The sequence below is a fragment of the Enhydra lutris genome, unplaced genomic scaffold (genome assembly GCF_002288905.1).
Source record: "Enhydra lutris kenyoni isolate GAN:26980312 unplaced genomic scaffold, ASM228890v2 scaffoldscaffold40, whole genome shotgun sequence".
Classification (NCBI taxonomy): domain Eukaryota; kingdom Metazoa; phylum Chordata; class Mammalia; order Carnivora; family Mustelidae; genus Enhydra; species Enhydra lutris.
The window spans coordinates 1,498,260-1,642,438 of record NW_019154124.1 but is presented as its reverse complement, the minus strand read 5'-3'; the positions used below and the strand labels follow the sequence as shown (position 1 = coordinate 1,642,438).

Here is a 144,179-nt window from a genome sequence, read left to right as displayed (position 1 = left end):
TAGTAATTTATTTCTTTGAGTAGACTCCACCCAGCCTGGGGCTCAGACTCATGACCCTGAGATCAAGAGTCATGCACTCCACCGACTGAGCCAGCCAGGTGCCCCTCACTTTCCATCTTTGAGATTGGTGAAAAACAAAACAAGTTTACCAACTGCTGGTGGGGTCGGAAAGGAAGGTGCTTTGGTAACCAGGTGGTAGGAAAATAAACTAGCACCATCTGTCCAGAGAATAATCTGGAAACCTCTATAAAAATCAAAAGTGTGCATGTATTTTGACTCAGCGGTTCCATCCTGGGAGCCTCATCTACACGAAAAATAGGAAATAAATTGTGGCACTTCCACACGATGGGATATCAAAAAAAAAGAGAGAGAGAGAGAGAGGTCGACGAACACATGCTATTAAAAAGAAAGGGGCCTGTGAATACACGTTGACATGAAAAACGATCCCCGGCTAAAAAAGCAAGCCGCAGAATAGTGCGCATATGGGGAGCACTTTGTGTTTCCAAAATTGCCAGTAAAGTCAAGTGGGAAATCATGGGCTTTTTTGTGTTTGTACTTGTCTGTTTTTTTTTTTTTTTTTTAACCTTATTTGTTATTTAAAAAGAAGGGGAAAGGAATTATAATTTTCAATAGGTATTTTGAGAGCTATTATTAATTTCTAGAACTTGAGAAGCTGCTAACGGTGGCACTTGTAGCTGTGGATCCTGGGGGGGAGAAAGGGCAAGCTACCTGTCTTACCCATTGGGATTTTTAAAAAAAATATTTATTTATTTGACAGAGAGAGAGAGAGAGAGAGAGAGAGAGCGAGAGCGCACACGAGCAGGGGGAAGGGGACAGAGGGAGAAGCAGACTCCCCACTGAGCAGGGAGCCTGTTGCAGGACTCCATCCCAGGACCCTGGGATCATGACCTCAGCCCAAAGCTGATGCTTTGCCATCTGAGCTAGTCAGACACTCAGGTTGGTTTTTTTTTAAGATTTTTTTTTTTTTTTAATTTGACAGAGATCACAAGTAGGCAGAGAGGCAGGCAGAGAGAGAGGGAAGCAGGCTCCCTGCTGAGCAGAGAGCCCGATGTGGTACTCGATCCCAGGACCCTGAGATCATGACCTGAGCCGAAGGCATGGCTTAACCCACTGAGCCACCCAGGTGCCCCAGGATTTTTTTTTTTTAATGGGCATACGTTGTTTCCATAATTTAAAAAATACCATAAAGTCCAACACTATTAAAAACCAAGAAATAGAAACATACTTTGAGTCTTCAAAGCAAACTCTTAGAATGACTAAATCTTTGAAAACATTAAGACCCCAGGTAAACTAAAGATGCCTATACTTTGCACCTCTTCTGCAGAGTATGTCATACTATTGTCATACTGTCATACTAGTCCCAGAGATGGGGACAGCTCTCTGAGGGGACTGAGCGCAAATAAGAGTGTACATGTGGCTTCACTCACCTATTGTTTAAGGCCCCTCCAAGGTCACAGTCGCAAGGTCGACATCCATCCAAGTCGTTGCTTAAGCCCCAGTGCTCTGGCTGCACAAGAGAAGATTTAACGTCTGAAGGTCGGTTCCTGTCATTACACAACAGACTCAACAAGAAACAAGTTATGGCGTGTCTTGCTCGTTCCACCAAATGCTCTTTCGTGCCATGCAAACGGAAAGCCTTCAAGAGGAATGAGCATGAGCGTTCTGAGCTAAAACTCAGGCTGCCGGTCACTGGGGTCGTAAACACCCAACTCCAGATCAGAGCAGTTTCTGCCCCGAGCAAATAGCCGTCCTCCGAGAGGAAACAGGAGCAAATAGCTAAGAAGCCAATTTTCCTCCTTAAAAGTACTATGGGGTTAGAGAGTTTTGGCAAATATCTGGCCAGCCTTTACATTTTCCCTGGGTTCAGCCCGTCAGATACTCCGTGAGCCAAGCTCTTGAAAGGACTATCTACATCCAAACAGCATAAAGCAAGTATTTTCACCAGTGAAAGGTGAGGAGATCACCGAATCCTGAGTCCAGTGCAGATGGAAAGAAAAAGAAAAAGGACAGAATCTACACAAGGGAGAGGAAATCGACAAATACAATTTCCTAAAGAGCAGATAAAGGCCAGGCTTCCAGAAACTGATGTTATACATGCAAATACGCATATATACAGCTCATAAACATAATTTGAGGTCAGTGGACCCCCCCCTCACAAATTATAAAGGAAATCACAAGAATGTTATAAAAGACACGGGGTGACTTCAAAATTATTCTTGTAATCACTCTACCCGGAATCACTACAGTGAACTTTGTGGAGTATTTCCTTCCAGATTTTGTTTTTCTTGATGCCATTTTTTCCTGCACAATCAAGATACTACTCACATCCTGTGGGGTTTTTTTTTTTTTTAACACCAGCATAAGCATTTCCTCATGCTATTGTCATTTACAAAGGCAACAAAATATCACACTGTACAGAAGCCCCCCAGTTTACTTCACTATTTTCCCCACTGTTGCTTCTAAGTTTTTTGGCTATGATTAGTATGAGATGCAATGAGTCTTTTGGTGATTACATCTCTGTCCAATTTTCTGCTTATTTCATTAGGAAAGATTCCCAGAAGTGGGATTACTGGGTCAAAGGGTATGCACATTTCTACAGGCTACTGATAACATACTTCCAAAATGCTTTTCTTGCCAAGTACGAACCAACATGCATTTCCATCAGCAACTCGGAGGACCAGCCCCACATTATGTCCTTACAGTTCGCAATCCCATTTTTAAAAACTTGTTAATTTCGACTATGAAAGTGGTATTTCACTGTGGTTTTATTTTTCAATTCGATGGTGAGCATCTTGCCAAAATCATGGGTAATTTTTTTGTGCACTGTTTGCATCTTCTAATATTTACATAGAAGAGGGACGGCAGACTCTAAAACAGCGAACCAGGTCCCATGCACAAACCACCCACCCCACGTACTTAGGATTCACCTACCAGACACTGGTCACAATGCTGTCCTGTCACAAGACGCTTACAGTAGCAGTAACCTGTCTCAGAATCACAAGGATTCCCGCCAGGAATCGTTCCCAGAGGATTGCAAGCACAAGCTTTCGTAGAGATAAAATGAAGTAAAGAAACACAAACTGAGTGAGTGCCAAGGGGTAGTATGGATTTAGAACTGTGCAGTAAAATGGGCATTATGTCCACCAGAACTCCCAGACTTTTTCACAAACGTACTTACATGTACAACCGAATGGGTCTTCAGCACTTAAGCCGTAGAAGCCTTCTTTGCAAATTTCACAGTGTTCTCCCTCCACATGTAATTTACACCGGCACTGACCAGCAATGAGTCCAGTGGAAAAATCCGTGTGACTGTCACAGATTCCCCCATTCTGAGATCCAGCTGGGTCACAGCTGCATCCTGAGAACAAAGGGCACCAGGTAACAATGCATGCGTTGGTACCAACACGTATGTTCCCGTTGACCCTCTACATGTCACAGAAATAGACTAAAGAAGGCAAGACTGCTTCAGCAGGCTACCCCACAATTAAAATAAAGCGGAGTCTGACGCTCACACCAAGAGTCCCAGGAGAAGGATGGTGACCGCCCCCACCCCAGCTCTCCAAACTGAGAAGTCCTATGTCACGCCCTTCCCCACGTACGTTCACAGAGGTTGGGGTCTCGGACATCTCTCTCTGGGTGCTGGAAGTAAAATGGCTTGCACTGCTCACAGTTGCGTCCCATCGTGTTGTGCTGGCAGTCGTCACACACCCCTCCGGTGACGTTTCCAGTGGCCAAGTACACCGCCATGTCAAAGTGGCATGAGCCCGAATGCTCGTTGCAGTTACACTCTGCGCGACAAGACCCACGTCAAGAAAAGCCTTGAAGTTGACTTACCGATGGAGGATGGGCTTGCTGGGAAGAAGATCATTCTGGAAACTAGGGGTGAATTCAGGCAAAATGACAATGGACAATCAGGCGCCCGTGGGGAAGGGCATGTCCACCTGGTGTGCTGGAAACCGTCCGAGCGTGAGCTTTCTGAAACATGAATCTGCCCTCTTTGGAAGAGAATGGGCTAAAAAGTAAAAACCTTTGGGGAGAGTCCCCTTGGTGGCTTTTCAACAGAAGACTGCGACCAGGCAGAGGATGCCTGTGGGTCACTCTCAGGGGTAGAACTGGAACGCATCACCCCAGAGGATCTCCGAGGCACTGCTTCTTGGGAAAGCCTGTTTGGGCTGCCAGCTTTAAGGAACGGGGTGTGAAGGCCTGCTTCCCTTCTCCCCATTCCCACCAGCACCAACCAGGCTCTTCAGTGAGAATAAAGGCCAGCCGAGTGCACGCTGACCCTCTGCCAGCCCCGTGGGCAGTCCCCTTGGTCCAACCCCGCTTTAATATCATGTCACTCTCTGCTCAGCAACCCGCATGGGCGCTGGTCTTCCCAAAATGAAGCTTAACTCAACTTGGCCCTCCTGGGACTCTACACCCTGGCCTCCTCTGCCTCCCCATGCAACATGACCTCCCATAGGGAGGGGGCCGTTTCGCATCAGTGACCCATCCTCAGTGCCTAGCAGAGAAGTGCCCGCCACACGCCGGCTGAATTAAACCTTGGAATCATTTCCCCAGTGTAGACTCTGTGTTGGTCGCAAGAACATCCTTGGGGCCTTGTGCTCTGTGCTGTTCTTATCTGAACTCCGTCCCCCTTCCCCACCCCCTTCCCTCCTTCCTGCCCCCCAACCCCTCTTTCTTCTTCTTACCTAAACCATCTCAGCTATCACCAAAGGCTGCTGGGTTGTACTTACTAGCAGGGGTCTGAGTGGATGCAAACCGCCCTCTGATGGAGACTTACTTTTGCAGGCATTGCTGTTTCGACCTTCAGCGGGTCTCCAGGGTAAGTCATGGTAGAAATCCATGCACTGTTCACAGTTCAAGCCCTTGGTGTTATGCCTGCACATGCAGTGCCCATGAACCTTGGAAGTCAGAAAAATGGGAAAGGGCAAAGTAAGAGACAGACCGGGGGCCAGATTTTCTCCACAACTGATGGGAGACAGAAACCCCTTTTCCCACTAATGGTCATCTCCAGCTCACCACAGTGAAGATTTGTTTTTATTTTATCCCTTTCCAGTGGGTTCTGTCTTTCTGATGGCTCCAACTCCATCTCTAGGAACACAGTAATGTTCCTATTATACAACAGACACTCAAGAAATAGTTTATCAAAGTATTGATGAAATGAACCCAGGTGAACAACATCAGTCACTTAAGAATTAAAAAGTAAATAAAATCTAGTTACTTTTTTTTTTAAATCTATGCCCAAAAGAAACCTATTTTAAGAGAAATCAACAGAAGTTACACTGCAGAACTAAATGTACAAACGCTGTCTGGAAAACGACTCACATTACTGCAAGGTTTATGGCTATGCCACATAGAAGAATGGCTTTTTGCTTCTTTTGTTTTGATTTTGACTCCCAGCACCGCACTTCATTGTTTTTCCAAATCAAAACGAGATTCAGAATATTAATCACTTACTACGTTCACACTTAACTTTTTGTCTTTAAGAAAGGAAACATAAAATCTCAGGGAAAAAAAAAACAAATTATTTTGCGGGATGGAGGGCCCAGGATGTGCTCATTGGCATTGTGTCTCCGGCAAGCTCTGCCTAAGCCCGAGGCACATAAAAGATAAATGCTTTCAATCTATCAAATAGGCGTGTGCACGGGCACCTCACCTAAACACTAGTTTCTATAGAATGGAATTCAGGAACAGGACAGACAGGTCTGCCCTGGACTCACCTTGACAGGAGCGCCAGTGAGCAAGAGTAAAATCATCTCCTGACAAGCTGGTTTTACACAGAACCCAAAAAAACAAAAACAAAAACAAAAAACCAAAAAAAAACCACCAGTCCCAAAGCACGTACCACAGCACTCTACAGTGTCCGAATCAACAGCACACAGTGCTGAGACCCCTGAGAGTAACAAGACTACGGGACAGGAACAATGCGCCAGATTTGTTATGCTGAACACTAAACACTGCGTACCTAGCATTCTCTGAAAGATGTAGCAACGAGATTACAAGGCTGTGTCCACCCTTTAGGCTCTGCTAAAAATGCAACTTAATCTACAGGGCAAGTACTCTAAGTGGAGCATATAGGGAGCAGAAGTTTCAGCCGGTTGAATACACGAATCCTGGACCATCCCAGATGAGGACTAACAATCTTGGGAAAGCAAACAGCAAGTAAGGCAGGCACAATCTTCATCAAGGGAGGCCCAGAGTCTAATAACAGAAGGAACCCTGGGGCAGAGTCAGGAGAGCTAGACATGAAATTTCCATCTGCTGCTGACTTAGGGCCCTCTGGTGAGCTGTTTAATCCCTGTTCCATTCTAATAAGGATAGTTGGTGGAGTAAATCCATTTAGCTCCGAAATCCTATGGGTCTGTAAGAATTACCAGTTCACTTCGAAATGGGTAAAATACCCTAACTTTATCCATTTGGCAAATCACCCAAATCCCCAATTTTTAGAAGTACATGAATTGACAACACAGCGTAAAAGTGGGAAAAGAATGAAACGAGTAGAAGCATATAAAGAAACAAAGCCCACTGGGTTCTTAAGTCATGTTCTGCGGTTCTGGGTTCAAATGTCCTGGTTCTCTGGGCTGAGGTCACTTTATGCTTGTGGTGCCTGATCTTCCCTAAAGGAAAGGAAGATGTGATGGCTATTGAGAAAACCTCTTAATCTTTATTGGATTGGCTGGAAAAAAAAGATCTACTATAGCAGTAGCTTGTTGCAACAATTTCCAAAATTCAATTCTTTGTCTCTGACATGAAGAGTCCCAGAAAGTTAGCAAAGAGAAAACCATCCGTCAACCACCAGTAATGTGGAAAGAGCTAAAAGTCAGTCTGGAAAAATAAAACCCCAAGAAACTGTGAAAGGTTTAAGGTAAAACTAGCTTCAAATTGCTTTTTGGGATCATCTGTCCAAAGGAGAAAGCCTGGGGTGCCTGGGTGGCTCAGTCGGTGAGGTGTCTGCCTTCGGCTCAGGGTCCTGGGATCCTGGGGTCCTGGGGTCCTGGGATGGAGTCCCACGCCGGGCTCCCTGCTGAGCAGGGAGTCTGCTTCTCCCTTTCTCTCTATGATCTCCACCTCTCTTTCTCAAATAAATAAATGAAATCTTAAAAAAATAAAATAAAATAAAGGAGAAAGCCCCCCAGAGTGCTTGCTTACCATTCCCTCTACTTCCTCATTCACTCCATCCACAGGTGCACATTCGCTGGCATGGCCATAGCAGAAGCAATTTCCTCGAACCACCATATCATACACTGCATAGTAATACTTCTCTCTGATTTCCATTCTGGAATCCAAAAGGTTATCGCCCAAAGTGTGCAGCTTCACAAACTTGATTCTCAAGTTGGTGATTTTTAAGAGATCTACGAAGGTCACCAAGAAGAGGGAAAGTCTGATCAAATAAGCAAGACATCTTTTGCAATGATACAACATCTCTTTATAGACAGGCACGACAAATAAAAATCACCCCCTTGTACGGTCTCGAGGGCCGTGCTAGTAAAGCTTGACATCATGGGACAGTCTCTGGAAGAAGGAAGGGCTGTTCCCTCTTCACCAGTTTAGAAAGAACATCAGACCATTTCAGGAAAAAGCACGAAGGCAGAGAAATTTAAGAACACGGTGGCACGGCAGCCAGAAACCTCTAGCACACAGTAACCTGAACGATTGCGATGCCATTCGGTGTCACGGCAACGAGCGTCAGCTCAAACCCAGAGGAGTCCATGCAGGTGGGAAAGGGTTTATCAACACACTCCAATTCTCTTATTACAAGATAGCTAGGATGGAATATTCTTGTGTTCATTTTGGGAGGAAATAAAGTATATCTGAAATTTCCCACCACATAGATGAAATGCAAGTTGCTAAAATAGATTTAACACTGCAGAAGAACCATGTTCCAGGGACAGAAGATCTCCACCACATTCTGACCCAACATCACAGTCTCCCACTTTTTTGTCCCATTTGTCATCCATAGCGCGACATAAGGATAAAGGATCTCAGTATCAGGAGGTTGGGGCAAGTTGTTTTATCCAAAGTAATAAGTTACTTGCGGATCAATTTCTCTTATCTTTTCTTCTCGCTCCTGGGCCTACAGATCTATGCTTATTACAGATGTGGGGCTACCAATTATATCGTAGAGTAACTTGATAAACCAAAAGCCATTCATTCTTCTCCAGCAGTGTTTCCATCAATGGCTAAGCTGCTCTTGCTGAAGTGGATCTGGAAAGATTCATCAGTCCAACAGTCCTCCCCTGTATAGCCTGAAATTGTCCCTAAGCTTTACTCTCACTGGTGCTGATGCATTCTCATCTGCCCCACAGGACAAGGGGCTGGCACAGGGCATCAGAGACTCACGAAGCCCGAATACAATTTTAACGACTTATAATACATATGCAGCCTACAATGAAGACTATAGAAACAGCTGTGGGTTGAAAGGGACAGTCCATGAGTCCCTGCATTGAACTTAGGCTCTTTGTAAAATCAAAAACGGAACAGAGAAAGCGTGGTACAACTTAGCTGGCTGGAATGTGTGAATGCCAACATTTCCTCCCACACACAGAATGAAGACAAGTATCTACTGACAAGAGGCCCGACAACCAAGCTGCAGAACGGCCGGAGTGTTTAGGAGCCCCTGAACCGAACTTTGTGGGAGCCCACGGAAGAGCAAATATGTCCCTTCTCCATTGTCCCAGCACAGTTACTGACAGCCAAGCATTGTACATGGACCTCCTGGCGTGCGCAAGACTCGCTTTTGAAGTGAGGCCCCAGGTCTCAACAACAGGGCCAACCAAAGAGACTTTCCTTGTTCCATAGAGTATAAAGGCGATGGAGAGCATCAGCAGTTAAAACAGGTGCCTCTCGACCACAGGCAAGATTTTCTGAGGCCATTCAACAACAAAAGACCAGAGAATTATGATGGTGACACGTTCCCCAAGTTCTGCAAATGTCGTCCAAGAAGGAGTGGACCGTGAGTTCTTGCAGGACGCCCCAGGGTGTGTGTCGCGGACACCATGTGGACGTTTCTCACAACCGGGTTTTGAGAGCAGGGAGGGGACGCCTCCCAGAGCTCACTCAGAAATGGCACAGGGCTGGATGTGCCATAAATATTTGTTTTGTAATAGAATGAACAAGCAAATTACAGACCAGAGACAGTCTGGGCCGCATGTAAAATTAATTTAAGTGGGGAAACAACCCTTTTCTGGCAACATTTCCTGGACGTTTTCCATTCTACTCTTGCATGCTTCGCGCTGGGAGGCTCTATGGTGCCTTGGGTTCAACTAGGGCCGTCTGCAGCTGGGCACGATCAGCGGAATCAGCCTTTCCTCTCTTCAGTGGCCTACACCTTAGTAGCCGGAGAGGGAGTCTCATCCCCTCACTCTGAGGTATGGGGACCAGGTCCACGCAAGACCCAGGCCACGGCTCGTGGCAACATGAAAAGCAGCCGCTGCTTCAATTCACTATTTTCTGTGGGTCAGGCACGTCGGAAGGTCGTTTCTAGAACTCATTTTCCCTCCATAATGATGTTCAAGTCAATATTACTATATGTACGTACAGTTGAAAAAACAGATTCTAAAAAAAACCAGGTTTAAGCAGATTACTTGCCCCAGGCCCCAGAACTGTGATCTCCTGGAACGGGGAGTGAAACCCAGGGCTGCCAGACTCCAAACCCCCTTCTTCTAATTAGCGCGTATTTTGCCTTCCAAGATGATCAAAATGTAATTCTGTAACGACTGAAGCATGGTTGCTACATGCTAGAAAGCTTCCAAATTTAGATTTAGAATCATAACTTATGGGTTCAGGATCTGACTGTCCTCTTATGCACATTATTCCAACTCTCTAAGCCTCAGTTTACTCATCTGTTAAATGGAAATACAAGCGTACTGAGCACGGCTAACACCTGGATTTCCCCCCAGTACTCCTCCTTCTTTCCTTCCTTTGACAAGAAAAGCCTCTAGCGAGAGTGTGAGAGGGCACACGGCCACCTTGCTAGAGGTTTCCCAGTGTGTCTTGAGGTTGGCCACGTGACTAAATTTGGCCAGTGGGACGTGAGCAGCTCCCATGTCATCTGCCCTTCGCTGCCTCCCACCCCATAGGTTGGGTCCAGCTCCAACCATGCCAGGAGTAAAGACTAGGAGACAGAAGGAACCTGGCTGCTCTAGTGGCTAGGGTTGCCAGATGTAGCAATAAGAATACAAGTTGTTCAGTTACATTTGAATCTCAGATAAGCAATATTTTGGTCAGTAAAGTCTGTCTTAAATATGACATGGGACATAGTCACACCAACCGTAAATATTGCATGGGATGTCCTTGTACTAGTCACGAATATTCCATGGGATATAATTATACTAAAAAAACAACTTGCTATTTACCTCCAACTGAGATTTAACTGGGTGTCAGCCTTTATTTTATGTGGTAATCCTACATGTAGCAGATGAGCTACCGTTCTTCTCTGCAAAGCCCTCTGGATGATTTCGTAAGAGAGAAATCAACTTCTATTTTATTCAAGCCACTGTATGTTTGGGGACACTCTGTTACAACAGCTTTACCCTAATTTATGTATACATATATTATATAATATATACAAGTTATATATTATATAACACACACAATATATAACATATATAACTTATTATATAGGTTATACATTATATATAACATATATAAGTTATATGTTATACGACATATATGTTGTAATATATAATACATAAGTAATATATAATAAATTATGACTTATGTAATATCCAAGTTATATATTATATGACATATTTATATACATATATATTATACTGAGCAATAAAATAAGGTATTACAACCTGCATAATTGTTTCAGTACTTACAACTTAAATGTTTTACTCTAATCAAAATGTGTTCCCCATTGGGGAGGACTTTGATTCCTGCCAAATTCAAGGGCCTCTGATCGGGTATTGTGGAGATTAAAGGAAACAAAGAGGGTAGATTCTGCACTGAATGCTTAGATTTGGGGTAGCAGTGTTCTGGCTAGGAGTTCTTCCATGATTGCTGTTTTCCATCAAAGCTTTTATTCGAAAACAAGCTTACTCTGTATCCTTGGACTGTAAGGGTCTTCTATTCTGAAAGCAGGATCTAAAGCACGAAATATCACCTAAAAATAGATACAAGAGTAATGGGTATTTTTGCCATGATCAAAAAGGATTTGTGAGTAGAATGTAAAACAAGAAAAGCAAACAAACCTCTCCTTCGGTTGAGGGTTCAATGTCGGAATAGCGGGAATCACAGATTATATCATCCACTTTCTTCATGGGCCCGGTGGAGATGCCTGGAAATGAACTCTCGCAGTCATAGGCAAAGTATCTGTACACGCCCCAGGTTCTCCCGAAGTCGGATGATCGTTCTATCAGCATAGCGGCCGGACGGAATGTCTAAAAGTGGAGAAGAGAAGGCTCGTTTGATGTTTTCTATTGGTGATCTGTACTTTTTCTTTTTTTTTAAACTCAGATGAACCTATCACTCAGCTGCTCGCCATAAACCCTGCCGGCATGTGGTTGGTATCTAGGACTGTGGCAGGATTTCAGAAACTTCAGGCCGGTGCACGGAGGGTCCTCTCCCCGGCAAGTGTCGAGCCCTGAAATGCTGCATTTCCTCCCACCCTAACAGAGATCAGTCAGCTGCTTCTCTTTAGAAGCTGACCATAAGCGGGACTTAATAGCTAACACTCTTTGGATGAGTCGGTGCACCCATCACAGGACTGGTCAGGTTGCCCGCTTGCTCGGTTCGCTTGTGTAATCGTTTGACAGCTGGGCACTGACCGCTGCTCGGTACAGACCGTGGTCTGCAGGCTGCAGACGGGCTCAGGAAGCACATTCGTTACATCATTCAGGATACAAAACATCACAGCAGAGTCTCCTACAGTGTGCTCTGGGAAGACTAACTTGAGAAGCTGCAGAATCCTTCGATTCCCCTCCTAGCTACTCCACTGCCCAAAGAACCAAAAATGGGGACTCAGATACTCGGATGAGAATGTTCATGGTGGCATAGTTCACAATGGCCCAAAGGCAGAAACCAGCCAAGGACCCATCAAAGACCAATGGATAAACCAAACATGGCATAGACATGCAAGAGAATGTTATTCAGCCATAAAGAAATTCAGATACTTCCTACATCATGGATAAACCCCAAAAACATTCTACTCAGTGAAAGAAGCCAGGCACAAAAGGACAGATCCTGTAGGATTCCACAGACAGGAAAGGTCTTGAATTGGCAAGTCCACAGAGACGGGAAGTAAATTAGAGGTTTCCAGGGGCTCGGGGGAGGGGGCAATGGGGAGTTATTGCTTCGTGGGTAGAGTTTATATTTGGGGTGATGAAAAAGTTCTGGAAATAGAGAGTGGTGATGGTAGCACAACATTGGGAAGCCACCTAATGGTACTGAATTGTATACTTAAAAAGGTTTAAAATGGCAAATCTTGTTTTATGGATATTTTCACACACACACACACACACGCTCTCTAAATGATTCAGAGAGAAGACAGCTTCGAACTGGATCCTGGAAGGGTGAGTGTCTTCCAGGCAGTGGGCAGAAGGGCTGCAGGCGGCAGAAGAGCTTGACTAGGACAGGGGAGGAAGGAACTTGCTGGCCATGTGCAGGCCTTGCCTTTACCTTTATGCTGCAAAAGGGGAGCACCAAAAGACTGGACTGGACAGAATGAAATGATCAGGTTATACTTTAGAAAAATCATCCAGGGGACACCTGGGTGGCTCAGTCGGTTAAGCATCTGCCATCAGCTCAGGTCATTATCTTGGGGTCATGGGATCGAGTCCCACATCAGGCTCCCTGCTCAGTGGGGAGCCTACTTCTTCCACCCCCTCTGTCTGCCATTGCCCCTGCTTGTGTGCATGCACGCTCTCTGATAAATAAATAAAATCTTTAAAAAAAAGGAAAAAAGAAAAATCATCTTGGGGCACAATTATTGGACACAGAAAAACAAGAAACAAAAGAAACCAAGAGACAAGGAAGCCAATTGAGAGAAAAAAAGATGAAGGTCTTAACTCAAGCATGACAGTATGGTCAGACAGAAAGGATGCAATTGCTCTGAAAACTTAGAGAATTTAGTAAAGTATATTGAATCACACTTGGTGATCTGTTAGATTTCAGTGGAAAGGGAGGGAAGGAAAGAAACAGGGGCACCTGAGCTTGGGGGGGGGGGGAGAGAGAGAGAGAGAGAGGGAGAGAGAGAGAGAGAGTGTGTGTGTGTGTGTGTGTGTGTGTGTGTGTGTGTGTGTGACTGTGCTAATAGCAAAGCCCAGAAGAGAAGGCAGGCTTTTGGTTTTGGACTAGTTACACGTGAGGCATCCACAAGGGGACACCCAGCGGACAACCGGAAACAGCGGTCTGGCACCCAGCTGCGCCAACAGAGTTTGAACCATGGATTTGGAAATCACTGTTGGCATACGGTATTTGAAACCCCCAAAGGTATGACTTTCCCCCGAAAAGCAAAAGACAAGATAAAAGAGCCAAAGTCATTGTTCCAGAAAAGGCATCAGCACAGGGCTAGCCAAAGCAGGAAAGAGTGGTGCCAGGCAACTGAATTACATCATTGCTTAACCTCCTGTTATGGGCCAAATGGTGTCCTCCCCAAATTCTCATGTTGAAGACCTAACCCCTTGTCCCTCAGGATGTGCTATATCTGGGTAATTAAAGTAGAATGAGGTCTTACAGTGGGCCCTAATCCCATGCGACTGGCATTCTTTATAAGCAGGAGCAATTAGGATACAGACATGTCCAAGGGAAGACCAAGGGAAGAGAGAAGAAAAACCACCTTCTCCAAGCCAAGGAAAGAACGAAGTCGCAGGAGAAGCCAACTCTGTCTACACTTTGATCTTGCCCATAAAGCCTCCACAGCTGTGAGACAAGACACTTCCAGGGTTTAAGCCGCCTTATGGAGGCCCCAGGAAACTAACACACCCTCAAAACACACTCTTCTTACACATGGGAAATGGCGGCTCAGACACGTTCATGGACTTGCCAGCTAGAGGCAGAGCTTAGATTCAAATCCAGGCTGAATGAGGCCCAAACCCATCTTTCTGCCTCACTGGCTGATGGCATCACAGCAGACCAAGTGGATGTCATGGAGGATGGGATACAAAGGCCAGACTCCTGGAAACTGAGGCAAGATGGAGATTTGGGAGGGTGGAAAGAAGAGATGAGGCACATGGCACATTCCACTGTGGGGAAACGAGGGCCGAGGACCCAGCCCAGCAAACAGAAGCTGAACAGACCTTCCCTTCTGAATTAAAACCAATGCTTGGGAGAAATCTGGGTGACCACTAATGGGGAGAGCAGTCCATTCCCAGACCTCCTTCTGCCTTCCTTAATAATCCTGACGGTCTTTTGCACGGATCAAAGGAGACAAGGGTAAGAAAACGGAAGGTCATATTTTGACAGATTCTTTGACTTATTCACTTACTAGTTGCTTGGGTTTTTACTTTTTTACTTGTTCAGGAATATAAGAAAATGGTACTTTATTAAATTCAAGAGTACATGACGAAGGAGTTTAAATTAAGGGGGGAAAACCCCAATAACTACCTCAGCCAAGACAAACTCCCCATGAGGCCTGCCTCCTGGGTGATGACATCTGGGGACAGACCAGCCTGATGTCTCTGGGTCAGAAGGGAGCAGAGAGCAAACGCCGTACAGCCAGTGCTGGCTGTGATTCTTTCTCCCTCCTTTCTGGAAGCTTCTGAGTCCCTAAGGGTCATTGACAGAGAGATCCGATTTCCTGTGGACTCAGGAGGCTGCTGGAACCCAGGAAAACACTGGCATGTTCAGAATGGAGGCCCTTCCACACTCTTCACTCATTCATCAACCTGCTCAGGGCTCACACTGCGGTGCGGCTACCTCTGAATTTCTATTCCATGAAAGAGCTACGATTTTGGCAACATCTGGCTATGGACCCAAGCCCACTGTGTATACGTTACAAGAGTTTTGCTGGCTCACAAAACCCAACCCAAAACCCAATCCACTTAGCAAGCAGCTCTCTCCATGGCAAACACGTGTTCCTCACCACCACCCGCTACCATCCTCACTCCTATTGCCCTATTGCCACGCTCCTGCTTACTCAGCTTGGACATCCAAGATATCTTGACTTCATCCTTCTCCTTGCCCTCCTTCTGTTGTTCTGCTTCTCATTCTTCTCCAATTCATGGCTGAATCTTTGATTCCAAAAGGGCCCAATCGAGGACCCCCATGGTAGTTGGTGAGGATTCCCGAGGGTAGTAGCAGCAGAGAGGAACAGTATGGCAACAAGGGGAGGTGTGTGATTTGAAAAAGCTTTTCTGGTAATACTTCCAGGATGCCCTGGATGGCAGGGGCGACTCCCTCCTATGTGAGAGTCAGGCCCGTCTCTGCATGAACCCCAGCAGTCTCCTAGGTGAGCTCCCCCCATCAGCACAGACCTCAACGAGGGCCTCCCCAAGAGCCTTCAGTGCTCACTGTCCCAGGCCCTCCTCTGCCTCCTCTCTGGCCACCTTCCTTAAATAGTCTCATCTCCCTGTCAATGGCTCCCCGTTTCCTCTATGGCACACACTCCTCCGCCAGGAGTCCCGGTCCTTCTGACTGTCATCTTCCTTCCCTCGCCCCCTCATGGCCCCGAGCTCCAGGCAAATCTATGCCCAACGAACCCCGCCCAAACTGTCCACCACCAGCACTTTGCCCTCAGACGCTGTCCCTGCCAAGAACGCCTTTCCTGGCCCGGGTCAAATGAAGTCCCGACCTCTCTTCGTGAAGCTTTCTCCCTTAGCCCAGGCTACGAGGAATCTCGCCCTCCTCCATGCTCAGAACGTATATTCTCTGAACTTCTGCTGAGCGCTTAGCACCCTCCGTGACATAAGTTATTTGCCAGTCTATGCCCCCCCCCACCCTAGTAGGGTGGGAAGGTCCTGCAGAAAAGCAACCATGAGATCTTTAAAATCTCCCGCAGGGCCTTGGGCACTTTCTTACAAACAGAAGATGGCTGAATTCCTTGACCCGCTTATCCAAGCATCCGAATATATAAAATGATCACATTCCCATTAGAGGCCAGGTAGCAAGACAATGTCTACTCCCCCAGCGGAGGGCTAGGTCACACAACGCCCCAGTGCAGGGGTTCTCACTCCTCCCACTCTTCCTTCCAAAGAGGAAGCCGAGGCCCCAGCCGCATGTGCCAGAAAGGGGCAGGGTGGGGATCTACGCCCAAGCCTGTCCAACCCCATACATGTTGCTTGTCACACAGGAGCTGGAACCTGCAGGGGGCGTCCTCTCTCACCCACCGCAGCCTGCCTGCCTGCACCCACCCCTCACATCTCTGTTGGGTCACCGCCTGTTTGACCCTCCGCACTTGCGCGGTTTCATCCCTGGCCCACCGTACTCAGCTGAATGGGTATTTAATGACAGAATATGTACCCCAAGGACCTCGGGGTGTACGCAAACTCAGAACGAACCACAGAAGCACAGATGCCCTTTCCGAAGTAAAAGATAGGGCCATCGACATGAATAATGATAATTCTGTCTATTTTAGACATGAAGGTAACATCTTTGGGCATGGCCGAGTTTTACTTCTAATGACCAAGCTGGGCTTGGCCGCGGTTAATGAAGGGAGGAGGCACGGTGTTGATTTGCTTGGTGAAAGCCCCCACCTCCCCCCGTATCAAGTGTCACAGTGGAAACCTCCCTGTCCAGCAGCAACAGCACCTCTGAGGGCCCGGGGGGCGGGGATGGCAGTGGATGAGGGGCTCAGGCCTGGGAACCAGCAGTCCACCATCCCTCCCAGTTGTGGTCTTTCATGCCCTTCCATGCTCCTCGGCCTCCAGAGACTTCCACGGCTACCCGCACGCGCGGTCACTCCCTCCCCAGCACCTCTCTTCCTAACCTGAGACGGTGCAGCTCAGGCCCCCCACCAAAAACTAGCCAAAGTGGTTTTAATCTGAGAAGTGGGAGGTAAATTATGGGTTTTATGTGCATCAACGTGTACTTTAAGTCATGAGGTGTCTGTCATTTCCAGGCAGCTGCTTATGAAGAAACAAAGGGACTTTGTCCAGAGAAATTCCCCAGCCCCGGAGTCATTTTACATCTCTAAAAGAAAAAGGATGAGAAAATCCACATTTAAGAAGGCATACGCATTTCTTAAGGAACTGCAGAACTGTTCCCACAAATTTTGCAAGCCCTTGAAAACTAAAGATAAAACACTTCCTTTTCAGTTACCAAGCTCAGCATTAAAACATCAACACAAGGGATCAGGGATTTACTCTCCAGATGTTTTATTGTGGTTTGGGAGAGAGTCAAAGCTGCCTCTCTCTGTGGGGAAATAAAAAGAGATCTAATTAAAAGTTTACAGTTGAATTACCTTAGCATAGAGGCTCGCTCTCTCCTGCTTGCCACGAAGATAGAGTATTTGTTGAACATAGTAATTTGTGCCCATCTTAAAAAGCTGCTCGATGATCCCAATTTATGGCAACAATAATATTTAAGTTCCCATTTAGGCCGACTCTCAACAGAGAGCCATACCGAAAAGGGAATTACACGGCGCCTCTCCACGTGTCATTTGTGAGAAAGTGACGGATTCCTTACCTTGAAAGTCATTATGAGATGAGTAAAGTGGAATTCTGCTTCCAAATCCAGTTGGATCGTTACATTTTCCACACCTATAGGAGATTTTTTGGAAATACAAAAAGGAAATAGTAAACAGGGACATCTGTGAACAGTTGGGACTGTTGTCTTAAATTCTCTTTATGCCCCTCACAGAAACCCTCCTTGCATTCTATCTGAAAGTGAAGCTGCAGATAGGAAACCTGCTTTGGCGTAGGAGGTAAAGCGCAGATCAGAAGGCTTTCCCAGTTCTCCACAAACGGTTCCATAGCGCGACACATTGAATTTGCTGAGCGGAACAAGACATCCGGCAGATTGCCTCTGGTTGCTGTCAAGAAAGGCAGCCTTTGCTTAGGAGAAAGTAAAACATCTCCCCGTCCTCTAAGCCAAGAGGCTCTCAAGGGGAAGGAGGGGGTCACTTCCTGTGCACAGTAGGGGTTCAGCTTGCAGCTTAAAGCAGGGGACCTAAGCCTCCTCCAGGCCAAACACAAATATTCCTTTTTTTAATGCAGCAGCAAAGAAAATAAATAAGAGTCTACCATGCATATTAGTTATGCTCCCATTTAGAAAGACCTATCCCAGACGGGGAAGCCTTTGGATGCATCACCACAACCGAAAAACAATGCCAGAGACAAAGAGTCCCTCAAATAAATACACTGGCCCAGAACAAATACTAACATCTTCCCTTTCGGGGGAAGCCTGAACAAACAAACCAGGCTTCACGCCATGCCCCGAGGGTGGGTCAGTCCCACGTTAACACACTAAAAAGGCCACTGGACTTCCAGAGATGGAAAGTACCTCCCTCCTCCTCGCCAGTACCTCCAGCCCTCCAGGCTGCCTCTTTGCTAAAGGAGACCTTTCCCTGTTTGCTGGGTTGGAGAGATTAGGCTTCAGGGGGTCCATCTTCTATAGCAAAGGAAGTCTTAAAGGCAGGAAGACAGGAATGTGTCAGAATGAATCATGTCATGGGCTGGTGTATTTTCAGGAAATCAGTAGGACTTTTGAAATAAACTCTCCCACTGGAAAACCGCCAAGCCAATTGTGGGGGGTGGGGGGGGGGTGGTCACTGAAACGGATATGAGTTAGTTGGAATGCTAAAGAAAAACATTATAATCACACTAACCAACCTTATCTAAAAATTTTAAAAAGCCATATTATAAACCGACTCTGGACATTTCGGAGTGGAAGGTGAGCTCAGCCCCCGTGTGTCTCTTCTCTCCCAAGCTTTTAAAAAGCTGCAGTGTTTGTTCAAAATGAAGAGATAACAAAATAACGTAAAGTGCAAACAAGCCTAGGACCCTTTCTGTAACATAAGAACATACGCTGCATTGAGCGCCCTAAAAACACATTCCGTTTTAGACTTAGAACTTGATAACGCATTGCAGTTTTTTTAATAAGGGAAGAAAAACCCACAGAGAGAGAGGGAAAAAAAAAAAGGCGATTCTTTCAAAGCGTGTTTGATTTCTGTCAGACCTAGGGGTAGATTCCCCAGGAAGGGTTTTGAAAAGTAGCTGTGCCCTCCAAGCCCATTTCGATGCCTGAACACCAATAATTTAAGGCCGCCACCTAAAGCTCCACTTGGACGAAACCCACAGAAAATGGATAAAATCACATCCAGAAAGAACATCTTTAATAATGAGGACACCAAGGAGACAGCAGGGGCAGTAACAACCAGTCTGACTTTCTGAAGACTAGGCTTCAGCTAACCTCACTGAGTCTCTCGGGACAGAGAACACAAGCGCCTCTCCTTGAAAATCCATCTTTCTGGCCTTTGGCCTCTTGCCCCACGATTTCAAAGTGGCAGAAATTGGTGAACTCCTAAAGCAACCAAGAAAAACCCTCCCCTCCCCCGGCACTATAGCACATGATGAACAATTTTACTATCTATCAACTTGATACGAAAGTTGAGGTGTCCTTCTAATTGTCCTTTCATGTCGCTGGAAGAATGTGGGCAGTCGGGACATGCTCCTGTTGTTTGGAAGCGGTGCTGTGCTCTTTCAGAAGTCCTCCGTGACTAGAGTACACACTTACAGAAACTTCTCTATCACATTCAACTATCAACCAAGATAACCTCCTGTAAGAATTGGTAAGGCTCTAATGGACGGACACACTTTTTGAGGACGAGACTGTCTCAAACTGGTAACCAATGCAGTCCCAAGGCTGACCAATGAATAATCAATCAACTCTCCCCAGAAACCAAGAGTCTTCTGAAAAGCAAGAATAATTTCATAGTCAATGACAAGGAAGTCCAGTAAGGGAGTTCCTCTTTATAAAATGTTACATGACAGCAAGCCTCCAAAAACTTCCCAGGGATAGGGCATATGTAAGAGAGAGATCTAGTCGAATCCATGCTCTCTATGGCCAAACCTAGGTTTACAGCTTTGAGATCCAGAATTCTCATAATTTTTTGGAAGATCTAATGGTACATTGTTATTGAGGAGACACAATAACTCTACCTTTATTTCCCAAAGTTCAGCATTCAAGTTTGACACAGATGCAAAACTAATGGGGGATTAGTTTCCCAGTGAAGTAACATCAAATTTGATGAATTTACCAAACCCAAACCCGGGGCGCCTGGGTGGCTCAGTGGGTTAAGTCTCTGCCTTCAGCCCAGGTCATGATCTCAGGGTCCTAGAATCGAGCTCCACATTGGGCTTTCTGCTCCGCAGGGAGCCTGCTTCCCCCTCCCCCCGCCCCTCTCTGCCTGCCTCTCTGCCTATTTGTGATCTTTCTCTCTGTGTCAAATAAATAAAATACATTAAAAAAAATTAAACCCAAACCCCAAGGCAAAGAAAGGAAAAAGGAGCTGGCTTCACATACTCACTAGAGAAATTGAGTGGGGGTCATAGCTAGATATGACAGCCTAGAGTTGTTGAAAAATTAAGACCTAGTGCTGATTCACAGTACTATTACTGAATTTTCTTAGAGGGAAGGACGCTGATGGTAGGGGGGCTGCTTTTGCCCTTTCCTTTGGGGTTGATCAAAATGAAAGGTGCCATATTTTATGGAAGATTTAGGGCTGTGCAGGGCCTTCCACATCCCCAACAGATACAGCCGCCCCCACAAAGACTCCCCTCAGGATGAGGGCTACGAAATACTCCTTTGGTCTAGCATCAAAGACTTCTTTCTTACAGAAAGTGCATACTTGAGGAAGAAAGATCAGATTTTACCAAGAAAAGTTAGTGCTAGGCAGTAAATCTGCCAAAGGCCATAATTATAGGGCAGATAAACCAATCAAGATTACAAATACCCAGGAGCCTGTAAACTCCTTCCAGGTGACCAATCACACACCAAGCACATACCATTTTCAGATTGCCACCAAATCTTAAGGCGGTTTGGAGCAAATGTAGTGACCACATTTTCAATGAGATGACTGTCAGGATTGAGGGTCTCATGATAAGGATCTTGTGAATTGCAGATGAAGCATTTTTTGTCCTCCTGAAAGGAAAGTCAGTTTCATGAGTCTAGGAAGCAATCACACACACACACACACACACACACACACACAAAATGCACACACACCAAAAATTAAGCCCACAATACAGAAATCAAGCCGACTTGCTTCAAGAAAAATGAATGTCTCAAAATTACTTACATGACACATAATATGCCTTTTGCTTTTTAACTTATGGTGTATGCATTACTGCTGAAAATTTCCTCCACGCTTGTAAATTCAAGGTCAAAAGTAAAAGGTGGCATTGTTTCCACAAGCTATTAATTTAATCAAAATGAAATTTCTAGGCATAAGCCTTCATCTCAATGAATAGCTAGAGAAGCTTACTCTTCCAGTAAAATGCAGAAGAGGTATTAGAGAATTTTTGCTGACATAAAGCAAACTGAAAAATGAAAGGGGAAAAAAAAAAACAATTCATTTGGCCTGTTTTTCTAAAACCTACATAAGACAGAGGCCAAGTATTATGCAGATGAATTTAAGAAGCTTTGGGAAATACAGAACCCGTTTTCTCAGCTTCTGCTCTGCCCAAGAATTAATGGTGGCAACTTAATCAATGGTGGCAGCTTGCAGACTAACCTAGAAACCGCTTGGAATATTTGGGAAGTGGGGACAAGGCTGTGGTGCTTTGTTAAGAGCACTATACACTGAGACCCACTCAAAGAATGCCAACACGGACCTTCACGAAGCTGAGAATGGCATCGGTAAAGATCCAGAACACTGAAGCAGGGATAATATTCTGATAAGGACAGTATCGACGAATTGTACTTTTATGTTTGTCCTTATTTAGTTATTAGTTATCCCCTTCCTCCCGAAAGGATTAGGGACGAGCAAAAGGTACTAAGAAAAAGTGAGAGAACAGAATTCAGGAATTCAGTGGGACCCTGGACAAAATACTTAAGATTCCTGCCTCAGTTTTCAGACCCATTAAATGTTTGAGAGAAGTACACACCCAGGCCCTTTCTTTAGAATCTGATATCTGTAAAGAGCACTCCACACTTTCACGGCTGATCCCATAATCCAGAGAGTTTGCCTTGACTTGGCTTTGAAGACAAACAATTCAATTCTCATTCTGGTCAAAGCCAGATTCAGAATCTGGTGATTCATTTACAGGATGTCCTCGCCTCCGAGGTAAATGTTAACACAATATTTTAGGTAAGATTTACATGCTAATATTAGAAAAGGTAACATCGACTGCCTTCATTAACCTGTAGTCAAGGAAACTAATACTGGAGAACAATTACCAGAACTCAAAAAAACGTTTAATTATAGCCACCCTTCTAATCAGGAGGAAGCAGTCTAGACATCTCTGTGTAAACCTGGAAGCAAAGGAGCAGAATCCACTTTACCGCATTCCTCTGGTTTAATTTCTCCAGTCTCCAGAATGGGCTCTCTCCTGGCTTTATAAAAGTGGCTCCATTTTAAGGTCTCTGTGGTACAAACCACACAACATGGACCTCCTCCCAAAGGGCAGGTATCCAGGCAGGTGGAGGGACCAAAACTGGAGCAGCTGGCTCTGGCATGCAAGCAGGTAAGACTAGCTGACTTTTGCTTGCTTTAGAGGTCAGAAATAACAGTCTACTTTAAAAAAAAAATTAAGCAAAAGACTTCTGATTCTAGGTAGTTAATTTTGGGACGCCTGGGTGGCTCAGTCGGTTAAGTGTCTGCCTTCGGCTCAGGTCATGATCTTGGGGTCTTGGGCCCCCGCATGGGGCTCTTTGCTCACCTGGGAGCTTGCTTCTCCTCTGTCTGCTCTGCCTACCACTACCCCCCTGCTTGTCCTGTCTCTCTCTCTCTGACAAATAAAATCTTTTAAAAATAATAAAATATAGTTTTGACTTTGTAAAAATGTGACCTTTGAAATCTAAGATCCTGGCCCCGTTGTTAGAAGGCACCCAGAAATTTCATTTGGGTCCTTCTCTGTCAGGGTACCATGGCAACCAGGAAATTCTGAAGAAGTATCTAATGGAGGTAGATGGGGAACAACACCACAGGAAAGAAAATCAGGGTCAGTGATTGGAATGACCTTGCAAGGTATCCGTCGGTGCTGCCGTACCCTTTATCCAAGAGAAACGGGAAAAACCCCAGATCACTACCCAGTATAAGAAAAAGAGGATACACTATCTTTTACACACATTCTAAGGAGGACAGATTTAAAATAACCACAAAACCTTAAGCACTCGGGACTTTTTGAAGGCTTGGGGTCAGGATCCGGGGCAGGGTCCCGGTCGCCTGCAGCCCTGCCTTTCCAAGCTGACTGTGCCCGCAGTGGAGGCGGCAGGAAATGTTTGGCGGATACAACTGTGCAAACGGAGATGGAGCAAAAAAGGGTGAGCAATCAGTCTAATCCCGGGACTCCCCAACTGGCCGCGTTTCCTATCTGGATAGCTGGCAGGATGTGGAGTCCCCAGGGCCTGGCTCCTGCGTCTCTAGACGGGAGGAGGCGCGCGCAGAGCCGGGAGCTGGGATCTCCGCCCTCACCTGGAGGTGGCTGACAATACAGTACGGCTCAGGCTTGTGCAACCCGCACGTCGAGGTCACGGAGAGCTTCTGTGCTCGGCCGATGAGAAGGTCACCCGTGGCGGGGTAGCAGCTGCCCTCCGCGCAGCCATAGCTGAATTCGGGTTCTTGAGCGCGCACTTTGGCTCCGCACAGGGCTGTGGAAAAGGGCAGGCGACCCGGGAGGTGGGGGAGTGGGTAGGACACAAGCAGGGAGTGCGTGCAAGCGAAAGGTACAAGAAGGGGCGGGAACAGAGTAGTTTCAAAAGAAAGCAGAATGCACAGAAAAAAGCACAATGGAAAGATGAGCGAGGAAGAGGCCGGGACGTGGAGAGGGTTCGGAAAGAGACACGGTATCACGTTGGTCCGGCAGCCCAGAATATCATTTCCGGGAGACCCAGAGACACTCAAGCCCACCCAGATCTGCCTTGGGGGAAGCAGCTCCAGCCACAAAAGGTAGACGTGCAAACCAGCCACTTCCATGTGCCTGTGCCTGGACCTAAGCGCAGGCAGGAGAGCGGCCAAACATCCATGCGCGCGCCGGTAGGGGGGTGAGTGTATGAACCTCCGTGCACGCGGCAGCCTGTGCATCCTCAGTGTGAAACCGTGTGTGCGTGCACGTGGAAATGTGTGGGTGTGCGTGCGTGCACCCTCGGAGATCCCGGGCGCTTCTTTGGGGGCGAGGCAGCAGGACTCGCAGGGGGCGCTTTCCCAAGCAAGGGGCGAGTGGACAAGTCCCTGCGGCTTTGGAGTGCCTTCAACGCTTCGTCATTCCAGGGAAGCACCCGGTCCAGCTGTTTCTGGCGCCAGCCGGGGGCAAACAGCGATGGTTAATTGAAGCCACATGGCTCCAATCTGTTCCCAGGACTAAGCCTGCGCTCCGCTCGTACGCTTCGCCGGAAAATGGGCTCCAGGGAAGCCCTCGGCGACAAGCTCCCAGCCGACCCCAGGAAGCATGTCCCCCCACCCACCCCCCGCAGTGGAGAGACCCACCGTGAACCCGCCGAAGGTGCAAAGCCCGGAGCAGGGGCCGCGGATCCCCAGTTCTGGTCACAGAGCCCCCGGGTTGCGGGTCCGCGGCGATCCTCGCGCGCAGTCCTCAGCCGCCACCGAGGGCGCTGGCGTTTAATCCCGGGGCACGATTCCCACCCCAGTCCCTCTCCGATCGTCCAGGCGCCCTCTAAGCAGGGTCAAACGCCTTCGGGGTCTTCTTCCCCACCCACGCCTCCTCCCCCCACCCCCTCCCCCCACCACCGCGTCCGCGGAATTACCTAAGAAACTGAAAGCGAACACCTGGACCAGCCCCATGGCCAGTCCCTGCAGCAGAGGGGACAGCCACTGAGGAGGAGTGGAGAACGCACCGGCCGAGCCGCCTGCCCTTTTCCCCCTCGTCTTCCTTTCTGGAGAAGTAGAGGGAAAAAAAAGCAAATGTTCAGAGAGAAGAGAGGGGCCCTTCCATTTCCTGCCGCTCCCACGGAAGCGGGGAGTCCGAGGGTCGGGAGGGGAGAAAATCGCGCAGCCACTTTGTCCTCCTCACCCGGGCGGTGCGAGCGCTCTCCCCGCCGCCTGCAGCCCCGAGCCCAAAGAAGGGAATTAGAAAGTTTAGCCTTGGGAGGAACCGGGGGAGGCGCCTCCGCTCATGCGCACACGGAGAGCAGGGGCTGAGGGGGCGGGCGGCCACGGCCGGGCGAGGAGGGGGTGAGGTCCGGGTCCCACCCTCCCGGGGCGCCTCTTTTGTTTTAAGGCCGCGCCTGCGGTCGCCGCGGGCTCCGGGCTGTCCCGGGTGCGTGGCGCGCGGGGGGCGGGCGGCGTCTGGGCTGGTGGCGGAGGTAGGTGTGGGGATCGCGGCGCGAGGGGGGCCCGGTGGGACCTACCGCGCGCTCGGGCGTTTACATTTGCAACGAGTGAGTCACGAAAGGGTACCCGGGGCCACAGACTCCCGCCCGAGGGAGAAGGCAGGTTAACCCTTTAGAAAGAGGGTCGACCTGTCAGGTTTGTGGCCCGGAGACAAGGAATCGGCATCCCTGAGCTTGGGCTGGACGCGGCATCGCCAAGGTCTCCACGCGAAGCCGGGAAAACTGCTGCTCACTGGGCTCCCCGGGCGCGCACGTGTATTTATTCGGGACCTGCCTTTAGTTCCTGCCACCCAGGTGGCCACGGCATCGAATTACCCACTTAATTGTTTTTAAAAATCTACTTCTCACCTACTTCCAGGCAATGGCTCTAATTCAGGTAATTTTTCGAATGACACCATTGTTGGTGAGGCTTTTTCCCATGTCACCGTGACAGCGTTGGCTCAGCCACGAATGAGACACACTTCGCCATCTCCGCAAAGCGCCACCTCGGCGATTCTAGAGAGGAGCTCCATGGTATACAGATGTGGGGGTGGGGGTTGGGGGAGGGCTCCTAATGGCACTGTGTGCGACCTGTCTGGTTAGATCAGGGGTGAACAGAAGCTCACCCACCTTCTGGGAGTTGGGAAGGGAAGAGAGGGGGCCGGCGGAACGCCACCCTTCCACGAACCAGCCCAATTCTGCTGCCTTGGCGCAGCGGATGGAGTCAAAGCTGGCGTTTTCCGCAAAAGTGCCCTGCACGGGGTGGGGGGGGGGGGGAGTCCCAGCAGTTGCTAGCCCAGCCAGGAGACTTTGCTTGTTTTTAATTATCCCAGGGGGAAGGGTTTAAGTGGCTCGTTGGTCAGCTTTTAACTGAGCTGCAATGAAATCGGGCCCAGGGAAAGTTTAATCATTAGACCGCAAAGTAAAGCTGCTTTATGGGTTTATAAACTTCCTTTCTGCTGCGGGAGTCAGGAGCCTCAGGTCTTGGTGATGCATTAATTATTCACTAAATCAGCACTTGCCCTGCGGTAGGTTCGCCCCCCCCCCGCCCCCGCCAAAATGCCCAGGATCCTTGGTGCTGGCTGGACAGCCCCGCAACACAGAGAAAGCAGATGCCCTTGTGATGGCCATGGAGTGTCTTCAGAGCTTAATTTAAAAAAATTTCAGAGGAAAATGCTTTTCCCCTGGTTGAGTTCTAATACCCTGGGCCAATGTTGCTTATTAGTTTTTCATCCATAGACATGGCAAACATCGTTCAATTCTGCCTCTTTCATGAGACTGGCTTCTGCTTTGGCAGCCGCGGAGCCCTCCCTGCTACTCACCAGTCGTATTTGTCCCTGGTCAGTTCTTCTCATAGACTGTAAAGAGTTACCTTCAGCACTGTTCTAAAGCCTCGAACCCTGACCATCTCACTCTCAGGAGTAAACTTAACATGACTGAGAAAGTTAAGTGATTTGTCGAGGGTTTGTTTGTTTGTTTTTTAAACTCATTTGTGCAGGGACTAATGTATAGAATACGCATTCACCCTCTGACCATTCCATCTGTGAATTTGTCTGTCTCCATTCCCCATTCCAGAATGTACTTTTGTCTTGGAAGTTTGTGCCCTCCTCTGACCTGCTAAGGACAAGGCTCTCACATGTAGACCCACTCGATTTCCCGTCCTAACAAACCAAAAAACCTTTCTCTATTCTCAACACTCTCAACTCTTTTCCTTCTTTTGACTTTCCTAGCCCAGGTACTTGAAAAGATTGTCTGCTCTCATTTCTGTTTCCTTTTCGGTGCTCCTTCATTCCATTATAATAGGACCTCCATCTTCACCACTGGTCTCAGTGATTACCATGGACCCTCTTACTGCCAAGTGCGATTGGCCCTTGTCCCTACTGGGTCTCTGTGGCTTATCTCACATTCCTTTCTTGAGACTTTTTTCCTTCACTTTCAGGACACAATTCCAAAATTTTCCCATAGGACTCTAACGCCCCCTCTCCCATTTCTCTTTCCTTTAAACATAGATGCTCCCAAAGCTTCCATCTCCAGCTTCTTTTCCCTCTGAACTCTCTCATCCAAGCCCAACCTCTCCACCACCTTAGGCTTGGTACTCCCTACATCTGTAACTAGTTTGTACCCTGCATGAAATTTACATCCAATTTCTAACAACCTATTAAATAGCTCTACTTTGATGACCCATAAGTACATGTGTTGCAAAAGTGACCCCTCCCCACCCATCCCTCTTAGAACAAAATCTGTTCTTCTGTTTCTAATTTCTACTCTTGGCATGGTGATCCACCTCTGAGCTCAGGACAAGCCTGGAAACAAACCTTGCTATAGGATTTGCAGAGGGCAGTGCAGAATGAAAATGAGCATGTGGGCCCTTTGTTCAAAAATTAATGGTTTCAAGATGTTGACAGAGCATTAAACCAAGCCCGGGACCCTTCTGAGACTCTACAGATCCCACATCCTTAAAGGCAGTCTAGCCTGGGACTCGTGTTGACTATTTCCCTCCTCTTACCTTTCCCTGTCACTAGCTCCTGTCCTTTCTACTTCACTAGCAACTAGCCACCATGTTCCCATTGTCCCAGTATCATCACCCTGCCTCAGTTCAGTCTGTCCTCATGTCCAGTCTGAACCCCTGCAGGAACCAACCCCCCCACCCCTAGCTGCCGTGTTTATTCCAAACTCTCCCCTTCTCCTTGTCCAACCCTCCCTATCACCACCAGAAGGATTTCTGAGGCACACCTTGGATTAAGTCATTCTCTTGCTCCAAAGTCTTCAATGGCTTCCCTCTGCCCATATGAGCTTCTTGAAGTTGCCTGTAGAGGACACACTTTATACTTCTGCCCTCTGCTCCATGGACCCCCACTGAACTCATCAGCTTAGTGAACTACCATGCATCTTTAAAGCTTCCACTTAAACAGAGTTCCTCTCTTCCCTCTCTCCACCCCCAACTCTGTCCACCAGCACCTTGTAAAAGCCTGTTTCAGCATAAATGACATAATGCTGTAACTATTTGTTTATGCCCTTATCTCCAATAGACAGTAAGACAAGGCCAAGTATTGTGTAACACTGATTTATGCATAAACATTGCCTAATGTGACAGGGGCACATTGTAGGTGCTCAATAAATGTTTCTTGAATGCAACTAAATAAAAACTAGTCTCCATGTTCTGAACACTTCTTTAAGTCTTAAATGTCCACTTTCTACCTAAAGTGTATTTCTATTCAAGTAGAAAAAAAAAATATCACCAGACTTGAGATCAGTTTAGGAATACTTCCAAATTTCACTCATGAACAAATTCTTCCTCTCTGTTCTATTTCATACGATTTCCTCTGGTTTCTGAAGATGTTACAAATTTAGGAAGAATGAATCACTTTTTTTAGCGGAGCTTGTCAAAGCTTTACTCCTGCTGACACGACCCTTACTTTCTTATCCGTTCCACATGTGTCCTCACTTGGACTGACCTGCTTCAGCATAAGGCAGTCTTTACTAGAAAATTCTGCAGCATTTGAATGGCAGATGGGACTGCAAATTGTTGGCTGTTCTGTCTCAAAGACCATGTAACTGTTGTCTTTCTGAGGCATTGTTTGTTTGAAGGAAAAAAACCAACCTGCTTTCAAGGTCACCTTCATAGTCTTAGAATGCCACTTATGAATGTCATTTTAAATCCTGGATTGACATAAAACAAGGATGGCACATTCTAGACTTTGACCTTTAGGTTCTAAAACCTGGCTGTTTATGTAATATTGTTCTCATGAACAATTCTAGATTTTGAAAAATCAGATTTAAGTGTACTTTGTGAGATTCTGAAGTGAGCTAAAAAAAGAATGTTCAATGACCAGGAAAATTCAGAACAAATGTCACAGAGCACTTCCTACATGTCCCTTTTATAATATGTGGGACAGGAATTTATAATTTTGTGTCAAATGCCCTTTGTGCTTAGGAGCTCTTTGAGGGCAGGCACTGTATTTTATTGGAATTTAGATTTTCCTCCAGTGACAGAGTTTCTGGTGTACGGAATACCCTCAAAATCTGCTTGCTGGATATGTAATAAAAATTGAATAATCCTTTCTTAGAACCATTAAAGGAGCACATAGGGGTGCTGTCACCTTCTAGAATAGGGAAGGCCTGAATCAAGCAGGGAGTCATGGCATTTGCACTTCCAGACCATGCAACAGAAACTGCTGTTTGGGCTTACGGTAACATCCCTTTGGTAACAGCACCCAGAGTTTTTTGAGGGGACTAGTCCCTTGACACCATCAGCCCACCTAATTTGGATGGGGCCAATCCCCCCATGGGCTCCAGGCTAATAATTCAGTGCATTTCTATCTTCTTCTTCCCAGTATTTGGTTCAGGGATGGGTATACAACTCAAATTTTCCAGTTAGACAACTTCTGGCGGTTTTTTGGTGGGAGAGAAAAATCTCTTTCTCCCTGGACTTAGAATCATATGGATGGAACTGGTGGAGACCACTTGAGACCAGGGCTAACCACATAGGAAGTTAGAATGGAGGGAAGCAACAGGGCAGATCCTTAAGGACCATCTTGGAATATCTTGATCCAGCTATGCCTGAAGCCAGCAGACATTACCCAAGCCAAGACAATTTCGTGACTATGTAGCATGAGAGTTATAAACCTTTGTTGTTTGTGGTTTGAGATTGGGTGGTGGGGAGGGGGTGTTGGTGAGCAACCTGACCTAGTTTACCATGATGATTCAAGCAGGTCTTTATCATTACTGTCTTAAAAACAGTCATCTATTCTTAAATATGTCAAAATAGGTCACAAATGAGGACCCAAGTCTGTATTTGAACGTTTTAAAATGGTCACTAAAGAGATATAAAGGGGTCGCATCCATGCTCTTCATAGGCTTTCTGAAAGGCTGCTTACCCACTGAACTTCACCTCCCGCAAAGGCGGCAAGATCCTGCTGGAGGTAGGGTGACACTTTGTACCCATCTATGCCTGTGAATTCCAAGCCTCTTTAAAAATGTCTTATCTATATTTAACAGGAATGCCATAGAAACAGTTTAATTAGGACACATTTTCAGCTCACTCTTTATTCTTTGTTTATGGATTTTAGCATCTGGTTGCTAACCCAGAGCTTTAAAATTGAATAGGGGGGGCACCTCGGTGGCTCAGTCCTTAAGCATCTGCCTTCAGCCCAGCCATGATCCTGGAGCCCTGCTCAGCGGGAAGCCTGCTCCTCCCTCACCCAGTCTCCCTGCCTGTGTTCCCTCTCCCTATCTCTGTCAAATAAATAAAATATATTTTTTACAATTAAAAATAAAATAAAATTGAATAAGAGAGAGATTAATGATTGAGGTAAAGCTCAAGAGCCTTAGCAAAGCTCTTAAATTTTTTCTCATTTAATTAGATTCATAGCAGGATTAACTTAAATGGAGTCAATTAAACATTTTAAGATTTGATTACTTGTCATGATCTAGTTTCATTTTTCTGGCATATCCTATCTTTACCTTCGTTCATGAGTGCCCTACTGAGAGGGGTGTGGCATAAGAATGTAAAAAACACAAATTCTTGCCAGTTCACATATAATAAAATTTAAGACCTTTAAAAGTAAGAGTTTTTGTCTCCCTGGTCAGCTTTTTGCAACTATGATAGTTACCGTCACAAACGTCTATAGAACTGGAAATTTAAGAGAAATCATGACAACTATTTACTTTAGAAATATTTTTAAAAATTTTATATGAGCTATGTACTTGGACAAAATACACTGGCATCTAAAATTTGAGGTCTGCTTTTTGTTTTAAAAGTGTTGCTTGAAAATCACCAATCTGATTAACTATCTGATAGTTAAGTTTTAGAAAAACTTTTAATTAAATTCTGTTCACCTTTTATAGCAATCTACCTAAAATTGTACTTTTAAAGATTATTTTGAAAATTTTATTTCAGTTGATGGTATTACTTCCCTTGACTTTGTAAGGATGCTGAAATTCAGTAATAGCCAGAGGAGGAGAAAAGGACTTTTTATATTCTAATATTTTAACTTTTTAACTCTTCCTTTATTCTTTTTAAGTCCAGATTCTGTCTTTCTCCATTTAAAATGCCTAGTTCAAACCACAATGATATACCACCTCACACCAGTCAGAATGGCTAAAATTAACAAGTCAGGAAATGACAGATGCTGGCAAGGATGCAGAGAAAGGGGAACCCTCCTACACTGTTGGTGGGAATGCAAGCTGGTGCAGCCACTCTGTAAAACAGTATGGAGGTCCCTCAAAAAGTTGAAAATAGAGCTACCCTACAACCCAGTATTTGCACTACTGGGTGTTTACCCTAAAGATACAAACGTAGTGATCCGAAGGGGCACATGCATCTGAATGTTTATAGAGCAATGTCCACAATAGCCAAACTATGGAAAGAACCTAGATGTCCATCAACAAATGAATGGATAAAGAAGATGTGGTGTATATATACACAACGGAATACTATGCAGCCATCAAAAAATGAAATCTTGCCATTTTTGATGACATGGATGGAACTAGAGGGTATTATGCTTATGAAATAAGTCAGTTGGAGAAAGACAACTATCATATGATCTCCCTGCTATGAGGAAGTGGAGATGCAATGTGGGGGGCTTGGGGGGTAGGAAAAGAATAAATGAAAAGATGGGATCAGGAGGCAGACAAACCATGAGAGACTCTTAATCTCACAAAACAGACTGAGGGTTGCTGAGGGGAGGGGGGTAGGGAGAGGGTGGTTGGATTATGGACATTGGGGAGGGTATGTACTATGGTGAGTGCTGTGAAGTGTGTAAACCTGGCGATTCACAGACCTGTACCCCTGGGGCTAATAATACATTATATGTTTATTAAAAAATTAAAAAATTATTAAAAATAAAAATAAAATGCCTAGTTTAGTTCCCAGAGAGTCCCAGAAGTCCTCACCACTTTCCCTCATGAGTTCCCAGTCCCATGCCCGGTGCATGGTAGGTCCTTCAGAAATGCTTATGAATGAATGAAAAAGCATTTATTGGGGGCACCTAACTTTCTTAGCTGTTTAAGTGTCAGGCTCTTGCTTTTGGCTCAGGTCATGATCTTAGGGTTGTGAGATCAAGTCCCATGTCCAGCTCCATGCTGGTCATGGAGCCTGCTTAAGATTCTATCTTTCCGGGGCACCTGGGTGGCTCAGTGGGTTGAGCCTCTGCCTTCAGCTCAGGTCATGATCTCAGGAGCCTGGGATTGAGCCCCGCATCGGGCTCTCTGCTCAGCAGGGAGCCTGCTTCCCCTTCTCTCTCTGCCTGCCTCTCTGCCTACTTGTGATCTCTCTCTCTGTCAAATAAATGAATAAAATCTTTAAAAAAAAAAAAAAAGATTCTATCTTTCCCTCTCTCCCTCTTTATCTCCTTCTCCCCACCCAGCTTTCACCCATGTGCTTGCTCTCTCTAAAATAAATAAATCTTAAAAAAAAAAAAAAAAAAAAAGCACTGGGGCACCTGGGTGGCTCAGTTGTTAAGCATCTGCCTTTGGCTCTGGTCATGATCTCAGGGTCCTGGGATTGAGCCCCACATCGGGCTCCCTGCTCAGTGGGAAGTCTGCTTCTCCCTCTCCCACTCCCCCTACTTGTATTCCCTCTCTTACTGTCTCTCTCTCTCTCTTTCTCTGTCAAATAAATAAATAAAAGCTTAAAAAAAAAAAAAGCATTTATTTAACCTCTATTTTGACTGTAGTACGGTTCAGGGAATATCTTTGTACCAGGGCTTGAAATGCCCTGGTACAAAGGTACTCTTGCTGCAAACCTAGCTCCCAGTTTTGGTTTTGAGTTGTTAATTCTTACCAAGGTTGATCCAGGACACTAGGTTGAGTTAGCAAGTTGAACGCTCCACTACTCCTCATGGCTAGTACTGGAGTAGCTCCTAATTTCCAATCCAGTATTTTTACCCTGGGTAGATGCAGTCTTTGACGTGAACTCCTTTCAGAAATGATAAGAAGGCTGGTTAAAAGGCACGCCCTCTCTGATAGCCACAGTCCTGCCTCATCGTTCCCAACGGCAGTGCTGTGGGCCTTCTAGAAGCATTAACTCTACAACCTCAGCCCCTCTACAAGAATAAGCCTGCTCTTCTGTTGTGTCTGGTGCTGCCACAGCTGGGGATCAGATCTGGAAAGGGCAGCCCACCCGGAGGCGAGCGGCTGCATTTTTAATCACATCACGAAGAAGTCAGGTGCTATTTCACATATTGGGCTGTTTGCCAGACAAAAAAGTCGTAGGATGTGTTTGCCCTTTCCAAGATGGCTAATGGAATGTTGCTATTAACCTCTCTGACTAAATGAGGTCTCGGGGACCCTCTCTGGAAAGCATGGTCTATGGAGCCCGCGATTCTGACATCCGCTCAGGACTCTGTAATCGAAATGCTGGCCATTGGTTAGTGTGGACTTGGACTTTGGCCGCTCCAGTCATCTATGTAATTAGTACCCTAGGCCTTAGCAGCTACCTCTCTCTCTCATCCTTTATCATTTCTTGAGTGTTTTTTATGTGCCAGTCACGGCTATGTGCTAATGGTATATGTTCTACACTGTGAGACAGCCAGGGTGGTCTTGACATGGACACACTATTGGTAAGAAGACCCACAAGTGTTGAAGTCGAAGAGGAAGGAGGAACATTACAATGCCCTATTTCTATAAACACATATACACATGCATACAGGAATAGGCAATGATAAAGTTCTAGAAAGAGGCAGAGCAAACAGATGATGGTGGGTGCTTTCGAGGAAGGGATAGGGATGATGTTTGGGATGGGGTTTAAATGAGGTTTTAATTTTTTTTTAACGACAGTCTATTTGTCTATAACCAGTGTAATTAAACAATAACAAAAGATTATAACCCAAAATTTTTTATTTTTGTTTTTAGGTATCAATGTTTGTTATACTTTGAATAAAGCATATGATAAATGTTGGCCATGTCTGGGTTTTTACCTTAAAATACAAATTCAAAGAGGTAGAAAATTAAAATTATTTCTAGTCACCAATGAATTTCCTAAATGACATGACAGGGCTCCTTAATGTCATCTCTGAAACAAGGACAAAGACCAGGTGTCTTAGCACACTCTATTGGCTCTTAGAAATCTGGCCCCTATGTAATTACTCTCATGTCTATGTTCCCAGCTGTCAGCCTCCACTCCCACCAAGCTCTTGCCTGCACACACTCACTATTCTCAAAACCTAAACCCTGGTTTTTGGCTCATCCAGTTCCTTCTGCCTGGAATGCCTTCTCACTCTTCATTCTTCTCTGCCAAGACAGCCTCTACTTACATTCACATGTGGAACCTTCTCAATTCCACGTCCCAGGTAGAATACTTGGACATACACCAACCGAAAGAGACCTCTCTAGATTATTCTAGACCAGCTATGCCACACATGAGGCCAGGCACGTCGTCTCTCGCGCTCACTACCATACCCCTACCACCAACACAGAACACACTGTTGGTATACAATGAATGCCCACCAAACAGATTGTTAGAAGAGTGTATTTTCTGTGTTTGCTCAATTTTAAGTGCTTTAAGAGCATCCTAATTTCCCCAGCACTGAGCAAAGAGCTCATCAGATATTTATTGAGTGCATTCATTCAATAAATGCCTGGAACTATGCCCATTGTGCTTTCTGGGGAGAAATAATTCACAGGTAATTCTTCAGCCAGGATGAGTCATACCCAATATACATTAGTACTATGTATATATAGCACGTGACATTTTATTCCACGGGAAATATAAGTGAGGCGTTTTCTGTGAAGTATTATGGAGAATACATAATGTTAACTCACCACAAACTTGCTCAGCTGTGCTCTACAGCATGCTGTGGAGAGTGTAGGGCAATGATGAGATCATGGTAAGTCAAGGTCCCTGAGTCTTCCTGTGTCATCTGTCATGAGGTTCGTGAGGGCACTAACATACCTAATTCCTTTGAAGGTAACTGTGTGCCTTTCTGGAGGGCAAACTGAAATACTAAAATTTAAATTACACATAACTTTGTGGGAAAATATGCCAAATTAGGCAGATAAAGAGGTTTACACTATTGTTTTTAAACAAGAGAGAAACTGGAAATGACTGATCCCCAATTGATGGCCACTTCGGTTAAGTAATTATGCGAGACCCCTGTAATGGAATGCTAGACAGTTGCCCAAAAAGGTGGGGGCCTTTTTTTAGGATATGACTGGGGGAAAGTATGCTCTAGTCATGAAAAAAAAAATGTAGATGTATGTTACATTTCTTGAGGGATTAAAAAGGGAGAACACCCAGGAATTGCCTGCATATAGCCCCAAATATTAAATCATTGTTTCCCTTATATTATGATATTTTTGCATAATGAACATGTAATAGCCCCTGTTCTAAAAAATTTTTTAATTAAGCTAGTTTCCTGTGATTGCATTCTCCAAAGTGACCTTTTATGTTCAGAAATGAAGTCACTTTAATAAACTCTGTAACTTAGATGGAAGTATTGCAATGTTCACACCCCTGCAAAGAGTGTCTTCTGCCCAGTCAAAACTGAGGAAAACAGATCGGAAAAGAGATCAAGCTTGCTGATATCCCTAAAACATAAAGGTATTTCATAGAAACTTGAGTTTGAGTAGAGTGGGAACTCTTGTGGTCTATTTGGGTTTGAATACAATGTTGAATAGCCGTGATTAATTTTTTGTAACCACTTCCTTTGCTTTTATGTTCCAGTCAAAATATAGTCAACTGTATTCACAGTGGAAAGTTGATTTTTTTTCTCACAAAGAAACATGTTTATAAATGTTTAAATCTATTAGAGTTAGCCCCCAACGAGGATAGAAGGAAAAATGGAATTTAAAGCAAAATTTTAGAATACACATCTCTAAATATCTACTGTGTAGAATGTATGGTGGTGGTATGAAGAGTTGGACAGAACCAGGATTTTAAAAGAAAATTGCAATTTGAAACCTATCCTATATAAATAGATTAACTTTTAAAAAAATATTTTATTTATTTATTTGACAGAGATCACAAGTAGGCAGAAAAGCAAACAAAGAGAGAGGAGGAAGCAGGCTCCCCGCTGAGCAGAGAACCCGATGTGGGGCTCGATCCCAGGACCCTGGGATCATGACCTGAGCCGAAGGCAGAGGCTTTAACCCACTGAGCCACCCAGGTGCCCCATAGATTAACTTTTTTACATTGGTTTGTAAGAAAGTTTAGATCGCTTCCCAAATGAAAGGAATTATTCTTTTAATCCCAAATATTTGATCTTTTCCATTAGTATTTTGCTTCCCTGGATGAATTATAATTCAGAATGGCCAACACAGAGCTAAACCTGAATGTCATAAAGATTCCCCAAGTGTTTATCTTTAGATATGGGATGTTTATAGCCTTTCCAAACTTTGAGCTTCTTCCCACGGTACGAATCTCTGGAATCCTCAAACGCTAGTTTAGCTGTTAGATGTTCAGGCTCCATTTAACTTCCATTCCTATTTCTTTCTAGAAAGTTCAAGTATAGTGATGATTTTAATAGGCTCAGTTGAGAATCAAGAAAAAAAACTTGGATTAATTTCAAAATTCACTTGAACAGGGCTAATAATCTAGACAGCAGTTTGGTTATTAAACAGTCTTAGAAATTGGTTGTGTATCTTCTATAACCTCTACACCCAATCAGGTAGTTCTTTATGTAGGAAAACGAAATAAACCTACAACTACTAAAGCAAATGAATTTTGTTGAATACACATCTATTGTAATAAGTTTTAGATGTAACAGTTTAAATTTGGCCTACCTTGTCATTTGTTACATTGTTGCTTTGTTTTTAAGAACTAATTAGAAAGCTTTGAAGACTGAAAATAATTCTGCTGATTGTGTTTGATGACAACTACACGCTCATTTAGTTGGCTACTTTTTTTTTTTAAGATTTTATTTGTTTGACAGAGAGACACAGTGAGAGAGGGAACACGAGCCGGGGGAGTGGGAGAGGGAGAAGCGGGGTTCCCGATGAGCAGGGAGCTCCATGCAGACTCGATGGGGGGCTCAATCCAGACCCTGGGATCATGACCTGAGCAGAAGGGAGATGCTTAACGACTGAGTCACCCAGGCGCCCAATTAGTTGGCTACTCTTAAAAGACCTCCTAGTCCTACAAGATTAGACATGTTTGTTCACTAAAATCAAGGATAAAGTATTTCTATTTGGTAAGCCACTTTGACCTTTGTTTTCTTTCTAGCAGAATCGCTTTCTGTGAAATCCTTCATAAGATAGGCCATTTATATAAAAATATAAGTTAGTCAATTGAAGAAAATGTTCTCCTGTATTCGATGGACCATTTCATAGAGCCTAAGACCAGTTAAAAGAGCAAGTGGTCTTGAAAGAAAGGGTCCAATAGAGCGAATATCATCCTGGAAGAGGTTTGCTCTCACCCCTCCCCCACCTTCTGGCATTTCTGTCAACAAGCTGTGTGACCCCCGCTAAGGTCACCTTCATGCTCTTCTGAAAATGAAGGGAGGGGGGTGAGAGAAGTCTTTAAATCTCTTGCACTTCGGATTCCTTAAACCTCTTTCTGAAGGAGGGTCAAGACTGGGGAGAAGATCATGCTCAAAAGCTCCAGAGAGATGCCTGCAGCCAGCGTCTCTAAGGGTTTGCCCAGTTCCTTCTAGAACTTTTCAGATAGTCATTTTATAGTTTTTCCCATTAGAGGGACTATCTTCCACTGATAGAATTTTTTTTCTTAACTATGAATGCTCTGTGGGTTATTTCAAAGTCTTCCCTGCAAGGAAGTACCAGTACCAAAGATTAAATTTTAATTCTTGGTGCCACGTAAGGAGGACCAGAGGACTTTGAATACAGTAAACTTCATCTGTTACCACCCAGAGAATATAAGATAAGACATAGCCAGCCCCCTATTTCCTAGACTTTGGTGTTTGTCATCAAAGAACCATGGTTGTGCATGGAACAATGTCAATATGGCTAGGGGTCAAACACTGAACCTTTAAAAAAAATCTCATAATTCATATGAACAGGAAGAAAGCACTGTACTCAAAAATCCTGTACATCCTGATTAATGTGTTTAGTAGAGATTGTGGTAACTTTGCTTTGCCTAACCAAGTTTGCTCAGTCGGCAGGCTGAGTCAGAGGTGGGCTGGTAGGGCAGGAGCAGCCTTCTAGAATGGCCAAAGCATTTAATGAATAAAGATTATATGTGGTTTCAAGCTATTTCCCAGTAGAGAAAAGCTAGATGCTGATGGCTGAACTACCTGTTAAGAGGAGTCTTGCTTCGTCTGCTTTATGCTGGAGGGAGAGGGGGAGGAAATGCGTGCTGTCAAGGGTTTGAGGGCAGGAAACAGGAGAGAACAAACAGGGGACTGTCTTCTCGTAAAGGGCAAGCGGGCGTCTCTTTTCCTAAAAACCTTAAAAGCTTATAACAGAAAAAGCCTGTGAAAACGGTGGTTGTTGGTCACCAAAGTTCGTAATTTTTCTAGAGCATGAGAATCAGGGCTGGCCAAGAACGTTTAGTTAGAAGCGGAAGGTGAATGGGAAAAGTTCTACTCAGGCTTGGCGGGAGGGGGGGTAGGGGGGTGGGGAAGTGGGGGGGTGGATTGGAGGCAAGGAAAGAGAAGAATGGGTGGGGGGAGGTTTGCACGCAGGAGGGTTTGATTAATCTGGTTTGTTGAATGTCTAAGGATTACTGAGGAACTAAAAATTATAACTGTATTTACATAAATTTTGCATAAATCTTTTATGTAAATATATAAGCTTTCATATTTATATATAAAAATGTTTTTCACATGTGTTCTTTTTGCTTAGCCACTTAATGCAATCGCTTTGTCCTTGCAAAGCCTAACTAAATGCAAAGCAAGGTGCTCCTTCCCTTTGGCCCAGTGAGCTCTGCCTGGGAAGTGTGGCTGTTGCCTGTGAGGCCATGACCTTCCTTTGGGGGTGGCACACCCTAATTTATGGCCCCGTGGCTTGGAAAATATCAACAATCTTGTAAACAAACATCCATGGCAGAGGGAAAGAGAGAGTGACCAAGTGCAAAGGGAAGAACCAGATTTGAGAGGAAAGAGCAGGGAGCTTATTTTGGAGGAGTTTTTACAGCCGAGAGAAGTTTCCAGAGAAATGATTTTCAGTTAGCTGCTATAGGGTGGTGGTTACAGAGAGCGGAGAGAGATGGAGAAAAGTATTTCTTTTGTCCTATGCATGGATTGGATTGCCATTTGACATGGTTTCCTCTTAATATGGAGAGAAAGACTTGCATTGTTCTCAATCACACTTTTAGAGGGGCCGGCCCATATGCTGAGCTGGTTTCATGTTACAGTGGAAAACTTTTTCATTCAGGGATGGTCCCAGGACTGTCTGAATTGCAACAATTTGGAGTCGATTTATGGAATATGTAAGTGAACAAACATTTAGAATGTTCTACACGGTGCTAAGTTTTGTAAGGAATATGGAAGTGCCTGAACACGTGTTTTTTTGTTGTTGTTGTTATGTTAGTCACCATACAGTACATCATTGGTTTCTGAGGTAGTGTTCCATGATTCATTGCTTGCATATAACACCCAGTGCTCCGTGCAATCCATGCCCTCCCTAATACCCATCATCAGGCTCACCCATCCCCCTTCTAAAACCCTCAGTTTGATTCCTGGAGTCCACAGTCTCTCATGGTTCATCTCCCTCTCTGATTTTCCCCCCTTCTTTTTTCCCTTCTCCTAATGTCCTCCATATTATTCCTTATTTCCATAGATAAGTGAAACCATATGATAATGGTCTTTCTCTGTTTGACTTATTTCACTCAGGATAATCTCCATCCATGTTGATGCAAAAGTTGGGTGTTCATCCTTTCTGATGGCTGAGTACTATTCCATGGTATATATGGACCATATCTTCTTTATCCATTTGTCTGTTGAAGGGCATCTCAGCTCTTTCCACAGTTTGGCTATTGCGGCCATTGCTGCTTTGAACATTGGGGTGCATGTAGCCCTTTTCACTACATCTGTATCTTTGGGGTAAATACCCGGTAGTGCAATTGCAGGGTCATAGGGAAGCTCTATTTTTAATTTTGTAAGGAATCTCCACACTGTTTTCCAAAGTGGCTGCACGAACTTACATTCCCACCGACAGTGTAAGAGGGTTCCCCTTTCTCCACAACCTCTACAGCACTTGTTTGTCTTATCAATTTTGGCCATTCTAACGGATGTAAGGTGGTATCTCAATGTGGTTTTGATTTGAATCTCCCTGATGGCTAATGATGAACATTTTCTCATGTGTCTATTAGCCATTTGGATGTCTTCTTTGGAGAAGTGTCTGTTCATGACTTCTGCCCACTTTTTGACTTATTTGTTTTTCGGGCATTGAGTTTGACAAGTTCTTTATAGATCTTGGATATTAGCCCTTTATCTTGTCATTTGCAAAATACTTTTCCCATTCCATGGATTGTCTATTTTGTTGACTGTTTCCTTTGCTGTGCAAAAACTTTTGATCTAGATGAAGTCCCCCAAACTTCATTTTTTCTTTTGTTTCCCTTGCCTTTGGAGACAGGTCTTGAAAGAAGTTGCTGTGGCCAGTGTCAAAAAGGTTACTGCCTATGTTCTCCTCTAGGATTTTGATGGATTCCTGTCTCACATTGAAGTCTTTCATCCATTTTGAATTTATCTTTGTGTATGGTGTGAGAGAATGGTCGAGTTTCATTCTTCTATACATAGCTGTCTAATTTTTCCAGCACCATTTATTGAAGAGATGGTCTTTTTTCCACTGGATATTTTTTCCTGCTTTGTCAAAGATTAATTGACCAGGAACACGTGTTCTACATCCTCCCATAAGTTACTATCCGGGTAGACAGACTTCAGAGAAAGTTCAGCTAAGCGGGAAAGGGACGACTTCGAGGTGGGGGTTGGGGGGGGCAGTTTCTTTAAGGAAAAGTCCAGTTTGGTGGAGAGAGGAATCAGGCTTTTTTTTTTTTTTTTTTTTGAGAGATCACAAGTAGGCAGAGAGGCAGACAGATAGAGAGGTGGAAGCAGGCTCCCTGCAGAGCAGAGAGCCCGATGTGGGGCTCGATCCCAGGACTCTGGGACCATGACCTGAGCCGAAGGCAGAGGCCTTAACCCACTGAGCCACCCAGGTGCCCCAGGAATCAGGCTTTTAAGGCAGGCAACACTGCAGGAGCACCTGAGCACAAGGGAAGTGCGGATGTCACACACACACACACACACACACACACACACACACACACACACACACTCTCTCTCTCTCTCTCTCTCTCTCTCTCTCTCTCTGATTGCTAGGAAGTAGGTCTCTGAAGGATTTCAGGAATACCTTACTCTTCTCTTAGCCCTTCCACCTGTGAGTGACCCTGGGCAGTAGACCAGGCATAGTCCTTAACATTTCACAGCTGAAGGAAATGAAGACATGAAATTCAGAGGCTGTGAATCACGTGAGGTCATGTAAGGGACAAGACAGAATTCACCTGCCCTTTGGTGCCCCTGTGCCCATGCTGTGGGACAGAGAGGGGACTGATGCAGCAGTCTGGAGAGGGACCGGATTCCCTTAGTGCCTCCGAGATACTGAAGGGGATATTGGTTTGGGGGATTTAAAGGAGATTGAAGTCACAGTGACATCACACGAGAGGTTTGCTTTTCTCTCCTGCACAAGTTCAAGCTGGCAGGCAGTCCAGGGAAACCAAGGGTAGACAGCTTTAATCCACAAGGTCATTTTGCCGCCTCTAAGCCCCAGGAGGCTGGTCTACACGGCAGCATCAGCCTGGTCTTTTGGTTTAAAGAATAGGAAGTGGCCTTCCTACATGCTCTCTCCAATTCCCATCATCATCCGCTCTCCTCACCCGATGAGGACTCCCTGTCTCGTGCTGCCCTTACCTTTATAACTTTCCTCCACCAACCCCTTATTAAACGGTTCCAGCTTGTACCATCTGCACTCTGCATCCTGACTGGTAGTCAGCTAGGGATTTCATTTGCTTTTGCCCTGTTTCACCAGGATTATCCTCATCTACATGGGTATACCCGACTCGCCACATTCTGGCCCACTTGAAGGGGAAAAAAGACGATTGAGAGTGTCTTGGTTTTCTATTGCTGCTATAACCAATTACCATAAACATAGTAGCTTAAGAGGACACGTATTTATCTTACAGTTTTGTAGGTGAGAAGTCCGACACAAGTCTCACTCGGCTAAAATCAAGGTGTGTTTTTTTCCAGAGGCAGTGGGAAAGAATCCTTTTCCTTGCTTTTTCTAGTTTCTGGGATCCACTTCCTTCTCTGTCTTGAGAGCCAGGAATGTCAGAACAAGTCCTTTTCTTGCCGGTATCTTGCTGCCCCCACCCCTCATTCTCTCTCCCTCTCTTCCACCTTCCTCTTCCACTTTTAAAGACTCTTAAAGTTACACAGGACCCACCCGGAGAGCTCAGGCTAATTGCCCCATCTCAAGGTCAGCTGATTTGAACCAGAATTCTATCTGCCTCCTTAATTTCCCTTTGCCGTGTAACATAACATAGTCCCAGGCGATGGAGGTTAGGGCATGGATATCTTCTGGGGTCATTTTTCTTGCTTCCCACGGAGGTTGAACAGCTTCCTTTTAAGGTTGTGTCCTTGAAGTCGCACATAACACTCTCACGAATATCCTCCCGGCCAGAATTCAGTCACATGGTCACACTGAACTGCCAGGGAAGCCGAGAAGTAGTTTCCCTAACTAGGCAGCCACGTGCCTGTTTAGAAATGGAGGAGTCCTATTCCCAAAAGAAAGAAGGAAGACAGTAGATACTGGACAGCAATTCTTTTGGTTTCCCTTCATCTTGCCACCTTGGTGCTGTGGGTAAAGGGCACTTAACTCCTGGCCCCGAGCTGCCTCTCACCTGAGACTGGTTTCTAATTTAGGAGAAGGTAGAATTGTTTCCTTAATGGACCACACCGGCTCCATCATAGTGATGTTTCCTGATCTTCACAATGATTTTCTGATGAGACTAGCTGGTTTGCCAATGTTTCTTTCTGACCTCTGGTAACAGGGCTTCCTCACATTTACCGGCCACAGACTCCATGTGTGACGGACCTGGTACGCTTTCCGCCATCTTGCTCTCCCTTCCACAGTCACAGTCACCGATCCTGTCTACTGCCCTGTCACTGAGTGTTGCCTGTGTCTGTCTCTATTGAGCCCGGTCACTACGCCCCATCTCAATCCTGACTCTCTATCTCCTGCCCTTCCCTCCACCACTGCTCTGAGACGCATGGAGTTCAGTGTAGACTTCTCTGTTCCAGTCCCTCACACACCACGACAGACTTCCCAGTGCCGGGCAGATGTGGTTGGTGTGCACTCACCTCAAGCCTAGGAAACTATTAGAGTCATTATAACAGAAGCAAAGACCATGTATTCATGTTGATGTAAGGCAGAGCCGTGAGCTCTTCCCTGAAAACTGACGGAGGCTTCTTGATGCAGAATACACGGATCTAAAACCAAGAGAGGGGGAAAATCTGACACTCTTTGCAATTACATTCAAATGCCTCACAGGCAAAATTTTACTCCCTATACCTGACTTTGGGCTCCAGTCTCTAAGGAAGTATGTTTTTACTAGATGACACAACAGTTGCACCATTGAATTAGAAACCTACCAATAACCAGCTCTTTCGGGATAAACAGGCCAAAGAAGGGGGGATTATCATTTTGATTGGGGTCATTGGTCTCAACTCTTATAGAGAAATAAAGCTTTTGTTACACGGTGGCAGCAGGGAAGGGTATGACTGCAGTCTAGACAATCTGGTCCTGCCAAGTCCATGGGCAAAATGTAATATAAGTGCACTTTGCCTCTGTATCTGCAGGACCTTCAGAGACAGAATTGCCAGGAAAGAAGGTTTGGATCACTCTACCTGGTAAAGAGATGCTTGCTGAAGGCGGAGGGAAGAGGGAATGAGTAGGAAAGCAAAACCATTAATCCCAACGCGGCCTCTTGAAGAGTTCACAGAAATGAGGTTTGCAACTCAATCTGTGTTCCCCGTGTGAATTTTGTACGTATTTATATTCATTATAAAATATAAAAATGTGTTTAATTTCCTTTTTAGTTCCCTTCTTTCCCCACGACTCTACACTTGATGTGTGTTGGTGGTAAATGCTATCGTTTGGATCATCAGTTGAGGGACATCAGAGACCGAATTGTAACAGAAATGGAAAAGGGAGAGAGCATCAGTGAGCGATGGGAGTTTGGCTTGGTTCCCTTGAAGACCTAGTGGATGTGCTTCCAGAAGGCTGAGCAGAGGCAACATGGCATTTGGTAGAAGGATTTGTTTTGTTTTAGAATCAGATGTTGGATGAAGAATGTATCATGATACTAGGATAAGGTGGACTGTGATGGAAATTTGTAAGTTTTTGATGCTTGCCATCAAAACACTTTCTACCTTGGAAGATCCAAAGATACGTGGAGAGAAATCTCCCCCCGCCCCACTACCAAAGTTAAAAGGGGGTAGATGTTCTGTCTTCTCCCCCAAGTCAGGGCACATGGAGAGGCTCAGGCAGTTGGATATTTCTCCCAATATCTAAAATGGGATTTTTGAGTCATGGGAGAGGGACATGAGATGCAAGACAGTTGAGAGTTAACTGGAGGTTGCCAAGTGTCCAATAGGGCGAGTGTTAGCATCCTCACCGGAGTGCTCCTGGGGTATGATCTTGGATATATTCCCAGATGCATAATTTTCCTTGGTTGCATTTTCCCCAGTCATTTCTTCCACTTTGTGTGCTATGAGATTACCTTTTTTTAAAAAATTTATTTATTTGAAAGACAGAGATCACAAGTAGGCAGAGAGGCAGGCAGAGAGAGAGAGGTAGGGAAGCAGGCTCCCCGCTGAGCAGAGAACCCGATACGGGGCTCGATCCCAGGACCCTGGGATCATGACCTGAGCCGAAGGCAGAGGCTTTAACCCACTGAGCCACCCAGGTGCCCCTATGAGATTACCTTTAAAGAGATTCCTTTCCTGCATAATAAGCTCTTATTGTTTGTGTATGTCAATGTTTGCATCCAAGAACCAGACTGGTAAAATAATATTTAATTTTTGTATTGTTTGGATTACTTGCATTTTTAATATAAGTAGTGCTTAAATAAATGGATTATTCACAAAGCTTTTCTCCTCTGTATTTAAGATTATTTTTTTAATATACGGGTTCAACTGGATCTCAGGTTATATCTTGCTACACATTTTCAGATGACTTTGCAATGTATAAAAGATACTGTTTCACAAAATCTTTGCCTCGGTCACATCTTGAACAACTGATACAGCAAGTAATAGAAATTAGAAATGATTTATCTGAGGAAAAAGATGTTTCACGTAGGTACATTTTTTAAGATATCCAAAGCTTATCATTTTAACACATCAAAGTTTAGAAAGCATAACCACTTTTTAATGACAATCTTTCCAAAGTGCATCACATCATTCCTGACCTCATCAAGCTGCGATCCCTTATCCCCGGAGGCCCAGGGTAGATGAGGAGTTTATCTCTCGCTCTTGGACTTGATTCCCCAGATCATAGCACTTTCTTTAGGGCTGGGGAATTTTCTGCCTCTGGTGACCTCGAAAGCCTCCACGTCAGAGGACAGAAAGTCCTCCCTCTTTAACCCTTGCCACACTGTCTATTACTTGCATAGTCTCCTACCACTGCAAAGCTAGAACAGTTGAATGCTGCTATTGCAAACAGATAACCATACTCGTCAAGTTAAGTGTCTCATCTGTCCACGGGTTGAAGTCAGTATCCTGGTGGGAAGGCTGGAGTGTCTTCTACCCTCTGTATGCTGGAGTACACAACTTAGATTTTGTGACAACTGCGTTGCAACTCTGGTTCAGGTTGTGTGTCAGTTTCCAGATGTCTAAGTGCTGAATATATAGAGCATTGCAATCCGGAAGTTCGAGAGAAATTTCTGGTGGGCTTTCCGGTAGAAAAATTTCACTTTGTTCTTCAGGCTTTCCAGGGAAACTGCAGTTTTCCTAAATTATGTATGTTTTAAGAAATTTCATATTTATGTGTAATTCTAAAACCTCCTCCTTGATTGTAAACCCATTATTTATGAGTCAGTCCTTAAGGAAGATGGCTCCAGCTGCTTTCCTCTTTCATACATCAGTGTTGCTGTCTATTATTTCTTATTCAAAACTGTGGGGCCAAAATCCCTTACAATAATCCCTCTGAAGGATGGCTTTCACAAACGGAAGCGAAGGTGCTCGGTTATATATCATAAATGCAAAAAAAAAGCTCATGCAAAATCATAGACCCATTTGAAATGAGAAAATCTGATCTTTCACACTAAACAATAACAATGAGATTGCTGGTCTTTCAAAAATCAGTAGCACATTTTACAGAAAATCTGCTTACAGACAAATTACAAAAAGTAGTACTTCAATATTTGTCTTTTTGAATACTGTTCCAGTGCCATTTGGGGCAAACAGAACCCTTTGGTTGAGAGAATGAATATAGAGGGAAGTGGGTGGAAAAACACATTACATTTTGAATTGTATGCATTTTGTTCAGAATAATCATTTTAGAGATAAAGCAAATCCAAATTAAAAATAAAACCCAGGCCAGTCTAGCACATGCCATCCAGATTCATTCCATCCTAGTGTTAGAGACATTGATGTATTTTAGCTTAATTTGTTTAAATTTATTTTTTATTCTGCTTTATTGTTGTAAGAACATTTAAGATGAGATCTATTTTCTGAACACACATTTAAGTGTGCAATACATTGTTGACTTACATACAATGTATAGCAGAACTCTAGAATTTACCCATTTCACTTCACCGGAACTTGATGCCCATCGATTAGTAATGCTTTTACCTCCTGCAAGCCCCATCCCCCCACAGGCAACTTATTTCACTTTGGTTCATTTGACTGAAGTGATAATTAGTAAAGAGAATACTTATTTATTTTGCACTTGTCATATGTAACACATTATTTTTACATTATGAAAGGGAAAGGAGGGCAAGAGGAAAGGTTTCTGAAGCCAGAGACGATGTCTGTACTTCCTCCTTTCTCTTCCACGTGGAACAGCATTTCCTTGGTCCAGCTCAGATCTTTGGCTAGGAGCAGGCTCCGGAGCTGGAGGAGGTAGGGCTGACTGTTTCTGTTTCCCAAGTTCAGCACAGCTTCTTAGGCTTCCTTGTCAGAAGCCAGGAAAGAAGGCAAAGGTAACTCACCCTTCGCCTCTGCCTAACTATAGCAAGTAGCATATTTATTTCCTTGCTCAACAATCTCGTTTTTAATGGCAACAACTTGATCTTCCAGCTGTTTCAGTTGCTCCGCTTTTTCTTGTCTACTCAGATGCAGATCTTGGATCTTCTTTTCTAAATCTGAAACAAGAAAACGAAGGAAAGGAGAGATTGGGTTTTGGTGGATTCTTCCTGGATACCCGCCTTATATGAAACACGGGGATTTCTGTGCCTCTTAAAGACATATTTAGCTCTGTGTTGTGATTCAACAAATGAAACATGTATTGTCACCAGGCTTCTCAAAGTTTTCACACCAAATCAGAACAAACTGATGTTGTTGTCTAAAAAGTATTTTACATCCAATGGCATTTATCAATGCCAGTCAAAAGCTTGTCAGAGTTTGTTAGAAATGAAAAGGTGGAGGATGAGCCTTGATTGGACTTGGTGAATATTTCCACAGGTTTGCTCTTGCTGTTTTAACTTCACTTTTTAACATGTGTTCACCACTTGAGGGGTTCTCAGTCTTTCAGTAAAAAAAGACTGACATTTTCATTTCTTCATTCTGCTCTGCGGATATTCAAGCCCCTGAACAGGAAAAGCAAAGTGATGCCTTCCACTCTTACCCATCCATCCGTCTATTCATCCATCTGTCCATCCATCCGTCTATTCATCCATCTGTCCATCCATCCATCCATCCATCCACCCATCCCTCCAATTTATCCACTCTTCATTCAACAAATACCTGGGAATTATGGTAAACCCCAGCAAGGACCCCACAGAATATTGGATGGAAGAGGTAGAGAGGGCCACAGTTAAGAGTGTGAAGTGCCTTTAGAAAAAGAAACTTCTCATAGGTTGAAGTGGAACTTCTTAAAGAAGGAAGGTAAATGTCCCACTTTACCCAGACAGGTCAAACCTGGATCATGAGGAGGGAGTTGTCAAACTAGCCTGGAGCATATGTTTAGAGCAAGGAACTGGATTGCAGAAGAATTTGGAAACCGTCTGGTGAACAAAAGATGAAGATGAACTAACTGGTGATGTTTTATATAGAGAAAGAAGAAGATTCGGGGCATGTCCTGTCGTTATTTTCAAGTATTTGAGGCCTAGGAAAGCAGAGGAAATGTGTTTTGTTCATCGTGAAGAAATAGAATGAAACCAGCAGGTGAAACCTCCGTGAAGGAAAATTTTGTCTGATTTTAAAGAACTTTCTAGCAGTCACAGCTGTTCAAAGAAAGAGCTGCTACCGGAGGTGGTGAGCATTCCGTCTCTCGAAACTTAAATATGGATCATTTGGGATTGAAAAAGAGATTCAGCACTGGACGTGTATTTGTACTAACAGGAAAAAAGACCCCTGAGCCTCTTTCATAGAAGTCAATGAGGCTGTGTGGGTTCCTCTTCATTCGCCTCCGCATTCACATCCACTCTCCGTCCTGCTCTGTCCTGGAAATCTAGCTTCGGTGGATGACATCATCTGGCTCCCGGGATCTCTGGAGTTCATTCACGCTTGGCCACCGGACAGTTCAGAGAAGGGATCGGGGATGGGAGGGGGCGGGGAGAGTGAACAGGCTGTCCCTGTGGAGCCGAAGGGTTCTGGCAGTCCTTCCACCTCTCCCCTCAGCCTGCAGGGAGGCCCTGTGCCTTTGGCTCCATCCATCAGACAGCAACGTCAGAGCATTCGCCCTCCCTCACCCCTGCTCCCTCGAGCCCAGGGATGCTGACCGCTTCTCAATGAAGCCAGTCACACAACACCCGCCACACCCTCAGCGGAGTCTCGGAACTCCTGTGAGTTTTTAAGAGTTCCTCCCATCAAGAAGTAGAGGCTATTTGCCCTCTGCCCTCAAACCGGGTCCAGCTGGGCCTGTCGGGGTGACCAACAGGAAGTAAGAGAAATCAATGCACAGGACTTCCAGGGCCTTAGGGCTCCCCTGCTCACTGTCGGGAACCCTGACCCAAGTGAGCTGTAGAGCCTGCTGGGCTGAAAGAGCCCGTTGAAAGAGGACCCAGCATCTCAGTCAAGCTGACCCCAGACTGACCAGCCAATGGACCCATCAGCTGAGAGCAGCTGCTCGGGTCACCAGGCACAGACCCGCAGAAGAACCACCCAGGCAACCCACAGAAAAACCAGGCATGGTTGTTGTTCTAATCCCCAAATATGGAGGGTGCTTTGTTATTCAGTGAAAAGGTAACTGAGCCAACTCTGGCTCAGTGATCCAGAATTATCTCCAAGTGTGCTGTCTGGTTCTCGCTGCGACCCTGACTGGCACTAAGTTCTGTGGAAGGAAGCTGGCTGTGGCCTGGAGGCATTTCTCCACTCTCTCCACTTTGACCCTGCCAAGGTAAGGAAAGGCTCCTTTCTGGGGTCCCCTGGCCACTTCTTCCTACCAGGGGGAACTAGAGTACCGCCGTAGTAGGTCAGACCCTTCTCCAGTCGCAGCGTCAGCAAGGTGGCCAAGCCGATGTCTTATTTTCCTCCCGAAGAGAGCCAAAAAAGTGGAGTGTATGATCTTAGACCTCATTTAGAAGGAAGGTCCCTGACTTCTCTTCTGACCTAATTTCAAAAATTGTGGAAGTTCTAGTCTATGGGAATAAGTGGAAACAATTTGGACCTCGATATAAAACACGAGACAGAAAATACCCTTCCTGTTTTTTGCTCCTCCACTTAGTTCTGGAAATAACAGCAACTGACTTTTGAATCTTTCCTAGTAATTCCTTTTTTAAAGTATTAGGAAAATACTGGAAAGTACAATTGTGTAAATCATATAAATGTCAGAGATGTAAATTACATAAATAATTATATATATGTAAAAAGTGGTGTTTTTCCTCTTCACTCTCCCTCTCCCCAGAAATGATGAATGTTAATGGTTTAGTATGTATATTTCCTGACTTTGGCCCATACCAATGTTGCATTTTCATTTTTTTTTTCATGTCATGGTGGTGATATGAGTGGTTCTAAGGCCAAAGACTCATTTTACAACAAAGAAGCATTATAAGTGAGGAATCTTGGTTGTTTGAATATCTTGAGAGTTCTTATATTCCAAATGAATATGACTAACTTTGAAGTTTTGGAGACAATAAATGCAACCAAAAGTAAAACTAGACCACTCATCATTGGCTATTTCTTAATGATTTCGAGGTAGTTGCTAAGGGCATGATGCCTTTCCAGAAAAACTATGAGTACCCGTTGTGGGGAAAAAAGATTCTAATTAACTTCCTGATTGTGTGTATTCCCTATTTACTACACTGGGTGTGCACCCAAATTTCCATTTTTGATCAAAATCCTGGTCCAGACTATGGTTCCTTCTGGAATGTTACCTACAGATCTATATGAGATGACCAGTGCCTTGGGGTCTAGATCATAGGGATTCTAAAACAGTTATTTGCATGGGAGGAGAAAATAAGCAACATAGGTTAGGACAGGGTTTCCTAAGTTTCTCAACATCCACACCCTTAGAACTCTGGGCAAATAATTGTTCATCACGGGGCTGTCCTGTGTATTAAGAATGTTTACAAGCGTCCCTGGCCCCCATCCACTCAATTCTAGTTGTATCCCCTAGTTGTGAGAAGCAGAAATGCCTTCAATACTCCTGTCCCCAGGGAAGGAGAGAAAATCACCCTTGGGTGAGAACCAGGGTGTAAGGAGAAGGGCATTTCCGGTTGACCGAAGGCAATGGGCATTTGTTCTGACGAACACAGTGAAGACTCCCTGATATCCTTTGAAGTAAAACCATGCAAGTGGCTTGTTATATGGCAGTCCCCCAGCCACTGACCCAATTCCTACTTCCTCGACTCAGTGGGCTCATAGGTAGTTGAACTGTGCCAATGATTAGTTGGTATAAATTCTACCAGGAGGGTGGAGTATTAGGTTACCGTCAAATTGGTGGAGTGTGTAATAGAATCGATTGAACTCCCATATGATCCAGCAATCCCATCCCCTTCCTGGGTATATATCTGAAGGTAATGAAATCCATATCTCGAAGAGATTATCTGTGTTCTTATGTTCATTGCAGCATTATTCACAATAAACAAGATATGGAAGTAACCTGAGCGCCCATTGATGGATAAAGAAAATGTGGGATGGGGTGTATGTGTATAAAATTCAACCATAAAAAAGAAGGAAATCCTGCCATTTGCAACACATAGATGAACCTGGAGGATATCACACTAAGTGAAAATAAGCCAGAGAGAGAAAGACAAATACTATATGCTCTCGCTCCTATGTGGAACCTTAAAAAAAAAATAAATAAATAAAGGCTAGAACTCACAGAAGCAGAAGAATGGTGGCTGCCAAGGTCTAGAGGGTGGGGGAAATGGGAAGAGGTGGGGGAAATGGGGAGAGGCTGGGCAAAGATACAGACTTCCAGTTTGAAGATGAAAAGCTTCTGGGGATCGAATGTTCCGTGTGGTGCTGACTCGTTGACAATATTGCAGGCACCGTACGGTGCATCGATCTTAAGCATTCTCACCATAAAAAGAAATAAGTAACTATGTGAGCAGATGGAGGTGTTGATGACCTTAATCGTGATGATCATTTCACAACGTGCATGTCCATCAAATTGTCACACTATACACTTTAAACAGACACAATTTCACCTGTCACCCAGACCTCGATACAGCTGGGAGAAAAGAAGAGTTACCTGCTATTCTTCTTATCTTGTCCTCTGTATCTGTGGTCAGTTTTTCCACTGCACCTTTTAGCTGTTCCACTTTTTCCAAAGTTACCTTTGTCAGTCCTACAGCACCAGTCTTATGTTGAAGAGCAGTGTATTGGTTTCTCAGCTCTGCAAACTCCTGCAACAGAGCCACACACTCCCATCACCAGAAAATATTTACAAGGCGTGCACCCATGCACGATATTTGCCCAATACTGTTCCAAAAAGGAGCAAGAGGTTTTTGTGGGGAAAAAGGTACGAGAGATGGGAGGCAGGAAGGGAGGTCCAGATGTTAGTATGAAGAGCTCCCTGGGCATTAGAATGGCAATCTCAGGGGTCAGCCTGGGTGGCTGACAGTCTAGAATCTGGAACAGCTTAGTGAAGCCCAGGAAGGGAAATGAGGAGAGGATGGACAGTAAATATGTCTCCCAACCTCCCTTCCATAGAAAATGTGCTCAACTCCCTCATCTGTGGGCAATTACCCAGCACATTAGGAATGAAAAGCAAGAGAATGTACCAATTGTAAGAACACTTTCCCATTTTTCCCATGTTTAAGCCACCCTATTAATGCAACCAACCAGAGATATCCTGCTGAGAAAATGAGTTGATAGTTTCTTTCAGCAACCTAGATGAATAGGGTATTTCCCACAACTGTTTAATTAACTCACTCTGACTTTTGTAACTTGACCTATTCTCTGTGGCAGGTGACTTTCACTTCTTTGTTTTCGTGATCGGTTATGTGATTGAGTTAGAGTAAAGGGTAAATGCACCCAAGACAGACCAATGGCGCGAATCCTGAACATCTGAAAGGAAGGAAACACTGGACGAGGACACCACTGGTACTCCTGGGAGGAGGAGATGCAGGGAGGAAACACTGCATCCTAATTTGGTCAAAGGACTTCTGTCTTCCCTGGAATCACCCTCCACGACAGAAGAGCCTTCATGCCCATCGGGATCCCTACTAACACACGCCACTGAGCGCGGTCCTGCACTAAGGGAACTGCTGATAAATGGCACAGTGAGCTGAGGTCAGAGGATTAGCCTTCAAAGAGGCTCTGTCTGTCTGTTCTTGGTGGCACCGGCGGGGCTAATGACCTGCTTGAGGTCCCCAGCCTGGCGTTGGGCCGATGCGGCCTGAGCGGTCACACGGGCGGCTTGCTCTCTGTTCCTTTGCAGCTTGGTCTGCATTCTGGAGAGCCTGTCCTCCAGCACTGACGACTGCTTTGCTAAGTCGAGCTCATTCTTGGTGTGCTTGGCTTTCTTTTCAGCCTGTTGTTGATGTAAAGACCAGAGAGGAGAAAGTCTCTTTAGGTAACAGACAACAAAAAGACAAATGATATAATTACCCCTCAGAAAATAAGCGAGGTAGGAAGGGAGAAGGAATCCTTCCTTCGCTATTCCATTAAAAACAATGTCGTAAGAAAATATTTCAGACAAACACAAGGTCATAGAAGCAACTATGACATGTATCCATGGTGGCCAGGTTAAGAATAAAGCCCCACCAGCGAGCTAAGCTCTCCTCTCACCCCCTCACTCCCCACAAAGGTAACCACTATCCTGAATCTAATGCTTGTCATTCCACGTACTTCTATGTGCTTTTTACTAGATCCCGTGCAGCATGCCTAACGTGCGGTATTTTTTTAACTTTATGCAAATATATGATGCTGCGTATTTCTGCAACTTGAATTTTAATTCAAAATTATGCTTGTACAGTTCTTCCTGGCTAATTTGCATAGCTCTTGTTTATTCAGTTTCAGCAATTTAAAGCATTCCATTGTTTGAGCATACAATTTATATTTCTATTCTCCAGCGGATGTGGGTGGCTTCTCATTTTTCCTCCCTCCAAATAATAATAAACATCTTATCTTCCTTTCTTCTTTCTGTGGCTCTATTTGTCCCATCTAGCAGTCAGATCTGACTGGTCATCTGTTAGCTCTTGTATCTTGCTCTTGGGTCATAATCTCAACACCTTCTTTGATTTTTGCAAGCATAACGAACATTCTGATTTTGTATGCTACATGGAGTACCTGTCTTATCTGCAGACTCTTGTTTCCTGTTTCTGGTGCCTCTTGCTTGAGGCAATTTGTTCTTTTATGTGTTCTGGGAGACATTTTTGAGGCTCGGTTTGAAGGTGCATTCCTCGGGAGGGGATTTCCGCTGGCCTCTGGCAGGCATCTCGGGCACTATCGGCCCACGACCACTTTAAGGCCCCACTGTTGTCGGGGCCACACAGGTAGTGCGAATGCTACCCTCGAACTCGTGTAAGAGCCAGCCAGTGGTTAGCAATTCTTAGTGAAGACTTTCCTCCCCCGCAGCAAGTGTCTTTATTGGCACTGAGCCTGCGTGCACGTGTGTGTGTGTGTGTGTGTGTGTGTGTGTGTGTGTGTAGCTGTGTGCACGCACACATGTGTGAGTCCACGCAGCAGTAGGGAGTAGCAGCTGAACATTTCACTGAGGATTTTGCCTTTCCAAGCGGGGGTCATATGCTCTCCTTGCGTGGGCTTTGTTTTCTGTCTCTGCTCATTGTGAGGATTAAAGTCAACAGCTTGGGCGCCTGGGTGGCTCAGTCATTAAGCCTCTGCCTTCGGCTCAGGTCATGATCCCAGGGTTCTGGAATCGAGCCCTGCATTGGGCTCCTTGCTCCGCGGGAAGCCTGCTTCTCCCTCTCCCACTTCCCCTGCTTGTGTTCCCTCTTGCTATGTCTCTCTCTGTCAAATAAATAAATAAAATCTTAAAAAAACAAAAAAACCCGACAGCTCTCCTACACTAGCGATTGGTGGATATCCTCTGCCTGCCATCAGGTTCATGCTTTGTTATCTCTCTGGATTCATACTTCCCTGTCGTGGTTGGCCTCTGAAGATTTCCTCCATCTCTTTCTAATTCAGGTACGTATTAAATTTTTTAAAAAAATATTCCAGACAACATTTTGGGTTTTTTTCTACTAGGAGGGTTCCGCAGGAGCCCTGGCCTACCATAATTGTAGCGGGGGGAAAAACTCCAAAAACCTTCTTGTTCCTTTGGACATTTTTTTTTTTAAGAGCACAAATCTACAGCTTTTCTGTAAAGGACCAGAGAATAAATGTTTTATGCTCTGTGGCCCATGAAGTCTCTATTGTAACCACTCAGCTCTGTGTCACTGTGGTGCAAAAGCAGCCATAAACAATACGGGGTTGGATTCCAATAAAACTTTGTGATTTTGGATAAAAAACAAAACAAAAACAAAAACAAAAACAGTACGCCCATTTGACCCACAGGCTGTATTTTGCCATCCCATGTTCTAGCGCATATGCCTCAAATGGGAAAACCTGGAGGCCTTCTTTGTTTTTGGGGGGGCGGGGGTTTGCTACCCTATATTTGCAACCTGTTCATGTCTAACCTCTTTGTTTCCTGGTGCCCTACTTCCTCTTCTGTCACTTTCTGCTTTTCTTTTCAAAACGTGTGTATTTAGATCTGTACAACCCAGCTGAAAAACAGAGACTGGGAGCTGGCATTTTAGGGGGAAAGGGAAGGACCGGGGACGGAGCCTTGGAGGAAGACACATCACACAGCTTGGGACGAGTTCCTATCCTGTCCTCCCACTGCCAGACTTCTTCTCCCGGATTCATAGTGTGGGTTAAGCCAGGTCGGGCTCCCACCGAGCTCTGGACGGAACACTATCTTTCGGGTGAGATATCCTTCCAGTCCTAAGATACTCAGATGAGATTTCATGCCAAACCTGCCAGTTACAAAAACCTGGCAACAATGAACTCTATTTCTTTGTCTTGTGAGCTCTAATAACTCTATGACTTTCCCTGGAATCAGAAGGGATAAACTCCCGCCTCAAATATACCTTTCATTAGCTGTGTGACCTTAGGCAAGTCACTTAACCTCCCTGACTCTCTGTTTCCTCATTTGCAAGCTGGAAGTAGCACCTGCTTCGTCCCCAAGGAAGTGGTCAGCAATGACGAACTGATGCCGTAAGAACTCCGTTGAACATCAGTTACATGCATCACACCACCCCCCTTTCATTTTGTCCTATAATCATCCCATCAGGCAGGTCAGGCAAGCGTGACATTGGCACACGTCAAAACCAGGCTGTCTCCACATTCAAAATCTTTTCAGGTTCGTTTCCAAGAAGATAAATACCTGTAGTGCGTTCTCTTTAATATTCTTGATCGCCGCCGTCAGCTGTGTAATGGTAGAGTTTACCCATCCTTGGGTGACTTGAACTTGTTGCAACTCATTCAGCATTTTGTCAAGATTTAATAGAACATTTGCTGCTTTTCTAAGGTAGGATATTAACGTGTCAGATTAGATAAATACACAATTATTCATTTGTTTCACCTTGGGAGTCCCTTCGGCTCCATGAAAAACTTAGCTGAATTATTTATAAAGCAAATTTAAATTGCTCTTATGCAAGGCCGAATCCTGAAATCTTTATTTTGAGAAAGAGGTAGGTTGAAATGCCAATAACAACACATATATATGCATATCAAGTAGAGACAGGTATGGAAATCAAAGATACAGGTCTTGTTTATTCTTAATCTGTCATAATGAGAGAGGCTCGAGGACCATCACCAGTGAGCTTTGAACAAAATAACTATGCTCAGCCAGTTCCCGTTCCCTAATTTCTCACACTTCAGCCACACTCTAAATTCTCACCACAGTGGGGGTTGGGAGAGTTAAGGGGCCTCACAGACAGCAAAGAGAACTAAAAGCCCTCCATTTCCAGGCTGTGTTTATTCAGGTTTATTTAAGCTCCACTGACATTCTAGCTGCCAGGGGCCCCATTGGAGGTTAAAATCACAAGCATTCCAAGTGATCGTCTATTTTACAGAAATCAGCTCACCTCAAGTCCACACTCCCCAGATACTTGGATCTGTGGGCTCAATACCACCTTTGGAGGAATGTACCAAGTGAGCGAACTATCAGATAGACCTTTGCAGAGGCATAATTAGAAATGTGCATGGAAGGGAAAACCAGCTAAACTGCAAAACATCCCCTGCCCCACGCAGCCCTACCTCTCCTCCCAGTGGAGTCTCTCTCTTATTTTTTAAAAAAGGGTCTATTTTTTTTTTTAAAGAGCTGTTTTAGGTTCGTAGCAAAAATGAGCAGAAGGTGCAGAGAGTTCCCTGTACCCCCTGTCCCCCAACACTCACAGCCTCTCCAGTTATCAACATCCCTGCCAGAGGCGGACATTTGTTAACGCTGATGAACCTACATCGACACATCACAGACACCAAAGTCCAGAGTGTACACTGGGGTTCATTCTTGGTGCTGCCCATTCTGTGATTCTGGACAAATGCGTAATGACGTGCATTCATCATTCTGGTATCACACAGAGTATTTTTACTGCCCTCAAAGTTCTCTCTGCTCCACCGATTCATCCCTCCCCTAAGCCCCTGGCAACTACTGATCTTTTTTACTGTGTCCATGGTTTTGCCTTTTCCAGAATATTCTATAGGTGAACCACACAATAAGTAGGCTTCCCCTTTCTTTACTTCTTTTCCTTACAGGTCCAGAAGGGGTTCAGGAGCCTTCCCTTCTCATAACATCCCCCACCATATCTTCATATTTAGTTTTGCCTACAAATTCATTTTGGCCTACAAATTTTTTTCTTTCCATGACGGAGACTGTCTTCTTTATATAATCTGTTACCTTGTTTTTAAAAACATCAACAATGCCTGCATGTTACAAAGAACCTTTTCTCAGCATCATTTTTAACAGCTGTATGACCGTACTGTGCTTATTTATTCTTCCTGATTGTAAGTACCAAAGCCGGAAGGGGTTGGGCTTATGGGGAAGTCTGGCACACTTCAATTATCCAAGTGGCAGGGGACAAGAAGAAGGCAGGTCAGCTCTCAACTGTTGGGCGTCCTGACATGATGGCATTGCCACTATCCAGCTGACCCCACCTAAAACCTAAAGCACCAAGATGCCTTTTCCATTGGCTTGGCTAAATCAGCAAGAGCAAAAGGAAGCATGAGTTAATGAACTCCGTGTACCGTATCTGTAGTTTTACTCCCAGGTTAGTCCTGGGGCACTAGTCTTTGTTTCTTCTATTCCTCGCTGTCGTATCTTTTCAGTGTAGTCTTTTTAAAAAAAGTTTAGATCTTCCAAGTACTGTCTATTATGGTAAATATAGAAAGCAGCAGACATAGGTCAGCAAGAAAGGGAAAAGACACCCATATTCCCACCACCTGTTAAGATATTGGCAGACAGCTAGTTTATGGCACTGATTGGTATAAAGACTAATAGGTCACTGCAAAGGTATTCCAAGTCTGTAGCAAGTGGGAAACAAGCATTCCTGCCCACTGCCTCCCAATTCCCCAGCTTCCTGAGGCTCCTGCAAGCAGCTTAGCCCAGTTAGAGCCCTGGGCACTAACCTACTGGACAATAATTTCATTTGAATGTTAAGTAGCTCCTCACACAGTTGGCCTTTTAGCAGCTGTCCTGGGCGAGGAAGATGAGAACATGAATACTGTACTCACTCAGCATCTTCTGCCTTCACCAAAACCTTCTGGGCTTCCTTGGCTGCTTTATGTAGCCTGTCTTCATCTGCCCCGTAGTCCTCACAGAGCTGCACCAGCTTCCGCACTTTGTCAAGTTCATGGGTTAGATTCTGCGATGTCATGGGTAGATGGACATCAAGTACGCGATTTGCAACCTTCTCTATATCCTCTGGAGGCACGTTTTCCTCTTAAATAAGAAGGTGGTTTTAGGTCATCCCGTCTCCTTATTAAACTGTATCTTGTAAATACAACCACAATGAACTCGAAGTCAAATGTACATGCACCTGATTATTTGTCCCTGGGACATAGGGATTAGACTGTCTACATCCCGTAGATTCTTCTTCATCCCCAGTTTTCCCTTCTCTCTGAAAGAAACACCATTTGTGTAGTGTTGAATACACGTTGCACAAACGGTTGCTGGAAAACTGAAAACCTACAGGCTTGCGATGTGTATATTCTGCAAAATATCCTCCTGCGAACCAGTTAAGTCCCAGTTCAAAAGCAAGTACAACGGTTAAATGCCTGTCACCAAGATTTGAATACGAATGAATGAGACATGGGGGAAGCACCAGGTCTGGACCCAACAAAACTTGATTCTAATCCTCTGTGACATCAGAAAGGCTCACAGTTGTTGCTTGGGACAACCCTACCTGACGCTATCACTCAAAGTCCTATTTCAAGAAGGGAACTCGACAATAGAGAGTCAAGTCCCAGATGAGTAATAGGTTATCAGGAAACTGTTAAATACACCCCTGCCCTGCTCTTCAGGAAAACAGAATCAGCCTTCCCTGAGAACGGAAGCAGCAGATGGACTGTTAGGGTCCGGGATGCTAACACTTTGCGTCGCTCTGGCTCCTTACTGAGGCATAATGCTGAATCCCTTGCGGGAAGTTGGAGATCTAGTCCTCAAGGGGCTGACCATCCAGTGGGGGAACAGAAGCCATTCCATATGAATATTAATAACATAAGAACAGAGATGATAAACAGAAGACGAAATGATACGGGATCCAAAGGGAGGAGAAAATATTTCAAGAAGAACCTCAAAAAGGCACATAAGTTGAGCCTGGAGGACAGCAAAGTTTGTACCCATGGAAATGTGGGGTGAAGGCAGGGGTAAAGGCATCCCAAGCTGAGCGAAACTCAAACGCCAAAGTTGGCTGCAGCAAGAAGCCGTCCTCGGATCACTGCTGGTGGCAGAGAGTGGAGTCGCAGTGCAGGGCTGCACATCCCAAAAGGCTGGGAGCAGAGCCCAGGAGCCTCGACATGGGAGGCCGAGGAACTCGGACTTTCTTCAGGAGGCAGTGCACACCACAGACACCTTCCAGCATTTGACAGACATGACGTGAGTCTATATCCTTTTGGTAATCATTTTGTTCTAGCTTTTTATTTAAAAAAAAAAGGACTATTTTACTTCCTGTCATGTTTTTAGAAAAAAAAAAAAGTAATGAGATTTTTTTGTGTGAGTAAATCACAATCATGATTGAAACAGCATGCATTGTACTCAGAAGTTGGCTCTTGAAAGAAAGAGTATTTCCTTTTATTAAAAAAGTTCTAATAAAAAGTAACTTTAATTTAGCCCCATATTCATCATCAAACATTTATTGGCATTTGTTATGAGATCGTAAATTCAAAATTTTTATATGGAACTTGCAGGAGAAGTGACAGCTAACTTTGTCCATGGGGAATTTCAGACCACAAGGAAAATATAAGATGGTCAAGATGAGCGGAGGAGTGCAGCCACCATATAATTTAATAACACTTTGATTTGGGCTTCATGGAAAGGATAGAGGAAGAGAAATTGGTGAGAGGAGGGTACTGCTTCCTGGGGACCAAGGGTCTTGGGACCCAGATCAGAGATGTTTCTTCTACAGAATGGGATTTTTCCCTTTGCCTAGTCTAATTTTCATTGTAATAATCTGGAAACAGTTTTTTTTTTTTTAAATTCATTGGGGGTAATTAAACTTTTTTTAAAATTAGAGATATATTCAGCAGCAATGACAATGAGACCAGTAAGGGAATAGTCTCCATGACCAATGGCATGAGGTGGAAAGCAGTAGACCTTGCCTTCTGAGCCATCAGTTGGGGCCCAGAAGCATATGGCGCCATTTTGCATGACTGGTCTGGCAATTTGGTTTTGGTTTGGTTTTGGTGCCTCAACTGACCTATATCTGCAGAAATAGCTAATGTGTTCCTTAAACCAACCAGTTTCTAGATCTGTGTCTAATCAATACAATCCATCCAGCTAACACACTGAAAATTTGCTTTGAACAAACAAAATGTCCAGTAGACCAATCTCATCCCATTCATTTTTACTGATTATTTTGGTCATTTTTACTGATGACTTTGCGCTGCCTCATTTTGTTCTTATTTCGAAAATCAGGACTTGGGCTGAGTTCATATAGTATCTAGAAACATGGAGATAGAAAAAGCAATTGGCTATAGGAGTCTCTTACAACTATTAAACAGATTCACAAAGTGGTTGCAACGATGGTAACAGACATCCCAGTTATCAGCTGATTCACATGAGGAGCATTAAGTTATTGAATCTGGAAGATGGTGATGGAGAAGAAAACCTCTTAAGATTTACTCCATATACGGTCATACCCAAGCTGGATTATTTGCAGAGAGGGAAGTTTCAGGTCAATTTCCAGCTGTACTATTTGATTTTTATCTTCAACTACTAATTCTCCGTAATTTAAAATAAACTTCTTAAAAAATAAAATAAAAGTGAACTTCTACAGTAAGGCACAATGAGGGATAATAACATCATAATTATAATAATAAATGGATCAAATTATCCCTTTCAGTCAATCACAGAGAACCAAGAGGAAACTTGGAAAATAGTCTATAATAGTTAAAAACTGATATTTTAGATACCACCTCCCTATAGTATTTGGTATACTAACCGAAATCTGGTATGCTTTGATCTCACACAGTCTGTCAGCAGAGAAAATCGTGGAATCATAGCATTAAGAAATCTGATAGAATCATCATGTTAGACTTTTTTTCTTAAAAAAAAAAAAAAAAACAACCCACATAACTTTAAGCACCCACTTCATTTGTTTGAAATTTTAACTAAATTCTAGGACTTTTCACTAAATTGATCTTGTACAGATAGCCATATATTTTTTGATAGAATTAGTATTTGGGAATTATTTTCATTAAGAAATTTTATATCAAGGGGTACATCATGTTTCTGATTTAGGCATTTCATTTCCACTTAATGTAATTTGAACTCAGTTATGATGTTTGAGTATATATTAAAAAACAAAAAACAAAGAAAAAAAAACAAAACTAGTCCCAATATATTTTTCTAATTACCTGACAAAAATATTTTCAGTTTTTTGATTAAGACATTCATTTTCTCTTCTTCAGATTCACTGTGATTTTTCATATTTCTCAGTTTCTCATTTAGCTGTAAGGCACTGTCTTTGGAGATTTCTGCCAGTTTACTTACATTTTTGAGCTGGGATAAGAAAAAAATAACAATGAGGAAAACACAACAATTAGGCACATTGTGTGATATTTAATTACCTAGTTGGACCAAAGGAAACTCACTAAAAACAAAATAGGAGCATAGAGATTAAATAAAAGATTCATTTTAAGGGATTTCTCTATAAAGTGATGTTATTTGTTTTCATTACCATGTTTGCTTAGTGTGAATTTATCTTGTGGTGTCTGGCTGGCTCAGTTGGTAGAGCAAGTGACTCTTGATCTTGGGGTTCTGAGTTTGAGCCCCATGTTGGGTGTAGAGATTACTTAAAAAATAAAATCTGTAAAAAAATAATGTGAATATATCTCTTCAAACACTATTAGTGATCAAAATTATTTGGAAACTGTGTTGACCTAGTGCTAATGACTTTTCCTGGTACAAATGTAAAACAAAAATTCTGTTTTAATGAGACTTTAGCATTCTATCATGTCAGCAAATTACTTGGGACTGCTTACAGTGGTTATAATGTTTAATAAGTTAAGAGCATTTTCTTTTATGTAAGTTAAAATAATTACTCTTCTTGACATTCCTCAAATTCAAAAAATGTACTTTCTCTGAAAGCTAAAAAGAAAGCATTCCTCCTTTTAATAAACGAGTTTGAACTCAGAGCAGGCTACAAAGATAAATTCCAAACATCCTGTACACTGGTGGAGGAATGATAGGTCTAAAAGTCTTGCCCTCTAGAAGTGCAAAGTTTTAATTATGTGATTTGAGAAAACTCCTGAGCTTTTCTTGACATTCCAACAAATTAGAGAAAGAGGGAAAAAACAAACAAACCTGAAAGCAATAGGGCAACATCAGCAACAAGTTGAGCTGTATGAAATAAATTAATTGTGACAGAAGTAGGGCTAATTAGGATCAAACACAATTAGGAAAAAAAGAATCTCCCTTTATTTCCCCACAAAAGGAGCCAGTCTAATTTGAGCCATACGGATTTTTTGGAAAAGGATTTAATCGCACTCATTGGAAATGATGAAACGAAAAAAATATTTACATGATGAAAAATATGTATCTTCATTTTTTTGAGAGTTGTCCCTTAATTTTTCTAGAACTTTGAAAACCTTAGAGTGGTGAGCAGTTGCTGAGAGAGATCTTCAAAGTTCCCATCATGAAAAAAAAATCTAAGTGAGGGGATGGATGTTAATCAAACTTCCTGTGCCAATCATTTTGCAATATATACATCTACCAAATCATGTATGCCTAAAACTAATACAGTATTCTATGTTAGTTATCTCTCTCTCAAAAAAAAAAAAAAAAAAAGGTTAGCGGGAAGAACACATGAAAGTAAAATGAGAATTCCACAAATAAATACTCTGGACAGGAAAACACAAAATTGTAAAGATGAAATCTGTGTCAATTAGTCAATGCTGTATTCAGAGAGAAAGAGATTGCTAAATTACTTCACTCTTAAAATATCTCTCTGCAATCCATCTTCTGTCACCACTGACTCCTGAGAATTCTCTCACAATCTTTCCTGGCACTCTTCTGCCCCATCTAATCAAGAGGGAAATAGCACACCATTTTATCAACATGAAAACCCCCTGCTACTGCCCTTCCCAGTTCTTCAGTTGGGCGCTGATGAAGCCAGATCCTGCTAGAACATACATCAGGGGCTATCTTTTAAAAGTAAAAGCTTAACACAGGGTTTCTTTAAATGGTATGAGGTTTCTGGGTTTTTGGTTTTGTTTGGTTTGGGTTTTTTTTGGGTTTTTCTGTTTTGTTTTGTTTTGAGAAGGGCAATAAGGTGTAATCATTTAAAATTACGTTGAACAATTCAGGATTGTTTTAACCGCCAGGATGCCAGACCAGGATTTGTCTTTGTTACGTGCATTGCTGGGTTCCCAACATCTAGATAAATGTGTCGCATATCGCACATCTTAGGCACTCAAAGAATATTTGTTGGAAGAAGGAAGAGTAACATCTAAGTGAAAACTAGGTAGCAATGCAGAATTATGACTATGTAAATAAAAATTTGCAACATTCAAGATGTGCAGGATATCCGCCAGCTGGTGCTAATCAGAGGCTTGCACCAGGACCTGGTTTTGGGAGCTTGTGGAGCACGGGCTTGGGACCAGCTGGGGCTCAGGCTCATGCAGATGAGGCTGAAGGAGGAAAGTGCAGCTCTGTGTGCGCCTGCATGTGCAGGCAAGCCCGTGTGTGCACATGTGTGCACCCACGAGCGTGAGATGCACACCATATCTTAGCCATGGTTCTCAGCCCGTTCCCAAGCTTGGCCTTCCATCCTCCTGTTGATTCTGAAACCGTTTTATTCAGGAGTCGGTTTCTGTTGCTTACAAACAGGAATGCTGACTGCTATAATATTTAACTTACATATTTTTGGGTGTGTAGATATAATTTCATTGAAATAATTTTTTATTTAAACTCAATTAATTAACATATAATGTATTAGTTGTTTCTAAGATATAGGCCTATGATTCATCTGTCTTTTATAATACCCAGTGCTCATATTGTTGGTAAAGAAATTCAGCTTTTTTTTTTTTTTTTTAAAGATTTTATTTATTTATTTGACAGACAGAGATCACAAGCAGGCAGAGAGGCAGGCAGAGAGAGAGCGGGAAGCAGGCTCCCCACGCTGAGCATGAGCCCGATGCGGGGCTCGATCCCAGAACCCTGGGATCATGACCCGAGCCGAAGGCAGGGGCTTTAATCCACTGAGCCACACAGGCACCCCAAGAAATTTAGCTTTATAAGAGATTTTTCTTCTTCATCAAAGACTCTATATATAGTGTCAAAAATGGAGCCAACTAGGGCACACATCATTATCTCGTTACAAGATTAATCCAGTTAGTCACAGAATACCTAAAATTGTATTAATCATTTCCAGGTGAATGTGTAACGTATTCACACACACACACACACACACACACACACACACACACACACACACAAACCCCAAGGGAAACTAGGCAATTAAAAATTATTCTCATTTATCAATATGATCAGAAAAATAAATGAAAACAGTTCAAGTTATTAGAGACTCAATCATCAGGAACTTAAATATTAAAACTACTGTTTCATGTCTAACAACATCAGAAGGAGTACAAGGCCTAAGGGTGTATCCTTATTACAACATTTTCTAAATCAAATTAAATTTTAATGTTGGAATTTGTATATTTAGCCCTTGAATTTGTACAAATTAGTCTTTACTTTGAGAAATCTAAAGTTTTCAAACCTTTAAGGCTAAGAGTCTCCCATTTTTTTTTATGTAGTGTTTGCTAGAAAAGAAACATCCATGTGAGTCTATGTCCTGCAAACATAGACTTTTGAGTTCTTTCTCTTCTCGCGTTCTCTTCATACACACAAACACCCACACATTTACACACATATATGTGATACTTATATAATAGAAAATGTCAATATTCACATGTACTTTTAAATGTACATTTATACACACATCTGTATTTTTAATCCTCTGCTTCCAAGCATAAGAACACCTAATACTGGACGCCTGAGTGGCTCAGTCATTAAGCATCTGCCTTCGGCTCAGGTGATGATCCCAGGGTCCTGGGGGATCCTGCTTCTCCCTCTCCCACTCTCCCTGCTTGTATTCCCTGTCTCACTGTGTCTCTCTCTGGCAGATAAATAAATAAAAGTCTTTAAAAAAAAAAAAGGAAAAAAAAGAACACCTAATATCTAGAATCTACCCTTTCACCTAGAAGCTAAATGGTAGTTTTAAACATTTCAGTTTGCTTTTTTCTTCTTATTGCTACAGCTTTACAAATAAAACAAGAGAAGCCATATTTACCTGGTTCTTCCAACCCTGAACCTGGTCACTCAAATTACGAATTGCAGACTCTGCCTCCTGAGCTTGCTGGAGGGCATCACTCGAGAGGGGCGGGGAGCCACGACAGCTGGGGCCATCACAGGATGAGAGCACGCATGGCATGTCCCCTGGGTCTCCACACACCTCAAGGGAGAAAGGATTCATGTTGAAAAGCGACATGTGGGCAGGGTTTGGCTAATGCCATCCAGGTTCACCGAAGCCACGCACTGCTCTAGGCATATGTGTTTCTTTGACAGTGGTTCATGCTTAGCACGTGGACGCAACCTTGTGAAATGTGTCTCCGGAACCAAATACCTGAATTCTTTGTTATCAGCATTGGGTCAATCAATGCATTTTTACGCTCAGAGTTTTTGGAGAAAACAGTCAAATATCTAGCATTTCTTGCATGTTAATTTCTTTCTTTCTTTTTTTTTTTAATAAAAATTACCTTTTATTTACAAGGAAGCAAGAGGAGCGAATGTCTGTAATCTGTACCATTGTGGAAAGAGCAAATAATATAAATAAAGATAAGATAATAAAATCAAGCCACAGTCTTACTCTGAATTTTCTCAAACTTTGATTTAGAAAATAAAATAATAAAATACAAATAACCATATTTATATTATTTGTATCTTATATAATACAGCGTATCTAAATTCAGGTTATATCTATACACTTACAAAGTCTAAATAAAAAAATAAAATGCAAGGCGGGAAATACAATTGAAGAGATTTGTATGCCAAGCAGAAACCACAAACGCTTTTACCACACCATCGTGAACATTTACCTTTTCTTTCAGTCTTTGGATATCTGGTACCGTAATCTGCTTTAGTTTTTCCAATGACAAGTTCTGTTTTGAGGTTAGCGTATCAAAGATGGTAAGTAAGTCGTTTCTGGTTTTTTCAGAGTTTTTTATGATAGAAATGGTTTCATTACTTTTCTTTTCAGCAGATGATGACGTCTGATAATGCTTCTTGATGTCCTCTGAGGAATCTACATTAATGCAAATTGAGGTAGGGTAAGTTTTGTGAGAACAAACGAAATTCCATACCAGTTATCAAGACAATCTTTTCACAGTGTGAGTGTTGGTTTTGCCCTTTACTGTCTGCCTAAGTCCTTGAGCAAACTGGCCCATCTCCAGATCGCTGGCTTATCTGTCATTCGTGAGGACTAAGTGAAATAATCCGAGAATCCGCTCTAAAGTGTTCCACAGATGGACGAAGTATGTATTAATTAGTGTCAATGATGACTGCCTGTACGAACCCCAACGTGAAAAACCAGCCAAGTTCACCTCACCATATGGGGCAGGAGTTGACAAATTTGTTCTGCAAAGGGCCAGAGAACAAAGGATTTAGGCCTGCCGGCCGCAGCATGTCAGTCACAACTTCTCAGCCCCGGAGAGTGAGAGCGGCCACAGACACCGGCAGGTGAGCCTGTCTCCTGGTGAGACTCCCTTTATAAAAACAGGCTCTGGGTAGAAGTTGCGGGGGGACCCTAGCGTGCTGACCTGTCATGTTGAAACTGATGACAGCAGGTCACAACTGCGGAGTGTTTTCTCTGTGCCTGCACTTCCTGTCAGTTTTCTTCCTGAATCTTCACAAAACGCTGAGGTACGTGTTATGGGATCACTCCCACCTTGCAAATGAGAGATGAGGCTCTCACAGACAGCGAGGTAGGTGGTTTGATTCTAGAAATTATGTTCTTAAGCTCTGATCTGTATTTTCCATGTTTTTAGTAAAATACAAATTCATGAAGATAATACAGTACGATTTACTGCAAATGATAGTGTCGCAGGACTTTGAACAGTAACTCTGTATTTTAGGAACCAGAGGCCCAGGGTCCTGATCTTTACTCTCTATGTAGCTAGAAGCTGGGCATGAGACAACCACACCTTCCTACTGCTTGGGATGAATTTTGGCCTTTATTTATCTGGCAAATTTTAGCCTCAGTTTGTGAAGTCTAAGGCAGATGTCACCTATTTCCTGGAGCCTTTCCCAGTAAACCCACAAAGAATTCTATTCCCCGTGCTCGATTTGGGGGTCCAAATCTTTCAGGTCATGAGCCATGTTGAAGAGGCAACCGGACAGCAATGCTTGAATGTCCTTTCTCTGAGTGTCACTGTTTGTTCCTTTGACTCGGAGGGAAGAGCCAAGGCAGGGAGCTTTCTGGGCCTCATTGACGTGCTCAGAGGGACAAGCTGGTTTTGGAACATCCAACTCTCAGTCCGAAGCCCGTTACACGAGACCCCTTGCCTGGTGGCACGAGGAGAGAACTCTGGGGGTCAGTACTGGCTTCCTAGCAGACACTGTTAGCTGTATTCATTATTTTCAGCACATGCTACCCAAGCTCTGTCCTGTTGAACAAGTTGAAATATTCGTGTACAAATAATACCTTTAATGGGTGTGTTTTCAGGTCCTAAAGTGCTCAGGCTCTGTGGCAATGAGCCCCGGGCAACTTGCTAACGGCAGGCACGATGGATGGCAGCGAGCAAGCTGCGTCCATCCGTGGGCCTCCAGGCGCGTTTTCTCTTACCCGTGATGCTTGCGCTGCGGGCATGGGAGCGCAAACCGATTTCTCGCCGAAGTTCTTCAAGTAAGAGGTCTGCTTCATTCCTCCTTCTCCCTATCCTTTCTTTCAGATCTGGAAACTCACGCACGGCTTTCATGTGCACACTTAGCTGCATGATTTGTTCCCTGGAGGGGAAATGACAGTGAATGTAGCAAAGCTTGTATTCCTGTTGATAGACCAGTGGAAAAAACACAACGCTGCCCTCATGATCAGACAACCTCATAATTAGAACCCATCTTTCTTCCCCGATGTTGACAGTTTGTCGTTCTGTTCATGGTTCCTCTCTTTCTTGTCAATTCAGCTTCCGGGAATATTTTAGCACTCACTTAAAACACAATCCACATATGAGGCCTAGTGGGACAAGGGCTTTGAATCTTTCCATATCAACTATTTAGACTCTGTCTGTCTCCCTTTGCTTTGGGTTTGCAAAAACACGCATTCAGACACGGTTCATTTAAATCCACGAGATCCGACCTATATTCAGCTTTCAACATGGGAGTCCTCACGCAGCCTAAGGAAAGAAGCAGTTCTTTATCGAGAATAAATCCGCTCCCAGCAAGGATCCTTCTAGTGCCACTGCTGTACAGGGTCCTTGTCATTCCCATGAGTGACGAGGAGGTTTCCTTGTTGGTGACAGTACCCAGGCCTAGGGTATGTTCCCTCGCCTCATCTTCTCCATGGCGCTAGCTCTGTCCTGCTTCAATGTGCTGGGCTCAGCACCCATTATTTTCAAGGAAATAATTAGTAATGTCCCTCATGCTAAGGAAATTTGGTGCAAATTGTGATGAGTACAGTTGAGGAAAATGACAATATGAATCTTTGGGACTAATTTATCTTGGCAGAAATGCAAAGCATTAACTAATGCTTCCTAGCATTTTCTGCTCTAACTCTCCCTTCTAATCTACAGACTTTTCCTTCTGGTGCCAACTGTCAGGACCATAATTCATCACGTTAATAATAATAACAATGATAGTAATTACTGTTATTACAAATGTGACTCTTGAAGCCCAGCAATGCGCCAGGCACATGCTCAGTAGCGCGTTTAATTCTCCCAAGAAATCTGTGAAATAGAGAGTTGATCCCCCTTTTGGATGAAGAAACAGAAGCCTGGAAAAGTTAAATAACTTGCCCAAGGCCACACAGCAATACGTGGATTTCAGTTACGGGATCTGTACTCGTGACATCCTGGCTTCCCTGCCCTCCGCCTCCCTTTTTGTCCGTAATTTTCCCAGTAAGCATTTGTTACATTACTGAAGGGAGCCTGGAGAAGGTAACCTCTGCCCTCAGGGGCCCCTCAGTGAGGCGACTGCCCAGGAAGCACAGGGAGGTGGGAAGATGGAGAAGGAAACACATGTCTTTTTCTGAGGAGGTCATGGAAGGCTTCAGGGAGGAGGCGGTGTTTTGGTGGCTGCTAAGGAGGAAGAGGAGCTCAGCAGGTGGCCCGGGAAGGGACAGACATGCTGGTGTCTGGCAGAAGAGGCCTGGCCCTGGGACTCCTGCTCCTCTTGCTGTCTTTCTGCTCTACTCAGAGGTCCTGCGGTCTCTTTGTTTAGAATGCCCACTGTCGACTGGCTCATTCTGCCTTTCTGACAGGACCGCTTTGTCCTCCATATTCTAGAACCACAAGCCTGTGGTCCATGGGCCAAAGCTCATTCTCAGACACATTTATTTGGCCTATTCGGTGTTTCTAAGAGCACTGTTGGATTAGCTGCTGTATTTTAAAGGGGGGGCCTTTGCATAAAAATCTGGAGGTCGGACATCTCTTGAAAAGTGTGAAGATCTGGGGATCTAGGGCTCAAATCCTGCAGGGCAACAGTCTTTACTAGGCTACAGATGTGCTCACTTTCAGCCGCTAGCCTGGCCTGGCCCTTCCTCCGAACTACGTCGGTGGACTCTTACCTTCTTTCTTGTGTAACTTTTAAGCTGTTACCATGTACCTCTGGGACTTCCTGCCTGATGAAAATGAATGGTCTTATATCGACACTGGTATTTTATATAACATAAGACTCTGCATCTTCAAGTATTCTTTAATCCAGGACCTTTGATAGTGGGGCGGGGTGGGAGGAAGGGGATATTCTGCTACATAATCAGTCTTTCTGATTTCTTAGTAGACTATGTGCTCATAGAAGGATGGAGAACTGTATCCCGTGCATCCTGGGTTTTGCCCAGAGCAATTGGCAATTTTTTTCTGTAAAGGGTCAGATTATAAATATTTTAGACCTGGCGGAGGGGCCTAGTCTCTGTCACAACAGCTCCACCTGCCCTTGTCCCAGGAAAGCAGCCACAGAGGACAGGCACATAAGTGGGCATGGCTGTGTACCAGCAGCCTCATTTACAAAAGAGGGTGGCCTGTGGGACTTTTGCCTGTGGTTTCCTGAGCCCTGGCCCAGACCAAACAACATAATTTCCAGAAATGTTTGATGTGTGTTATATAAATATATATATAACATATAATAAAAATGACAATGCATTTTGAGGAACTTCTCACACTTGCTCTATGACTTCACATTAATGTATGGGTTTTCCAAACAACCAAAGAATTTGGGAAGATTCAGCAAATTTCCCCCTGGGTGCCTGGTTGGAAAAAAAAAAATCTGTATTATAAATGACCCTTTTTCCAATTTTGTGTCTTTCAGCTCTGCTGGGTTTGGGCTTTCCAAAATCAAGCTCTTAATGATGCATTGCCTTTTTGTTCTAATTGATGTCATCTGGAAAGATCCCATGAAATCCTAAGTAGGTAAGAAAGACACAGACCATCACAATGACCAGCCTGGACACTGACCGAAAAATTATTTCCCTAACACCCACATAGGTACGTTTTGAAACTGAAGTCTGCTTTTTAAAGCTCCACGGGAGTCGAGGCACATCAGGAACTTGCTCTCTATGGCTTGAGCATAAATCTTACCGAACAGAGTCCTGATAATCCTTGACGGTTGAGAATTCCCCTGATGAGAAAACAGGATGTTTCAGAATCCTTTCTATTTCAGACAAGTTCTCTCTGAGGCCTTTGAAGTCGGCCTCACAGACCCTCACGGGCTCTCTTTTATCTCGCATGCTAGCGGCCAGCCTCATTAACCCTCGCACCGCTTCGGAGAGGGCAGAAACCGTGTGGTCCCAGGGATCAAAGCAGCCGTGACACCGCAGACAGGCAGGGAATTCCTGGCCGTGACCCCGGGCACAGCGATCGCATCTCGGGCCGCTAACCCCCTCCTGGCAGCGGCACGTGCCCGTGTCCCGGTCACAGGTGGGCTTCTGGGTACCTTCCCTGTTGCAGTCACATGCTAAAACGAAGACAGAGGGAGCAGAGAATGTCAGTCACTTGGCCTTTTGCTTCTGACTCAAGAACAAAGCCCACTCTTCTCCCCTGAAAGTATCCCCTACACCCATTTTTAAGGTGAACATTTAAAAACCGTATAATTACAGAGACCTGGCCGTGGCCATTACATACAGCACGCCTCTTTTCGTTCCACTAACACATCCGTTCATGGTTCCCGGATGGAGGTACCTGGTGTCGTCTTTACTGTGTGAGTGTTCTTGTGTGGGTTCCTTTGCCTGTTCGATGAGTAACCTGGACCCAGCGGTGGATGTCACACTAGCGTCTGGGGCCACTCCCCCCGTGGGTGACTCAGGCATGTCCGAGACCCTCTAGGAATTCTCGTGACCACACTCTGTCTCAGGAAAACCCAGCCTGCAGGTGCTGACCCATGCCGTTTTCCATTACATAAGGAGAACCAGTCCAGCCTCCAAAAAAGGGGGGAAATCACTCCATCATGTTTACCCAGAGGAGCTGAAAACTTATGTCCATGCAAAACCCCGCAGACAGATGTTTATGGCAGCTGTATTTATAATCGCCCAAACTTGGAAACAACCACGATGTCCTACAGTGGGTGAATGGGTAAAGAAAACTGTGGTACAAGGGATATTTTTCAAGGCTAAGAAGAAATGAGCTGTCAAACCATGAGAAGACACAGAAGGACCTTAAATGCCTGCCACCTAGTGAGCTAAATCAATCTGAAAAGGCGATGTACTGTAGGATTCCAACTACCGGACATTCTGGAAAAGGCAAAACCATGGAGACAATAAAAAGATGAGTGGCTGGCACGGGCTGTGGGGAGAGGGGTGGCGAGAGAGGAACAGGTGGGGCACGGAGGATTTTTAGGGCAGTGAAAATATTCCATATGAGGCCATCATGGGGGGTATGTGTCCTTACACATTTGTCCGAACCCACAGAATGGAAACTACCAAGAGTGAACCATAACGTTAACTGTGGACTTGGTGGTTATGGTGTGCATCAACGTGGGTTCATCAGTTGTAACATGGGGGTGTTGGTAATGGTAATGTGTAGGCGGTGGGGATATATGGGAAATCTCTGTACCTTCCTCTCAATTTTGCTGTAAATCTAAAATTGCTCTAAAAAAAAAGTTTAAAAAAAACAACAGATGCTACATGTAATTCAGTTGAGTAGCTTTTTGATTAAGGCTGAGGACGGAGAATGGATAGAGCTATGGAAGTTACAGCAATTTCCAGAAGGTCGGGACATCATTAGCCTGTGTCACTAGACTAACTGCAAGGAACGAGTGATTTGAAAATGCATTTTACAGCTTGAGTAAAAATCCCAATTACAAATAAAAACTGATTAACACACTAGGCTCCTCAACTAGATCCCATCTTTCCAGCACATTCACTTTGGCTCAGAGGCCTCAGCAGGAGCCCCTCCGGGGTAGCACTAGGTCAAGTCACCAGATTATTAATGGCTCTTTTCCAGGAGCATTAGAAGGGTCTATGGCCCCAGTTGATCATGTGCAAAGTTTTCTCTATCAAAGCTGAAATCGTCTCAGAACACGAGATTATTGAAATATTAGGAGGGCACAGACGGAAGATGCTCAGATTTTCCAGGAGCCAAATTCTTCCCTGGTTTTTAATGTCTCCATTCCAGTTAGAAAACTAAGTGGGACTGGGGGGGAACCACTGAGGATAGGGATTTGAATGGGGCAAGGAAATGAAGGCCATTTTTCTTAGCCACAAAAGCACATTTAGAAAGGAATAGGGAGGAGGAAAAAGTTACCATGTAGCTATGTAGAGGTGACTGCGATAAGCCCACCACATTGGATATTCCTTTGGATTGACCTCTTTTGTCAGCAGACCACAGAGATTCACAAATCGACTAACCCAGACTCTCAATCCGCTGTCCAATATGGTAGCTACTTAGCACCCGGGGCTGCTGAAATGCAAATGAATTGAACACACGGTTCTTTTCTTCATCCGCACTAGCCACATCACAAGTGCTCATCAGCTCCCAGGCCTGTGACCCCTGCATCCCAACGGTGCCAAGTGGACCATTTCCATTGCTGCAGAAAGTTCTGTCAGACGGTGCTGCTCTAAGCCCAGTGCTAAGACATGGGGCGAAAGGCACTAGAACATGAACTCCACGAGCATAGGGGCCTTGCCTTATCTGCTCATGACCTAGCGCACCCAGGAGGCATTTTGTGAATATCTTAAAATAAATGAAACAGGGAATATCTGAAAGAGCCAGAATTACAAGATCCAAGTTGGGGAAACATTCCCTCTTCTGGCTTCCTAGGAACCATCTCCTGGCCTGCACCTCCCTCTAGAAGCTGTTTATGTCAACATGATTCCAAATAGCAGAAAACAGGCCACAGGTCATGACCTCAGACGTCTGTTGCATTTTAGGGACTTTGAGGAATTGCAATCCAGGCTTCATCACATGTAATGTAGCCAAAGGCTTGACACAAATCTTTTTATAAGGCTATAAAAAATACTGTTTTCAAAGCAAAGATTGCACAGTGTGAATTTTCTATCAAATAAAGGAATTTAAAATTCAGCTGGCTCATAGCATGCCTGTGGTCAGACCAGACGGATGGTCCTTGTGTTTTTAGAATTAGTAATACTTACGAATGCATCGCCCCAGTGGATCACGGTAATAATCTTCCTTGCACTCGCTGCACAGTTTCCCGTCATAGCCTAATTTACACGGACACTGGCCTGTAAGCTGGAAGAACAGTCATGGGTGAGGAATTGCCAAGCTTTATGATCTAAAACAAATAATGCATCTTAATATGAAATCGTTTTCCCTCCAGTGGTTTAGAACATACAGCTGTGCAAAGGCAGAGGAAGGATGATTCCCACGGCCAGCAACTACCCTCGGCAAGACCACGGCTCAGGAGCTGATGTGTTTTGGCTTTGGGCCCCTGAATATACCGCCTGCTTCCAGCTGTTTGAGGCCAGGTGGCCCCAAGCCGGGAAACATACACAGATGTAAATGAAAACAAAACACATCACGGGAAACGGGCCACATTCTTTTCCTCTACAGTTATGGGAGTTCGTGCATGATGAACAGAGAGGCTGAAGGCCTGGATGAACATTCATCAACTGATTTGGCAAATAATGTTTCCATTATGGAATATACAATGGAGCTTCTCCCAACTGGGCTAGTGTTTTGCTCAACAAAGCAATATTTTTTTGCAATTGAAGCTTAATTATTTAATGACGGTTATTTGACTGTGTTTTGGGGGAGAGGGCTAATCTTTTGTATACCCTCTCAATGGGATCCTTGACCAGCCTTTCTGAAAACTGGGGAGGTTAGAAAATTCACAGGAGAAAAATACAGAAGCAAATCACTATTGTCACAGTACTTGGTTATACTTGACCAAATTTGCTTAAAGGACAGCTCCATCAGTAGTCTGACTTATAAAAATGACCAGATCTACACAGCTTCTGCCTTTCTTTGGCGTTCCCATTAGCTTCTCCTCAAATATAAGGAGTTGTGGTGAGCAGGCTGTCCCTGAAACCTGACAGACTTCTGGTTGTCCTTAATTGTTGGGCTATCTTTCCTCCGATGGGTGGAGAGTCTGCTCTTTTGTAACTTGTTGCCGTTGTTCTGAGCTCTGTTGCACAAAAAGGGCAGCCTCCAACTTCCCTGGGACAGTCCCTCTCCCAACTGGAGATGACCATTCTCAATTTGCATTTTCTTCTTTTCTCTGATCACCCCTAATTCCTTCAAGCCTTCACCCCAGAATAGCGACGGTTCTATGCACTCTGCTGATTGGCTTCCTTGGGACAGGTACTAGTTTGTCAATAGAATGTTTAAAAGGTAGGACATGGAAGTAACAACAATGTTCCTATGGCTGTCCGACCAGTACAGAGGACTATGGGACAGTGACTGGCCTGACCCCGAGTGTGGCATTCCCACTGGTACAGCTGGAATGGACACTGTGTCTTTGGCAGCCTGGCTACCACGGCTGGCTCACAGAAGTGAAAATCCTCAGATGTTTTTCACACGAGCTGGTGCCAGGTTCTTACTCCTCCTCTACATTGATGCAATGGATTTTAAAAACCCAATTGCAAAACTTTTACTTTTATCCTGGTACCATTTCACATTCTTCTTTCCAGCCAACAGGATGGGCTGTGAGGATATCTTGTCTCGTGTTCTGTCTTTATCCCAGGAGCTTACAACTTTGCCATATCTGCAAATTTGATAATATTTGGGAGGCATGTTTCCCCACCTCAATCCCAACTGTTGATGAAAATATTGGATTGCACATTTGGCTCTCACTCTGTAATAATGCACCAAGGATGACCTCCTGCCTGACATAGAGACATTTACCAGTGTTTGTTTAAACAGCTGGGAATCTAAATATCCACCTGTCTCTTCTATACTCCAGTGAAAATGTTTCCTGATTTTAAAGAGCAGTCTTCCCCAAGGAATCCCCAATGGGCCAGACAACTCCAAATACCCTTGTCATCAGGGGGCCTTCCAGTTAAACCAATGCCATCTGATGCTAGCTTCATAGCCTTCCCTTAGCCTCCATGACTGGACTGTGGTCTTCGTTGAGTCCTGCTACAAATATGCTTCCTAAAAGGTCTACGGGGCACCTGGGTGACTCAGTTGGGTAAGCATCCAACTCTTGATCTCAGCTCAGCTCAGGTCTTGATCTCAGGGTTGTGGATTCAAGCCCTGTGTTTGGCTTCATACTGAGTGTGGAACCTACTTTAAAAAAAAAAAGGAGAAGAAGCTAAAAGGTCTAAGAAGCATGCCCGATGTGGTGTCATGAACATTGGGAGTCCCTCTTGAATTAGGAAGCCAAGCACTCACATAGAGTCATTTTGTTCCAATGTCAGTGGCAGCAGGTGTGAGGAGTGGGGGTCGGTGGGGGGATATGAGACAGGTATGGTCATCTAGTGCTCAGATACCATTCTCCAGTAAAAGGAACCAGGTCTCCTTAAAGAAATGGCTAATTCAGGGCACCTGGGTGGCTCAGTCATTTAAGTGTCGGACTCTGGATTTCGGCTAAGATCAGGATCACAGGGTCATGGGATCAAGGCCTGCATCATGGAGCCTGTTTAAGATTCTCTCTCTCCCTCTCCCTCTGCCCCTCCTCCCACTTCTCTCTCTTAAAAAAGAAGAAGGAGGAGGAGGAAGTGGAAGACGAGGAGGAGGAGGAGGAGAAGAAGGAAAGAAATGGCTTTTCTTAGGATAGTGCCAAGAAATACACCAGATGAGCTTAGAGTATCTTGTCATGCAGAAAGTGCTTAAAAAAATCGAAAACCTAATAATAATGAGGCATGTCAAAGGGACATAGAAACCCACTGACATCACTTCCAATGACCAGAGCTGGAATAACATGAACAGCAAAATAAAGTCATATCGGATTGTAACTTGAAGTATAGTATAAATACCCATGACTCCATGTAGATATTAAAAACTGATTAATAAATGAAGACCTGGGGGACAACAGATAAATCTCAGTGCCGAAGAATTCCAAATAATTTATGGAGCTACTTTGCCCTCAAGGAAGGAGTGTGAAACTCCCTGCTGCTCACGTGTAGATTGCGCATGTTGACTTTCTTCCACGGAGCACAGTATGGAAAGGAGGAAAGAAAGTAACTTTACAGAATAGAACCATGACAAACACTACCTCAGCCTGGTGACTGGGATTCGTGTCAACAGTGCTAAGTCATGTAGATGGTGTGCAGCCTTAAGAGGATGTTATGAGAACAGCACTTTCCCTCTGTGGGCTTCTTCCTCAAACCCATAATCCAAGTCCAAACAGGAGAAAACATCAGATGAATTTGAATAGAGGGACATTTTCTAAAATCTTCCTCAAAATTGCTAAGGTTGTCAAAAATAAGGAAAGCCTGAGAAACGCTACAATGAAGAAGAACCTGAAGAGAGAAGATGACTAAAGGTAATGGGGTGTCCTGGATGGGGTTTGGGAACAGAAAAATGACAATAGGTGACCAACTAAGGAAATCTGAGTAAATTATGGACATTAGTTAATGATACTGTGTCAATATTGGTTCATTAATTGTGACAAATTACCATACTAATGTAAGGTGTTGAAAGCAGAGGAAGGTGGGTGTGGGGTCCATCTTCTCTGTCCTATCACAACTTTTCTGGAAATCTATCCTAAAATAAAACATTTATTAGGGAAAAAAGGGCATGGCCGAGGTAGGGTTATGTGTGTGTGTGTGTGTGTGTGTGTGTGTGTGTGTTGGAGCAGAAGAGCTGGAGAGAAGAAGAAAGAGAAAGGAAAACACGTTCTATATATGAGAACTACCTTCAAAAGTTGACTTGCCTAAGATTTGACCTTTGCATCAGCTGAACAGTGGAACTGAAATTGGAGATGAGCCACGCTTCTCATTATTTTTAGTAGTTGGGAAAAGTCCAGCTTCTTAAATTAGCATTTTGATTTCAATTAAACCCTGGTCCCTGCAGTGTGGACAGACTCTAAAATTTCTTCTCATTGTTTTACCCTTCCCTCCAATCTCTATTAATGTGGCAAGTGTTTCAAAGAATGTATTTATTAAGCCAAGGACCCTGATTATGCCATGAATACTTTTTTTCCATATAGATGTTATATTTGTTTCAAAAATTCTGTGCCCGTTATTTTATGGACTAAAAATCGCATGTGCAGCTAGGTAGCATTAATGGTACGTTACAGAACACAGGTTTGTTCCTAGTACACTACCCTGCATTCCTTCGAAACAACAGAGGCTGGTCTGGCAAGAAAAGAGGACATCTTATTTTCCCCGTATGTAAAGCCATTGGTGAGCTATAGGGAATGACAGTTTAATTTCTGAAAATGGAACTGCAGTTCTGCAGGCATGCATTGATTTTCATTCTGATCCTCAATTCTGATTAATAACCAATTTCTTGTCGATTCCCTATGATCATACATACAGGGTCGGCAAAGAGAAGCTGTCTGTGTTTTGCTGTTCAAGAATTCTGACTTCCCCATTCACAAAGAGGCTTGGAGAAAACCAAAAGAAGCCAAACTTGACCTTGAGACCCTCATTCTCTTTTTTAGTGTTTTTCATTCCTTATAAATGCAGACTCTATCCCCCTATGAGGCCAATCCTGTCCAAAAACACTAATTAACAAGAGTATATAAAGAAGATGTTATTTGCAAATTTGGAAACCATGTCTCCCCCTCCCTTCCCACTCTAGAGCCCTGGAAAGTTCAAAGCATCTTGCCTGGTCACAGTGGCCGCCGTGAGAGGTCCGGGGGTCACAGTCGCATGGCTGGCATCCTCTGCCGGGGACGAGATTCCAGTATCCATCGGCACAACGGTCACAGGCCCGGCCCGTGACGTTGGGCAGACAAGGGCACATGCCGGTGTCAGGGTCACAGAGGCAAGCTCCCCGACCAGGGGGACACTCAGCGGGATTCACCCCAGAAGGATGGCAGGAGCACCCTGAGGAAACAGAGCCATTGCTGTGGGTAAACTCAGGGACAACACCGGCATTCAACAAACATACAGACATTGTACGTATCGTTTCTCTGAAGGGCTCACGGAGGAGGCACCTCACGATGTTTCAGGTCTACCAAAGAATCTAAGTAGGTTGAACCCATTCAACACTTCTGATCGCCCCACATAGCGATTTCATGTAGTTCTGCCGACTGTGTTCCAAGAGCTCACAATTAGGATGACTGAAAACCTTGCTTTTCTGCCTGCCATTCATGATCTGAAAACAGTTCACTGCGTTGACTTCAGTCAACTGAAATAGTTAATATCTTCTAAAAGCTTCTGCCACCCCCCCCTTTTTTTTTAGATTATAGACTCAACCCCTGGCCCTCTTCTGCATCAGTGGTTCCCAAACTGCTACCTTAAAGACACTGGATGAACTTGGTCCCAGTGCCGATTCTGGGAAATTCTACTCAGTGGGTCGGAGGTATAGTCTAGGAATCGGTCTGTTAATATCCCGGCCCTGTCCCCAGGTGATCCCGGCACATGCATGGAGGACCTCGCTCTGCTGCCATGTTCCCAGCCCCCAATGCACCCTCCCTGGGGAGCCGGGCAGACGTACTCTGGCAGGTCTGATTGGTGGCCGATCCAAAGTGACCTGGTTTGCAGAACTGGCAGTGGGGCCCCTGTGTGTTGTGCAAACACCTCAGGCAGTCCCCTGTCAGCCGGCTGCAGGACTCAGGGTCCGTCACGTCGGTGTTGTTGCTGCAGGCACACGGCTGGCAAGGCGCTCCCGAAATTCTGGGATTTCCGTAGAAACCTGCAGAGCATTCTCCACACTGTCTACCTGAAAAGAAGGGAGAGGAAATGGGAATGACATGATAAGCGTGTGTGTCTGTGTGTGTGGGGGCGGGGGTGTCAGGGAGCAGGGATGGAGACGAGTACAGAGAATAATTAGGCTCTTCAAGGGATAATGAGATGTCACACGTTGGGGACGTAGAAGGAAAAATGTTCTGAATTAAAACATTCATTTTAATTTATTATCCAGTCAGAGAATACAATGATTATTCAGAACTAAAAAGTCCTTGGTGAGGAACACATTCTAGTCCTTATATAAGAAACTAGAGTATTAGGCACAGGATCCCTGGATCTTTCTATAACGGGGGTCACCCAAGTGTCTCAGGACCCAAAGCCAATCTCACCTTGTGTTCTCTCTGGGGTATCCCCACCCTCACCTGCTTCTGGAGGTGAACCAGCAGCACCTGAATGGGGTCTAGCAGTGTAGATGGTGACTGTGGTTTCCGTGATGTGCGCACACTGGACGGTGTTTTTATCAAGCACTGGGAGGAGAAAATATCCCTTTCCTCCTTTACCTGCTACCTTTCCAACCACCAGGGAACTGTAGTCAGGTGCCCAAACTGTGGGTCTACCCACCCACCCCCCATTTTGGTTCATTCTATTTAGGAATGCGCTCATCAGCCAATCCTAGTCTCAGTTCTGAAACACTGACCAACCAAGCCAGAGTGGACACAGACAAGAAACTACATGGGAAGAGGTCAAAATGAAGTAGAGACATAGGTAGCAAAAAGAAACAAAAACCAAAATCCAAACCAAAACAAAAAAACTAGCCGCATCATTTATTACCATGATAGTAACTATTGTTGGAGAAAACAGCAGCACCATATTCCCAAACTATGATTAAATCAAGTAGGTTTCATGTTTTTTCCTTGTTTGCCTTATATGTTTACACTCATGCTTAAACTCCTTAAAATAAAAGTTTTGGTAGAGGGACAGACACAAATACTGAATGGACTTATATGGTGTCTATTTGAGGCCCAAATCAGTGCTTCAGATCGGAAAAAAATACATTATTTTTGTGAAATATCAGTCAAATTGACTGGTTGGGATTACATAAAGTATTTGATTAAAATTTTTTATGTTTTAATTGCCAACATTATACGTTATATGAGACATATGTATTACTTAATCACCCATGTATCTTATGTATCTTACTTAACATGTAATGGTTTTATTTTAAATAAATCTATTTGATTTAAACTCATTTGGTCAGTTAATGTTCCAGAATGTTATTTAAAAAAAAAATTATAGCTTGGAGGAATGAGCTTTTCATTGTTTGTTTCTGAATCCTTCAAATCCTTTGTTCAGTAAAGCAGCAAGATACCAGATTGTGTCTTCTTACCATTAACTTACATTCAGGACCACTCAGTTGTTCAAAGCAGATAAATTATGAACATGGGATCAGTTTTTAGATAGCATTATGGGATAGAAGCAAAAAGGCAACATGAACTAGACTACACACCTGCATAACCCTGAAGACAATTGCAGATCACATCTGAGCTCCAAGGATGCTGATAACAGGAATGGGCAAAATACTGGCTACTCGAGGGAACGTCTGGACATCGGCAAGGACGGCAGGACTGTCCCGAAGGAGGATTCCCATAGTAACCATCGATGCATCTGGCAAGATAATTGCTTTTTACCAAACGTTCCTGGAGAAAGCTCACATTAGCCAGTGTGGATTTGTTATGCTCGAGGACAGTGCAACTCTCAAAACGGTATTTTATAAGATGCTTTCTTGCTTCCGTGAAGGGATTTTTTTGCTTTACATTGAAAGTCCCAAGGCGTACAGTCATTAAACTCAGTATAGTAGCAGTGAATGTACATGTTATGCTTTAGGGACATAAAAAACAAGGTGCCAGGCCAATAAATGCCCGTTTTTTAATTTAATCAGACATGGTCTGGCTCATCACAAGATCTTGAAGGACATCAGGAATGATGCTCTACCTTCCCCGACTCCCTATAGCAATCGTTCTACACTTAAATACTGTTGAGTCTCTACCCAGTGGTCCTTCAGAGGGTGTTGTGACATCATGACAAAAGAAACAAAATTAAAGTGCGTGTGAATTTCCTACCTTTCACAGTTTCTTCCAGTTGTAAACCCCCCACAATTGAAGCATGAGCCTGTTTCCGGATCACAAAGTTCCGCGAATCCATTACAAAGGCAAGGGCGGCAGCTGGGGAACCCAAAGTAGCCTTCCAGGCACCGGTCACAATGGCGGCCGGCCACCTCCCCCTGGCAGGAGCACTGTCCCGTTATTTGGTCACATATAGGGCTCTTTGAGCCTTGCGGGTGACAGTGACATGCTAGACAAAGAAAGAGGACATGTTGAGTGGGGGCAAGTGGCGTGCTGGGGGAATGAGTGACGGTCCTGATTTTGTAAACTTGAACTCACTGTCACATCCCGATCAGGCACATAAAGTGAGTCCGAGAGCCTGGCGTGCACCCAGTACCGGGTCAGTGTTTGTCGAACGATTCCCTGAGTCACCCAGTGAACCGTACGCTGTGAGCCACTGGGGTTTCTAAGCGTTGTTTCTACACCGGACCTCAACAAAGAGCGTGTTCTTAATGACTCGAACTTCCACTCATCAACTCAAACTTCAAGATTCTAAAGAATATAAAAACCCTTCTCAAGGTGGTTGGATTTTTCCTTTTCCTAGGTGAGGTCACAGAGGCTCAATCCTTTTCTAGCGAATTGTTGACTCCCTGGAGCCAGTCTTCCCTACAGGAAGTCAGGAGGCAGAAGACAGGCTGGCTCCTCTGTGTTTACCCCTTTGTGCATCATAAGCGCTTCATCCTTTCTTTCTTTCTTTCTTTCTTTCTTTTTTTTAAAGAAAGGGAAACAGCAATGATCATGAACCTAAGCACTGTCTGTTGGGCAGACAATGACCAGGAAGGTATGCCATCTCTCTGAATCATGACTAAAAAGATATGCTGTTCCTTTACCTGGAAGAACTAACCTATCCAGAGATACCCACCAAGCTAGGCTTCTGCGGAGAACAGTATTCTCACTAACTATTTACAGCGTGAACAGAGAACTATATCCCCTGAACACGGGTGCCATGAGACTGGATTACCACTGCATATGAATAAAGACCTATCTAAGCCCTTATTAATGGGTAGCTTCTAAAATCAGTTCCTCATTTTTTTGCAACCCCAGCATCAGACGGTGATATCCAGGTGGCAGAGCTGTCTCCGTCCTTGACTCCTCAATCTCATTTTCTTTCGACCTGGCCAGCCATGCGGCTTCTGTGCCAGATCGTAAAGCTGGGCTGGCACAGCCAACACCTTTCCTGGTGTTCGCACAACCTCCCTGGACTGCCATCTCTTTGATACATACTGCACACTCCCAGAAGTACAGGCCGTGTTTTTACCATCACTCGTGTTGCCTTCGCAGATTTGCGTGTCCTCCTTGCACAGGAGCTGTGCTGATCTCTGTATCATTCCAGTGTTAGGATATGTGCCATCGAAGCGAGCACCATCACTCATGATTACTAAAGAAGCTCTGTATCCGGTGGGTGCCCTCAGAAGGGATGAATGATATATGATGGGAAAATTCTCCTGTACATTTTATCTACGCAGACAGACAGCCTGAATCATGGCATCAATTTCCCAGTCCCTTCTGATTTTGGGGAGTCCCATACTCCCATACTGATTTTTTGGGAGTCCCATACTGATTTTCCTGCCTTCGAAACGCCAAGGTTGTGACCATGCATGCCCTCCCCCATCCGTTCTTTGCTACGTACGGTGACAGCCATGATGTCCCAAGCCGTAACTTCCTGGTGAGCACCTGTCACAGCAGCGACCAGCCACATGAGGCTTGCATGGGCACTGGCCCCCAAGTCGGCTGCAGCTGGGCCCCACTGAGCCCTGAGGGTGACACTTACAGGCTGTGGGGAGACAAAGAGGACAGGTAGAGGTGAAGGAAGAGACAGAGAAGCACCTGGTCCTGTTGGGAGCTTTAGTTCACTTCTCTTTCGTTTGGTACTTCTCTCATCCTTGACTCCTTCATCTGTGAAATGGGGAAATTATAGCCCCTACCCCAGGGGATTATGAGGATTAAAGACAATAATGCCTGTGAAATACTTAGAACCATGGAGCAGGAAGTAAGTGCTCAATAAATATGACAATATACATACCTTAATAAATGTTACTTAACAGGTTAGTGAAAGGCTTAAAAGAAATTGTTTTAAAAATTAGCTGTTCCAATATAATTATTATTATTGATGTTATTCCTTCAATTCCTAATGATCTATGTTGGTGCTGGACTATCTGTTTCTTTTCCCTTATTCTGTATCTTTCATGGGGTTGTGGGAACCCTGCAGTGTAATGGGATAAGCATTTGCCCAGAACTCAGGAACCCTGGGCTCTCACTGGGGGGAGATTTTGTAAAACCCATCCCCTGGGAACATATGACAAAGTTTGAAGAAGTTTTTGAATGTCATAACTGGAGGGAAGGTGCTACTCGTCTTGGGTGGTCAGATGGTAGGGATGACGCTAACCTTCCTATTAAGCACAGAAAAACCCCCATGAAGACCCCTCCCCAAAACAAAGCTTTATCCAGCCCCAAATTTCAGAAGTGCTAAGGGTGAGAAGCACCGCTCTGTGGCTTAGTGAAATGGACAAGTTACCTAATGTGTTTGGACTCCAAGAGTCTTGATCATTGAATGAAAGTTTGAGGATGAAGGACGTTGTTTACAGTTCACTCCAGCCCTAAAAGTCCAGGACCCCAAATAAGTATTTTAGGACCAATGTTACAGTATCCTAGCAGCCCAATGCTACTCCAAGGCTCCTTTTTTATACACTTCCTGTACTGTGCATTGGGATTCCAACACACAGCCGACTTTGTTATATATCTAATCATTGGGAAATTGGCATTGACATTGATTGTTTGGAGGAGATGCTAAAAGAAATTAAATCGATTCATTCACATTCTAAAAAGCTGTGCGTCAGTAGAGCCCATTGGGTCACCACTCACCTACTGCCCCGTTGTGCAGCCTGGCGGACATGCTGACTATCAGCCTTTCACACACATCAGGGAGCACCTGGGGTCCCGTCTTCGAGGCAATTTCAACACAGCTGTGTAGCTGATATTCATCTAAGTCTCTCTTGCTGCAGAAATTCTCCAGTGAATTGATTTGGGGAATCAGACCAAGCTTTTGAAATAATACAAAAAGAAGACTGAGGTTCGTAATTGTCTCCCATTTAAGATTCTGCTTGTATAAACAATTAGACCTATGAGGAAATGCTTACAACTGAAGATTTTAAGATTTTTATTGTGTTTAAGAAATCTTTAAATATTTACATTTATTGACTTGAGACAAAGAAAATAAGACTTTTTTCTTTTTACCTTCCTTATTATACTTTTAGCTTGCTCATAAATTTGTCTTAGATTTCTAAGACTTTAAACTAGGCTATTTGTGATAAATTCAGAAATTATGGCTTAGCGCATTCCATTGTATTATTGTGGAACTCTAATTCCACAAAACTCTCCTTTTAAATGTTTTGTCCTTTTCAGTTACATATGAACAATAGTGTCCTACATCAAACTATCTGCCTCTTGGAGAGTCACAGTATAGATTAACATATTAAAGCTCTGAGAAGTCCTACAAGAAAGATACTTTCAAACTCCATGCTTCCAGGGTGGCTCAGTGGGTTAAGCCTTTGCCTTCGGCTCGGGTCATGATCTCAGGGTCCTGGGATCGAGCCCTGCATCATGCTCTCTGCTCAGCAGGGAGCCTGCTTCCCCCTCTCCCTCTGCCTGCTACTCTGCCTACTTGTGATCTCTCTCGCTCACTGTCAAATAAATAAAATCTTAAAAAAAACAAAACAAAACACCTCAGTGCTTCCATGCTTATTTAACTACTTGGTTCTATACTCAAGTAACACTAACATTCCACAAATTCAATATAACATAGATGCATTTTGTGAATTGTTGGCTTAGTGCATACAGCTATTAGAAGGACAAATGCATTGTTCTAGGCTTATTCTCAAAGAGGGATCATCCTATATGAAGAAAAACCATACAGTTATATTTCTTGAGAAGATTTTACCCATGTTATAACCTATGACCACTTTAAATGTTTTTCAGTGGCATGGCTGACACAGGGGAGAACATGCTAATATAAGAGAATCGATCACACCAAGTTGGTCACAACTGAAATTAAGATTTAATTCAGCAGGTCTAGTTAAGAGTGAACCAGGTGACCCAGATAGATTTCCCCTGGCCTTCTTGTTTTGTCCATACTGAACCTCACTCCCATAGTCCTTTTCTTCAACCCCCTTTCAACCACCCCTGCTCCAGCACCCATCCACACCCCCCGGTCCGTCTCCCTTTGCCGTCTGACACATCAGTGGTGCACTCTCAGCCTTAGATGCCCATTTCACAGTGTCTCCACTCCTCAAACCTCTATCCTCATTCTCTCTGCACTCCTGGACGGGCCACTCACTGCCTCTTCCTCTTCTGGCCTCACAGAGGAAAGGAAGCCTCCCACTTCCTGCCTCCCAAACTCCTGGCACTCAGGTACTAGCCCCCCTACCACCACTGCCCTGTCCCTTCAGCACTCACGAAGATGTGTCACAGTGGAGGAGATGTCTGCCACCATCCCCTTTGCCCTCAGGAAACTTTTCTGTGGATTATGCTCTCTTTCTTTAATCTCTTCCTTTCAACTGGCACTTAAATGTGCTGAAATCTCTCCCATCTGTAAAATCACCTCCTTGATCTCATACTTCCCTTCTGCCCCTGCCTCCATCTCGGCCCTTTGACTCCTTGATAGCCAAATCTCTTGAAACATTGTTTCCTTGGAGCCCTCCCTGCCTCCTCCCACATTTACTCTTCTCGCCAATGCCACACCTCTCCTTCCCCCCATCCCTCAGTGTTGGGTTCCTCAGGGTTCTCCCATAAGCCCCCTCCTTACCCCACCCCCCCATTCTAGGTGACCTTGATAATGGCGTGCCTTCAGTTACCATCGATACAGATTGCTGGTATCTCAATTTAGCTCTCCTGCCCACAGCTCAATTGCAGGCACCAGATCTGCTCAGACAAGCTTACTGGTCACCCCACAGCACTGCAAACCAACGCACCTGCCACCTGCTTTCCTTTCTGTGCCTGTTGGCAGGAAACAGTGCCAGCATCTCCCAAGATACTCAGTGTAGAAAACTGAAGAAGGTCATCTTTGATACTGACTTTTTCGTCATCAACACTGCCTACCCACCTCCCCTCCTCGCCCCCACAACAAATCAATCACGAGCCTGGTCCACATAAACTCTTAAATGTGTCTGGGGTGCATTTATCTTTCTTCGTCCCCCTGTCACTGCTCTGAGACCATCTAGTTTACCATGATGGCCGCCCGACAGACATCCCATCTTCCACTCTTGTTCCCCTTCCCCCATCAATTTTCTACCCTGTAGTTGCGGTGATTCCTTAAAAGGCAGTTTGTTCAGATAACCCCTCCTTCAAACCTTCAGTGGCTTCTTTCTCTTACCTCCGGCCCCCCAACCTCCTGGCTCAGTGGTTCTCAATATGGGAGGGGCCGTCCCCTAAGGGGCATTTTGGAAATTCCAAGGGGTAGTTTTGGTTGTCACGGCCATCGGATGAGGTGTGTTACTGGCTTTTAGTGGGTGGGGATCAGAAATCCCAGATGTTTTGACACAAAGGAAAATCAGCCCCGTCTCCTGCAGCTTTCGAATGCTCCACCGAACATCCATGAAGGAGAAATCTTTGCTTATAATTATGAGCTAAAATCTTAGTCTATGTTTTAAAAACATGTTTGCAAGACACCTGCTTTCCTGGCTGTGTCACACTGAGTGATTCTACACCTATGACCCTGTCCCCGTCTCATGTGTCTGTGGTGTATTCCTGCCAGTGCACAAACATATTGAAGTACATAATGTTTCTCTATAAATTACTTTCCTTTTACGTCTCTTTGTATTTGTGCATTACACTGACATGCTCTGGAAGGTATGTGAGCAGGTAGGCTATGATGCTTGTGAATTGCATTTCAAATCGGTAAAGGATACTGCAAAATATCTGCAACTGAAAGAGGTGGTTGGGTCAGGGGACGCTGAGGATCACTGCTCAAGGCATCCCCAGCTTTCCTGTCCAGTGACCCATCATGGCTTCCGGTAGCTCTCAGACCATGTTGCCATTTCCTGTGTCCCGGCATGTTGGGGAAGGTGCTTGTCTTCACCTGTGCCTACCGCAGTGTCTAATTCACAGTAGCTACTTCATAAATATTTGCTCAATAAAGAAGCATATATACCTGTCCAGTGTGGTTTCTTCAAGTTGATACTAAAATGACTGTTCTCCAAACACACACCGAGTGAAGAGAGATGCAGAAGGAAGCCGGACAGGCTAGGGTTGGGGATGAGGGGAGCCAACCAGGGGTAGGTTATCTATAGTCGCTGGTCTGAGGCAGTTTCGAGGGGGCCAGTCCTGGCACCAAGCAGATGGCTCAGATGATAAGAGTCCCTGTGAAGCTATAGGATTTTGTAATGTCATGACTCACCTCTTTTAGAAACTTCTAAAGACTTTGTTTACCAAGTGGAGTCCATCCCATGGTTTAAAAGAACGGTGGTTTTATGTTCTAGAATGGCTAATAAACTTTTGACTCTAAATACATTTTCATGGAAGCACATATCATGCAATCGGGAAGGAAATTTGTAGCTGTCTCACTCTGTTTGCAGAACAAAAGCCATCTCTGCAGAAGGAGCCTCCAGGGTTGACCAAAGCTTTCACTGGGGCTTCTTGGAAATGTGTCCTAGTCTTAGATATCAATGTTAATCTGGCTGCAGGAGAGGAATGAACTTGGAAAGTGCCAGGGCTCAGGCAGCCAAGCATCTTCCCAGAGCAGCAAAATCAGTGAGGTGGAAATAACTGCTTTAGTCTGTAATCAGAAAATGTGCATTGGCTTTCTCCCACTGGGCATCCAGGGTCAGGGGCTCTAAGGGACACTGTAGGTGCCCTGCCCAGATCTTCCCATTTGCCAGCTGCTATGGCATTGGCTGTTCTTTGCTCACAGCTGTCCCTCTTTCCGGGGACTCAGCCAACTTTTCCAGAAGTGAATGCACTCACTGGGGGGTTGGGGGGGTGGATGATTTGGGCACACAGGCCCGCCACTTTGCCTCTCGGGGCAACTGGCTCCTTGGTACAATTATGCTCCCAAGCTCCCTGTGGGATCAGCTACGTTTCAGTGCAAATCACATCCCTGCTCTGTTCCTTCCCCGTCCCCTGGACCTCTTCTCCCACAAACATACCCTCAATAAATCAGGTGGACCCAAGTCCCTGTCTCGGTTTTGGCTTCTGGGGAATCTGATCCGAATGAGGGATCTAGCCTCACTACTGAGGTTCTGATACTTTGCCAAGATTAGGCTGCTTTCCTAAATTTCATTCAGGTTTCATGGTTTTTGTAGCTATTTGTAAGCTTGAAAACTGATCAAATGGAAGTATTTTTCAGGTAATTTCAAATTACCCATTTGTATTATGTATCTGTCAGATATCACTGCAATGATTTTATTTACACGTCCGTCTTCCGCATCAGGCTGAGAATTATTTGAGGACGGGGACCAAAGCTTACACCCCAGGAACCAGCACAGTATCAGCCCATGTAGGTTCCATGAATGGGTGGTGAATGGATAATTCACAAGGATGCCTGAAACACAGCATCAAATCATAAACTTGGAAATTTACAAAATTAGAAATATTCAGGATATGGATTTAAGATGAGGAGTATCTTGGCTCTTACAAATTTGAGTTTCATGACTATCATTATAATAATAAAATCTCTTCATGATGTATGAATTCCTTCATTTTTCTCTTTCCTTTTCCTTTCTCTACTCTGCTTGGGTTCTTTCTTTCTTTGTAACTCGTGTGTTGGTCTGTGAGTGCAGCTCTCTTCAAACTTCCTGGCAGAGAATAGAACTTCCATGGGTAGGGAAATCACAGTAGGTTAAACTCTCATTCAAGAGTTTGTTTCTACTTTCTACTTCCTTTCTACCTTCACCTGGTAGAACCATGGCCCTCCAGGAGCAGGATTTAGACCATCCTTGGCTAAGGTTGCCAGATAAAATACAAATCACCCAGGTGAAACTGAATTTCACAGAAGCAATGAATAATTTTTTAGTATGTCTCAGACAGTATTTGAGGGCAATATTTTGGACATATTTATACAATATTCAAATCTAACTTGGTGTCTTGTTTCTTCTCTCCCCCTTCCTCCCTCCCTCCTTCGTCCTCCTTCCTTCCTTCCTTCCCTGTTTTCTAAATCTTGCAATTCTATCTCTGGTAAAATAATCTTATAAATGGCAGGGGTTTTTGTTTTTTATTTTAGATGTTACAATACCTGATTTCTAGAATACAATCCAAGATACACCTGCTTCATACTGAGTTCTATAGTAGATGATGAAACAGCAAAGTTCCAGGTTATAAATTTAAAATGTTCAATGGTTAAAAATTAAACTTTGAAGACACAATTCATGAAATACGTACATACAACTACTTAAACAGGGGATTGTCAAGCTTCCTATAAAATACTAGACAGTAAATATTTTTGACTTTGTGGGTCATAAGGCGTCCGTGGCAAATACTTGGCTCTGTCTTTGTAGCTTGAAATCTGCTCTAGATAATATATAAACAACTTGCCAGGGGCGCCTGGGGGACGCAGTTGGTTAATCGTCTGACTCTTGGATCCGGCTCAGGTCATGATATCAAAGTTGTGAGATGGAGCCCCGAGTCAGGCTCTGTGCTGAGCACAGAGTCCGCTTGGATTCTCCCTCCCTCCCCTTCTCCCTCTGCCCACCCCCCATATAAATAAATCTTTAAACAACTGGCCATAGCTGCATTCAAATAAAACTTTGCAGGGCAGTAATGTGGCAATTAAATCATGATATCAGAAGATCCTCACAAATATTTTATTTAATATTTTATTTATTTATTATTTATTTTGATAAAGAGAAAGAGAGAGAGAAGGAACACAAGCAGGGGTGAGGGGCAGAGGGAGAGGGAGAAGCAGACTCCCTGCCAAGCAGGGAACCCAACGCCAACTGGACCCCAGGACCCTGGGATCATGACCTGAGCTGAGGGCAGATGCTTCACTGACTGAGTCTGTCAGGTGGCCTCTCACAAATATCTTAAAATGCAGTTGTAAGAAATGATTCTGATTTTTACTCACAAAATTACTTTTAAAGAAGCCCACACCATTCTATACGATTCTGCTGAAGGCGGAATGAACCCGATCCTTTCACATATTTCTAATGATCGTGAGAGTTAATTGGAGAATACTTTCCAGAAATTAATTTGACAGGCTATTTCGAGAGCCATAAACCTTGAGGCATAGGGTATAGATACTGGTAAATGAAAGCTTAAATTTCCCCAGTGCCCAAATTCTGCCCAGGCCCTAGCCTGGGCCTGAAGTTGTGTACAGAGTGAGAGGTTTAGACGGAGTATCGGTGGCCCAACTCTATGGGGAAAGAAGTTGAAAGAAGTCATTTGAGGAAATATTATGCACTGCTCCTAAAAATGATAAGAAGACAACACAAGGGCGCCTGCGTGGCTCAGTCATTAAGTGTCTGCCTTCGGCTCAGCTCATGATCCCGGGGTCGTGGGATGGAGCCCCGCATCAGGCTCTCTGCTGGCGGGAAGCCTGTGCCTCCCTTTCCCACTGCCCCTGCTTGTGCTCTCTCTCTCGCTGTCTCTCTGTCAAATAAATAATAAAATCTTTAAAAGAAAATAAAGAAGACGACATAAGCACTGTAAGAAAATGCTTAGGATATAACGGGAACTAAAAAAGTCCCCGTCTATGTACTTGCATGAGCGCTCCGGTCACAACACCACACAAGCAGGAGGTACAGAGCAGAACTTACAAGACACTGACAATTCAAGTGGTAGAATTTCTCCCCAAACTTTCTGCCATGCCAGGGCGCTGTAGTGGCCCAGAGCGGGGGCTCTGGCACCAGAGAGTCTGGCTCTGATGGCAGCCTCCTCACTCACTGTCCCTGTGACCCTGTGCTTCTGTTCTGTCAACTGTAAAATGGGGACAGTGACAGCACCTTGCAGTTGTGAAGACTAGACAACAGAGTAAGTAAAACCTTCGGACCGTTGCCGATGAGCGCTGTTCAGTAAGCTGTGCAGTTGGTATTAGGTGACGTTTACAGAGAATCAGTGCTTTTTCTAACGGCACAAACCCATTTATACTTCTAAAGAAACATGTCACCAGGGAGTCTAAAAGTCGAATGATAACAGGTCTCAGCTTGGAAGGCGGCGCCCTCCCTCGCTCCGTGATACTTACTGAGTCAACCAGGATGTGGGACTGAGCGTGGGACCCTCCTTCCAAAGGCCGGGAAAAATGGACATCTATGGAATATTGTACATCTGGTTCTAAACAGATGGTTGTGGGCAGCAGCATGATTCTGCAGGAAGAGAAATAAAGCAACAATTCAGTGACAAAAGTACAATTATATAACCTAAGTGACCAGGGTATTTGGTGGTGTTCCGACCTACACTGAAGTGGGTTTGACTGTGGGGACAGAGGCTGGGTCTAGACCAGCTCCGGTGGGTTGGGGGGACAGCAAATTCACTCTCAGATTCTCTGTGTGGCTCTTGCATAGGATTGTGCCAAATAGCAAATCTTAGGGACTACTAGCCATGGGTTGTCGCGACTACTCTGGGAAAAGGACAGAACAAATGTCCTTTATTCTACCTACCATGCTAATCTCAACAGGGTCTCTTGTTTTATTTTGCCACAAATCTCTGATGCAAAATTAGTAGCTTTTCTCTTTTTTTCTTTCTTTCTTTCAACCTTATGGACTCTCAGCTGTTGGGAATACCAGCTGAATATTTGATTCTTACTCTTATAGCATTTTAATTTCTCACCTCTCCAGGCCGTTTGGTGAATGGGAAAGGAATGTTCTAGACTGAGAATCAGGAGCTCGGGGCTAGAATCCTGGTTCTGCAGTATGTTAGCTCCAAGACTGGGGCCGGTCTCCAAGAAGTCTCATCCTCAATTCCCTCCTCGCCCAATGAAGAGAAAGTCTCCTTAATGAGTTGTTAGCAAGATAAAATATGATCTTAAATGTGAAGCTTAGTATAGCCCACAGCAAGCAATAAATGTCACCGTCTCCGTTACCTCTTCTGCTTAGGTCTTCGATACAAATTACCGATAAAGGAACAAAATTCTAAGAAACCTTCCATATTTGAGGACAGGTCCCAAGCATACCTGGAAGCCGCCGGTAAAGGGAAAGACAAAGGCCGTGGCCATGGACTCTCGCGTGGACAGTGCTTGCTCCCTCCAAGGGGCTTAACCAGGACCTGGACAGTCCAGTCGGCTGCAGGCTAGACAGGAAGGACATAAAAAACACGCCCTTGTGAGGATTCACACACACAACACACCTCATGGGCAGCCCTTGGACTTGAACCCACAACCCCCAGCCCTCTTGGAAAATGGAATTTGGGAGCAGAGTCTGAGAGGCTCGCTCTCGGCTCTCGCTTGCTGAGGTCGGAATGGCGACCCAGGTAGACCCAGGAATATTGTTTCTGGCCGTAGCTCTAGTTCCTGGGCTGGAAAAGCCCTGGTGCTCCTGACTGGCCTTGTTTTTAACCTCTGTCTCCCAAAGATTCAATTACCACACCCTGTCCCTGGATCACAGAACAAAAGTGGAAATCTGGAATCCTTCACAAAAGCTTGTATCCTTTTTTTCATGTTACTGCAGAAATATTATTATATAAACGTATCATTATACAGATTTTGTTATGTAATATTTGATTATTGTATTGCTAAACCTATTTATAGGTGTCTAAATATGCGTATATGTATTTATAGCATATGCTAATTCACTATACTCTGAAAGCCATGCAATTTGGAAATGCTTTTTAAAGATGCCAGAGATGTGTCCTCTTTATGGAAAAATTAAAAAATATATATCACATTTTTAATGACTCATCCTATTGTCTAGGTCCAAGTTCACTGAAACTCCTTGGCTATCATTTAGAAGGGAGCCATAGAGACTTGTGTCATATCAAGAGTTTCAAAGTGGATCAGCCGCTCTGGTCATACAATACCATGAGAGTTTCCAGAATGAGGTCCTTCGAGGAACCCTGGGGTTTCTGAGACCATCCCAGCCTCATAAAACATTTTTCAGGGGAAATGGTCTGTGGGGTTTCAGACTATCAAAGAAAAGATTATGCAGAGAAAAAGTTTGGGGCCACTGCTCTAGATGGAGTGTTTTTCTGATTTGGTTTCTATTCTGCCTTAGATCTTTCTCAACAGGCAGGGGAGGTGGCAAGAGGAGCAGCCTGCCGTTAGCTCTTCTCTTGTTTTAGGGTCAAATCCAAGTCCAAAATAAATGTCTCTTCTGCATGAACCTGAATCTCTGCACACAGGTTAGCTTATTGAAGTTTTAGAAAATGTTAAGGAAAAAGTCCCAGAGGGCAGAATTCGTGTTATTTTAGTTTTTTATTGTTCTTACACAAACATGCCATCACCGCTTCCTTAGATCTTGTACCTGAGATACGTAGCATCAACTTCAGCTTCTCTCCATGGAATAAAGCATGTGTGCCTCTGGTTTACTGTGTTGTTTTAATATTTTTAGGAAACTCTTTGATTTCTAATGCTCTCCAGATGTTCGACTTTTTGCATTTTCTGTTGACCCTATCTAGCAAGACCGGAATGGAAACTCGTAGTTCCAGAATGTACTTCAGTCAGCCTCTTACCCCTGAAGAAGCAGCTGGATACCTGAGGCTCGTAGCAAAGGGCGATGGTGAAGTCCATGGGCAAGGAAATGTTGCTGACGACAAATCTCAAGCCGGCCCCAGGGAGAACTCTGGCAAATCCAGGTCCAGTCCACGTAACAGGGGTTCCAGGAACTGGTTCTCGGAAAACCACGTGAAAGGCAGGCACCTGGCCAAAAGTCACTGAGCCCTAAAATTGAAGAGGAATGCACACAGCTTTGCCTACAGTCAAGTCCTGGAAGAGCTCAGAAAAAAAAAAAAAAAAAAAAGCACATATTTCCTGATGTGTATATGATACGTCGGAGTCAAGGATAAATTATTCTAGCCAGGTCCAGAAGGCAGCTGAGGATAACGTGCTGAATCAGCAGCTTTCAGAGCATATGTTACCGTATGGAATGATTGATTTGAAAGCAATGTCACTGGAAACCACTTTAAGCTTAAGTACCCCACATGCTAATGAACTGAACAAATTCCACACTGATGACCTTGGATTTTCTCAGATATGACTATGGGACTCTGGCCAAAATATGGAGGGAAAGAAAATATTCCCATGCTTACTTCATGGGCTTTTCCTAATTATGCACGATGCTGAGAAAACCCACATGGCTTTTTTTTTTTTTTTTGATATCTCTTCCATGCAAATATAAGACATGCTCCTCTATTTGCTTGGAGGCATAGAAGTATAAAACTTGTAACACACTTGATTGATTAGCCTCCCTGATGGTCTCTATCCTGGCTGTCAGCCTGGGGCCATCTGGATCCTGTAGATAATACTTTAATGACTTCGCCTCTGCCTCCCCAGGCTTGCAGCCTCTACCGGAACTCTGCCTCTTGTGGCTTTCTGCCCTCATCACCACCCCTGCCAATAAGTGTTTCACACTCTTTCCAACCGCCAACAGAGTCACACCCAGATTACTTCGTCTGGAGTTCAAGTTGCTCTGTGATCTACCCCAAACTCCTTTTCGTCTGATAAAGATTTATTCAGTAACAATTCAATGCCAATCCCTGCATTAGGAACACAAAGATGAATAGGACAGAGTCCTTGATGTGGAAGAGTTTAGAATCTGGCACTGGAGACCAAAATGTAATTAAGAAACCATATCAGCCAGATGAGCTTTCAATGGACAGATACATGTAACATATTTAACATATCTGTATACCCTCACAATTGCCATAGACACTGTAGGTGTCCCTCGGGGATCCCCTTTCCCTGGTTGGAGCACCCACCCGTGAGTTGCTGTGTGTGTGGCTTCTAAGAGCTCACAGTCACCTCCTCCAGAGAACTGGCCTCCTATACCTCATCCCCAAGCCCACCTCCATCCCTGCTCCCAGGGTAGCTCACAACCAATGGCTTCTTAATACAAGGCTATAAAAAGCTGAAGACAACTCTGTCCGCGGTTTATGCTTCGGAGCTCCTTCGTGGATCAATCCAAAGTTTGTTTTACCTGAGACCACATCTTACTCTTTCCCCTTGTCTTGTTTCTGTCTTCCTCTTCTGGAGTTTTCCTGAATAGCACAGCACTTCCTTAATAAATCACATGCACCTGAATCCAGGCTTCGGCTCTGTTTCTGGGGCACTTGACCCGAGACAGTCGGCGCCTGACTGTTTACCCAGAAGCAAGCTCCTAGATGCACTTTGGGAGGAGGATGTTTTTCGGGTCAGCTGGTGATGAGGACCCCAGTGTGTAACTTGTACGATGATCCCTGGAACGTGGTTAGCAGAGCAATTGCTAAAGCTGTCATCTGTGGACAACTTGGGACAAGAGAAAGGGGGAAGCAGGGCACCCACTGGATATTTCTGGCATTGAGAGATATAAGGGAGCAGTAATTATAAGGACTGTGGACTGCAGCAATAGGAGGTAGTTGTTGAATGCCGCTGATGCTTAGATGAGAGAAGATGACGGGTTCAGGGCAGTCATTTACTAATTCAAAGCCTAGTGTGAGGATCAGAGGGCCCGCCTCCTTGGAGGTCTTTAAAGACTCCTCTCCTTTAGTTAGGTGGCAGGAAGAGCTGAAGACCAAGCACGGGACTTCGTTGTAGGACTTGCAGAACTTCAGAAAAGCCTGAATTCTCAGCCTCGGTAAGTCACCTATGCTGAAGTCAGGCCCCTCACAGGGAAGAAGAGGGCTTTTAAGACACGGGTGATGCACACGAGAACCTTGAACCCTGAGGTTCTCCTGAACACCCTCTGACTATAGAAATAATCCACTCACCTTTACTGGAAAATAGAGTCCCTCCACTCCACCCCAGCCATGTTTGAGGACAATGTAGAAACTTCAAATGATGCAGATGCCTTGGAAGAAAATGTGCACCTTCCCCCAGACCTGCCTATACTACCCCTCCTGACCACCTGCCTGAGCATTAGGGTCAAGTTTCAGATGATCTGACTGGGAAAGGGCTGGATCTCTGAGAGGGACTGGCTAACATACACCAGTAGCAACTGGGAAAGAATGGCTGGCTATGGATCCTGAGGTTGTTAGAGCAGGGAAGCAGAATATGAAACTGGATAAAGACAGTATGTGGACTTGGGGTCACTAGTAATGTAGGATTTAATTAGCTTGGCAAGAGCCCTGGGGCCTTGAGAGAAGGATCCAATATATTGCTGGAGCAGCTCTTGGAAGCTTGGCAAAAGCTGTGGCTCTCAGGAAAGGAAGCAGAGGTTCCAGAAGAGCTGTAGCAGGCTCTGGTGGAAGGGATACAAGACTCAGAGTAGCAGCCATGCTAGAATGGATCTAAAATGCAAGACCGGAAAACATATCCATTAATTATGTTTCTTGAAGGCCTAGGGAACACGCTGTATATTAGGACAGTAAGCAATGAACCTATGAGTAGGGCACCAGCATCCCTGAAGAGCTGAGTGTTGAGTATCCTCTGTAGGCTGGTGGGATTCATCATTACAGAACAGAGCTCCTTAGTGTCACTGCAAAGGACAGGACCACAGACTATCAAAGGCTGGGCATGTCTTCACTCTCAAAAGCACGATGGTACAATTATGAAAATGGGCAGCAAGGGTTAGAGTAGGAGGCAAGGGGGCCTGACCCATAGGAATCTTCTATGTAGATGATTAATAGAACATGGTATTCCTAGGAGCAAGGTAGATGAGCAGACAACAAAGCTTTAAATATGTAATCAAAAGTGATCTGGTATGAATCAGTGAAAGGTTGAGGTCAGCTGCTCTCATGGAAAGACATGATGCTTTGTCAAGTTCCTAGATCTGAGCCACTTCTCGGATCCAGAACCTGGTGACCAAAAAGAGGCCAGGTCCCCATGAAGAAAGACTCTTCAAAACCAAGGCAAGTGTAAACCATGTACCCAGCCATCACGGTCCCCTTGTTAGAAGAGGGGCATATAAGGGTCAGGTAATATATGGAGTCCTGGCCTAATTCTTTTTGCAGTGAATTCACTGCACTTACTGAACCACCCATTGATTATTTCCTCCAATTCCTGAGTATGTAATTGGCATAGACCTGCTCAGCAGTGGACACTGACTCTTTGACTTGAAAGGTAACAGAAGAGCTCTTATAGTAGGAAATGCCAAGTAAAGTCTTCCGAGGTGCCCATCTTCCACTTTCTCCCCATCAAGCCAATATAGTAAACAAAAAACAATATTGCACATCAGTGGCATCCTCAAAGTGTCACTGTCAGGACTCAGTGGTGGTTCCCATCATATCCTCATTACAAACTTAATACAAACCTAACCAGCGTAGTCCCACTTGTATCTTTACCAGAGCAGTCGAACACCACCTTTGTATATGATATACAGCTACTCAAATGCAAAATGTGTTCTTCTCCATTCTCGTATAGAAGAAGGAACAGAAGCAATTTGTATTGACTTGGGGTGAGCAGTTGTGTGTATTCAGTCTTGCCCCAAGGCTGTTCATTCTCTGTTCACTCTCTGTAACAGTATAGCTGCAAAGGGTTTGAATCATCCAGGTATTCCACAAAATATTACAGCAGTTTCCTATATTAAAGGATATAGTTGGGTAAAGATGAGTCTTCATCTCATCTTCATGAAGATGAAGTTGGGTCCCTTGGTCCAAAGTGATGTTACATGGTCTCCCATAGAGAATCTGACAGTCTATGCCCTTGTTTGGCACCACTCTCGGAGGGCTCACAGAATGTCTGATCCACCAGTAAGGGAAAGCAGAACACTTCCTCGGCTCAAGGGACTCACTTGACAGCAAAAGAAATATAGCAGTGGCCTTGAGATTTTGAGACCCACTGCTCCTACACAAACCTAGCCTTCCAGAAGATTCTAATCTCAGATGGGGTTGGAATGGGGGGTCTCTTAAAGCTGCATCAGCTCAGCTAGCTTGGAAATGACACCCTGTGGGGCAGGATAGTACTCTTCTGGAGTTTGTTTACTCCTTAGAGTGAAGTCTTTTATGTAATGTTGTGTTCCCAACAGGCAGAAAACATGGGTTTGGAAATCAAGTAGGAGTAGCCAAGTTCACTGTCACTGATGGTGATCATGGGAATTTGAGCTTCTTGTGCTTACAACTTTAGGCTCTGTGGGTCTTGATGTCTCGATTCTTGGGTAGGAACAAAGAACTCCACTAAACTTAAAGCTACGGCTGTTGCCTAGTCACTCAGGACCCTCATGCCAGTAGGCCAGGAGGCCTGGGAAGAAATGACCATCACTGGAAGGGCTAATGCTGTATAATCAGGACGTGAGGAATATCCATGGCACTGAGGTGGCCCACTAAGACACCCTTGGCGTTGCCCCTACGTGTAGCCTGATGAGACCATGGAAACCAGAGGCTCAGACCCTGGAGGGATGAGGGTCTAAGTCATCCTACCCCAACAGACGTGCTAGTTGAGGATGAGGGGACTCTAGAATGGGTGGCAAGAAGGGCAGAAGATAGAGAGTATCAGTTACAACCTTGGGACCAACTGTCGCAGCTGAAGACTGCAGTTTGTCCCACTAGTCTCCTTTTGTAAATCTTCCCAGAAACAGTGACCTGTGAGAATCCTGGGGAACCCATGCTTGCATGGAAGGAACTTAATGGAAGAAACAAATGAGCATGGTCAGCTTCATGGGCATGCAATGTGTGTACTTGCAGAGGGTCCCATGCTCCAAAGGGCCCAGGGTTTGGTTTCCTGCTCTGCTGTTACCATCTTGAAATCATAATTTTATCTTTGAAGTTGTTTGTGAATGAAGTCTCTTGGGATAATGGAGGGCACATGTGAGCGGAAGAGATGTGCCCACTATGTGTTTGCTTGCTTGCTCCCATTTGCAAAGAGCTCACACGATGCTGGTGAGCATAGCGTTCAAGTGGACCTACTATGTGCATGTGTTCAGTGAGACTAAGAGTGCATACAAAGTAAATGTGCTACATTTATGACTGAGTAAGCAGGGTGCTGACAGCTCCAAGAAACCAGGCTTTCCGTTCCAACCAGAGCTTGCTTTGAAAGCAGAAAGAAGGCAAAGGCATTTGAAGAAAGCCATTATTCATGTGGCCTCCCTGTATCAGCCAGCAGCTTACAACAAAGGATGATTAGAAGGAATAAAAGATAAAGTGACTCCTGGGTGCCCATCTCGCAGTCCTGCCTTACTCATCAGCACGCTGAATGTAGGGAGTGTCGGTACAACACAAACTGAGAAGCGAAATGAAAACTAAGTTGAGTTGGTTTTGTGCAGCCTTCCATTGTTCTGGAAAGAACAAGCTGGAGATGCATATGTGACCACAAACTTGCAATCTCGGGGCCTACACAGAAGCCAAATGCTCTCATGTTTGCAGTGGAAACTGGCATTGCATGACACAAAGATGAATGGTACAATTCAGGCTACTAACTTAACTTCAACATATTTCTTTTCCTCAAACGACATTAAACAGCAAATAAAAAAACCACTCACAAGTCACAAGAGAAAGACTACGGAAGAAACTAAGAAGCTAGATATTTCAGCACCTTCAGTGTTCTTTTCTCCTGATTTCTGAACACAGGGCTCTGCTCAGGGATCTGAGCACTGCCCCTCGCAGGGCCTCCCTCTCCAGCCACAGCGGCTGTGACTGCTGGCTGCTGTCTCGCATTGCTCCCTCCACTTGAGAACTGCCCTTGGATGGGAGCCCCCTCCCTGGGGAGGTCGCCTGAATGTGCGCTGGCAGGCCTCAACCACGGCTGACCGATGGACACCACTCACCTGCCTTTGGGCCTCAATGGGGAACAATTCTGTTGTGCCGCTTCCAACCTTGCGCGGGTCCGGGCCAAGGCTAGACTCTACCCTAGACTTGTCCTTGCCTTGCTTTCCCCTCCCCAGCCTCCTGCCCTTGCTCCCTTACAGGCTTCTCCTGATGAGTGTCCCCCCAGTAACGCATGCACACCCTAATCTCTACTTTCATATCTGTTTCTGGGGGACCCAACCCAAGACAGCAACTCAGTCCCCACATCCACATGTATAGAAAACGGAAATAAAATTTTCACACAAAAATATGCCCTGTTTTGTATTCTTCTGTTGCACCACCTGACCCAGCCAATTGATTTCATAACCCACTTACTAATAGACAGAACCTCCAGTTTTAAAATGACTGACCTGCGGGACCCCAGAGACGGAAACAAGGAACTGTGTCCAGATGACGGGACATGGTAGGGAATGCCAGAGGAGGATAGATCTGTGTTGGGTCTTCAGGGATGAGGAGAAGTTTTACAAATCAGTCATACAGAGGTGGTCATTTCAGGAGAGGGGAGGAGCCACTGTTTCCCACTCTCTTCTTTCAGATGGACTCAGAATGAGAAGTGCAGAGAGTCAGAGAAGCCTCCATGGGCATGTGGTGTGGGAACAGAAACAAGAGAAAGAGCGAGGCCGCCATACTGGTGTGCGTGGACCCAGGAGGAAGAGCCCCAGCCAGGAAGCCTTCTCTGCTCCTCTCAGCTGGAGGGGGCTCCTTTTAATCCTGAGTCCCTATCACATTATGGGCACCTCTTCTCTGGTGCTCCCCTCAACCCCGCAACCGTTAGCTGTTTGTGTACATGGCTCATTTCTACAACAATAATCTCAAGGGCAGGCTTCACGTCTACATAGTTTTGTTATGGATCCAAGCATTTCATTCCCTTAAGGAGGTCTCTTTTTTTTTTTTTTTTTTAAAGACGTTATTTATTTGACAGACAGAGATCACAAGTACGCAGAGAGGCAGGCAGAGAGAGAGAGGAGGAAGCAGGCTCCCCGCTGAGCAGAGAGCCCGATGTGGGGCTCGATCCCAGGACCCTGAGATCATGACCTGAGCCGAAAGCAGAGGCTTAACCCACTGAACCACCCAGGCGCCCCTGAAGGAGGTCTCTTATCTGTAAGGAACTGCCTCAGGTGCTAGATTCATGAACAAGACAGCCAGTGGCTGATTTCACTTGCTTTCCAACACGTGCACTCGTGCACACGCACACGGGAATGTTCAGTAAGCAAAGATGCCAGGGTATGAATGAACGAATGAATGATTGGGTCTCAAGCACTCCCAACTTCCGCTAATACAGTGGGATGGCTACAAGGTCCTCGGGTCTCCTCGGGCCTTTTGAAGCCATTGGAGGGGGTCCTGTGAAGTGCCGGATGGATGCCCTGGCCACATCCCATGGCCTCAGATTCCAGGGCACAGCCATGCACCAGCCCCAGGGATATCCCCATGTCCTTTACCCTCCAACGAGGGGGAGAACTATTCCTCAGCACCGAACCTTTCCTTACTAAAATGACAAGAAATTATGCAATACCTGACTCTCTGACTCCAGAATCCAGCTTTCCAGAAACTTCTGTCTTGAAAGAAATAAAGCTACTTAAGTGTGGCCCAGAGGCTCTAATTACTTTGAGCTGGGGTCCTCCTTTCGTCCATCCCTCCTGGAGGATACGAGGAGCTCACGAGGCCTGAGCACTTAGCCGGGCCCCACCTGGTTCTGAGCACGGTTCCTTGTTCGCTCAACAGCAGGACAGACAACAGCCGTGAAGAAGTGGATTACCTCACTCCACTCGTCAGCACGTACACTCTGCTTCTGATTGCTCTTCAGTATTATACTGCCCTTGTCAACTGTGAAATCGCTCCCTTGTTGCTGGAAATACACATCACATGTAGGCAACGCTGTTGCCGATACCTTAACAAGAAAAGAAACGACAGTGTAAGCAACCGGCAGAAGTTCCCATTATACTGCAGGGCGAGAGTTTCCGATTAACCAATAACCTGAAGGTAATCCTGATTCTCATTTCATAGTCTCAGGAAGGAGCCATGAGGCAGCTGATACTTTTCTGTTCCTCTGCAAACATGGGAAATTTTTGGTCGTCTGATGAGCACGTGTTGGGTTTTCTTTTTAAAGGATGCTGTGTCCCAATGACATTCGAGACTGGGGAAACATTTATTCTTATCTATTAGTTCTACGGCGTGGAAAAAAAAAAAAGCACAAATGCTGTCTTAATGTGAAATCTCAAGAAGAAAGTTGTAGAAAATCTACAACAGGCATGGCGGTGAGGCCCAGACTCATTAGCTTATTGTCACTCTGGCCACTCCCTAGACCCATTCCTGGCAGTTCTCACAGTTTGTGGGATTTGGCCTTTTGGGTTCCCATGAGAGGTTCGAGCCGGAGAGCCAAATCCCCACAGCCAAACTGAAGCAGAGGAACTGCAGTCATGCCACTCTAGGGTTCCTTAAGACCCTGGCCTCACAGGCTTCTCTTTGCTACATGTCCTCAGTGGTGACCCAGTCAGAATCTCTAGTGGCTCGGTTCCAGATTGCTGCTGGGCTCTGGACATGTGTGTTTCCTTAGCTGATGTTTCATTGTTGGTGTTACTACCAAAATTTTAAATTTCACAGGTTTCCTGGTTGTTTGTCACGAGCATGCAGTCCTAGGCTCAGCTGTGGCCTGCTTCCAGAACTCTCCTACTCTAGTGTTTACTGCTCTGATTCTCAGCCACACTCTGACCAGCTGCCTGACCTCTGTGATGAGGACCCTTGGACAGGCTACACTGGATTATGTCAATTTGTCCTCTTCTTTGTGCTTTTTTTTGTTTTTTGTTTTTTCCCCTCACCAATTGAGTTCATCATGTAACACAAAATTAGAGACTATTTTATTAATTTCATACAGACAGTATATTATAGAATTAGCCTTATATTATACTGTATTAGATTTTATACTATGTTAAATTCAATCAATATTAACTTTTTGTGACCACAAATCATTTCTATAAGAAAACAGACCAGTGTTTCCCAAACTGTCTATGAATCACCTAGTTCTCTGTTAACACAAAGATATGATTCAGTAGGTGTGGGGTGAGGCTTAAGATTCTCCAAATGCAGTGAACTCACAGGTGATGCCAACCTTGTTGGTCTATAGATAACATTTTGAGTTGCAAGGATGTTGCCATCAACTGAATATTTGTGTCCCTGCAGAATCCATATATAGAAGCCTATTCCCCAAGGCGATGGTATTTAAAGGGGGGGCCTTTGCAAGGTGATTGGGTCATGAGAGCATATCCTCATGAAGAGGATTAGTGCCCTTATGAAAGGAACCCCAGAGAACTCCTTTGTGCCTTCTGCCATGCAAAGGCTCAGTAAGAAGATGGCGGAAAATGAACTAGGAAGTGGCTCTTGCCAGACACAAATCTGCTGGAGCCCTGCTCTTGGACTTCCCAGCTTCTAGGACTGGGAGAAGTAAATTTATGTTGTTAATAAGCCACCCAGTCTATGGTGATTTTGTTACAGCAGCCTGGATAAGTTAAGATACACACAATAAACACACACACATACACACACCGTTTGAAGACCCAACAAGAAAGTTGATCATCATTTTTAGTTCCCCGGAGTGTTTACTTGTAAGTTGTAGACTTAGAGTCACACCCTTTCATGTGTCCATCATCCTTTCTCTTCTCTCTGCTACCTATTAACTTGGACCCTTCCTTATTCCTGTCGGACAATTGCATTCCACCCTCCCTCCAACCCAGGCCCCACTTGTACGAGACAGCACTGACAGGAAAACCAAGGACAGTCTTCCTCAGGTCAGTCCCTTGCTCAGAAAGCTTCAGTGAGTTCTCATTGCCCAGAGAATAAAATATAGTTTCTCTAATAAGAGAATCTAATGTTCTTTTCCAATACTTCTTCCCTGTACAAACTTCCTGTTCCATGAATGCCCCTGCCCTGTCTCTCCTGTGAGCCATCATTTACAACTTTTCACCAAGGCCACCAACTGAAACGTTTCTTGTTTTCAAGTCTCAGCCCAGATTATTCTACCTGTGCATTTGACCTGCTCATAAAGGATCACTCACTCTGAAATTATAACACATTTCATGAAGCAACTCTCCTCATCATATGGGAAGCTGCCTGGAAATTAAAGATGCCCATGCTTAGGTTGTTTGGAAAGTTAAATTAGATAATGCATGTGAAGCGCAAAGCGTAAGGCATTAGCAAAATGGAAATTTGTGGGGTTTTTTTTGTTTTGTTTTGTTTTGTTTTTTTAAGATTTTATTTATTCATTTGACAGACAGAGATCACAAGTAGGCAGAGAGGCAGGGAGAAAGAGGGGAAGAAGCATGCTCCCTGCTGAGCAGAGAGCCCGATGAGGGACTCGATCCCAGGACCCTGGGATCATGACCTGAGCTGAAGGCAGAGGCTTTAACCCACTGAGCCACCCAGGCACCCCAATTTGTGGGGTTTTTAAAAAAATTTTTTAAAGTAAACTCTACTCCTGACCCCAAGATCAAGAGTCGCGTGCTCTACCAACCGAGCCAGCCAGGGGCCCATGGAAGTTTTCTTAGTCACAACAGCAAGGGCATAGTAAGCACACAATGCATAATTGTTATATGAATGCACAAATAACTCATATCTAACTTAAATCCTTTCTGCCACAATTATCGATCATGTTTTCAGTGAAAAGGAAATTATTCATGATGCTATTTTTTAAACACTTAACATCAGTTCCACCGTGAATTTACTTTCCTTTGTCTTACACAGGATTTTCTAACTCTTCAAGCAATCTTTCTGGCTCTTTAAGCCTGTTTTATAGCCTTGATTTTTTTTTTTCCTTTTTAGCCATGGAGAGAGGAGTAAGTCTTCACATCAAACGCTAGTCTCAGTTCAGAGCTACATCCCCACAGGTTATGATCCTATTTAATGGATTGCTGGCACCCGCCACGTGGTGCACAGGGAATAAATGGTCAGTATCAGTCCGTCTACACTAGATAATTACATCTGCTTTGTGTTTTCTTATCTGAAACAATGGGAACGATTGTATTTATAGTAGTGTGGGAAAGACAACACTGTGTGTCCCTTCTACTGTTTCACTGTTAGTTACCACGTTCACAATGCTTCTGACACCGATGTGCGGGTTTATTCCCACACCCACCAAGTCTCTGACACCATTTGAGTGTCCTATAATTTAATTCAGTCCTGACACCATCTCCCTGGATTCAGCGTCAGATGCCACAGGTTAAGGTCTCGGTCCCGCTAGACTGCCCCACCCTCCTTCAGAAGCCGGCAGAAAAGCCAGGTTGTTCCTGGGACTTCTGACCAACCAGCTATAAAGTGGGATTCCCATGACTCCCTCCCAGAGCTTGATAATTTGCTAGAGTCGCTGACAAAACTCAGGGGAACACTTAAGTTTCGCAGTTTATCATACAATAAAGGATCCTATAAAGGATACAGATAACAGCCAGAGGAAGAGATACACAGAGCAAGGACCGGACTGGGAGGTTCTGGAAGCAGGAGCTTTGGGTCCTGGAGTCGGGGTGCACCAGCCTCTTGGCACATGGATGTGCTCACCAACCTGGACATGCTCTGAACACCATACTTTGGAGATTTTTATGAAGCTTTATCACATAGGCATGATCAATCATTAACTCCATCTCTAGTCCCTCTCCCCTTCCCAGAGAATGGGTGAGGGGTGGGGCGGAAGATTCCCAGCTCCTAATCGTGGCTGGTTCTTTTCTGGTGGCCAGCCCCCATCCAGAAGCCCATCAAGAGTCACCTGATTAGAACAAAGGACACTCCTATCATCCAGGAAATTCCAAAGGATTTAGGAGCCCTTTGTCAGGAGCCAGGGTCAAAGACCAAATATTAGAACAAAAGGTGTTCTAGCACTCCTATCACTCAAGAAATTACATGGGTGTTAGGAGCTCTGTACCAAGAATCAGGGGTAGGAACTAATACATATTTTCTATTACTTTACAATAGTTACAACCTAACTATAAATACCAATATTACTTTCCCAAAGGTTTTTTTTTTTTATTTTCAGTCACCATCATAAAGACAAAATTAAAAACTGCAAAGAATGTGGACATAGAATTGTTTCACTTTATTCCCCCCACCACAGCTGTAAGTCTAAGTAGGGACAGTAAAAGCCTCTTGTCCCCTACCCCAATTCCAGTCAGTAAAAGGGAATATTCCAAGCCTCCTAAGGGGCATTTGCATCCCTCCCACCAACAGTGTCCAGATAAAGAAGAGATCACAAGAAATGGCTTCATCGCTGGAACCTGGATGAGTTCCCATTTCCTCTCCAAATCCCCTCTTCCAAACCGACCTTCACATGCTTTCTCTCCTTGAGACCTTCACCTCGCATTACCTTTTCCCTTGTCACATTCCTGCCTGCTTGTGGCCGGTGTCACATGCTTGAGAATGTCACAGGAGTCTAACTGGTATTTTCTCTAATCATTCCACGTGTGTGTCGGCTCCTCTAATGAGACTTTTAGAAAAGTATGTTTAGGGAAAAGACCCCACAGGACTGGGACTTGAAGGAAACGAGGTAGCGTGCCAAGTGACATTTGCAATCACACACTCCAGCGAACATGGCTGCCTTCAGCGAGAACTGCTAAGCTGAGACTGGCTTTAGGAGACCAGAGAACACAGCGTCCTTGTCAGTTAGGCGCCTTCCTCATTCATTCATTACAGAGTCTGTGACGTTCCTACCATGGGTGAGGAACTGTGGTCGGCACTAGGGCAACAGTGGTGAATGCGATGCACTTCTATCTTTCCCACTCACAGTCTATAGTGCCATGGGGAAGGCAGACAAGTAGATGCTCAATAAACACGTCCTATCTGATGGGTACATTGAAAGAACAAAATTGAAATCACAACTTAATTCAATTCCCACTTACATGCCAGGCTCTGCTCTAGAACTAGACTATGGATATTAAATAAAATGCAGACTCTGCCCTCAAGAATTTCTATAATCTTCAGTTCTATGATAAATTCAACTCTACTCTGATCTGCATATGTGGGCAAAACTATTCTTTTCGACCTTACCCTTGATCTCAAGGGTGTGTTATATGTATGGACTGACACACCATCGGATCAAATCTGTAAGGAGACTAGATGAAATACGAACCAGAGGCGCAAGTCCTTCCAGTGGGGTGGCCTCCTCTGCCTCATAGAGATAGAAATTCAAAGGAGCAAAGAAGTAGCCGGGGGCCGGTTCTGTGCAGCGGCGGCCAGTGACATGCGGGCGGCATTCACACTGTCCATCCTTGGGGGAGCACCTGGGGAAGACCAAATCCATCAGGCACAAATGTTGCGGGGGGAGCGGGCAGGTATAAAATGAAGGCAGGGGGTGCTGAGCTCAAAGACCTCTGAATTTGGACCCACTCTTTGAATCGATCAATCAGTCATCTTGACGAGGAAGTTAGGAGCCATGGGCTCCATGTGTCTGGTCTTGAAAAGCCAATCCAGATCCACAAAACCCAAGTAGCCACTTCTTTCCTCTGATTCTGCTCTAAAGACTGCAAAAAGGAGTGTAGGACCTCTCTTTACAGGATGGCAAAAAGTTGGTGTTTTAGGCAGGTCAAGTCACACAAGGCATCCATCCTCCCACCTCCTGGGATACCCAGGGAGTAGAACTGTTTCTCTCTTCCTTAGGAACATTTCAAGCAAAATAAATCAACTGGGCTGTAGCACATGCTTCAAGATCATCGCCTTTCAATGCCCTCTGCTTGTCGAGGAATAAAGTCCATTCCTGATGACTACAAGCAAATCGGGATAAAATATGCTTTTACGTGGAAATGTGAGCGAGGACTATAGGCACAGAACACTGTCGTTCATTTGACTTACACGTTGGAATAAGCACCTCCAATGTCGCAGTCGCAGGGAGAACAGCCGTGGAGGCCATCTTCCAGTCCCCAGTATCCAGCCTACAAGGAGAAAATGCTCAGCCGATTCTAGCCCTGAGGAGATTCGCTGCTCTGAAGTGTAATATTAAAACCAGTCCAAGTCTGTTGACTCAAGTCAAACAGCCACACGGCCTGGGCAATCACCCAGCCTCTCTTGCCTGCACACTTGGTAATGATCTTGGAGGACACATATCTCCTATTTCTGGGACTCGAAAGGAGGGGGACAGGCGGGTTGTCTGCGGATGACTCTGAGCTCAGATGTGGCGGAAACCATGGGGTCCTCTAGCAGTACCAATTTCAGACCAGTCTGGGGAGAAGGGCTTTAGCTGATTCGCAACTGCTTTTGTAAAACCGATAGGTTCCCTTACCACAAAATCATTGGGGATTTTTACCTCTACAGCCCCAAAATGTTTGGGGATAAAAAAAAATTCAATCAAGCTTCTTTTGAGATCTTAGTTGAATATCATAGTTCAGTAGGCTCACTTGTTTATAAATAAGTCATTTTGGCACAGTAAACTCTATGTGAGAGAGTCAGCTCTGTTCGAGACTTTTTTTTTATCATTGCAACATCTTGACCTTTATTCAATATAAGCAGCTGGTGAGATACAAACAACCAGTTCTTAAATCTGATAACATTTACTATTAAATGCTCAAAAAAAAAAAAAAAAAAAAACCCCAAACTTCCCCCTCAGATCTCCAGTTAACACACTCAGAAAAAATTAAGTTCTTAATAACAGTAGTATCAATACACTTTTTTTTTTTTTTCATTAGCTTGGTACAATTTTATGCCTGATTTTACTCAAAAAGATTTATTTTAAACATTAGAAGTTGACATAACTTGTTACAAAACACAGGACAGGACTCTTGATATTTTTCCCAAAACTAAACATCAGTTCAGGCAAAAACAATGTGCCATGACTGGCCTTACTCAGGATGTGGGTGTGAAAACTCCCCCGGTCCAGGCATGCTGGCATGCGGGATGGGGAGCGGGGGATGGGGAGCAGGTGAGGGGAGAGGGGGCCTGGCGCAGGTCAGGAGGCCTGGGCGCCACTGGACACAGGAGGAAGTGAGACACCTGCTGAAGGCGTGGGCTCAGCCACCATGGACAAGCCCCCCCCCCCCCCCGCCCCGGGGTGGCCCTGCCCAGTTATTTTCCTGCTTCCTTCTCTGTCTTGTCCCCACACGGCCACGAAGTTGGCCCGGCCCACCTTGCTTCATAATTTCTAGGTCACCTGCCCTGTCTTAGAGAGTTCCCGCTTCGCACGTGCTTCCTGGATTTCTTTCCCCACCTCCTGTCCCCATTCCTCATGTTTTCAGTAAAACGACTTAAAATATTAGCACAAAACTATGTTGTAATAGGCATATGTTTCTTATTTATCAGCTACATTTCTTCAGACACATCAAGGTCACTGTTCTTTTATTAGGTTAAACTTTTTTTTTTTTTCTAAAATGTCATGGTGGGCTGCCAAGATTGGAGAACAAAGGGATGAGTTGGATTTGAACTCCCTAACTGCAGGACACATTTCTTACGGCGTAAAAAAAGGTTTTCTTTTACTAACTTTAGACATATGTGCTCATATGTTTAGAGGAGTCTGTGAAAAATCCAGGAGTTTATTTCCCACAGGAATCTACAGTCCATGTAAACCTGTGGTTTGGGGTTTTTATTTTATTTTTTTTTTGAAATGAGCTCGTCCAAAATATTTTTAGGCAAGGAGTGGTAGGGGTGGTAAAGGGAACTGTATGCGAGAGACAGAAGAAAAGGCTCCATGATCTGGCCGGCTGAGAGAAGGGAGCAGATCAATTGTCACAGTCTATCCTGCTTGGCGCTTTCAGAAGAACAGCGCATAACACTTCTAACATCAGTGCCTGGGTGGGTTCAGGCGAATCTGGTAAAAGTTGGTGTACTGGTGAGTGTTTAACAACTGGCTCTCTCTGGAAGAATTATAGAAAATTCTACTGTTTGCTGGTTTCTGTAGCTTTAACAACTCTTCCCAGGGAAGTCTGAAATACATCAGGACAAAGGAAGCAATTAACAAGACCAGGTCTTTTCTGGGCAATGGCAGTAGAAATCCCATACATACAAGGAACATACAAGGGAAACATACACGGGAAATCCTAGGCAAATACATACGGTGCATTCTTCACAGTGTGGTCCTGTGGCAAACGTCTGGCACAAGCACTGCCCCGTGTCTACATCGCAGGCTGAGAGGCGAAGACTCCCGAAAGGGTTACAGTCACAGGCTGAAAGCACGGCAAACACAATTATTCTTGTTTTTGTTGACCCCATTCTTGTCCTGAAGAGCTCACACTGAGCCAAATGCATGGCCCCAAGAAGAGAACAGCCAGCCTGCCTAGTGTATCGTCTTGTTGCACGATTATTGTGGTGCGTGTACCCCCACATAGGAAAGCCAGGGCCAGATGCTTGCAGAGCGCCCATGCGGTTTTGCTGGATGACACTTAGGAGACAAAGGAAAAGAAGTTGTGCAAGCAGGGCCAGGTGGCACGGTTACCCTAGTGATTCCAGGGGTGGGGTCAGATTGCTTGATGCAGGCAAGCGTTTCTGAGGGTCCTGGTCGTTACCGATGGCTCCTTTTGTGGCCATTGCATCTAATGTCTTTCTCCTCCCTCTCTTCTTACTGCCTAGTTACTTTCTCTTTTAATTGTCTCTCTCCTCTTTCTCCGCCACACAGAGGCATCCCTGAGTCCTGCCTATGTTGTAAAGGCTAAGAAATTTGCTACCAGAGCAAGATATACATTTCCCCTGCAGGAAAAAAACACTGTTTGTGGAAACAACCCAAATGTCCATCGGATGATGCTGAATGGATAGGTCATACGTGGACTCTCCACACAATGGAATATTGCTCCGCCATAAAAAGGAAAGAAACACAGACACACACTGCAACATGGACGAACCTTGCAAACATGATGCTAAGTGAAAGAAGCCGGTCACAAAGGACCGCATATTGGATCATTTCATTTGCATGAAATGCCCACACTGGGCAAATCTACAGAGACAGGTTGCCCAGGGCTGGGGGAAAGAGGGATGGGAGGGTGGTAGTTAGTCATGGGGCTTCTTTTCTTTTCTTATGGCAAAATACATTTCACCTAAAATTTACCATTTTTAAATACACCCACACTGTTGTGCAACCGATCTCCAGAACTCGATGCCCATGAAATACCATCTCTACCCCTTCTTCCCTCCCCCAAGCCCTTAGCAACCACCACTTTGTGTTTTCCATGGACTTAGCTGCCCTAGGTACCTCGTGGAAGTGGACTGATCATACAGTAACTGACCTTTTGGGACTGGCTTATTTCACTGAGCCTAACCTCCCCAAGGTTCATCCATGCTGCCGCATGTATCAGACTCCCTTTTAAAGGCTCATGAATATTCTGTTGTATGTATATGCCACACTTTGTTTGCTCACTCATCCATGGATGGACACTTAGATCGCGTCTACTTTTTGGTTATTGTGAACAATGCTGCTATGAACATGAGCGCACACTTCTCTCCAAGCTTTTGGGTAGATAGTCAGACGTAGGGTATAGGGTTTCTTTCGGAGGTAATGCAAATGTTCTGAAATTGACTCTGGTGGTAGCTATACAACTCTGAATAAACTAGAAATCACGAATTGTACTTCAAAGAGTGGATTGTATGGTATGTGAATTATAGCTCACTGAAGCTGTTACAAAAGAAAAAAAACAACACAATATTTGTCCTATTCTGGGAGGTCATCAGGTCTATACTGAACCAGGGAAACACTTGGGTGTGATGAGAGGTGTGATAGGAATTGGCTTGACCATATAATTCACTCTCTTGGAATTTAATGTTGCCATTCATCTCCAGAAGGTAGGTTTCTGCATGCTGCTCTCTAAACATGTAAATAATCTACAGTTCCTCACATGGGCAAAAATACAGAACATGATGCTGTGACCAAAGGGAAATTATTTCCCCAGGATTCCCGGGGGAATCTGCAGTTTTAGAAGACCTCAGGCAGCTCTAAATTTCTGTGATCCCAGGGCCAAGGGTCTCCCATTTGGCCCCAGAAAACTCTGAGGTTCTTCTTATTTCCCCGCATCCTCTCCCTTAGCTCTTTAATTTTTTTCTTCTCTTTGTCAGAGAATAAAGGACCAATTCCAGGAGGGGTATGAGACGAAAGGGGAAAAGTAATTTTAAAAAAGGAAAAAGAAAAGAAACCACCAATTGAAGATTGCTTAAGAAGTTATCAATCTATGCACAAATGCATAGTGTAATTTAATGAATCTGTATAAGAGAGTCCAAGTCAGACGACCATTTTTCTAAAGGTTTCGCAACTTGGCTCTGAATTTCTTGGCATTTTCCCATGTTTGGCCCCGTGGGGTAATGTGAGCGCCCCCTGCTGGTCCCTTGTGATAACCTCAGCTCACCACCAAGAGAAAAATCAATCTACTAAAACTTGTGGGAGGGTTTTTTTGTTTGTTTGTTTTGTTTTGTTTTGTTTTGCATCGCTTTAGAAAACCCAGAGGCTGGCAATACCTTCAGTGTTTACAATGACCGAAGTTTAGGGTTGACAGAGAGAGCCCCAAGCTTTAAAACGCATTCGGCTGTTAGACTGCCGCTGCTGACTTACGCTGACAGCCCACGGGGTCGGTCGCGTTCAGCCCGTGGTGGTTGGGCTTGCACCGGTCACACTTGGCTCCTTCCACGTTCTCTTTGCACAAGCACTGGCCGGCCACAGTCCCCAAAGCAGGATCAGACTGACTCACACACATGCCACCCGATAAGGTCCCGTCTGGGTCACATTCACAGGCTGGGGACACAGACCCGCATTCTCTTAGTTAATTGCAAATTGTGGGAAACCTGAGATATAAACATAGCATTTTACTCATGCTATAACTATTTTATTTTGTTTAAATAATTAAATATGTTTAAACAACTAGACTAGTGGGTGAGGGCTATTCAGATATGTCTCCCAGATTTCAGGCTTTGGAAAATGCTGAACAAATATATATATATATTTGGTTTTTTTTTTACAGCTTTTAAGTGATTCTAAGGTAAGAGGATCAGAGGAAGACTGTTATTATGAAAACTGGATATGAAGAGTACATTGATTAGTTTGGGGGGTGATGTAAAGGTTTTGGAGCTAGCTAGAGATGATGATCACAAAACTTTGTGCTGTGTTGTACCTTTTAAAATGGTTAATTTTATGTCATGTCAGTTTCACCTCAATGAAAGAAAGATTAAAAGAAGACAATAAGACCGCAATGGTGAGAATGAAGTCCAGAGGCAAGTAAGCATGGGACGCTATAATGTAATACACAAATACAGATATATATATATACACAAATATGCAAATACAGATACACACACATGCATATGTATCATCCAGGGTTGTGAGAAGTAAGAGAAAAAAACATTACATAAAATGTCTATCAAATCTCTGAAATCTGGTTAAGAAAGTCTGTCCTTCCCCATCACAGAAGTAAAGATAAATGCTCTCCTTCTCTTTAATTCATCCTTGCGGGAGCACCTTCAAGAAAGAAAGGGGGAGAATAGCAAGAAGGGTCTATATCACTGTTTTCTTTTTGGAAATCTGTTGGCAGGGCAGAAGCTAGGACGAAGAAATTCTGCAAAATGAGATAGTCACCTATAGCCAAGGAGCAAACAAAAGAACCAACCCACCCCTACCCTCTTTTCTGTTCAGCAGAAACTTGAACGACTACAGGAAGGAGTACGCTATGAAAAGGGATACTGATAGTATGAATAATTCCAGAGGGAAGCAATAAAAGGCAGAGCTTGATTTGAGTATAAGGAAGAGCTCTCTGACAGAGCTGCCCAGCAGAGCAATGGCCCCTCATTCTTAGGGGTAGCGTCCAGGAGAGGCTGGAACACGTCATTGTCTGACAGACTCTTTCAATTTTTAACTGTTATTGGATGGCGGCTGGTAATAAAATCTTATTATGGAAAAACAGCATTCGGTTCTGTTTAGTTTGGGAAAACCAGAAGTTTCTTTTAATTAAATACATTTGCTTTTAGAAAGGAAGGGATAAGCCGGATGCATTTTAGAAGTAGCCCAAAGGAAAAAGGTCAGCTTTATTTGGGAGACACTCCAAAGGGTCAGCATTGAGCTCCAGAATATAATGTAATTAGGTACAAAAGTATCCTTTGGGGAAAGGATGTGGGTGAGGAGGTAGTAACTTTACACAGAAATAACCCTGTGTCATGTCCTTTAGGATAGAAGTCCAGTAAAATTTCTTGGTGTCACACAGCTTAACTCCAGCAAACTCACATCGTCAGTGGTTGAATTGACCAAATCTTTGTGTTTTTTCCTGTATCACATTTGACTGTGTTTTAATCACAGAAGACTTAAAATTAGCCAATCTTAGGCCTGGAATCTGATCATGTAAATATTTAGGCTCAAACAAGGACAATTTGGAGAAAATTTATATGAGAATGCTGGCCAGTCTTAATAAATGCCATTTGTACATTCATACTCCCCCACACATAAACATGTACTTAGGGAAAGTGGGGAGTCTCATGAAGGTTGTTTTTATAAGCTCCTCATTTGTCTTTCCTTAAAAAAAAAAAAAAACCTCCTTGTTTATAAAGAACTACTTCTTTTTTTTTTTTTTTTAAAGATTTTATTTATTTATTTGACAGAGAGAGATCACAAGTAGACAAAGAGGCAGGCGGAGAGGGAGAGAGGGAAGCAGGCTCCCCGCTGTGCAAAGAGCCCGACGCGGGACTCAATCCCAGGACCCTGAGATCATGACCCAAGCCGAAGGCAGCAGCTTAACCCACTGAGCCACCCAGGCGCCCCAATAAAGAACTACTTCTTAATTTCATATCTGGGTACTAGTTTTCTTAGTTTCCTTCAGAAGTGACATCATTAATTCTTTTTTTTTTTTTTTTAAAGAATTCATTTATTTGAGAGTGAGCGAGAGCAACTGAGAGAGAGCACAAGCAGGGGGAGTGGCAGAGGGAGAAGCAGACTCCCCGCTGAGCAGAGAGCCTGACCTGGGGGTAGGGGGTTTGAATTCAGGACCCTGGGATCATGACCTGAGCTGAAGGCAGACACTTAACCCACTGAGCCCCCCAGGAGCCCCAACACGAAGTGGTTTTTAAGGAACAAGACTTTGGTTAACATGACTTCCTGGTTTCGTTACTTCTAATCTCTTTCCAGGTCCCTAGATTATCTGTTTCAAAACATTATATTTTCCCCTGATTCCACCTAAGAGAGCAATTTCTTCTTCTTTTATAAATGAATAGGGTTTAAAACAATAAAATACGTGTGTGTGTGTGGGTGGGTGGGTGCACGCACGCACATGTGTAAGGCAGTGGGGAGTGAATTACAGGTTTTGGTAAAAAAATGTAGGACATTTAAAGAAATTTTTTCTAAGAACTCATTTCTTTGTATCAATTTTAAACAGGTCATATAAGGGAAAATGTTATGCAGTCAGGTACCTACTAAGTCATCTTTTTTTCAAAAGCATTTTAAAATTTAAATTCAATTAATTAACATATACTGTATTATAGGTTTCAGAGGTATAGCTTGTGATTTATCAGTCTTATATAACACCCACTGCTCATTACATCACATGCCCTCCTTAATGTCTATCACCCAGTTACCCCATCCCCCAACCACTCCACTAAGTAATCTGAACAAAACCTTCGTTTATGCTTTTTCTACACTGTGAGGATTTAAAGCCTGAAATCTAGGGTGTTGTATATATTCAGGTAGTTTTGAATTACTTTTGTATATGACTTCATCTTATATATCATGATGATACAAAGTCTGAAGTTGTGGTTTTATAGCAAATCCTTCCCCCCAAAATAACAAAATATTGATGATACTGCCTAAGAGAGAGGATTTCTGGGTCTTGGGAGAGGCGACCTTCCCTGGGCCCTGGACATACGAACATTTTTTGCTGAGTGTGCCAACAATGCAAGGCCCTGACTGCTCTTCCCCCTGGGCCATTTCTCAAGGTTGTGTTTTCAGCAAGCTACCTTGAGGGATGAGGTAACTTCTTCCCCTGGACAGGCATGCTTCCCCTTGAGATAAAAGCAATGAATTCCCCAAGCTTAGTGTTCCTTGGCTGGGGCATAAACTCATTAGGTATGCGGGATCCACCTGCCATCCTTTGAATGGCCCCATGGGACTCAGGGCCTGGGGACACAGGAACACACACCCATACAAGCATCTTGTTGCTTGCTGTGTCATGAAGTCCTTTGCCTTCCCTCCTGGAGTTTCATGTCTTCCGCCAGCATCCATAAAACAGTAACCAGCTCCTTGTCAGTCTGTGAGCAGAGTAAAACCTCAGACCCAGGAACTGGCTCTTGATATTGGGAATCAAGTTGGAGCACTTACCTATGTGGTATTCAACAGACAGCGGTGCTGGGACTGGAGTGAGACAAGCGACTTAACGAGGTGCTCGCCACCACGTTAGTGCAAATGGCAGGTGTTAACCCCGTGCTTACGTCACTCAGAGAGAGACAGAGAGTTCTCCCTGAAGCTTTGGGACCTAAGTGCTTGGCTTGTCTCGCTCTAGTCTCGTTCCTGCAGGGACGTTCAAATGAAAATAATGAAGAGACAGCTTTTTGTTAGCAAAAACTGAAGTGGGACAAAACCCAGGGCTGGCCAGGATGCAGAGCAATAATACACACGCTGGTGTGGGTGTTAACTGGTACCCCCACTTAGGGAATAATGTTGTTATCATGTAACTGACTTGAAAAATTTCATACCCTAGTCCAGTAATTCCCTTCTTGGTATGGCTCTTAGGGACAGGTTTTGTGCATGTGCACAGGGCCACATATACAAGAGTGTTTTTTGAAACATCAAAAGAAAAATGGCCCAATTGATTTTGTCATATTTATGGAAGAAAGAGCTCTATGCAGATATTACACACAGATATTGAAACTGGAGACTGAGGGCTACGTGATAGGGATGAATCTCCAAAGTATAATGTTGAACAAAATAATCAAGGATACATACAGCGTGATACCATTTACCTGAAGTTTGAAGACATGCCAACATATATTGTTTGTACACAAGGACACGCAAAAATAGAAACACCAGCATTGTAATGATAATTGCCAAATATGTGAGTTTATCCACAGGAAAGTAGCAAATGGGGTAGGTGTGCACCTGGGGCCCAAGCAGCATCTGTATGTTCATCAAGGTCTTGCAGATGAAAGGGTAAGGTATGTTTTGACACAGCTGCTTGTGGGCATAAGGGTGCTTATTATACTTTTCTCTATTATTTGTATATGCATAAGATATTCCATTTTTAAAAGGGGAGATTTAAGACAAAATGAAAGATTTGTAAAGATTTAAAAATAAGAAGCAAGGTGGGGTGCCTGTGTGGCTCAGTCAGTTAAGCCACTGACTCTTGGTTTCAGCTCAGGTCATGATCTCAGGGTCGTGAGACTGAGCCCAGCATCAGGCACCATGCTCAGCATGGAGTCTGCTGAAGACTCTCTCCCTCTCCTACTTTGGCTCCCTCTTTCTCTCTCTCTAAAGTAAATGAAGAAGAAGAAGAAGGAGAAGAAGGAGAAGAAGGAGGAGGAAGAGGAGGAGGAGAAGGAGAAGGAGAAAGGAAGAAGAAGAAGGAAGCAGAAGGTAGAACGAAGAAGAACAAAGAAGGAAGAAGAAGGAAGAAGGAGGAAGGAAGGAGGAAGGAGAAAAAGAGGGAAGAAGGATGAAGGAAAAAGGAGGAGGAGGTGGAGAAGGAGAAAGGCCATGTTAGTTTATGCATCTTATCAGCAAAATTGAAAGGTCTACGGCCAGACTAATGTTGCAGCCAATTTCACTACGGATCTTCCTCGACTTAAGGCAGGGCTCTGATAAACCCATCATAAGGCAAAAATTTCTTAAGTTGAAAACATATTTAATACATCTAACCTACCAAACATCACAGCTTAGTCTAGCCTGCCTTAGCAGTGCTGACGAAACTTACACAGCCTGACAGTTGGGCAAAATCATCCAACACACAGCCTGTTGTATAATAAAGCGTTGAACGTCTTGTGTAATTTACAGAATACCGCACTGAAAGTGAAAACGGAATGGTTGTGTGCGTACAGATTGGCTGTGGGTGGATTATTGGTTGTTTCCCTCCTGCCCAGCAGCGCTGCCTGGGAGCTGCCCCCCACCCCCAGCATGGGAGCAATGGTCATCCCCTTACGGCCAGCCTGGGGACAGACCCAAGTTTGAAATCTGAAGTAAGTTTCTACAGAATGCCTGTTGCTTTGGCAGCCTGGCAAAGTTGAAGCATCCTAAGTAGAGCCAGCTGGCCAGGGTAAGTCGAGTCCTTGTGGTTTAACTACTCCCTCCCGACCCCCACTGACCTCCAGGACATGCAGGTGTCCACAGCATCCTCTGAAACCACGTTCCCCCTCCTGGCTCAATCCAGGCGAGTTTCCCCTCTTACCAGTGCCAGCCACTGCCGCAGGGCTACCAGCCTGGACCTAGATCATTCGGCCCAAACTGTGCTGAGAACGAAGACTCTTAGAGCTGCAGCGCTTTTGCAAGCCCCCCGGCCCCTAAATCAGGCGCTTTGGGGATGCTGCAAAACTGAGCGGGGGGCTTGGGAGGGAGGCCTCTCCGTCAGCCTTTGCTCACACACGCGGGAGAGACAGACCGGAGGCCGGGGACTCACGGATGCAGGCGTACGGATCAGACATGGCCTTGACTGGGTCCCTGTAGAAGAGGGGTCTGCAGCGGTCACAGTGCTGCCCCTCAGTGTTGTGGCGGCAGTCTTCGCACACGCCCCCGCTGTGGCCGCCACTCCTCACATACGCAGTCATGTCGAAGTGACAGCGGTCAGAGTGGCTATTGCAGTGACAAGCTGAGGAGGGAGAGGGGTTATGAGAGATTGCTCAAGGTCTGGGGGACACCGGGACTGCATTGGCGCCAATCACTGCAGCCGTGTGCCCCTCCATCTCCTGCCACTTCCCCTCTTGTTAGAGACACACCAAGTATGCAAGGATTTTTTTTTTTTTAAAGATTTTTATTTATTTGAGAGCAAGTGAGAGAAAAAGAGATCACAGAGAGAGACAGACCTGCTGCTGCGTGGGGGAGCCTGACAGGGGGCTCCATTGCAGGACCCTGGAATCAAGACCTGAGCCCAAGGCAGACCCTGAATGGGCGGAGCCACTCGGGCATCCCCAGTACACACAAATGAAAACAGGGGAACTTCAAAGGATCTTCCTGGTGCTCTCTGTAAAATGTGCTCCTGATGTTTAATATTTGTTTTTCTTTTAATATCAAATAAACAAAAGTAAATCATTTAGGTGATCCAGAAGGCCTAGAATGCAATTTTTTTGTTTTCCAGTAAAGATACTTTTGCTGACTCAGGCTTTGTAAACTTGAATTTTTATTTCACATCTTCTGCGGGTCCAGGGACCCTCAGGTAAGATGTCAGAGTTGGGCCCCCGCCTGCTTCTCCATCTCTGCGGGCAGCAGGAGAGTGCGAAGGGTGGCTGTAGGTCATTCTCATCCCATCTGGGGCTCAGCCGGAGCACCAGCGGAAAGGACTTTGTCTTGGTGGTAGAATCTGTGCTGCATGCCTTGCTGGGGATTCCCTGTAAATAGCAAAATCTCAGGCTCCATTTTGCTGGGTGTGGCTCACTGTGACTCTCCCAGATGGCACATTATCATGAGATGATAACATCACCTTCCAGTCACCTCTTACTCCCTCACATCCTATCTGCCCCCCCCACCCGACCTCTACCAGTCTGGGAAAAGAAACCGAGTAACAAGTTTGTATGGAAGTTCATCAAAATTCAGAGGTGGCAAACCCATTACAAGAAACCCCTCTAACTTACTAGCCTAAATATTTCACAAAAAATACAACAGCCTGTCAGACTGGGTCCTTGTTTTCATCTCTCCTGACCCATGTGTTTAAGATCCAGTTCACAGGGGGTGCCTGGGTGGCTCAGTGGTTAAGCATTTGCCTTCAGCTCAGGTCATGATCCCAGGGTCCTGGGATCAAGTCCCAGGTTGGGCTCCCTGCTCACAGGGGAGTCTGCTTCTCCTTCTCCCTCTGCCTGCTGCTCCCCCTGCTTGTGTTCTCTCTCTTTCTCTCTCTCTGTGTCAAATAAATAAATAAAATCTTAAAAAAAAAAAAAAAAAGATCCAGTTCATGGACTGTATGATCATTCAGGAAAAGGGTAGGGATTTCCATACCAAACCTAGGCTTGCCAGATCCTGGCCCAGCCCTGTCCCCAATGACACTACCAGTCCGTGGCTCTGCCCCTCCTCTGGAAAGTGACCACATGACCTCCACATGACATGCATATTGTTTCGGGGTGTAAATTACTGCTCATGTTTGGTGTGAAGGCTTGAGAAGTTGGTATCCTTCTCTGCGAGGTCGTGGGAGACATTAGGATATCCCACAGCCAGAGCCGGGAGGACAGTCCCTCACCCCTGCCGCCCGCAGCCCCACTGAAATGGACTAAACTGGCCTTTGGGCAGCACAGAGCACCCTGGGTCCAGGCTGAGAACATTCCCCATGTACCTCTGCACGTGCTGTCCTGGTGGCCTGCTCCCGGCCTCCACGGGGCGTCGTGGAAGAAGTCCCTGCACCTCTCACAGTTTGGGCCATCTGTATTGTGCTGACAGACGCAGCGACCGTGAACCTGCGTGGTGTGGCAAGCGGGCTTTGCTGGAAGGATGCTGGGGTCTGTCACGTGGAAAGGGAAATAGCAAGCCGGGCGCCTCTGTGGGACTTAATGTCCCTTGCTGGTGACAGCACCAACTGGGACTAGCCTTTGTTATTTGTTCAACCAGCTCTTAAATTTTGGAATAAGTTTAAGAAATGCAATATATTTTTTGGCATTTCTGAGTTCTACTTTTAAGGCAACATATGGCAGACCACGCACCAGGAGAGACAGGATGGGGAGTGTGTGTGTGTCTGTGTGTGTGCGCGCGCGCATGTGTGCAGAAGGTGGCTGAGGAGCATAAGGGAAAAGAGAGAATTAGAAAACAGAAAGAAGCTGGAGAAAACGGTGTGATTCTCTTGGCTTTTCCACAAAATGCCGTGTATGTCCAAGTTCAAAGAGACAAGTTCTATTTCTAGTGAAATATGAGGTGGCTGACAGGGAAGCATTCCGCCTTGTCTGATCGTGGCTAACAGTTTACAATTATTTCGCGGACACACCCTCGGGACTCGGCATAAAAACACAATTCTCCTACTACATTCCTCTTTGGAGACTCGTCCCAAGCACGGGAGAGATCAGGGCTAGGAACAGTCATTCCCAGAGCAAGAACGTTACTTGGAGGGGTCGTTTCTGCAGTGACAGATTTTAGTCAAAGACCCTGGCATGGAGCAGAGGCTCTCTCACACAAGAGACCCCCAGTCACTTCTGTGGGACCCTCCAAAACCAAATAAAACAAAAAGGGAGCAAGATGGGGCTCCCCTGAGATCATAAATGGTAAATGCTACTCATTAATTCATCTGTAGCAGAATCTAGAAGAACCTCTGGCCAGAGAAACAAAGTCCACCCCCTCTCTCCCCCCCCCCCCCCCCCGTAGCCTGCCCAGCTGGTGGAGCAGGCCAGGCTGAATGACACCTGTGCCCACACAGAGCTGTCACTCTGATGGTGGATCCCCCAGAGAGAGTCTCATCTACATCCAGCAGCAGCACAGTGAAGGGAAGGTAAGAGCAGCTGAGTACCCTCTGGGATGGCTCAGGAACTCACCATCTCGGGAGGGCTGAACACGTCTCCCCGCACCTTCTGCGCCGGGCCACACTCGCTGGCGTGGCCATTGCAAAAACAGCTGCCCCGCACCACCATCTTATACAGAGCGTAGTAGTAGTTCCGCAGGGACTCATTCTCCCTCCTTCCGAGCAAAGTGTCCCCCAGGGTATGGAGTTTGGTAAAGTTTATCCTCAGATTTGTTAATGTCACGAGGTCTAGAAAAAGGAAAAACAGCAAAACAAAGCACACTTAGGTGGCCTCAGGTCAAGGGCCCCTCCCGGACTGACAGCCCCTTCATGAACTATGGACCCACAGTGACGAGGCATTCACCACACCCGGAATTCTAGAAAAGGAGCTGGTGCGAACACAGAGAGTGAGTCATACCCTGGATGTAGGGGCTGTAAGGGTTTGCAATTTCAAAGCTGGGATCCAGAACTTTTAAAACGACCTGTAAAACAAATATAGGTAAATGTATACGCATTTTATCCAAAACAGCCTTATTAAATATACTCTCGAAGAGATCCTGACCTTGCAAAAGGGCTGAGCCATTGCCTCTCCCGCTGCCTCTAAAATACAGATTGTTATTTGGGTTCTCACATGAATACAAGTCCAAAGAATAGAAATGAGTGAAAGATCTTAAACAGTCATTCTGGCTCTTTATGCCCAAGTGGTCTATGAAGGATCCAGAAGCGCTCATGGCTCCTGCCCAGGGTTGGGGTGGAGGGATGGGGTCATAGTTCAGTAGGTCATCATCCCTCTGGATCGGGTGGGGAATTCTAGAGTCTGTCCTCTGTCACCAGTTCTTTCATTCTAACTGATAAAATAATACAGCCCAACACCACTCCCACCCTGACTCTCTGCCAGGCACCAGCTTTGCTCAGAGGAAGCTCCTAGAAGGTTCCAGCTGGGTGCCAGTTGACACAACATGGAGAGAACACAACTTAACCAGGACGGCCACTAGCCTATAGCAAAGGGTTAAAAACAGAGGCTCCTTCCTCTGTGGGCCCTGTGCCCTGGTGCCCAGCCTGGGTCTCAGTCCCCACTCACCCTCAGCTGGGCCCTCTTGCAGAATTATTTTCCTTTTCTTTCTTAAGTAGACAAGGGGCTTGAACTCATGACCCTGAGAGATCAAGACCTGAGCTGAGATCAAAAGTCAGAGCTCAACCAACTGAGCACCCAGGTGCCCTGTGCAGAGTTATTTCCTATAAGGTAATTGCTATTTATCTGAGTTCAATTTAGACACCTTCATTCTTAAAAACAAAAAAACAACAGCTTGAGTTCTATTTTAGTAAACACTACCTAAGTTGTTTTCATTTAAATGAACCACAGGAGCTAAAAATGTTTTCATTTCTACCAGAGAAATCCAAGAAAGGAAAGGCTACCTCGCCACCAGTGGAGGGTTCGATATCCGAATATTTAGAGTCACAAACAAGGTCTCCCACTGCCTGGGCCTGGCCCGAAGAGATATTTGGAAAGGAAGCGGCACAGTCTTTCGCAAAATATTTGAGTACTTTCCAGGTGTGTCCATAGTCTGTGGAACGTTCGACTAACATCGCAGCAGGCCGAAAAGTCTAGGAAAACATGAGGTAAACTTTTAATGCTTCACAAAGTCAGATTTCGTTACCCACTTCAGATCAAACTTTTAGATTTCCTAGTCTCCGTTTTTCAAACTTTATTTGCATCTTTGAAAATCTATCATACAATGAACATACAGAAATCTCTTTCCAATCAGGGGTAAGCTTTCATCCCTCTGTACTTTATTAATGCCCAGTTTCCATATTTTAGCCCGGTGCTTGGCCGAACCCAGGAGTCCCCAGCTGGGGGCGGAGACTCTACTCACCATTTGCCCCTCTTTACTGAGACATCCCTAACCTCTGCCCCGTGGGACCCTCTCCCAGGGCCACCGCCTGCCCGGTCCCACTCTCCTCACTCCCACTTCTAATAATAAAAAGTCCCTTTTGTTGTTTTCCAAACAAACAAACAAACAAACAAACTTTATTCAAGTATTGCCTCGAATCTGGTTCCATTTAAAAGACGTGTACGGGCTGTGTGAATTATTCATTGAAGACGGGAGAGCCTGTCAATTTTTAAAAAAGCCAATGTGATTGATACTTTATAGTGATTTACATGTGGTTTTCTTTGACGAGAACACTTTTCTAGGCAAACTCCTCCAACACCTACCAGGAGGCTGATTCTGATTCCTAAGTGCAGAGTTCATCTCCTCAAGGATCCCACCAGCATTCTGAACACAGTCAGTTCCTGCACTCACCATTTTTGTATTATGATTTTAAATCTCTATGTATGTTCATATCCTTGATTGGACTGTGAGCCCTTTGAGGGCAGTCACGTGTAGGGCTTTTTTAAATTTCATTTTTAACTTATTTTCATTTTTTATTACCTTAAGTCTGCTTCTGGCCTGATGACAAAATTAGAATTTTGATGAGTGAGCTGGGAATAACTGCAGCCCAGGATTTCTCTGGCATCTAACTATCCTTAGTAAAGACCCTTTCATTTTTCTGCCTCTTTTGATCACAACCTTTCTGGATTTCCTTAAATAATCTCCACTTCCTGCCTTTTTCTCCTTAAATATATTTTTCCATTTCTTGCAGTCCCTATCACCCCAGGGCTTGGAGTTTTCCTTTCCGCTCTATCTTGTAAGATTTCTTTCTTTCTTTTTTTCTTTCTTCTGTTGACCATCTAAGTGATTAACTAATGAACGGCGGGGTTTTTGTTCTTTTTGTTCTGTTTTCCACTCCGGAACCAAAACCCAAATGACAAAGCTTCGGTAGAGATATACAAAGCCCTCTGTGCTCTGCCAGGAAGCAAGGAAGTGCACTCCCAGGCAAACCCACATCTGATAGGTAGATAGAGGGGGCAGCAAGCCCACACGTCTGTACCTTGAAGGTCAGAATGAGGTGGCTGAACTGAAATAATGTCTCTAGGTCCAATCTGATGCTGACATGATCAAGACCTAAAGAAAAATCCAGAAAGAAGAAAATGAGTGATTTCGAGAGACCTCTATTGATCACATTAATCCCCCCTGTGGCTTGCCCCTAGTAAAACCCGTTGAAATCACATAGCTGGGGATCCACACTCTTTCCTGGTCTCCTCCAATGGTTTCCCATAACACTCCATGCGCAGGAGAAGGTCTATTTGAGAGCAACACAGGGTTTACCAGGACCATGCGCCACATTCATGTTATGGTGGCAGGATTACATCCCTGCAAGGGACTTCCGGGACAGTCCCCATAGGTGGAAGGCGGGAACGCTTTGTCCTTGAACTCACCTCTTGACCTCGTGTGCACGTAACCGGGAGCTAGCAAGCCAGAGCCGGTAAAACCGACACACCCTATTCTTTCAGCAGCTGCTTAACGATCCCTTGGCCTAGTTTCATTGTCACTGAGCCTAAAACAGAGCTGACCTGTTCCCCTTGGAGTGAGGCTCTGCGCCCCCCGCCCCGCCCCCACCCTGGGACCGAGGAGGAGAGGTAGCCCGGCTGGGAATCTGCCCTGAGAGAGTCAGCGGCCCTCGACCTGCAGCCTGGACGTGGAGGACCAGCCCCACTCCGGACCTAACAGAAGCCCTGATTGCTCCAGAGCAGCCCTATCCTGTAGGAACTGAAGTCACACGACGTCACACGGGTCATTTCAGATCCTCTAGCAGCCACACGTCAAAAAGTACAAATAAGCAGGTGAAACTAATTTTAATGTATTGCACCCAATATATCAAAAGCAGCCTCATTTCAACATGCGGTCAACGTTTTTGAAAAAATTAATAATGCTCTCTGTTAACTATTAACAATGCTTCATTTTTTCCAAATGAAGTCTTAGAAATCTGGAGTGGTTTTACACCGTGAGCACATCTCCCTTCCGGTCAGCCGTGTCCTGAGTGCCCTGGAGCACACGTGGCGAGGGGCTCCAGGACGGAACAACAGAGCCCGGAGAGCAGTAACTGGGCTGTAGAGAATGGGAGGCCGTTCTCTTTGGGGGTGAATCACGCGGGAGGGTTTGCTGCTCAGAAGGCAGCCCCATTCCTGGCTCTGGGTCAAGAGCGTCTCACCCTTTCTAGAAAGGAGATCTCCTTTCCCCTCTTGAAGTTCTTGGCTGAGAACACTTGTTCTATGCAAACCTCGTCAGAGGGGCGCTCCCTCCATGAGGAGGTGCGGGACAAATGCTGGACATGTGGTTTAAAACAGCTGTTAAACAGGGCGCCTGGGTGGCTCAGTCTGTTGAGCATCTGCCTTCGGCTCAGGTTACGATCCCAGAGTACTGGGATCGAGACCCACATCAGGCTCCCTGCTCATTGGGAGTCTGCTTCTCCCTCTGTTCCTCAACACCCTGCTTGTGCGCTCTCTCTCTCTCTCTCTCTCTCTCTCTCTCTCTGTTCCTCAACACCCTGCTTGTGCACGCTCTCTCTCTCTCTCTCTCTCAAAAACAACAAAAAAACAGCTGTTAAGCAAAACGACATCAGTGAAGGCAGGTGGCTGTGGCAAAGCCAGTCCATGCACTAAGGAGAGCCCAGCTAGAGATGAGTAACTGGGATCCCAAATGAGCTGGCATTTTAGTAGACACCAATCCCCTGCTTGCCCAATGAATGGCATAGAATAAGAGCCTCATATTATGTTTGCCCTATATATTATCATCCTACACAGTATGATTATTCCCATGATCCCCAATGGCCTAGGATCCACTGTGGGAAATCTGCTTGGGCGTCTGAAGAGGATGGAGGACTGTAGCCCCAGTACAACGTATAGAGATATGGCAAGTGGAATTATTTGTGGGCTGAGGGTCCCGGGTGGGTTAAAGAGGAGCCATGCATGAGGGAGCTGGCCTACATCCACTCCAGCACGTGATGCCCAAGGCTGGGGTGGGACATGAGGAATTCCTGTCCAGTCCTGATTGGGGCACCTCGGAAATGGGGACAGTGAGGGCCGACAGAAGCCTCACTACCCCAATCGTTCATGAACAAGGAAGGGTACCGATCCAGGAAAGGAAAGACCTTCAGTTAGTACCAACTATCCTTTCAATTCAATTTTTATATGAAAATATTTGGCTCGCAGCAAGAAATGAAATGTTCTTTTTCTCTCTCCCTGCATGTGCTGCAGAAGGAAAAAGTACGCGGGGCTAATCCTCGGATTTCCCCTGGGGCATCCTTAATTCCACATACACCCGTGTGTTTCGTATTAGCCTTCATTTACCAGCACCTTGTAAGTGTCCTGTTTTGTTTCGTTTTTTTTTTGTTTTTCCACAAGGAACAAAAGGATGCACAGGTATTTTCTTCCTGCACATGGAAAGAGTGAAGCACTTGGGAGTTAGATGCTTAAAATACACTGAGTTCTCTGGAGGAAAATAACCTTTCCTGAAATGAAAATCCCGTCTGTTCTTACACGTGGTCTTACACTCTCCGTAGAGACTGTTCCATTCCAACAGGGCTCCTGGCTGTGAAATTGTTCCGAACATATAGCGCGAAAGACATCTTATTAAAAAATATAGAGAAATGAAAAACTGCAAAGGAACTCAGTCATACCATTCTCAGATTGCCACCATTTCCTTCCTCTCTCTGGTTCAAAACTTGTAATTACATTCTCAATGGTGTGGCTGAGGGATGCGGAGTAGGGGTCGTATGGAAATCTCGAGTCGCAGATGAAGCATTTTTGCTCCCCCTGGAAAAGACCATCATTTAGATCACAAATAAAGAGTCATAATTACTTATTGTTGATCTGAATTTAAAAACAAGCTGTACTTGCTATATTTGTCTTTCAATCTGGCTAAAAATAAAGAGCAAAGGAAATAACAAGACATCAATGTTTCCATCAATAGGTACTTAACAACAATGACAGATGCAATAAAAATATGACCCAGAAATTTTATAAATTGATATATTTGGGGTAAAAATGCAAATTCATAGCTTCACATAAATTTGTCTTACACAAATTTACTAATTTTTGTCCTACACAAGAGGCGGATGACCTGGAGGTTATGTGACACTATAGAGAAATAGACAGGATACCGTCTTTGAGTAGGGATTACTTTCTTTAGTTAGAAAAAGACTATTTGGCAAGAAATTAATGAAACACTTGGCCACCAGGTTTTCGGCAACCATCCTCCTTTCTCTCTCAGACATAGTTGTTGGCAGAAAAACTTGCGGTCACCAAAACCTCTACTTCATGGGTTTTGTAAAAACATGTGGATTTTGTAAAAGATTCTCATTGAACTTGTAACAGGGAGGCCTGCCCCCTTGTCTTGCAGTCTAGAAGGTCTTACTAGTGAATTGGAACTCCTTAACTTGGGATGGACTTCCAAAGATTACAACAGTCAATACTGGCCTTCGAGTTCGCCCAATTTAATGCATCTATCAGCCACATTTAAAAATCGAGTTGTCCCTGGATTCACTCAACTCTACCTACACTCTCTCCTTGATCTTCCTTGAGTTCACCAGGAACTTAACTGCCCTCCAGTCTTGACACAAGCTGTTCTCGGCTCCCCTCTTCTCCAGCCCTCAAATAGTCCCATCTCTCGCTCCTTCCCTTCTTTAGGGGCTCTGTTTAACTGCCCTCATCTCAGGGAGATGTCTGCCTAAAATACCACCATCTCCCTACCCTTAGGGCCTCTGCCACTGTTTGTTTCTTCCTCTGCTTTGTGATATTTCCTAAGCCCTTATCATTACTTGTTACTGATTAGATATTGTTGGATTATTGTCTGTCTCCATCATTAGAATTTAAGTTGAACGAGGGCAAGGACTTTGTTTTATATAAGGTTGTATGCTCCTTACCTAGAACAGTGTCTGGCACATAGGAGATGCTCAATAAAACTTGTTGACCAAATGCATGGTGATTTTGATGACTATTTTAGCTAACATCTGTCAAAGTAAACCAGCCTTTCAAGAGAGCCATATAATCTCTTTAGAATAACTGACCATTATAAGCCTTATACTTACCAAAACACCAAAATGCCTTTTGGAAATTAAGGAGCAATGGAAATGAAACCTATTCTGCATATGGGGGGTCTTGCCCCAGACCAGTTCTGAAAGAGCAGCAGAAACCCTATGATTCCATCAAAAGATGTCAAGACTTCAAAAGATTTCCAATAATACTATGGGAATAATTGGGGGAAAATGTTTAATTTGGGGGCTTATTCTGTAAATATTTTTAGAAACCTAGTCTTTGATGGACCTGGCTACATGGGCTGCTTAGTTGCAGTTAACCAGATGGGGGAGTCCCAACCTGGGTAACACTGTGGGTCAATGTTGACTTGAAGCATCTGAGAAAAATGTTTTGCTTGGTAATAATTTGTTAGATAATTGACGGGGATAAGAACCATCTTCTGTGTTGCACAAATATTTAAGAAGGTCATCCTTGTAGCCCTACCCAGAACACTTGGTCAGCCTGAAGACATTTTGAGATTTTTCCCCCAGCTCTAAGATTTTAAGATGTCTGGCATTCTTGAGACAAAAGAAACCTTGAAGTCTGATTTACTTCTACTTTTGGTGGTGTGACTTTGAAAGACAGGAGTACCACAACCTAATTATTTTCAGAGTATGTCATGAGTTGGCTATGGCAACAGTCAGCAAAATGCCAGTGGTTGGAGAACAAGATGGGTGATGTCAAAGATGGAGTGTTTCTAATACTAGAGTTGAGAACCACTTCTTTGGCCAGAGGGCCTGGAATTAGTGAAGTCACTGGAAAGGCCATCCATCCCACCTGGCCTAGAGCTGAACAAAACTTCTATTGTGTCATTTCCCTGCACATGTAGAGACTCTGCTTTCTGACACAAGTCCCTCCCAAACTTAGAACAGTGCTAAGCGCTCAGGTATTGTCTCCACTTATTTATAATCATCCTCTTTTACTAGAAACCAATTAGAATACAAAGCATTTCCCAGAGACCTCCAGGAGTTGCTTTCAATGAACAATACATGGAAAAGCCTGGGCCACTAACATTAGGCTTATGTCCAACTTTCTTCCTGCACATCCTCTTAAATAGAGGGTTGACGTGATGGCCCCAGGCTCCTCCGCAGGTAGGATACTCAGATGACCTTGGATGCTCATACTCCTTCCAGAGCATGAAGAAGAAAATGACTGTAAAGCAGCTGGTCCTTTTATGAAACTTGTCTTTAAGGGGCGAAAAAGGCATGAAAATATGTTCATATTGGGATCTTTTGGCCTTTAGACAAGACGATTTCCAAGTGGCATTGTGAGGCTGGCATGCCATCAATTTGATGTCCTTACAACCACCCCCATCCCTGAGGCAGGACAATGAGAACTCACATTCAGCCTAATGGCCTTGAGACCCTGAGGGATCTTTGCTCTTCACTGATTGTTCAACTAAATTTACTCTCCAGGAGTCACTAATGCAGCTATGAAGAATAGTACATTGTATAGTAATTGCCTTCAAAGACTGAACCAAGGAGGCTTTTCTGTCTAATCCCAAAGGTAAAAAGAAAGAGATGAAGCAGATCTTCCCTATTTCCTGATCAGTCCAGGGCTCCTGGACTTGGAATCGTTTCACCTGTGCCTCTGATGTTCAGGAAAGGGTGATGTGTCCTCCTTTCATGTTGCCGGGCTGCCCCCACTCCTGAAATACTTGGAAAAATCCATGTCATCAACAGAATAATATCCTAACAAATAAACCAGGACCCACCCACCTCGAGGTAGCTGAGGATGCAGTATTTCTGGGCTCCGTCCAGCCCGCAGGTAGAAGAAGCTGTGAGCTGTGCGCTGCGACCCACCAGGAGATCACCGGTGGTGGGGTGACAGGAGCCCCTTTTGCATTCATCGTGGGCTTTCGTGCAACTGAACAACCCTTGAACACAACAGACACGTTGCATACAAGGCAGTCTAAGAGTAGCAAAAGGCTTAAAGAAGCAACCGGTTAAGTTGGAAAGTTAAGAGTCCTATTTATTTTTAAAATAAAAATTGATGCTGTTGTGCCCTTGGCCTAATGGAAATCTCTTAGCCTGCCAGGTTTACCATCTGTGTTCATGACTCCACCTGGGCCAGCCTGTAGCTAGTGACCGATGGACACAATTCATAAGGCTGGCACCACTAGCTCCGGCTGGGGGCAACTCCGTGGTGCGGTTTATGCTCAGAACCTTTCATGGAGGAGGTTGAAGCCCCACTCCAGCTGGGACCATGTCCTGCTCCCACCTCCTCACTCTCTTACTCCTCAGAGTCTTCCCTCACTAAATCACTGACACATAAATCCCTGTCTCAGGCTCTGCATGGAGGAAACCTACCTTGAGACAGCCTGTACGTACTAGAAATTTTGTAATTTCTAGTTATGCACATTATGACAATAATGTGCATAGACACCAGGAAGGAAAATCTTAATCTAGCCTCTTATACCTATTGTTCCAACCGGTACAAAGTCAATCAGAGAATTTAAGAAATCCTTGGGAAACAACTTTCTCTTAAAACAGGTAAACTCAACTGACCCCTTTTATAACCTGAATTGCTGGGTTCGGATTCACCATGGAACGAATCATGCCCCTTTGGGATATTGTGAGAGATGGAGTTCCAGACCCAAGCAAAAATGGCCAACTGATTTTTGAGGCACCAAGGCAGTTCAAAGGAGGAAGGCTAGCCTTTCAACAAATAGGGCTGGAGGAACAGGACACCCACAGGCAAGGAAATGAACTGTAACCAATACCTTGCACCTTATACAAATATTAACACAAAACGGGCCTGGACTTCAGTGTAACATATAAAACTGTAAAGCTATAAAACTATAACACATGGGAGAAAGTCTTTGAGACTTAGGACTAGGTGAAGATTTTTAGGATTGACAACAAGAGCATGATCCGTCCAAGGAAAAATCGATAAATTGGACCTCATCAAAATGAAAATTTTGCAAATTACACTGAATGAAAAAAGCCAATTAAAAGGTTATGCACTGCATGGCTCCATTTCTTGAAAGACAGATTTATAGAGATGGAGAACAGATTTGTGGTTATCAGGGATTAGGGAGGTAGGGAGGAGGGTGTGGACAGAAAAGGGTCATACTAGGGCTCCTTGAGGGTAATGGAGCTGTTCCGAATCTTCAGTGATTGTCACGTGAATAAAACTGCATAGAATTTAATACACACACATGAGTGGGGGTAAAACTGATACAATCTGAATAAGGTCACATGACTATAACACTGTCAATTTCATTGTCAATTTCTTCATGGGGGGGACATAGGGGGTGGGATGGGGGGGGTTACCATTGTGGGAAACTAGGTGAAAGGCATATGGGCTCTCTTTGTATTATTTTGTACAACTGCATGAGAACCTGTAATAATCTCAAAATAAAAAGTGCAAAAGCCCACAGAATCCTCTGCCCCTTCAAAATCACCCCATCAGCCTCTGGACAGTAAATCAAGTAAACTGTACACTCTACAATAATATGCACATACATGGCCTGTTCTAGCTGCTCTTCTATACTTTTCCCTTGAGACACAGAGATTTATGTCAAGCCCTGATTCCAGCAGACAGGAGAGGGATGGGCATAAAATGGAAAATCATTCCCATACTGTGGAATAAGCTTGGTTTCTCTCCAGCTTTCTCAACTGTAAAACAATAAGAATTTTTTTATGGTCTTGTTTTGCATTGCAAAATCCATTGCAGGGGTTTCTTTCCTTCAATTTTTCCACCAAAAATAGAAGCTATTGAAAAGTAGTGTTTTCTTTCTCTTAGGTCCACATTTCCCATATAAACTATTCTTTTCATCTGGTCATTTTGTGATTATTATCAGACATTAATACACAGATCACAGTTCTATAGCTAAGAATATGACACATAATGTCTCCTTCCATGCAGGTTACCAGTTCCCCCTTTGGACAAGGAATTTTCTGTCTTCACTCTCATTGCAAAATTACTCTGATTCCAAAGCAAAGACACAACAGTGCTTTCTCCTTCTTGAAGATAGATACGTGCAAAAAGTTAGCACCGTTGCATACTTTTGTTTCATTGTATAATAAATGATCCTAGGTTGGTTAACATGGATTTTCTTTCCTTTTATTCACCCAATAACCCAAACCCAGATCTCCTTTTATCTGTAGGATAAATTACCAATCAGAAGTTTGGACTCCCAAAGACAGGCTTTTAAAGACAAGGTCAGATTTAAAAATCTCTGCTAATGCTGCTACGTGTGGATTAGCTAAGACTTCCCTTCCAGGGATTTATTCTTCTAGACAAGTTCCGTCCTGAATTCTTTTATTGGAATTGCTGCCTTAGAGGTTTAACATGTTTTTATAACTTGACTTGGCCTAACTTGTTTTGATCAGATGTGTACTTTTCAGAAATAAAAGTATCCCAGGACTTAGGGAAATTGAACTATTATTCTTGTAATAGTCTAAATGCAAATATGAATTTCCGGCCTCAAATACTTGGCAAAAAGTGGCTAGCAACATAAGCAGTTAAAGCTTCATGCCTGAACAGAGACAGCCTTAGCAATACCCTTCCTGAGTTGAAATTTTCAACTGCCAGATTATTCCATTAGCAACAGGTTGGAATTGATTCAGAGAATAAAGATCCTTATGTCTTTAGAGAATCAATGCATTCCTCAAAAACAACATGCATTTTGAAGATAGGATCTGGTTAAACATGAACTTAGAAGAGACCTGGTCATTTAAAGGAAATGCACAGCTCCATAAAGCATCATTTTGTAGAAATGACAGTTATTATATAATCTCTCATTTTGTATGTTGTTCTCATTCTCTTAAACACGTGGGATGTTTTCATATACTTTAGAGTTCATGTTGGAGTTTAAAGGCTGTAAAAATACACACACATTACTTACTTTGGGTAAGAAAACTTACAAAGAATGTGTGTTAGGTAAGTTCTGTACTTTGTTTCTACTTCCTAAAACCTGGTCAATGCGCATATTAGGATTCTTTCTCTGAATCTTCCTTAGTCTGAAGGCAATACTAAGCGCTTAAACAGGCTCCAGTTCTTATAGAAATGCCTGTGGTTGAACTATAAACCAGAAAATGCCCAAGCTGATGATATGGTTCGTAGTTTGACTACAGGCAATCCTAGAGATTTGGGTTAGATCAGGGTAAGCTTACAGTTGGAAACCCAGGATCTACTGTAGTGAGGTCTTTTCTTTTTTTCTTTCTCAAGATTTTTCTTTTAAGATTTTATTTATTTATTTGACAGACAGAGATCACAATTAGGCAGAGAGGCAGGCAGAGAGAGAGAGAGAAGGAAGTAGGCTCCTGCCAAGCGGAGAGCCCGATGTGGGGCTTGATCCTAGGACCCTGGGATCATGATCTGAGCTGAAGGCAGAGGCTTTAACCCACTGAGACACCCAGGAGCCCCCTCAAGACTTTTTTTTTTTAAAAGTAATTTCTACACCCAACGTGGGGCTCAAACTTACAATCCCAAAATCAAGAGCGGCACATTCCCGCCACTGAGCCAGCCACATGCCACGAGGTCCTTTTCTGCCCAAGCTAATTTGGTTTTGAAGATCTTTCATCCTAGAGAAAGGTCTCCTTATGGAGAACGGGTCTCTGAGCAACCGTGCTGTGGTTTAGGATTTTGGCAAGGTGTGGGGAAGTCATCCTATATGGAGGTTCAGCGATCCACAGTGCTTGCTTCTGATTTTGCACGCGAGTTTAGTCCCAAAAAGAGCACCCGAGGCAGATGTAGAGGTAAACAGCTCTTTTCTGACCACTGAGGCCAGAACTAAATTTCATTGTCCTGGGGGAGAGGCAGTGTAAAAGTCTCTGCTCCCAGCAATTTGTGGCTCATCTCCCCAAGGCAGAGAATTTCCAACAGAGAACAAATGAGCATTTCCTTCTTCGAGCTGTTCTTTCCTCCACCACCAGCAAATCTAACTGAGAGATTGCCTCGGGGTTTGGGAATAGCAACATTAAAACATGAGATTCTTCGTTGCTGCCATGAAGAAATTGAGCATGAATCTTTAAAGAGAAGATTCTAAGCAATTTAGTTAGCACTTAGTAACTAGAAGCAAAGCTGTTACAGAAAAGTCAGGATCAAAGAGCGTAATTGTTGGAAACATCCCCTCTATGACTAATGTAAATTATTCTCAGTTTATTAAAGATGGCAGAGGCGTGGAGGATTTGGCCCTTCAGTGGAAAGCTGCTGCTGCTGCTTACTCAGAAGAGGGAATTTTGCCTGTAAATTCTTCACAAGACCTCATTACTGGGACAAGTGCTACGTTCAAATGGGCCTCTATTTAAAAATTAAAATGCATTCTACTTGTAAAGAATCTAAAGTATTTTTACTTTCCTCAGTATCTTACTTATCTGCTGATAGTAATATTCCATTAAAGTTTGTTGAAATAGCTATGTGTGTACTATGTGTGGAATTTTCTAGTTACTGGTGGCAATTACGCAACAGAAGAACCATAAGAGCATACAGAACAGAAAAAAAGAGGTGGATATGTTTTTAAAAATCTTTACTAAATATTTCAGAACAATTCAGTAAAAGAAGAAAATGGATTTTGACCACTAATACTCACCAAGGTGCAAAAAAAAGGCCAGTTGAAATTGCATTCTTTTGTCAGGAGCTGATTAAATTCAATTTTGCTAGGGTAAAAAAAAAGAAAAGAGGTTAAAGTCAGTCACTGACAGAATCAATAATTGCCATTAATTTTCAATGATTTGAAAATTTGACGATTCTTTAGGGGCACAAAATATCTACAGTGTCCAAGTTCTTAAAAAGTAGGAGTATATAAAATTTTTACCCAATATTTGTTTTCTGTTTTCTTGAATTCAAAGAATACAATAGTTTGTAGGAGCTAATATGAAACAAATATGATTTCCTTTGTATATTTTTATTTTAACCTATTTTAGCCCTTTTATTGTTTAGAAAAAATTTTTTAATTATGCAATCAAGATGTACTCATTCTTGAAAAAGTAGAAAAATCTGACAGGCAAAGTGAAGGAATTATTATCCGTAGTACTACCACCCAGAGAGAGCGGTTAATATCTTGCTATGTGTTTTTCCATAGTGCTTCCCTTTCACATAAGAATTTTTAAAAAATGATAACATACTGTATGCTTGTTTCAATCAATGCATCTCAGACATCTCTCTGTGCCAGCAAATATAATTTTACATCAGTAATTTTTCAGCCTAGTGAGGGACAACAGGATCACCTGGGGGCTTCCATAGACCAAACCTGTATCCCCGTTTGCAGATTCAGCTATGTCCCTCTGGATGGAGGGCGCCCCCAAGTCACTCTGTGGGGAAGCCTGATAGAGATGGGCATATACCAGCCTGGCAGGGTTGGGAGGAGAGGAGGTAAAATGCTCTCCTGCACCAGTATTTTTAAATTACTGGACAGTATTCCTCTGAAGGCAGGAACCAGAATTAATTTAATGAATCTCCTCTTGGTCGATGTGTGCTTTGTTTCTAGTATTTTCCTATTGTAGGTATTTTTGCTAAATCTTTCTTCACATCCTGAATTTTCCCCAGGATATATTAAGTGGAGTGGGAAGAATGGATCAAAGAGCATGTGTGGTTTGGGTGTCTGTGTGCACGCAAACATATGTGTGTAAGTCAAGAGTACATACACACGTGCATACATACATACTACATGTATGTAGCACGTGTGTGTATAAAGCTGATACTGCGAACATGCCGTGTGGACATTTTGTCCCAGTGCACACTCACCGACAGCCCATGAGAACAGCTGCTCACTTGTGACCTTCCCAACAGGGAGTATTATGAATTTTTAAAGATTTGTCTATTTAAAGAGCAAAAAATCCTACCTCATTGTCATTGTTTTAATGTTTCTATTTAGATAGTAGTGAGTATAAAAATGCTTTTCCATGTATTTACAGGAGAGAATTAATTTTGTGCTTCGATCTTTCCAGGCTTTTCCTAGCAAATTCTTTGTGTTCCTCCCTGCCCACGCTCTGAGTCCCGCTAACCTGATGTGCCAGGCTTTCTGCTCTCCGAACCCTCCTCTCATGCTCTTCGCTTTGCCTTGAATGCCACCCTCCTAAACTCAAGCACCAGCCTCCTTATGAAGTCTTTTGTTTAATTGCCTGATTTTAGGGGAATTCCCTTCTGTGACCCAAGCTCTTCCCCCAGCCTGGGCTTCGCTTGGACCTCCCAATGTCCTAAGATGAGTCACTGGGAAGCACTGCCCTCCGCAGCATCTCCGACTGAAGATGGGTCCTATTCCTCATACAAGCCTGCGATTCTGGACTGCTCCCTGCGTACAAAACCTTGTCAAGACCTCCAGGAGAATCCAGAATGGAGCCTTCAGGAGGAGGGTTGCTGGAGGGGAGGGGGTGGGGATGGGGTAATTGGTTGATAGACTGTGGGGAGGGTATGTATTGTAATGAGCACTGGGTGTTATATAAGACCGATGAATCACAGACCTGGACCCCTGAAATGAATAATACGTTATAAGTTAATTAATTGAATTTAAATTTAAAAAAGAAAAGGAAAAAAGAAAAGCAAGGGATGCCTATGGCAGAGCACTTGGGGGGACAAATCTTTCTCAGTATCACCGTTCATCACACATCTGTGACGCAAATGAACTCCTGGGAATTTTGTCAGTTTCCTAAGCATCTTTAAGCAGCAGCAAAGATCATGATACAAGGAAGTGAACTTTGCAGCATGCATCTGCCAGGTTCCAGCCCAACCTGCCCCAAAGAAGAAAGAACTAGAAGAGGAACCGAAGGTAGACTAAAATAGGTACAATTCCCTTACTCATAATTGCTCAACGCATATCACCAGCTCCTCGGTGCAGAATTCCTAGGCTTATCGCCAGATCCCCTGCTGGCTGAGCACCTCCACAGCCCTGGCCGCGGCAGCTCAGACACCCCCAGGAAGATTATTTTTTCATTACTTCTTTTTAAAAAGACTCATTTATTTTCTGAGACAGTACGCATAACATAAAATCTACCATCTTAATCATTTGGAAAGTGGTTAAATACACTCCCGTTGTTGGGCAAGCCAATCCCCAGAACTCTCTCCATCTAGCAAAACAGAAACTCTGGACCCGTGAAAGAGCTTGTCACTCTCCAGTCCCCGCAGCCCCTGGCAACCGTCGATCCGGTTTCTGCCGCTATGATCTGACTACTCCAGGTACCTCCTACAGGGACAATCACACGGTATCCGTCTTTTTGTAACTGGCTCGTTTCACTTAGCATACTACTTTCAGTGTTCACCCGTGTTGTGGCACATGTCAGATCTTCCTTCCTTTCTAAGGCTGAGTAATATTCCATTGTATATACCCGGGGAGATTTTTAAGCTATGGATGCTCAGTCGGAATGGCTGGAGTGGGACCCAGCTGTCAACATGTCCACATTCTAGGTAATTCCAATAAGCAGGCAAGTGTGGGATCCGCTGAGGGTTACCGTGACCCAACTTGCTTAGACCAGAATGTTGAGGGTCATCCTTGATCCCTCCCTCTCAGGCTTCCGAATCTAAATTTGATCTCCTCTCCTTAAACAGTTGTTCTCAATGTGTGGCCCGTGGTTTTAACGTGACCAGTTCATCCCAGTGTCCTTGGGATGCCCCTTGGTCTGGGCAAATTCTCAAATGTCGGTCACCCTCCTGGATCAGCGGCATCAGCGTCACCTGCAAGTGATCAGGCCCCGGCACAGACCCACAGATTCAGAAAGTCTAGGGATGGGGCCCAGACCGTAGGCTTTTACAAAGCCCTCCAGAGGAGGCCGAGGTATGCCCAAGTTTGAGAACCGCTGCTCATCAGTAACTCCTGGGTCTAAAGGCTGAAGACCAGAGCCGCTGCTGCTCCTGGGAACAGCCGTAACACCGCACGAGAACCTAATCTGTGCCATGCGCACTCCCCGCTATCTGCCTGGCCGGGGGTTGGGGGGGCGGGTCCCCCACTTAAGGCACTGCAGGTCCAGGCTGTGGTACTGGGGGGACAGAAGGGGCACCTTCACTGAGCTCTGCCTCAGCTAGACGTTCTTGTCCGAATGTGCCGCTCTTCTTAGAGCTTGCTCCATGAAGGCCTTCTTTTTCTGGTTCTCTATATCCCAAAGTGGTTCTTCCCATTCGACTAGCAGATTTTTATATTATTAATGAGCTTCCAGGGAGAAAACAGAAAAAACGAGAGTTCGCTTTCTTTCTTTCCTATATGAGGTCTCTCCTTTGGAAGGGTCCCATCTCTCTGAGTGGGGGGTACCCTCATCTCCACAGCACTTATGACCTCTTTTAAGGCATAAAGTATATTCTGCACTTTAGTTTTTGGTAATGTCTTGACTAAGATGATTCACGTATCATAAAATTCACCCTTATGGTGGCTTTTAGTTTTTCACAGAGTTGTGTAGCCATCACCACTCGCTAACTTGAGAACATTTTCCTTACCCCGGTAAGAAATCCCATACTCTTGGCATTAACCACCACCCCCGCAAACCCCCCCCACCCCCCCACCATCTGCCTCTTCCTAAAGCCCCTGGAAACCATTATTCTATTTGCTCTCTCTGTGGATTTGCCTGTTCTGGATACTTTATGTAAATGAAATCATGCAACATATGGTCTTTTGTGACTGGCTTCTAGTGAGCAGAATATTTTCAAGGTTCACCCACATTGTAGCTGCTATCTGCACAACAATCCCTTTTTATTGCTGAATAATATTCCATTATACGGATATACCACTTTGTTTAGCCATTCATCAGTTCATGGACGTTTTTCTCTACTTTTTGGCTATTATGAAGAATGCTGCTATGAACATTTATTGACAAGTTTTTATATGAATGTATGTCTTTTCATTTCTTTGGGATAAGTGCATAATCATAGAAAAACACTCTGTTTCTTAAACAAATGTTATGACCTCATCTAAACATTCCTCATAGACTGTAAGCACTTGGAAGCCAACATTCATCTCCTTGTCCCCAGAGGTATGGAAAAAAATACCAAACACATTTGCCAACTTGAATGCCAACTGCATATGTAGCCTTCCACCTTGATTTTTATTACTGTCTCTCTCTTACGAACTTCACCTCATCTGTCCTGCCTTGAAGGCCTTGACTGTGCCCTGGGCGGGGCCCATTCCTGCTGGGGCTGCTTTGGCCTTGTTTTCACGATCCCCATGACAAGTGCCAGTCCTGGGTGTTCCCTGATGAGGCCCTTTCTCTGCCTCTTCCCCCTCCACCTTATTCTGTGGCTTCTAGTTTCTGATGTTCTCCGTGTTTCCATAGGTTTTTGCTTCCCAGAGTCCCAGTGTGAATCTAGAGGTGTCTTTAAACCTAAAGGTTTAAATCCTGTAACAAGAGGCACTTGGGAGATCTGTGGGGCTACAGATGTAACCACGATCCACACTCCCAATTTTGTTTTCATATCACAGCTGGAAGAAACTCTAAAGGAGCTCAGCCATTCCGAGTCCTTGTCTCCATTTAGAACTGATCTAGAACTTTGCTTAGGGAAACAATCCTGAATCACATCCTATGGAGGATTTATAGCTTTTCAGGTCAAAAGAACTGGCCTGGGGTGGAAGCCTCCACATGTGGGGGTCTACAGGGCCCAGTGGCATGTTGGGTAGAAAATGGGCTGGGGTCCCAGGCTTCCTTTCCTCCAGGGGAGTAGTGGGAGTGGTCCCACAGGAAGGCCAACATTGGGGTTTTAAATCCTTTAATCCAGCTATCTCTGAAATCCCTGAGGCCCAGGCTACAAAGAGGAGAGTTAATTCTGATGAATTTAGGCTACTAAAAATATTCTCCCTGAAATGTCCAACAAAATGTGCCAAAGGGACTTCAATCATCCCCCATTTTCTTATTTCTCTGTGTCACTTTTCAATGGGTTCTTGGCATTCTGTTAACCAATTCATTCCTTCTATCTTCCCTCACTCCATCCTACCTCCTGAAATAGAAACTCCTTCCTTCTCAGAGAAGGTGGATTATGGCTGATCCCTGTGATTACGCTGGAAAGGCTAAGGCCCAGATCAGCTTTCCTGCTTCTCCTGTGCACAGCGGGTTCTCAGGATCCGTTTGCCCAGCAGAGAACACAAGGTCTGCGGACATTTGTGGCTGTCACACTGGGCAGGGGTATCTACTGACATCTAGTGGACAGAGGCCAGGGACAAGGCTGGAGAGTCTCTACAGTGCACAGGGCAGCCCCATCCCCCTAAGGAAGGATTATCCAGCTCCAAATATCCATAGTGTCCTCAGTCAGGCACTTGTCACCACACCCTTCATTTCCATAAGCTTCTTAGGTCTGGTCCTGCTCCCAGTTTTCTGTTTCCCAGTTGAGATGATCTAAGTCCCAAGCTAGATAAGTGTTAGAGTAAAGAGTCTATTAACTTTCACAAAGTCTGATTTCTGAAAATCAGTCACTGTGAAACACACGGCTGTACAGAGCACATTTTTGGGTGCGGTGGTCATGTCCCCCATACCTTCCTTCAGCAGGCTTTCTGCTTCATTGGTGCCGCTTTTCTGCTTGCTGTACCAGACCTGACCTTTGCGAAGCTTCCCAGAGGCCACATGCAATTTCTTTCTTGCTAAAGTCACTGGTGAGTTTAAGTGATATTTTTAAAAGTAATTGGAATGAAGAAAAATATATATCACCCCTTATTTGCAGAAAGAGCATGTAAATATATTTACAAAGGCACTGGATGCATTTTGGTGATAGTTCATTGAATGCCGCGAGAGGACCCTGGTCCCAAACTATAGTAAGCGTCGCAATAAACAGTGAAGTACGTGAAATTGACAATAACTAATTTCCCAGCATTGCTAATCGATTTTAATTTACTAACAATCACCATTATCTCATCTGCCTGCACTGGAAGGCTGTGCTCAAGGTGACAGCTTGTCAAAGAGTTTCTTCTCTTTTTTTTTGTCAAAATGATGTGGAGGCAGGCAACAGATGGGGACACCAGGGACATTTAATGTCAAGCTGCCCAGGAGTGTCCAAACACTGCCCTAGGCAGAGTCACCAGTGCAAAGAGTGAGTGGGAAACAGCCTTTCTGCAGGTTTCCTTCTGTTTACTGTGCACAGTAATCTTTAACACGGGGGACAATTATAATCCACATATTTGTACTAGCCCTTAATTCTTTTTCCAGCACACATTTTAAATGGGTTATTTTACACATTTGAAAATGACAGTTCTCATAGAAATCTTATGTTTAACTTTCCCTTATCTGTGTAACACATTTTTTCCCTCCCACATTACATCAGGAATCATTAGATATTTCGACTGTGCTGCCTTAAATTGCGTCGCAGTGAGGAATGCAGAACATGAAGCTATAAACCTCTCTTTCCCTTAAATTACAGCATACACCATACTTTCCTCAAAACTCACTACTTGCACGTACCTCAGATATTAACAATGCATTTTGAAGATATGCTTAGTTCTACACAATTGGAATGTTTTCCCAACTGTCCCAAGTTATAGCGCCATGGTAAAAATAACTATTCACCTAATACACAATTTAAATTGTGCAGCTGAACATTGCATCATTCGAAGCTTCCTTTAAAGAACAGAGAAGTTCAAGGCATTGGCTGCACCCCACTTGCCGCTAAGCACCCATTTTTCCCATTGGATATTGTACCGTGTGTACACGTCTTGTGTATACATGTTATCTGATTATCATTCTGTGAAAGTAGTAAGTACACTCCATGCTCTGATATACTACACTCTACGCTGGCTCCCCTCATACACAACAAATCCTGAATTTGCTGATACCTTCACTTAATCCCCAAACTGCCAACATGTCAGGGAGAGAGAAGACTCACCGGGACTTGCAAGGCTGTGTTGAGAGGCGCAGGCTGCAAACAGGGCGTGTAAAGGCACACCTGAAAGTGAGAGTCAATTTAAGCAGAAAACCTCTCCCCCGGAGGCACCTACAGGGAGGGGAAAGAAAAGATGAGAAATGTTCCCGAACCTGCCATAAAAGGTGATGCGTGAAGTTACTTGCCTTGGGTTTTGACTTGCCATATGCGCGTGCCTGCACAGGTGTGCGCGCATGCACACACACACACTCACACACAAACACACCTTGTATATGGAGGCAAAGAGCTCTATTTTGCAGCAAACATTCTTCATTTATATTCCAGACTTCTGAAAGCAAAGGCTGGGAGGAGTTGAATCAGGGTTACAACAACAAACTGCAACTATCTTACCAAATTTGTAACTAACGTTGCAGCTTCCCCTTAGCTGCTGCTGCAGCGGGAAATTAAGAAGGAAGACTCCAGGGGCACCTGGGTGGCTCAGTGGATTAAGCCGCTTCCTTCGGCTCAGGTCATGATCTCAGGGTCCTGAGATGGAGCCCCCCCAGCATCGGGCTCTCTGCTCGGCAGGGAGCCTGCTTCCCCTCCCCCCCTTTCTCTGCCTGCCTCTCTACCTACTTGTGATCTCTCTCTCTGTCAAATAAATAAATAAAATCTTAAAAAAAAAAAAAAAAAAAGAAGGAAGACTCCAAGCATCAGAGGCTCATACTGTGCCCCGCCAAGGAAGCCGGGCCCAGGCTTTCTTGAGGAATGAATTGTCCGCTCTAAATCTCTTCCTAGCAAAACTGTAGGCACATTGAAATACTTGCCGATAAGCATAATCCTACTTACCATCCTAATGCATTACAGAGTAAATCTCACCCTGCAGAAGAGTGGCTGATAAACACAACTTTTTATTGTTCACTAACTTGTATAGTCTTTTGCTTGCCCATCGGGCTTTGCCTTCAGATACCAGGCTTCTGGTGCTTTGGAGAAAACAATCTGTGTCTGATGAAAGAAAGAGCGAGACAAGAGCGAGA

General features: G+C 44.5%; 2 protein-coding genes across 4 annotated transcripts in view; both read right to left on the bottom strand.

Moving 5' to 3' along the window:
- The window catches only part of LOC111155260 (laminin subunit beta 1), a 67,708-nt gene extending 42,581 nt beyond the window's left edge, over positions 1 to 25,127 (bottom strand). For 2 of the 3 annotated variants that reach the window (XM_022515371.1, XM_022515373.1), the window contains exons 1-13: positions 25,095 to 25,127; positions 24,829 to 24,957; positions 23,540 to 23,715; positions 20,910 to 21,045; positions 17,590 to 17,663; positions 11,220 to 11,408; positions 11,068 to 11,131; positions 7,174 to 7,376; positions 4,805 to 4,925; positions 3,621 to 3,809; positions 3,200 to 3,379; positions 2,953 to 3,065; positions 1,449 to 1,528 (exon numbers count right to left, since the gene is read on the bottom strand). In XM_022515371.1, coding sequence (XP_022371079.1) covers positions 1,449 to 1,528; positions 2,953 to 3,065; positions 3,200 to 3,379; positions 3,621 to 3,809; positions 4,805 to 4,925; positions 7,174 to 7,376; positions 11,068 to 11,131; positions 11,220 to 11,408; positions 17,590 to 17,663; positions 20,910 to 21,045; positions 23,540 to 23,715; positions 24,829 to 24,865 — 1,562 coding nt within the window. In that variant the 5' untranslated portion in view covers positions 24,866 to 24,957; positions 25,095 to 25,127. Of the gene's footprint in view, positions 1 to 1,448; positions 1,529 to 2,952; positions 3,066 to 3,199; positions 3,380 to 3,620; positions 3,810 to 4,804; positions 4,926 to 7,173; positions 7,377 to 11,067; positions 11,132 to 11,219; positions 11,409 to 17,589; positions 17,664 to 20,909; positions 21,046 to 23,539; positions 23,716 to 24,828; positions 24,958 to 25,094 lie in introns of those variants that run through there. The other variant, XM_022515372.1, reaches the window with a different exon arrangement.
- Positions 25,128 to 47,504: 22,377 nt separating this feature from the next.
- LOC111155309 (laminin subunit beta 4) lies at positions 47,505 to 136,007 on the bottom strand. Its single transcript, XM_022515452.1, has 33 exons — positions 135,974 to 136,007; positions 131,154 to 131,311; positions 128,040 to 128,175; positions 125,412 to 125,485; positions 123,897 to 124,085; positions 122,899 to 122,962; positions 122,515 to 122,729; positions 121,332 to 121,452; positions 119,472 to 119,660; positions 113,447 to 113,626; positions 110,971 to 111,080; positions 108,781 to 108,860; positions 108,062 to 108,212; positions 94,781 to 94,966; positions 93,266 to 93,381; positions 92,339 to 92,459; positions 85,033 to 85,210; positions 83,801 to 83,944; positions 82,129 to 82,360; positions 81,512 to 81,673; positions 79,818 to 80,038; positions 78,984 to 79,204; positions 74,402 to 74,498; positions 71,394 to 71,769; positions 68,453 to 68,613; positions 66,708 to 66,913; positions 65,903 to 66,064; positions 61,965 to 62,109; positions 58,623 to 58,830; positions 56,278 to 56,416; positions 53,248 to 53,421; positions 52,138 to 52,291; positions 47,505 to 47,644 (listed from the first exon to the last, which is right to left on the bottom strand). The coding sequence occupies exons 1-33, from the start codon at positions 136,005 to 136,007 to the stop codon at positions 47,505 to 47,507; spliced, it is 5,244 nt and encodes a 1,747-aa protein (XP_022371160.1).
- Positions 136,008 to 144,179: the final 8,172 nt, after the last annotated feature.

What these genes read in the sequence shown, in the direction of transcription:
- LOC111155309 (XM_022515452.1), bottom strand. Translation starts at nt 136,007, where the DNA reads ATGCAATTTCAACTGGCCTTTTTTTTGCACCTTG. An exon ending in CCCACATCCTGGTTGACTCA is followed by an intron (nt 85,211 to 92,338) that starts GTAAGTATCACG and finishes TTATTTCAAAAG; the next exon opens with CTTGGTCTGATTCCCCAAAT. An exon ending in CTTCAGGGTTATGCAGGTGT is followed by an intron (nt 80,039 to 81,511) that starts GTAGTCTAGTTC and finishes CTTTTCAGGTAG; the next exon opens with ACAGTGTGGAGAATGCTCTG.